The 144179-nt window shown below is 46.3% G+C and overlaps 6 protein-coding genes across 8 annotated transcripts in view; 4 read left to right on the top strand and 2 right to left on the bottom strand.

Annotated features, from left to right (window-relative positions):
• Positions 1 to 33451: 33451 nt before the first annotated feature.
• LOC112256969 (enhancer of rudimentary homolog) lies at positions 33452 to 41386 on the top strand. The gene is made up of 4 exons (XM_024430570.2): positions 33452 to 33590; positions 40046 to 40133; positions 40307 to 40427; positions 40852 to 41386. Exons 1-4 carry the CDS (start codon positions 33588 to 33590, stop codon positions 40952 to 40954), a joined length of 315 nt encoding a protein of 104 aa, XP_024286338.1. The 5' UTR covers positions 33452 to 33587; the 3' UTR covers positions 40955 to 41386.
• A 1499-nt stretch (positions 41387 to 42885) lies between these two features.
• On the top strand, positions 42886 to 58086 carry LOC121846873 (BRD4-interacting chromatin-remodeling complex-associated protein-like). The gene is made up of 6 exons (XM_042325093.1): positions 42886 to 43265; positions 44665 to 44887; positions 50146 to 50270; positions 52034 to 52076; positions 55768 to 55836; positions 57108 to 58086. Exons 2-6 carry the CDS (start codon positions 44867 to 44869, stop codon positions 58053 to 58055), a joined length of 1206 nt encoding a protein of 401 aa, XP_042181027.1. The 5' UTR covers positions 42886 to 43265; positions 44665 to 44866; the 3' UTR covers positions 58056 to 58086.
• LOC121846872 (proline-rich protein 36-like) lies at positions 58086 to 70588 on the top strand. The gene is made up of 4 exons (XM_042325092.1): positions 58086 to 58644; positions 64962 to 65199; positions 65397 to 66179; positions 69107 to 70588. Exons 1-4 carry the CDS (start codon positions 58334 to 58336, stop codon positions 70055 to 70057), a joined length of 2283 nt encoding a protein of 760 aa, XP_042181026.1. The 5' UTR covers positions 58086 to 58333; the 3' UTR covers positions 70058 to 70588.
• A 1263-nt stretch (positions 70589 to 71851) lies between these two features.
• LOC112255831 (mucin-5AC-like) lies at positions 71852 to 80707 on the top strand. The gene is made up of 6 exons (XM_042325091.1): positions 71852 to 72197; positions 72723 to 72778; positions 73156 to 73304; positions 73644 to 73738; positions 76640 to 76742; positions 78665 to 80707. The coding sequence occupies exons 1-6, from the start codon at positions 71985 to 71987 to the stop codon at positions 80590 to 80592; spliced, it is 2544 nt and encodes an 847-aa protein (XP_042181025.1). The 5' UTR covers positions 71852 to 71984; the 3' UTR covers positions 80593 to 80707.
• A 6732-nt stretch (positions 80708 to 87439) lies between these two features.
• LOC112255832 (exonuclease 3'-5' domain-containing protein 2-like) lies at positions 87440 to 107598 on the bottom strand. The gene is made up of 14 exons (XM_042326224.1): positions 107487 to 107598; positions 105882 to 106673; positions 104520 to 104544; positions 104271 to 104362; positions 102116 to 102243; positions 97751 to 97877; positions 97292 to 97449; positions 96540 to 97010; positions 96399 to 96428; positions 90169 to 90275; positions 89484 to 89619; positions 89100 to 89262; positions 88667 to 88869; positions 87440 to 88364 (listed from the first exon to the last, which is right to left on the bottom strand). The coding sequence occupies exons 2-14, from the start codon at positions 106440 to 106442 to the stop codon at positions 88148 to 88150; spliced, it is 2418 nt and encodes an 805-aa protein (XP_042182158.1). The 5' UTR covers positions 106443 to 106673; positions 107487 to 107598; the 3' UTR covers positions 87440 to 88147.
• An 8584-nt stretch (positions 107599 to 116182) lies between these two features.
• The window catches only part of LOC112255833 (protein numb homolog), a 90145-nt gene continuing 62148 nt past the window's right edge, over positions 116183 to 144179 (bottom strand). For 2 of the 3 annotated variants that reach the window (XM_042325087.1, XM_042325088.1), the window contains 8 exons: positions 136682 to 136714; positions 135683 to 135757; positions 129320 to 129460; positions 127320 to 127521; positions 126600 to 126908; positions 124120 to 124278; positions 120327 to 120494; positions 116183 to 119365 (listed from right to left, as the gene is read on the bottom strand). In XM_042325087.1, the coding sequence (XP_042181021.1) occupies positions 118596 to 119365; positions 120327 to 120494; positions 124120 to 124278; positions 126600 to 126908; positions 127320 to 127521; positions 129320 to 129460; positions 135683 to 135757; positions 136682 to 136714 (1857 nt within the window). In that variant the 3' untranslated portion in view covers positions 116183 to 118595. The remainder of the gene's footprint in view (positions 119366 to 120326; positions 120495 to 124119; positions 124279 to 126599; positions 126909 to 127319; positions 127522 to 129319; positions 129461 to 135682; positions 135758 to 136681; positions 136715 to 144179) is intronic. The other variant, XM_042325090.1, reaches the window with a different exon arrangement.

The following is a 144179-nucleotide window of genomic DNA, read 5'->3' as shown; positions in this document are numbered from 1 at the left end:
GGAGGGATTGTGTATTCCTGGTGTAACTCGGGCAGTTGTTGTTGCCATCCTCTACCTGTCCTGCAGGTTTGATGTTCGGATGTATCGATCCTGTGCAGGTGTTGTTACACATGGTCTGCCACTGCGAGGATGATCAGCTCTATAACAGCAGCGAGATAATATACAGGGGGGTACCGATACAGAGTCAATGTACGGTTAGTTGAGGTAATATGTACATGTAGGTAGTTATTAAAGTGACTATGCATAGATGATAACAACAGAGAGTAATAGCGGTGTACAAGAGGGGGGTGAATAGTCTGGGTAGCCATTTGATTAGATGTTCAGAAGTCTTATGGCGTGAACGTTTTAGCAGCTGGTAGAAGCTGTTTAGAAGCCTCCTGGACCTAGACTCGATGCTCCGGTACCGCTTGCCGTGCGGTAGCAGAGAGAACAGTCTATGACTAGGGTGGCTTTGAAAATGTTTAGGGCCTACCTCTGACACCGCCTGGTATATAGGTCCTGGATGGCAGGAAGCTTGGCCTCAGTGATGTACTGGGCCATTCGCACTACCTTCTGTAGTGCCTTGCGGTCGGAGGCCGAGCAGTTGCCATACCAGGCAGTGACGCAATCAGTTCATGCTCTCGATGGTGCAGCTGTAGAAACTTTTGAGGATCTGAGGACCCATTCCAAATCTTTTCATTCTCCTGAGGGGGAATAGGTTTTGTCGTGCCCTCTTCACGACTGTCTTGGTGTGCTTGGACCATGTCAGTTTGTTGGTGATGTGGACACCATGTGGAACTTGAAGCTCTCAACCTGCTCCACTGCAGCCCCGTCGATGAGAATGGGGGCATGCTCGGTCCTCCTTTTCCTGTAGTCCACAATCATCTCCTTTGTCTTGATCACGTTGAGAGAGAGGTTGTTGTCGTGGCACCACACGGCCAGGTCTCTGACCTCCTCCCTATAGGCTGTCTCGTCGTTGTCTGTGATCAGTCCAACTGCAACTGTTGTGTCATCGGCAAACTTAATGATGGTGTTGGAGTCGTGCCTGGCCGTGCAGTCATGAGTGAACAGGGAGTACAGGAGGGGACTGAGCACGCACCCCTGAGTGGACCGTGTTGTGGATCAGCGTGGCGATGTGTTGTTACCAACCCTTACGACCTGGGGGCGGCCCGTCAGGAAGTCCAGGATCCAGTTGCAGAGGGAGGTGTTATGTCCCAGGGTCCTTAGCTTATTGATGAGCTTTGAGGGCACTATGGTCTTGAACGCTGAGCTGTAGTCAACGAATAGCATTCTCACATAGGTGTTCCTTTTGTCCAGGTGGGAAAGGGCAGTGTGGAGTGAGATAGAGATTGCATCATCTGCGGATCTGTTGGTGCGGTATGCAAATTGGAGTGGGTCTAAGGGTTTCTGGGATAATGGTGTTGATGTGAACCATGGCCAGCCTTTCAAAGCACTTCCTGGCTACAGACGTGAGTGCTACGGGTCGGTAGTCGTTTAGACAGGTTACCTTGGTGTTCTTGGGCACATTTTCAATCCAAGATGGCGTAGACGTGTTTGTTTTTGTCCCGTTTTTGTCCCATGTAAATATTCAGTTGTTTTTTTGTATACATTTCAATCTCTCCAATGATCATCCTGCTGCTCCCACCATGAACCCCCCAATGATCATCCTGCTGCTCCCACCATGAACACCCCCCACCCCAATGATCATCCTGCTGCTCCCACCATGAACACCCCCCAATGATCATCCTGCTGCTCCCACCATGAACCCCCAATGATCATCCTGCTGCTCCCCACCATGAACACCCCCACCCCAATGATCATCCTGCTGCTCCCACCATGAACACCCCCAATGATCATTCTTCTGCTCCCCACCATGGACACCCCCTCACCCCAATGATCATTCTTCTGCTCCCCACCATGAACACCCCCTAAAACTTGAGTTTCTCAATGATCATTCTGCTGCTCCCACCATGGACACCCCCTCAATGATCATCCTGCTGCTCCCACCATGGACACCCCCCAATGATCATCCTGCTGCTCCCACCATGGACACCCCCTCACCTCAATGATCATTCTTCTGCTCCCCACCATGGACACCCCCTCAATGATCATTCTTCTGCTCCCCACCATGGACACCCCCTCAATGATCATTCTGCTGCTCCCATCCCAATGATCATTCTTCTGCTCCCCACCATGGACACCCCCCTCAATGATCATTCTGCTGCTCCCACCATGGACACCCCCCTCAATGATCATTCTGCTGCTCCCACCATGGACACCCCCTCAATGATCATTCTGCTGCTCCCACCATGGACACCCCCCTCAATGATCATTCTGCTGCTCCCACCATGGACACCCCCAATGATCATTCTTCTGCTCCCCACCATGGACACCCCCAATGATCATTCTGCTGCTCCCACCATGGACACCCCCCCCTCAATGATCATTCTGCTGCTCCCACCATGGACACCCACAGTCTTTACTCTGCCCCCACCCCCAATGGATATTTATTTATTAATTCATCACTGCCACAGTTATGTATATAGTCCTAGTTCTAATTGTTTTTAAAACACCATTTTCATGATTTTATTTCACTTTGTCCTGCATGTTTGAGTTTGGAGCCTAAGGTTTTCCCACTGTACCCTGCAATCACATCGGCAACCCCGTACATGTGACCATTAAACAATCTGAATCAAGCCTCAACTGATGCACCAAGCATCACACACAGTCATCCGAATGCCAATATGTTCAAATGTATTCCACATGATTTGTTAGAGTTCCAACTGTCTTCCAACTGGGGCGTAGGCATGTGACTAAAACTTGAGTTTCTATTGGTCAAATCTGAGGGGGGGTGACCAAAGCTGTTAAGTTACAGTTAAGTTTCAAAATATCTTGTTCAGTAAAAAGCAGCATTGTGTGTGTGTGTGGGGGGGATCATATGAAGGGGAATAGGGCTCTGGTCTAAAGTAGTGCACTATATAGGGAATAGGGCTCTGGTCTATAGTAGTGCACTATATAGGGAATAGGGCTCTATAGGGCTCTGGTCTATAGTAGTGCACTATATTAGGGAATAGGGCTCTGGTCTAAAGTAGTGCACTATATAGGGAATAGGGCTCTGGTCTAAAGTAGTGCACTATATAGGGAATAGGGCTCTGGTCTAAAGTAGTGCACTATATAGGGAATAGGGCTCTGGTCTATAGTAGTGCACTATATAGGGAATAGGGCTCTATAGGGCTCTGGTCTATAGTAGTGCACTATATTAGGGAATAGGGCTCTGGTCTAAAGTAGTGCACTATATAGGGCTCTAGGGCTCTATAGGGCTCTGGTCTATAGTAGTGCACTATGAAGGGAATAGGGCTCTGGTCTAAAGTAGTGCACTATATTAGGGAATAGGGTTCTATAGGGCTCTGGTCTAAAGTAGTGCACTATATTAGGGAATAGGGTTCTATAGGGCTCTGGTCTATAGTAGTGCACTATATAGGGAATATGGTGCCGTTTAGGGCACGGCTCTGGAGTTCTGATGGATGGACAAAGCAAAATTCTATTGATCTGGAATTATGGAAAAAAAGTTGACCAGTTATGCTAATTACCATCAGTTACATCACCATGTCACGTGACCGTCTGTTAGTGGAGGTCGAGGCCTAAACAGTCAGTTTAACAAAGTCCCCTTTTTGTTAAAAAGTCCCCTCTGTGAAGTCCTTTTTCAGACGGTCGGTCGTTTTGAGTGCGCCAGGGTTCTTCTCCATCTCTGTCTTTTTTTGGGGGGGAGGGGTTTGTGTGGGTCTCCAAGACGACATTAGAACAGCATGACGATAGTAACCATAGAAATAGAGTCCTCATTCTACACAGAACAACAACAAAAAACATCAACACAACATGTAAAAGTGGTTGGGTCACGTGTTTTATGAGCTGAAATAAAAGATCCCAGAAATGTTCCATTTCGCACAAAAAAACGTATTTCTCTGAAATTTTGCACACACATTTGTTTACATCCCTGTTAAGGGAGCATGTCTCCTTCGCCGAGATAAATCCATCCACCCTGACAAGGTGTAGAATATCAAGAAACGGATTAAACAGCATGATCATTACACAGGTGCACCTTGTGCTGGGGGACAATAAAAGGCCACTCTAAAATGTGTCACACAACACAATGCCATCTCAAGTTTTGAGGAAGCAAATGGCATACTGACTGCAGGAGTGTCCACCAGAGCTGTTCGCAGAGAATTTAATGTTAATTTCTCTACCATAAGCCGCCTCCAACGTAATTTTAGAAAATGTGTCAGTACGTCCAACCGGCCTCACAACTACAGACCACGTGTAACAACGCCAGCCCAGGACCTCCACAGGCCCTACTGCTCTTTTGTGGGGGAAAACTCATTCTGATTGGCTGGGCCTGGCTCCCCAGTGGGTGGGCCTGGCTGTCGAGTGGGTCGGCTGCGCCCCTGTGGTACTGAGTAAAGGGTCTGAAGTAGTACTGAGTACTGAGTAAAGGGTCTGAATACTTATGTAAAAGTGAGTAAAAAACTGTTTTTAGAGATAGAAAGAGAGAGAAAGAAGAGAGGTGTGTTACTGTGGTAATGCTGCAGTTCCCCACCAGCATGCTGTACTCCTAGACCCAGCTCACGGGGAACACAACCATGAGTATGGCTATTACATTAAAAAATTACATTATTATAAATTATTATAAACAGATTACATTATTATAAACAGATTACATTATTATAAACAGATTACATTATTATAAACAGATTACATTATTATAAACAGATTACATTATTAAACAGATTACATTATTAAACAGATTACATTATTATAAACAGATTACATTAAAAAAAATTACATTATTATAAATTATTATAAACAGATTACATTATTATTATTTGTTTAACCAATTCTCTCCTGTCATGTTGACAGATTCAATTTTCCTGTTGGTAGAACCTATGGCTGTTTGACTATGTGATACCACAACATATCACAGGACAACACCACGGACATACAGCACATTCAGAAAGTATTCATACCCCTTGACTTATTCCACATTTTGTTGTGTTACAGCCTGAATCCAAAATAGATGACTTTTTTTTTTTCTCTCTCTCACCCATCAACACAAAATACCCCATAATGACAGTGAAAACATGTTTAAGATTTTTTTTTTTATGAAATACAGTAATCTCTCCTTTACATAAGTATTCACACCAGTCAATACATGTTAGAATCACCTTTGGCAGCGATTACAGTTGTGAGTGTTTCTGGGTAAGTCTCTAAGAGCTTTTCACACCTGGATTGTGCAACATAAGCCCATTATACTTTACAAATGTCTTCAGACTGTGTCAAATTGGTTGTTGATCACTGCTAGACAACCATTTTCAAGTCTAGCCATAGATTTTCAAGCAGATTTAAGTCCAAACTGTAACTCGGCCACACAGGAACATTCACTGTCGTCTTGGTAAGCACCTCCAGTGTAGATTTGGCCTTGTGTTTTAGGTTATTGTCCTGCTGAAAGGTGAATTAGTCTCCCAGTTTCTAGTGGAAATCAGATTGAACCAGGTTTTCCTCTAGGATTTAGTCTTTGCTTAGTTCCATAAAATGTCTCTATTATCCTGAAAAACTCCTCAGTCCTAAACGACTACAAACATACCCATAACATGATGCAGTCACCATTATGCTTGAAAATATGGAGAGTGGTACTCAGTAATGTGTTGTATTTGCCCCAAATATAACACTTCGTATTCAGGACAAAAAGTTAACTGCTTTGCCACATGTTTTGCAGGTATAGAGCGTTGTCTGCGGTGTCTGAGGTACAGAGCAGTGTCTGAGGTACAGAGCGGTACAGAGCGGTGTCTGAGGTACAGAGCGGTACAGAGCGGTGTCTGAGGTACAGAGCGGTACAGAGCGGTGTCTGAGGTATAGAGCGGTACAGAGCGGTGTCTGAGGTACAGAGCGGTACAGAGCGGTGTCTGAGGTATAGAGCGGTACAGAGCGGTGTCTGAGGTATAGAGCGGTACAGAGCGGTGTCTGGGTACAGAGCGGTACAGAGCGGTGTCTGAGGTATAGAGCGGTACAGAGCGGTGTCTGAGGTACAGAGCGGTACAGAGCAGTGTCTGAGGTACAGAGCGGTGTCTGAGGTACAGAGCGGTACAGAGCGGTGTCTGATGCACAGAGCAGTACAGAGCGGTGTCTGAGGTACAGAGCGGTACAGAGCGGTGTCTGAGGTATAGAGCGGTACAGAGCGGTGTCTGAGGTACAGAGCGGTACAGAGCGGTGTCTGAGGTACAGAGCGGTACAGAGCAGTGTCTGGTACAGAGCGGTGTCTGAGGTACAGAGCGGTACAGAGCGGTGTCTGATGCACAGTATAGAGTCTGGTACAGAGCGGGGTCTGAGGTATAGAGCGGTACAGAGCGGGGTCTGACAGAGGTGGTGTCTGAGGTACAGAGCGGTACAGAGCGGTGTCTGAGGTACAGAGCGGTGTCTGAGGTACAGAGCGGTACAGAGTGGTGTCTGAGGCACAGAGCGGTACAGAGCGGTGTCTGAGGTACAGAGCGGTACAGAGCGGTGTCTGAGGTATAGAGCGGTACAGAGCGGTGTCTGAGGTACAGAGCGGTACAGAGCGGTGTCTGAGGTACAGAGCGGTGTCTGCGGTACAGAGCGGTGTCTGAGGTACAGAGCGGTGTCTGAGGTACAGAGCGGTGTCTGAGGTACAGAGCGGTGTCTGTGGTACAGAGCGGTGTCTGAGGTACAGAGCAGTGTCTGAGGTACAGAGCGGTGTCTGAGTTACAGAGCGGTGTCTGAAGTACAGAGCGGTGTCTGAGGTACAGAGCGGTGTCTGAGGTACAGAGCGGTGTCTGAGGTATAATTACATTTAGCAAGCTTCAATGCCTATTCTAATAAAACATTTTACACTACTATGCCAAAAAAAATTGTGTTTCGGGTTCTGCTCTGTAACGTTCCTGGTCCTGCTTCTGTTCTGCTACTGTTTTGCTAGGCAACGTTATCGTTCTGAACTACTTCTGACCTGCTAGGCAACGTTATCGTTCTGAACTACTTCTGACCTGCTAGGCAACGTTATCATTCTGAACTACTTCTGTACTGCTAGGCAACGTTATCGTTCTGAACTGCTTCTGTACTGCTAGGCAACATTATCGTTCTGAACTACTTCTGTACTGCTAGGCAACGTTATCATTCTGAACTACTTCTGTACTGCTAGGCAACGTTATCGTTCTGAACTGCTTCTGTACTGCTAGGCAACATTATCATTCTGAACTACTTCTGTACTGCTAGGCAACGTTATCGTTCTGAACTGCTTCTGTACTGCTAGGCAACATTATCATTCTGAACTACTTCTGTACTGCTAGGCAACGTTATCGTTCTGAACTGCTTCTGTACTGCTAGGCAACATTATCGTTCTGAACTACTTCTGTACTGCTAGGCAACGTTATCATTCTGAACTACTTCTGTACTGCTAGGCAACGTTATCGTTCTGAACTGCTTCTGTTACTGCTAGGTAACGTTTCCGTTCTGTACTGCTAGGTAACGTTTCCGTTCTGTACTGCTAGGTAACGTTTCCGTTCTGTTCTGCTAGGTAACGTTTCCGTTCTGTACTGCTAGGTAACGTTTCCGTTCTGTACTGCTAGGTAACGTTTCCGTTCTGTACTGCTAGGTAACGTTTCCGTTCTGTACTGCTAGGTAATGTTTCCGTTCTGTTCTGCTAGGTAACGTTTCCGTTCTGTTACTGCTAGGTAACGTTTCCGTTCTGTACTGCTAGGTAACGTTTCCGTTCTGTTACTGCTAGGTAACGTTTCCGTTCTGTTACTGCTAGGTAACGTTTCCGTTCTGTACTGCTAGGTAACGTTTCCCTTCTGTACTGCTAGGTCACGGTTCCCTTCTGTTACTGCTAGGTAACGTTTCCGTTCTGTTACTGCTAGGTAACGTTTCCGTTCTGTACTGCTAGGTAACGTTTCCCTTCTGTACTGCTAGGTAACGTTTCCCTTCTGTACTGCTAGGTAACGTTTCCCTTCTGTTACTGCTAGGTAACGTTTCCGTTCTGTACTGCTAGGCAACGTTCGGTTACCGTTCCATTCCCGCTACCGTAACTGTTCTGCTAGGTAACGTTCGGTTACCGTTCCATTCCCGCTACCGTAACTGTTCTGCTAGGTAACGTTTCTAATGTTCTGTAACATAACGTTACTGTTCTGTAATGTTTTTGTTCTGCTACAGAAGGCCACTAGGCTACCCCCTCTAACCACTAGGCTACCCCCTCTAACCACTAGGCTACCCCCTCTAACCACTAGGCTACCTCCTCTAACAACTAGGCTACCCGCTCTAACCACTAGGCTACCCCCTCTAACCACTAGGCTACCCCCTCTAACCACTAGGCTACCCCCTCTAACAACTAGGCTACCCCCTCTAACAACTAGGCTACCCCCTCTAACCACTAGGCTACCCCCTCTAACCACTAGGCTACCCCCACTAACCACTAGGCTACCCCCCCTCTAACCACTAGGCTACCCCCTCTAACCACTAGGCTACCCCCTCTAACAACTAGGCTACCCCCTCTAACCACTAGGCTACCCCCTCTAACAACTAGGCTACCCCCTCTAACCACTAGGCTACCTCCTCTAACCACTAGGCTACCACCTCTAACCACTAGGCTACCCCCTCTAACCACTAGGCTACCTCCTCTAACCACTAGGCTACCCCCTCTAACCACTAGGCTACCTCCTCTAACAACTAGGCTACCCCCTCTAACCACTAGGCTACCCCCTCTAACCACTAGGCTACCTCCTCTAACCACTAGGCTACCTCCTCTAACCACTGGGCTACCCCCTCTAACCACTAGGCTACCCCCTCTAACCACTAGTCTACCTGCTCTAACCACTAGGCTACCCCCTCTAACCACTAGGCTACCCCCTCTAACCACTAGGCTACCTCCTCTAACCACTAGGCTACCTCCTCTAACAACTAGGCTACCTCCTCTAGCCACTAGGCTACCTCCTCTAACCACTAGGCTACCCCCTCTAACCACTAGGCTACCCCCTCTAACAACTAGGCTACCCCCTCTAACCACTAGGCTACCTCCTCTAACCACTAGGCTACCACCTCTAACCACTAGGCTACCCCCTCTAACCACTAGGCTACCCCCTCTAACCACTAGGCTACCTCCTCTAACCACTAGGCTACCCCCTCTAACCACTAGGCTACCTCCTCTAACAACTAGGCTACCCCCTCTAACCACTAGGCTACCCCCTCTAACCACTAGGCTACCTCCTCTAACCACTAGGCTACCTCCTCTAACCACTGGGCTACCCCCTCTAACCACTAGGCTACCCCCTCTAACCACTAGTCTACCTGCTCTAACCACTAGGCTACCCCCTCTAACCACTAGGCTACCCCCTCTAACCACTAGGCTACCTCCTCTAACCACTAGGCTACCTCCTCTAACAACTAGGCTACCTCCTCTAACCACTAGGCTACCTCCTCTAACCACTAGGCTACCCCCTAACCACTAACCACTAGGCTACCCCCTCTAACCACTAGGCTACCTCCTCTAACCACTAGGCTACCCCCTACCCCCTCTAACCACTAGGCTACCTCCCTCTAACCACTAGGCTACCCCCTCTAACCACTAGGCTACCCCCTCTAACCACTAGGCTACCTCCTCTAACCACTAGGCTACCTCCTCTAACCACTAGGCTACCCCCTCTAACCACTAGGCTACCTCCTCTAACCACTAGGCTACCCCCTCTAACCACTAGTCTACCTGCTCTAACCACTAGGCTACCCCCTCTAACCACTAGGCTACCTCCTCTAACAACTAGGCTACCTCCTCTAACCACTAGGCTACCTCCTCTAACCACTAGGCTACCCCCTCTAACCACTAGGCTACCTCCTCTAACCACTAGGCTACCCCCTCTAACCACTAGGCTACCCCCTCTAACCACTAGGCTACCCCCTCTAACCACTAGGCTACCTCCTCTAACCACGAGGCTACCCTGCCTCCCCATGAATCAACTATAATACACTGGAAGTGGATGAGGGAGTCTGGGCCCCGGGCCGGGGGATAGAGAGACATTTAAATAAAACACTGGAGAAGACAAAGGAAGGTTTTTAAGTGCCTTGCTCATGAGCACAACTCATTGAGATTATGAAAGTTGACAGTTCAGAGCCCAATTTCCTAAGCTAAACCAACGTACTACTTAAAGAGGAAGTTTTAGTGGACAGGTGACGAAGAGTGACCTTGACTATCAGGCCGAGACTCTCCTACAGGTGAAGAAGAGTCACCTTGACTATCAGGCCGAGACTCTCCTACAGGTGAAGAAGAGTCACCTTGACTATCAGGCTGAGACTCTCCTACAGGTGAAGAAGAGTCACCTTGACCATCAGGCTGAGACTCTCCTACAGGTGAAGAAGAGTCACCTTGACTATCAGGCTGAGACTCTCCTACAGGTGAAGAAGAGTCACCTTGACTATCAGGCTGAGACTCTCCTACAGGTGAAGAAGAGTCACCTTGACCATCAGGCTGAGACTCTCCTACAGGTGAAGAAGAGTCACCTTGACCATCAGGCTGAGACTCTCCTACAGGTGAAGAAGAGTCACCTTGACTATCAGGCTGAGACTCTCCTACAGGTGAAGAAGAGTCACCTTGACCATCAGGCTGAGACTCTCCTACGGGTGAAGAAGAGTCACCTTGACCATCAGGCTGAGCGACGGGTGTTTCTGTTGAGTTCTTCCTGGTTAGAGGTCTGTTTCCGAGGCCAGTGTCTGCCATGTTGAGCAGCCACACCATGGTCGCTGGAGAGGGAGAGAGGTAGATGCATTAGCTAGGCAGCTATGGGGATATGAGATTGGAAGAAGTTGAGCTGGAAAACTGTGGCAGAGGCTGTTTAAGACGACAAACGTCATACATCCACAAGATATCATCTGGACACCAGATTCACTGCCTTGTCTAGCGTAGTATCCAGTAGAAACAGCAGTGATAGACAACTGTAAAGCAAGAGGGTCATCAATAGCATGCAAAATAGCGCACGGTGGCGCACGCGCGCAGCCGGTTTGGGGATAATCAACGAGGGGCGTTCTATTGAAAGTAGTGAACAACGTGGAAGGTGTCTTTTTGACGCGTTGACCTAAATGACAGAGTGAAAAGAAGTCTGTACAGAATAAAAAATATCCCAAAAACATGCATCCTGTTTGCAACAAAGCACTAAAGTAATATATAGTAATATATAGTAATATATGTAATATATAGTAATATATAGTAATATATGTAATATATAGTAATATATAGTAATATATAGTAATATATGTAATATATAGTAATATATAGTAATATATGTAATATATAGTAATATCTAGTAATATATAGTAATATATAGTAATATATGTAATATATAGTAATATATGTAATATATAGTAATATACAGTAATATATAGTAATATATGTAATATATAGTAATATATAGTAATATACAGTAATATATAGTAATATACAGTAATATAAAGTAATATATGTAATATATAGTAATATATGTAATATATAGTAATATATAGTAATATATGTAATATATAGTAATATGTGGCAAAGCAGTTCACTTTTTTTTGTCCTGAATTAAATACATATTTTGACTTAAAATCCAGTTGAAAATCTATGGCAAAACTTGAAAATGGCTGTCTAGCAATAATCAACAACCAATTTGACAGAGCTTGAAGAATGTTGAAAATAATAAATAAATGGGCAAATATTGTACAATCGAGGTGTGGAAAGCTCTGAGAGACTTACCCAGAATGCTCTGAGAGACTTACCCAGAATGCTCTGAGAGACTTACCCAGAATGACTCAACTGTAATCGCTGGCGTTGCCAATGGTGATTCCAACATGTGTAGACTCAGGGGTGGGAATACTCAAAAATAAACTAAATGGAGCCAAGTACAGGAAATATTTTTCTGTTATTATATATATAATTATATAATTATATAATTATATTATAATTATATTATATAATTCTAAAAACATGTTTTCACTTTGTCATTATGGGTTATTAGATGGGCGAGGATTTTTAGGTATTTAATACATTTTGAATTCAAGCTGTAAAAACAAGATGTGGAATAAGTTTAAGGGGCATAAATAGTTTCTGAAGGCACTGTATCATGATCCCAGACAACATTATTACAGCTGCAGCCACCTATCAGTAATACTCAAAGAGCATCCTATCTTGAATCCATACAAACCCTCCCTTTACTTTGTATTATTATCTAGTCTGTGTTTCTGGTGTTTGACCTACAGCCTACAGGTAAAACACACTGAACAATGGGCCTTTTGTTATTAGGTCAAGCACATAGTTCTGCCAGTGGCCCGGTTAGATCTGTAACGATGGCCCATCAACATATTATGTGTTGTATTATCGCCATCTAGTGGTTCTGCTGGTAAACTGCACCCAATGTCAAACAACAAGTCACTCCTTGTTTCATATTCTGCAATCCTGACTCACTCTGAGACCACCTGTAGCCGTGGTTACAACAACCCTCCCTAGCCGTGGTTACAACAACCCTCTCTCTCTTCCCCGTTCAATCTGTAGCCGTGGTTACAACAACCTCCCCCCGTTCAATCTGTAACCATGGTTACAACAACCTCCCCCCTGTTCAATCTGTAACCATGGTTACAACAACCTCCCCCGTTCAGTCTGTAACCATGGTTACAACAACCCCCCGTCGTTCAATCTGTAACCATGGTTACAACAACCTCCCCCCGTTCAATCTGTAACCATGGTTACAACAACCTCCCCCGTTCAATCTGTAACCGTGGTTACATTAACCCTCCCTCCCCCCGTTCAATCTGTAACCGTCCATCTCCTCCCCCTTCAATCTGTAACCGTGAACATCACCAGCATTTCCTCCATCTCCTTAACCCAGAACATCACCAGCACGTTGTCAGTACGTTGTCATAACGTCACCAGCACGTTGTCAGTACGTTGTCATAACGTCACCAGCACGTTGTCAGTACGTTGTCATAACGTCACCAGTACGTTGTCAGTACGTTGTCATAACGTCACCAGCACGTTGTCAGTACGTTGTCATAACGTCACCAGCACGTTGTCAGTACGTTGTCATAACGTCACCAGCACGTTGTCAGTACGTTGTCATAACGTCACCAGCACGTTGTCAGTACGTTGTCATAACGTCACCAGTACGTTGTCATAACATCGCCAGTACTCACAGCCCTCTGTCCGTCGTTCTGGGTGTGGAAGCTGACGGACTTGATGGTTGCGTGATGGGGACGAACAGCATGATGACGTGCTTGGCCCCGTACTTCAGTGTCAACCACCTGGGGGCGTACCCTCAGCTCGGTGGGCTGGTTCTGGGTTGGCACTGGAGCCTTAGTCGCCTGGAGGGGGAACAGAGGGGGACATGTTTAACAGGGGACAGGGGAAACGCACATCGATCAATATTTCTGTGAATGTTTCTGTTCACAACTGTGGGGACAATCAGCATACAGCATCACAGAATAACATGGCTGATATCATTTAGCCTGGTCCCAGATCTGTTTGTGTTGTCCTGTCAACTCCTATAGTCGTTACCTAGCCTGGTCCCAGATCTGTTTGTGTTGTCCTGTCATCTCCTATGGTCATTAACTAGCCTGGTCCCAGATCTGTTTGTGTTGTCTTGTCAACTCCTATAGTCATTACCTAGCCTGGTCCCAGATCTGTTTGTGCTGTCTTGTCCACTACTATTGTCATTAACTAGCCTGGTCCCAGATCTGTTTGTGCTGTCTTGACAACTCCTATGGTCATTACCTAGCCTGGTCCCAGATCTGTTTGTGCCGTCTTGACAACTAAAATGAAAGCCATAGGGGACCAGGCTACGCATCATTCACTGAGTCAACCAAAACCCTTCTATTTATGAGGTAGGATCGTCACTGGCGGTGACAGTAACTCCAGTAATAACAACAACGTTACGGTGTCACACTTATCGGGCCAACCACGTTTGTGTATCCAGAGCCAAGTCGTCTGGCCTGGTACTCAGCGCTCTAATGTCCCTCATTGATGACCTGGTACTCAGCGCTCTAACGTCCCTCATTGATGACCTTGTACTCAGCGCTCTAATGTCCCTCATTGATGACCTGGTACTCAGCGCTCGAATGTCCCTCATTGATGGCCTGGTACTCAGCGCTCTAACGTCCCTCATTGATGACCTGGTACTCAGCGCTCTAATGTACCTCATTGATGACCTGGTATTCAGCGTGCTAACGTCCCTCATTGATGACCTTGTACTCAGCGCTCTAATGTCCCTCATTGATGACCTGGTACTCAGCGCTCGAATGTCCCTCATTGATGGCCTGGTACTCAGCGCTCTAACGTCCCTCATTGATGACCTGGTACTCAGCGCTCTAATGTACCTCATTGATGACCTGGTATTCAGCGCGCTAACGTCCCTCATTGATGACCTGGTACTCAGCGCTCTAACGTCCCTCATTGATGACCTTGTACTCAGCGCTCTAATGTCCCTCATTGATGACCTGGTACTCAGCGCTCGAATGTCCCTCATTGATGGCCTGGTACTCAGCGCTCTAACGTCCCTCATTGATGACCTGGTACTCAGCGCTCTAATGTACCTCATTGATGACCTGGTACTCAGCACGCTAACGTCCCTCATTGATGGCCTGGTACTCAGCGCTCCAACAACCCTCATTGATGGCCTGGTACTCAGCCCTCTAACGTCCCTCAATTGATGACCTGGTACTCAGCGCGCTAACATCCCTCATTGATGACCTGGTACTCAGCATTCTAATGTCCCTCATTGATGGCCTGGTACTCAGCGCTCTAACATCCCTCATTGATGACCTGGTACTCAGCCCTCTAACGTCCGTCATTGATGACCTGGTACTCAGCGCGCTAACGTCCCTCATTGATGGCCTGGTACTCAGCGCGCTAACGTCCCTCATTGATGACCTGGTACTCAGCGTTCTAACGTCCCTCATTGATGACCTGGTACTCAGCATTCTAATGTCCCTCATTGATGGCCTGGTACTCAGCGCTCGAATGTCACTCATTGATGGCCTGGTACTCAGCGCTCTAATGTCCCTCATTGATGACCTGGTACTCAGCGCTCTGACATCCCTCATTGATGGCCTGGTACTCAGCACTCTAACATCCCTCCTTTATGGCCTGGTACTCAGCACTCTAATGTCCCTCGTTGATGACATGGTACTCAGTGCTCTATTGTCCCTCTAATCACATCATGATTTAATTTGAAAAATTTGAATGATGAGGACTAATGTTATAGGAGTTATACCTCCCATTCCGAAAAGGACACAGGAAAGCCCAGAACCCAATAATCATGAATTTAAAAAAAAATGTAACCACTTCCGACAAGGAAGGACAAATGGTCCGATTCAAGTGAGGGAAGCAGCAGAAAAGCCCATTGTTTTGCTACTTTATTCAACCGTAGCCATCTCACACAGACAGGCAGAGACAGGCACAGAGACAGGCACAGAGACAGGCACAGAGACAGGCACAGAGACAAGCACAGAGGACAGGCACAGAGACAGGCACAGAGACAGGCACAGAGACAAGCACAGAGGACAGGCACAGAGGACAGGCACAGAGACAGGCACAGAGACAAGCACAAAGACAGGCAGTGAGGACAGGCACAGAGGACAGACAGGCAGGCCGTACGGTGTGCGTGAATGTGTGATTTAAGACAGGTGAGGTGGAAGACAAAGACAGGTGAGGTGGAAGACAAAGACAGGTGAGGTGGAAGACAGGTGAGGTGGAAGACAAAGACAGGTGAGGTGGAAGACAGGTGAGATGGAAGACAGGTGAGGTGGTGAGGTGGAAGACAGGTGAGGTGGAAGACAGGTGAGATGGAAGACAGGTGAGGTGGAAGACAGGTGAGATGGAAGACAGGTGAGGTGGAAGACAGGTGAGATGGAAGACAGGTGAGGTGGAAGACAGGTGAGGTGGAAGACAGGTGAGGTGGAAGACAGGTGGGGTGGAAGACAGGTGGGGTGGAAGACAGGTGGGGTGGAAGACAGGTGGGGTGGAAGACAGGTGGGTGGAAGACAGGTGGGTGGAAGACAGGTGAGGTGGAAGACAGGTGGGGTGGAAGACAGGTGGGGTGGAAGACAGGTGAGGTGGAAGACAGACACCTACTATCACCAGGCGATACATGCTTCTGACTATGATTATTTTTTTTTAATTACAGGAAAGTTTGAAATTCTGTGTTAAAACCCGGCAATTGGTACTCTTCCTTATTGTTTATTTTTAGTTTCAATCATAGAGAATGATAGAGAAAGTATGACCATTTAGTTACTATTTAGTTACTATTTAGTTACTATTTATGGCATCTGTGAGCGCACGGGCAGCGCCATTGAGGCAATCTCCATTTTGAAGTAGTAAATGTTCTTTGTCACGATTGGCTGATCCTGCCTGATGACCCAGTTTGGCATGACTCCAACATTGTCACCAGGAGGGTTCAGCCAATAAAGTCCCACCTAGTTGACTACATTAAAATGGTGGAAGCCCTCAATGCCCCTGCCTGCCCATGCTAAATCGGACTTTGGTCCATTAGAGCCTCTATTATTCTCTATAATTTTCAAGAGGCCATCCGGCTACTGTACTTCCTCTCCCGCCCACAGGATCAATGTTAAAATGGGATCGTTGGGACGTCCACACACTCAACTCTTAAACTGAGCAATTTTAAATGTAAACGGAAATGGTGGTAGGGACGGCCAAAAGATTGCACAGACCCCGCCCACAGGTCTACTATCACAGCACTTGGTGTGCATTTAGAATCGAGACGTTTTGTTGTACTGCAATTTCTCGGTAGCATTGTTTGTAGTAAGTTGTCATCACCCTACAAGGTTTCAAACATAGTTTATTTTGGACTATTTTGTAACGAAATACCTGATACAACCACACCGACACAGCCATACACGCCCCTTCTCACATTCTTATGTTATTGTTCCGGTTTAATAAGTCATTTCCGCTTTCTCGTTTCTCCTAGTAAATCGAGTATTGGCGTCATCGCAGCAACATCAGTGTCAAGGCAGCACACTTTTTATGTTACGAAAATCTATACAACCTTCTTAAAACAATTAACACGAAACATCGTCAACATATGCAGGGTTTTTACATTCAAATAGCATAATATTCAATAGTATACTGCGGAAATTTTATTTACGTAATTTTATTTTATATTTTATTTTATTAATAACAAATCAATACATAAAGCACATGAGGGAACACAAGCATACGTAGATTACAGACAATAGACAATCAAGCTAGGGGCGGGGCTGGGGGCGGGGCTAGGGGCGGGGCTAGGGTGTACAATATCACATTACAATTACACAAGGACCTTAAGGGACATGCATACACTTACAATTCTAACAGCTTTTTTGTTAGTAGAGCATTTAACCGTCTTAAAATACAGTTCAATTTCTTTTTGTAGGGTACGAAAATGTGGTTTTCTGTTTCTAAATTTACATTTGTGTATATGAAATTTGGCCAAAGGAATAACTGAAATTAATTACGTAAAAATGATTCCGCTTATTTCTATTGTATGTAAAGATTCCAAACAGTACATCTCTCCACAATTGTCACGACTTCCGCCGAGGTTGGCTCTCCTGCCCGTTCAGGCGGTGCTCGGCGGTCGTCGTCACCGTCCTACTGGCCACTACCGATCCCTTTTCGTGTATCTGTTGGTTTTGTCTGATTGGTTTCACCTGTGTGTTGTTTAGTTAATTAGTGTCTGTATATAATGTAGGTTGTCCCACCCTTGTTTTGTGCGGGATTGTTTATTTTGTCATTCATTTTCGTCTGTCGGTGTTATTGTGTTTCTTATTCTCCGGTTAGTCTGTTATCCTGTGTTGGATAATTTCACCCTGTGTGTGTTTGGGTTGACTGTGTTTGTTTTGTTCACCGGAGAATAAACTTTATATCGCTATCTGCTCTCTGCGCCTGATTCCACCCACCTTGATTAGACGTGACAACAATAGTGTAAAATCTTCATAAATGTGTTCAATTATAAACCTACTGATGTCTTGCCACAGTTTTCCTACATGCATACAATGCCAAAAAAGATGCACAACTGTTTCTGGGTGGTCATTACAAAAGGAGCAAGTTGAGTTGATGTTTTCCTTAAACTTCTTCATATAGTGGTTGGCAGGATAATATTTATGAATGATTTTAAAGGAAACTTCCTTAATTTTGTTAACAAGTAGGTATTTGTGTGGCAACATCCAAACTTTTTCCCAACAGATATTATCAATAAATCCATTCCAATAAGGCGTGACATAAGGTATAGATACAACATCCTGCTGAAACAAGGATCGTTTCGCTCTGTTGTTGAATGGACCAAAAGAGAAACAAATCTTTCCTACTGATGAGTCAACAGGGTCAACAGAAGGTAGGCTCTGAGGGTCAGGTCTTGACATGTTCCTGAATAACATAGCAACACCTGAGGGAATGGCATCTAAAACAATTGCAAAATCTTTAGGTGTTACAGGGGCCTTGTAAAGTGATAAGAATTCTTTATAACTGAGTAAAAGACCCTCTGCATTTTCCAGTTGGCTCACCAATAGGATATTATTTCGGAACCAATATTCTAAAAACAGAGAGGTATTTTTATACAATATATCCCGATTATTCCATATATAATATCTGGAGAAAAATTGTGTTTATAAATGAAGGACCATGACAAGAAAACCTACTGATGAAAAGCAGAAAGTTTCACTGGAACTTTGTCAATATTATAATTGCAAAACAACATGAAGTTAAGGCCACCAAAAGTAGAGAAGACATGATGAGGAATAAAATTCCAGATAGTAGTAGGTCTTCTTAGGAATTGTTTTATCCAATTGATCTTAAAAGTATTATTTAAAGTAGTAAAGTCCAGAAAATTCAGTCCACCATTCTCATAAGTGTTCATTACAACAGTTTCTCCAAAGAAAGTTGAAAAGCATCTGGTCTATTAAACACTATTTGTATGAAATCAAAAAATGAATATTTTTTGCAGCTTTTGTATAACAACATGGGGGAATCTAAACTAATGACAATTACTACTTTATATAAGATAAAGAATATTAGCAATGGTTAGAGCTAAATTAATGTAAAGAACATAGTAGCCTACTGGTAAAAATATATATATAATGACAATAAAAAAATGTAAATACATTATTTTCATTGTATGATTCTTGCATATTAACGGGTGCTATTGCCTGCTCTTCAGGACATCTACAGCACCTTGTGTCACAGGAAGATCATCAAGGACCTCAGCCACCCGAGCCAGGGCCTGTTCACCCAGCGATCATCCAGAAGGCGAGGTCAGTACAGGTGCATCAAAGCTGGGACCGAGAGACTGAAAAACAGCTTCTATCTCAAGGCTATCATATTGTTAAATAGTCATCACTAGCCGGCCTCCACCAAGTACCCTGCCCTGAACTTAGTCACTAGCCGGCTACCACCAAGTACCCTGCCCTGAACCTCGTCACTAGCTGGCTACCACCAAGTACCCTGCCCTGAACTTAGTCACTAGCCGGCTACCACCAAGTACCCTGCCCTGAACCTCGTCACTAGCTGGCTACCACCAAGTACCCTGCCCTGAACTTAGTCACTAGCCGGCTACCACCAAGTATCCTGACCTGAACCTAGTCACTAGCCGGCCTCCACCAAGTATCCTGACCTGAACTTAGTCACTAGCCGGCCTCCACCAAGTATCCTGACCTGAACCTCGTCATTAGCCGGCCTCCACCAAGTACCCTGCCCTGAACCTCGTCACTAGCCGGCTACCACCCGGTTACTCATCCCTACACCTTAGAGGCTGCTGCCCAGTGTAGATAAACATGGAATCACTGGTCACTTTAATAATGAAACACTGGTCCCTTTAATAATGGAACACTGGTCACTTTAATAATGGAACACTGGTCACTTTAATAATGGAACACTGGTCACTTTAATAATGGAACACTGGTCCCTTTAATAATGGAACACTGGTCACTTTAATAATGGAACACTGGTCCCTTTAATAATGGAACACTGGTCCCTTTAATAATGGAACACTGGTCCCTTTAATAATGGAACACTGGTCCACTTTAATAATGGAACACTGGTCCACTTTAATAATGGAACACTGGTCACTTTAATAATGGAACACTGGTCACTTTAATAATGGAACACTGGTCACTTTAATAATGGAACACTGGTCCCTTTAATAATGGAACACTGGTCCCTTTAATAATGGAACACTGGTCACTTTAATAATGGAACACTGGTCCCTTTAATAATGGAACACTGGTCCCTTTAATAATGGAACACTGGTCACTTTAATAATGGAACACTGGTCCCTTTAATAATGGAACACTGGTCACTTAATAATGGAACACTGGTCACTTTAATAATGGAACACTGGTCACTTTAATAATGGAACACTGGTCACTGGTCACTACACTGGTCTTAATAATGGAACACTGGTCCCTTTAATAATGGAACACTGGTCACTTTAATAATGGAACACTGGTCCCTTTAATCATGGAACACTGGTCCCTTTAATCATGGAACACTGGTCCCTTTAATCATGGAACACTGGTCCCTTTAATCATGGAACACTGGTCACTTTAATAATGGAACACTGGTCACTTTAATAATGGAACACTGGTCACTTTAATAATGGAACACTGGTCCCTTTAATAATGGAACACTGGTCCCTTTAATAATGGAACACTGGTCACTTTAATAATGGAACACTGGTCCCTTTGATAATGGAACACTGGTCCCTTTGATAATGGAACACTGGTCCCTTTAATAATGGAACACTAGTCACTTTAATAATGGAATCACTGGTCACTTTAATAATGGAACACTGGTCACTTTAATAATGGAACACTGGTCCCTTTAATAATGGAACACTGGTCACTTTAATAATGGAACACTGGTCCCTTTAATAATGGAACACTGGTCACTTTAATAATGGAACACTGGTCATTTTAATAATGTTTGCACACTGTTTTGCCCACTTCATATGTATATGCTGTATTCTAGTCAAGTCCATCCTGTTCAACTATTGCTGTAAATGTACTATTGGATCCACATATTCGTCAGATAAACTATATATTCTATCCACATACCGTCCATAATGTCTATACATCCCATGAGGTAGTCACCTGGAATGCATTTTAATTAACAGGTGTGCCTTGTTAAAAAGTTAACTTGTGTAATTTCTTTCCTTCTTAATGCGTTTGAGCAAATCAGTTGTGTTGTGACAAGGTAGGGGTGGTATACAGAAGATAGACCTATTTGGTAAAAGACCAAGTCCATATTATGGCAAGAACAGCTCAAATCAGCAAAGAGAAACGACAGTCCATCATTACTTTAAGACATGAAGGTCAGTCAATATGGAACATTTCAAAGTTCTTGACATGTTTCTTCAAGTGCAATCTCAAAAAACATCAAGCGCTATGATGAAAGTGGCTCTCATGAGGACCGCCATAGGAAAGGAAGACCCAGAGTTACCTGTCTCTCATGAGGACCGCCATAGGAAAGGAAGACCCAGAGTTACCTGTCTCTCATGAGGACCGCCATAGGAAAGGAAGACCCAGAGTTACCTGTCTCTCATGAGGACCGCCATAGGAAAGGAAGACCCAGAGTTACCTGTCTCTAATGAGGACCACCATAGGAAAGGAAGACCCAGAGTTACCTGTCTCTCATGAGGACCGCCATAGGAAGGGAAGACCCAGAGTTACCTGTCTCTCATGAGGACCACCATAGGAAAGGAAGACCCAGAGTTACCTGTCTCTTATGAGGACCGCCATAGGAAAGGAAGACCCAGAGTTACCTGTCTCTTATGAGGACAACCATAGGAAAGGAAGACCCAGAGTTACCTGTCTCTCATGAGGACCACCATAGGAAAGTAAGACCCAGAGTTACCTGTCTCTTATGAGGACAACCATAGGAAAGGAAGACCCAGAGTTACCTGTCTCTCATGAGGACCACCATAGGAAAGGAAGACCCAGAGTTACCTGTCTCTCATGAGGACCACCATAGGAAAGGAAGACCCAGAATTACCTCTGCTGCAGAGGATATGTTCATTAAAGTTACCAGCCTCAGAAATTTCAGCCCAAATAAATGCTTCACAGTTTTCAAGTAACAGACACATCTCAACATCAACTGTTCAGAGGAGACTGCGTGAATCAGGCCTTCGTGGTCGAACTGCTTCAAAGAAAACACTACTAAAGGACACCAATAAGAAGAAGAGACTTGCTTGGGCCAAGAAACACGAGCTGTGGACATTAGACCGGTGGAAATCTGTCCTTTAGTCTGATGAGTCCAAATTTGAGATTTTTGGTTCCAACTGCAGTGTCTTTGTGAGAATAAGAGTAGGTGAACAGATGATCTCTGCATGTGTGTTTCCCACCGTGAAGCATGGAGGAGGAGATGTGATGGTGTGGGGGTGCTTCGCTGGTGACACTGACAGGGATTTATTTAGAATTCAAGGCACACTTAACCAGCATGGCTACCACAGTATTCTGCAGCGATACACCATCCCACCTGGTTTGCGCTTAGTGGGACTATCATTTGTTTTTCAACAGGACACCTCCAGGCTGTGTAAGGGCTATTTGACCAGGAAGGAGAGTGATGGAGTGCTGCATCAGATGACCAGGCCTCCACAATCACCCGACATCAACCCAATTGAGATGGTTTGGGATGAGTTGGACTGCAGAGTGAAGGAAAAGCTGCCAACAAGTGCTCAGGATATGTGGGAAATCCTTCAAGACTGTTGGAAAAGCATTCCAGGTGAAGCTGGTTGAGAGAAGCGAGCATAGAAGTTATTGCGCTCATCTGGTAGGCTCATGTCACTGGCCAGCTCTCGGCTGTGCTTCCCTTTGTAGTCTGTAATAGTTTGCAAGCCCTGTCACGTCCAACGAGCGTCAGAGCCATTGTAGTACGATTCGATCTTAGCCCTGTATTGACGCTTTGCCTGTTTGATGGTTCATCGGAGGGCATAGCGGGATTTCTTATAATATTCTGGGTTAGAGTCCCGCTCCTTGAAAGCGGCGGCTCTACCCTTTAGCTCAGTGTGAATGTTTCCTGTAATCTATGGCTTCTGGTTGGGGTATATACGTACAGTCACTGCGGGGACGACGTCCTCGATGCACTTATTGATGAAGCCAGTGACTGATGTGGTGCACTCCTCAATTCCATCGGAAAAATCCCAGAAAATATTCCAGTTTGTGCTAGCAACGCAGTCCTGTAGTTTAGCATCTAATTCATCTGACCACTTCCGTATTGAGCGAGTCACTGGTGCTTCCTGCTTTCGTTTTTGCTTGTAAGCAGGAATCAGGAGGATATAATTATGGACAGATTTGCCAAATGGAGGGAGAGGGAGAGCTTTGTACGTGTCTCTGTGTGTGGAGTAAAGGTGGTCTAGAGTTTTTTTCCCCTCTTGTTGCACATGTGACAGGCTGGTAGAAATGAGGTAAAACTGATTTAAGTTTGCCTGCATTAACGTCCCCGGCCACTAGGAGCGCCGCCTCTGGATGAGTGTTTTCCTGTTTGCTTATGGCCTTTATACAGCTCATTGAGTGTGGTCTTAGTGCCAGCATCGGCCTGTAGTGGTATGTAGATAGCTACGAAAAATACAGATAAACTCTCTAGGTAGATAGTGTGGTCTACAGCTTATCATGAGATACTCTACCTCAGGCGAGCAAAACCCTGAGACTTCCTTAGATATCGTGCACCAGCTGTTGTTCACATATATGCATAGGCCCCGCCCCCGTGTCTTACCAGAAGCTGTCTGCTGATAGGGTGTTTAACCCACCAGCTGTTGTTCACATGTATGCATAGGCCCCGCCCCCGTGTCTTACCAGAAGCTGTCTGCTGATAGGGTGTTTAACCCACCAGCTGATGTTCACATATATGCATAGGCCCCGCCCCCGTGTCTTACCAGAAGCTGTCTGCTGATAGGGTGTTTAACCCACCAGCTGTTGTTCACATGTATGCATAGGCCCCGCCCCCGTGTCTTACCAGAGGCTGCTGTTTTATCCTGACGATAGTGTATAACCCGACAGCTGTATCATTCAGCCACGGCTCTGTGAAACATAAGATTTTAAATGTCCCATTAGTAGGATATACATGCTCTCAGCTCGTCCCATTTATTTTCCGGTGATTGAACATTAGCTAGCAGGACGGAAGGCAAGGGCAGATGAGCCAATACTCGCCTGATCCTCACAAGGCACCCTGATCTTTTCCCACAAAATCTCAGTTACCTTCTCCAGCGAATCACGGGGATTTGGGCTTGGTCGGGTGTCTGTAGTAGTATATCCCTCCCGTCCGACTCATTGAAGAAGAACTCTTCGTCCAGTTTGAGGTGAGCAATCGCAGGTCTGATGTCCAGAAGCTCTTTTCGGTCATAAGAGACAGTAGCAGCAACATTATGTACAAAACAAGTTACGAAAAATGCGAAAAACAAACAAAATGGCATGGTTGGTTAAGAGCTGATTATACAGTAGCCCTCCCCTTCGGGACACAACAATGTAAAAAATAGTAAAAATAAAGAAAAACCCTGGAATGAGTAGGTGTTTCCAAACTTTTGACTGGTACTGTATATATATATCTATATATTTATTCTCTGGACTCCGACATTGCTTGTCCTAATATTTCTATATTTCTTAATTCCATTCTTTTACTTTTAGATTTGTGTGTATTGTTGTGTATTATTAGATATTACTGCTAAATATGTGTATGCGACCAATAGCATTTGATTTGGATGCAAATGTGATATGTAATTTTAAAGAAAGGTCTTACTCTTACTTAAAAAAGATTGCAGTTTTTAAAACTGCAGTAAAAGTGCAATAACTGCTGTCGACTGTGGGGTTTTTTGGAAGCAGTTATTGCACATTAACTCCAACTGCAACTGCAGTTATACTGCTAAATTACTGCGGTATTTGTAGCATACTGCAGTTATACTGCTAAATTACTGCGGTATTTGTAGCATACTGCAGTTATACTGCTAAATTACTGCGGTATTTGTAGCATACTGCAGTTATACTGCTAAATTACTGCGGTATTTGTAGCATACTGCAGTTATACTGCTAAATTACTGCGGTATTTGTACCAGCATTTACATTTACACTGCTAAATTACTGCAGTATTTGTAGCATACTGCCGTTACACTGCTAAATTACTGCGGTATTTGTAGCATACTGCAGTTATACTGCTAAATTACTGCGGAATTTGTAGCATACTGCCGTTACACTGCTAAATTACTGCAGTATTTGTAGCATACTGCAGTTACACTGCTAAATTACTGTGGTATTTGTAGCATACTGCAGTTATACTGCTAAATTACTGCGGTATTTGTAGCATACTGCAGTTATATTGCACTCTGACTGCAATCTTTTTTTTTTTTTAAGGGATGTGTTGTGTTGGGCAAACAAATTGCACTGTACAGGAAAAAACAATTGATAGTGTGTCCATAAAGTCAGGGCCCATTATACTGACTAGAGTCCCTTAGAATACAAGAAATGGTGAGTTTGAACTTAAAAGCTAGGTCTGGACTTTTTCTGCGGTCAAACAGTTTATAATGGGACGCCTGGACACTATACGGTACAAATGTAGTACTGTAGAGAAGAAAACGATTGATTGCGTATTTGTAAATCCACGGTCCAGTCTATTCACTAGAGTCTACCTTTTCCAGACTGGCACATTGCTATTTTATGAGGTAATAATATTTCACAAAAAACCCAAACCCACATCCCTGCTACTTTCAGTCCCCCCCCCAAAAAAAAATCCAAGATGCACATTGTTTTGATTTGACACCTTTTTGATTAATTTGCGACCAGAGTGGGTTGAAGAAAAGCAATGTTAACTGTTGATAGGCTATAGGAATAAGGGTAGGCAACAACATCTCCTCCCCGCTGATCCTCAACACTGGGGCCCCACAAGGGTGCGTTCTGAGCCCTCTCCTGTACTCCCTGTTCACCCACGACTGCGTGGCCATGCACGCCTCCAACTCAATCATCAAGTTTGTGGACGACACAACAGTGGTAGGCTTGATTACCAACAACGACGAGACGGCCTACAGGGAGGAGGTGAGGGCCCTCGGAGTGTGGTGTCAGGAAAATAACCTCACACTCAACGTCAACAAAACTAAGGAGATGATTGTGGACTTCAGGAAACAGCAGAGGGAACACCCCCATCCACATCGATGGAACAGTAGTGGAGAGGGTAGCAAGTTTTAAGTTCCTCGGCATACACATCACAGACAAACTGAATTGGTCCACTCACACAGACAGCATCGTGAGGAAGGCGCAGCAGCGCCTCTTCAACCTCAGGAGGCTGAAGAAATTCGGCTTGTCACCAAAAGCACTCACAAACTTCTACAGATGCACAATCGAGAGCATCCTGGCGGGCTGTATCACCGCCTGGTATGGCAACTGCACCGCCCTAAACCGTAAGGCTCTCCAGAGGGTAGTGAGGTCTGCACAACGCATCACCGGGGGCAAACTACCTGCCCTCCAGGACACCTACACCACCCGATGCTACAGGAAGGCCATAAAGATCATCAAGGACATCAACCACCCGAGCCACTGCCTGTTCACCCCGCTGTCATCCAGAAGGCGAGGTCAGTACAGGTGCATCAAAGCTGGGACCGAGAGACTGAAAAACAGCTTCTATCTCAAGGCCATCAGACTGTTAAACAGCCACCACTAACATTGAGTGGCTACTGCCAACACACTGTCAATGACACTGACTCTACTCCAGCCACTTTAATCATGGGAATCGATGGGAAATGATGTAAATATATCACTAGCCACTTTAAACAATGCTACCTTATATAATGTTACTTACCCTACATTGTTCATCTCATATGCATACGCTGATACTGTACTCTATATCATCGACTGCATCCTTATGTAATACATGTATCACTAGCCACTTTAACTATGCCACTTGGTTTACATACTTATCTCATATGTATATACTGTACTCGATATCATCTACTGTATCTTGCCTATGCTGCTCTGTACCATCACTCATTCATATATCCTTATGTACATATTCTTTATCCCCTTACACTGTGTATGACAGTAGTTTTTTTTGGAATTGTTAGTTAGATTACTTGCTCGTTATTACTGCATTGTCGGAACTAGAAGCACAAGCATTTCGCTACACTCGCATTAACATCTGCTAACCATGTGTATGTGACAAATAAAATTTGATTTGATTTGATTTGATTTGATTTGATTTGGGGTGATGCTAAGCTATAGCGGGTTGATCTTACTTGGACACTGACTCAAAAAATGTGTTGGTTGTTTGTTATCACGCCAACACTTCACCTGATGCATGATTTGGCACGTAAGGCTGTCCTTGGGCTGAATTTTTTTTTTTTTTTTAAATGTGTGAGGTCTGCAGCCTGCTCATCATCATTAAGATAATGTAGGTCATTTACAGGTAGGCCAGTTAGTTAACACCATAGGTCACTGACTGGTCTACCTGTAAATGACCACACCGCAGGTCAATGACTGGTCTACCTGTAAATGACCACACCGCAGGTCACTGACTGGTCTACCTGTAAATGACCACACCGCAGGTCACTGACTGGTCTACCTGTAAATGACCACACCGCAGGTCACTGACTGGTCTACCTGTAAATGACTGGTCTACCTGTAAATGACCACACCGCAGGTCACTGACTGGTCTACCTGTAAATGAACACACTGTAGGTCACTGACTGGTCTACCTGTAAATGAACACACCGTAGGTAACTGACTGGTCTACCTGTAAATGACTGGTCTACCTGTAAATGTCCACACCGCAGGTCACTGACTGGTCTACCTGTAAATGACCACACCGCAGGTCACTGACTGGTCTACCTGTAAATGACTGGTCTACCTGTAAATGACCACACCGCAGGTCACTGACTGGTCTACCTGTAAATGACCACACCGCAGGTCACTGACTGGTCTACCTGTAAATGACTGGTCTACCTGTAAATGACCACACCACAGGTCACTCTACCTGTAAATGACTGGTCTACCTGTAAATGACTGGTCTACCTGTAAATTAACGCACTGTAGGTCACTGACTGGTCTACCTGTAAATTAACGCACTGTAGGTAACTGACTGGTCTACCTGTAAATGACCACACCGTAGGTCACTGACTGACCTACCTGTAAAAGACCATGACACTAATGACTTTGAAGCAGTTAGTTAATCACTTGCTAACAGTCAGAATTTGGCACCTACATTATAGAGCAAGCCAAACGTCTACTGTATATTTGTACCGTATAGTGTCCATTGGCTCCATTTTAAGGGTCAGTGTTTTTGGCACAGGTCAAGGCTGGTCTTGGGCCGATTCAAATGTGTAAAAGGCACAACTAGCTCATCATCATCAGGTAAATCTACGTTGTTAACAGGTATGGATCGTCATAATGAGGTTAATCTAGGTTGTAAACAGGTATGGCTCATTATCAGGTTAATTTAGTTCGTTAACAGGTATGGCTCGTTATCAGGTTAATTTATGTCGTTAACAGGTGTGCCAGTCCATTATTCTTTGAAGTGACTAATCACTTCAGTGTATTGTAGACCTACAGTGTATTGCATTGGGACCAATGGAGTGGGTGGAGTAGAAAGTGTTGCTGGGCATATAGATGTCAGTCCCCCAGGAAATAACACCATATATGGATTCTACAGAACCTAGTGATTAATCCCAACCCCCCTTTTACTTCTGCACCTATAATAGTTTTCTCTTTATACTGTAAGCCAATATGTACAGTGGGGCAAAAAAGTATTTAGTCAGCCACCAATTGTGCAAGTTCTCCCACTTAAAAAGATGAGAAAGGCCTGTAATTTTCATCATAGGTACACTTCAACTATGACAGACAAAATTAGAAAAAAAATCCAGAAAATCACATTGTAGGATTTTTAATGAATTTATTTGCAAATTATAGTGGAAAATAAGTATTTGGTCAATAACAAAAGTTTATCTCAATACTTTGTTATATACCCTTTGTTGGCAATGACAGAGGTCAAATGTTTTCTGTAAGTCTTCACAAGGTTTTCACACACTGTTGCTGGTATTTTGGCCCATTCCTCCATGCAGATCTCCTCTAGAGCAGTGATGTTTTGTGGCTGTTACTGGGCAACACGGACTTTCAACTCCCTCCAAAGATTTTCTATGGGGTTGAGATCTGGAGACTGGCTAGGCCACTCCAGGACCTTGAAATGCTTCTTACGAAGCCACTCCTTCGTTGCCCGGCCAGTGCGTTTGGGATCATTGTCATGCTGAAAGACCCAGCCACGTTTCATCTTCAATGCCCTTGCTGATGGAAGGAGGTTTTCACTCGAAATCTCACGATACATGGCCCCATTCATTCTTTCCTTTACACGGATCAGTCGTCCTGGTCCCTTTGCAGAAAAACAGCCCTAAAGCATGATGTTTCCACCCCCATGCTTCATAGTAGGTATGGTGTTCTTTGGATGCAACTCAGCATTCTTTGTCCTCCAAACTCGACGAGTTGAGTTTTTACCAAAAAGTTATATTTTGGTTTCATCTGAACATATGACATTCTCCCAATCTTCTTCTGGTTCAAACAGGTGCCATTAATACAGGTAACGAGTGGAGGACAGAGGGGCCTCTTAAAGAAGAAGTTACAGATTTGTGAGAGCCAGAAATCTTGCTTGTTTGGAGGTGACCAAATACTTATTTTTAACCATAATTTGCAAATAAATTCATTAAAAATCCTACAATGTGATTTTCTGGATTTTTTCTCCTCATTTTGTCTGTCATAGTTGAAGTGTACCTATGATGAAAATTACAGGCCTCTCTCATCTTTTTAAGGGGGAGAACTTGCACAATTGGTGACTGACTAAATACTTTTTTGCCCCACTGTATTTCATATACAGTGTATTCCCTTACGAAAAAATATTGCAGTCAGAGTGCAGTATAACTGCAGTTCAACTGAGTTTCCTGTCCTGCTAAGCATTGCAAATGTAACTAGTACTTTTGGGTGTCAGGAAAAATATATGGAGTAAAAAGTACATAATTTTTTTAGGAATGTAGTGGAGTAAAAGTAAAGGTTGTCAAAAATTATAAATAGTAAAGTACAGATACCCCCAAAAAACAAGTAGTACTAGTAGTGTTTTTACGTAAGTACTTTACACTTGACTTTTTCACTGCTTTTAGTTTGAAAACTGCAATCTTTTTTTTTTGTAAGGGTTGCATTGGGAGCATTGATTTGCCCTTGGAACATGTTTTAAAAGCCTAATTTTATTTTTTATTTTTTATTTCACCTTTATTTAACCAGGTAGGCTAGTTGAGAACAAGTTCTCATTTACAACTGCGACCTGGCCAAGATAAAGCATAGCAGTGTGAACAGACAACACAGAGTTACACATGGAGTAAACAATTAACAAGTCAATAACACAGTAGAAAAAAAAGAGGGTCTATATACATTGTGTGCAAAAGGCATGAGGAGGTAGGCGAATAATTACAATTTTAGCAGATTAACACTGGAGTGATAAATGAATTTAAGGTAAATTGGGTGGGCTATTTACTGATAGACTATGTACAGCTGCAGCGATCGGTTAGCTGCTCAGATAGCAGATGTTTAAAGTTGGTGAGGGAGATAAAAGTCTCCAACTTCAACGATTTTTGCAATTCATTCCAGTCACAGGCAGCAGAGAACTGGAAGGAAAGGTGGCCAAATGAGGTGTTGGCTTTAGGGATGATCAGTGAGATACACCTGCTGGAGCGCGTGCTACGGGTGGGTGTTGCCATCGTGACCAGTGAACTGAGATAAGGCGGAGCTTTACCTAGCATGGACTTGTAGATGACCTGGAGCCAGTGGGTCTGGCGACGAATATGTAGCGAGGGCCAGCCGACTAGAGCATACAAATCAAATCAAATTTTATTTGTCACATACACATGGTTAGCAGATGTTAATGCGAGTGTAGCGAAATGCTTGTGCTTCTAGTTCCGACAATGCAGTAATAACCAACAAGTAATCTAACTAACAATTCCAAAACTACTGTCTTATACACACAAGTGTAAGGGGATAAAGAATATGTACATAAAGATATTTGAATGAGTGATGGTACAGAGCGGCATAGGCAAGATACAGTAGATGGTATCGAGTACAGTATATACATATGAGATGAGTATGTAAACAAAGTGGCATAGTTAAAGTGGCTAGTGATACATGTATTACATAAAGATGCAGTAGATGATATAGAGTACAGTATATACGTATACATATGAGATGAATAATGTAGGGTATGTAAACATTATATTAGGTAGCATTGTTTAAAGTGGCTAGTGATATATTTTACATCATTTCCCATCAATTCCCATTATTAAAGTGGCTGGAGTTGAGTCAGTGTGTTGGCAGCAGCCACTCAATGTTAGTGGTGGCTGTTTAACAGTCTGATGGCCTTGAAATAGAAGCTGTTTTTCAGTCTCTCGGTCCCAGCTTTGATGCACCTGTACTGACCTCGCCTTCTGGATGATAGCGGGGTGAACAGGCAGTGGCTCGGGTGGTTGTTGTCCTTGATGATCTTTATGGCCTTCCTGTAACATCGGGTGGTGTAGGTGTCCTGGAGGGCAGGTAGTTTGCCCCCGGTGATGCGTTGTGCAGACCTCACTACCCTCTGGAGAGCCTTACGGTTGTGGGCGGAGCAGTTGCCATACCAGGCGGTGATAGAGCCCGCCAGGATGCTCTCGATTGTGCATCTGTAGAATTTTGAGTGCTTTTGGTGACAAGCCAAATTTCTTCAGCCTCCTGAGGTTGAAGAGGCGCTGCTGCGCCTTCTTCACGATGCTGTCTGTGTGGGTGGACCAATTCAGTTTGTCTGTGATGTGTATGCCGAGGAACTTAAAACTTGCTACCCTCTCCACTACTGTTCCATCGATGTGGATAGGGGGGTGTTCCCTCTGCTGTTTCCAGAAGTCCACAATCATCTCCTTAGTTTTGTTGACGTTGAGTGTGAGGTTATTTTCCTGACACCACACTCCGAGGGCCCTCACCTCCTCCCTGTAGGCCGTCTCGTCGTTGTTGGTAATCAAGCCTACCACTGTTGTGTCGTCCGCAAACTTGATGATTGAGTTGGAGGCGTGCGTGGCCACGCAGTCGTGGGTGAACAGGGAGTACAGGAGAGGGCTCAGAACGCACCCTTGTGGGGCCCCAGTGTTGAGGATCAGCGGGTTGGAGATGTTGTTGCCTACCCTCACCACCTGGGGGCGGCCCGTCAGGAAGTCCAGTACCCAGTTGCACAGGGCGGGGTCGAGACCCAGGGTCTCGAGCTTGATGACGAGCTTGGAGGGTACTATGGTGTTAAATGCCGAGCTGTAGTCGATGAACAGCATTCTCACATAGGTATTCCTCTTGTCCAGATGGGTTAGGGCAGTGTGCAGTGTGGTTGAGATTGCATCGTCTGTGGACCTATTTGGGCAGTAAGCAAATTGGAGTGGGTCTAGGGTGTCAGGTAGGGTGGAGGTGATATGGTCCTTGACTAGTCTCTCAAAGCACTTCATGATGACGGAAGTGAGTGCTACGGGGCGGTAGACGTTTAGCTCAGTTACCTTAGCTTTCTTGGGAACAGGAACAATGGTGGCCCTCTTGAAGCATGTGGGAACAGCAGACTGGGATAGGGATTGATTGAATATGTCTGTAAACACACCGGCCAGCTGGTCTGCGCATGCTCTGAGGGCGCGGCTGGGGATGCCGTCTGGGCCTGCAGCCTTGCGAGGGTTAACACGTTTAAATGTTTTACTCACCTCGGCTGCAGTGAAGGAGAGGCCGCATGTTTTGGTTGCAGGCCGTGTCAGTGGCACTGTATTGTCCTCAAAGCGGGCAAAAAAGTTATTTAGTCTGCCTGGGAGCAAGACAACCTGGTCCGTGACGGGGCTGGTTTTCTTTTTGTAATCCGTGATTGACTGTAGACCCTGCCACATACCTCTTGTGTCTGAGCCGTTGAATTGAGATCGCAGTGGTGGGTGGTATAAGGTGCTTTAGTAACAAAGTGGATGGCACTGTGATAAACTGCATCCAGTTTGCTGAGTAGAGTATTGGAAGCAATTTTGTAGATGACATCGCCAAAGTCGAGGATCGGTAGATTAGTCAGTTTTAATGCAAATGCAAGATAGTTTTAATTTAATGCAAATGTCACTTAATATGAACAAATATGAATTATTGTTAATGTTTAGACAATTATTTTTTTACGGAATATCATGAATAAATACAGGTTAATTACACCTTTTTTTTTACTATTACGTGGGCGAGTTTTATTTTGAAATGACCGAAATTCCGTGACCCGGAAGTACTTTTTTGGCCGATACCGTTTCCTAGATAGCACAGCCACAAAGTCAACATTTGCTTTATGTTAAAAATGTATGAAAACAAAAATAATTAGCTTTGTGGTCTTAATTTAAGGCTAGAGTTAGACATACGGTTAGCCGTGTGGTCATTAAGGTTAGGTGTTAATTACAATTTTAAAAACATACATTTTTAGAAATAGGCGGGGTTTATGACTTTGTGGGTGTGGTAACTAGTGACGAGACGCTGATATCGAGTAGAACAAGATACCTTACCTACGCCAAGACCTCGGTGAAGGAATTATCCAAAACATGGTTAGTTTTTGTTTGTTTTAAAATAGCATATCTAAATTTGTGTTTAAGTGGTTTTCCAGAGTTAAAAATTAAAAAAAGATTCGATTGCTAGCTAGCCTTTTGAAGTGTTGCGTGCATGTCAGTCAACGGATGCTAACGCTAGCTAGCTAGCGAGCGAAGTGTGTTGTTTTTAAACGTCTTGGTTATAAACCAGTCTGACATATTACATAGTGTTGTATTAATCTTCAACTAGATGTTGTAGTCTGCGTGTTCATTGACATGTCTGTGTTAAATTCCGAGTTACGCCTAGTTTCAGTACTAACGTTTTTAGTTAGCGACAACAATAATTGTATCAATGGGGGATGGTAGCGAAACAAATGCCTGGCTTTTGGTCCTGTGTTGCAGGATGCTCCAGCTCCATAACTTTAACTGAGGTCGTCTAGAAATATTAAGTTACTGAAATTAAAGCATTTTATTGATGCTCTTCAGAGGAATATACAGTTGTACTCGTTACTCATAGGTCGTGTTAGTTCAAAGGCCGGTAGATGGCGATGTTGAGTCGTGTCATTTAACCGTCCGAAGGGAATGTATGCAACCGATGTATGCAGCCAACTTGATCGGTTGAAATATGACGATACCCGCGCTCACTTCAAAAAAATGCTCCGTACCCCTCGCCCCAGGGGGCAGAGCTAAGCATGTTGCCCTGGGACACGTTTTAATATGGTGAGCCACATATCATTTTACAATGGGTCTGCCTTGGTTCTGTGTATTCAGATTATGCTAATATATTTGAGACCAGTCTATTGCAGTTAATTTCGTTTTTGACTTAAGTCAAGTATCTGTGAGTAGTAGACTTAAACAGGGGAAACAACAGAGTCCCAGACAGTTCACAATATAATAAACCAGGGGGGGGGTGTTTACTACATAAATTATTGGGATCCTTACAAAACAAGAGAGCAGTTTTGAAAGTGCAGTAACGAGTGCAGTAACTTCAGTCGACTGGTATTTTGGACACCGTAATTACAGAATAACTGCAATTATACTGCATTGTAACTGTAGCTACACTACAAAATTAATGCAGTAAAAAATGTTTTAATTTGGATGCAGTATTTGCAGTTATACTGCACTCTGACTGGAATCGTTTTCTTGTAAGGGGAACTGGTTCATCTGGAATACATTCTAAATGTCAATGGAATTAAATGGTGTATTCTTTGAAAAGATGGGTCTGGTTGAGAATAGAACATTTGGGTGGAGAATAGAACATTTGGGTGGAGAATAGAACATTTGGGTGGAGAATAGAATAGAACACGCTGGGCCAATTGTGCGTCGCCCCTATGGGACTCCCAATCACGTCCGGGTTGTGATACAGCCTGGATTTGAACCAGGCTGTGTCTTTAGTGACGCCTCTAGCACTGAGATGCAGCGCCTTAGACCGCTGTGCCACATTTCTTCTCATCTCAGGGATTTAACAATGGTGTAAAGTAGCTCAAGCCAATGCTTGGATATCCATGAGGAGAGGGATTGATATCAGGGTGCTTCGTCAACAGACGGGCTGTGTCCCAATAGGGCACCTTATTCCCTATACATAGTGCACTAATGCTGACCAAGGCCCTTAAAGGCTCTGGTCAAATGTAGTACATTATACAGGGACAGTTGTAGGGAATAGGGTGCCCTTTGGAACCCATTCTGCCTGTTGAGCCTCACCCAGCCTATAGGAAACCATTTCTCCATCCCATCCCCCCCCAGTTAAGCAAACAAAGGGTGAGAGGCTGTGACTGTTAATTATTTATTTTTTGAATAAAAAAAATAAACTGGCAATGACTATTTGATTAAGTTCCTTTTTTTTTGTAGGTTTAATAAAACCGTGAATCCGTCTTTTCATCGATGGAATATTCAACGGACGGAACATTCTTGTACCAATGTGAGGAGTGAGTTGCGTTGTGTTGTTGCTATTCAGCCTCATCTAGCTTTGACATGGAATAACGGAGTAAATACCTCTGGCCTCGGGAAATCATTTGGGGAGAAAGGGAAACACTTCCAGTTTGCTGTAATGACAGAGTTACAGACCCGTGTAAAAGCATACATTAAATTCTCTAACAATGTCTTTAATTTAAAATTGAAAGCATATTCTTCCTTCATTCACCATTTTTAATAAGGAAAGAGCAAAAGCAGTAATAACGGCCAGCAGGCTCAGACAATATCCATTAATGACTATATAGAAAGTACAAAGACTGGTCAGATGGCTTTTCATAAAGACGTCATGGTCTTCATCTTTATGTGCTTTGCTGTAATGACAGAGTTACAGACCCGTGTAAAAGCATACATTAAATTCTCTAACAATGTCTTTAATTTAAAATTGAAAGCATATTCTTCCTTCATTCACCATATTTAATAAGGAAAGAGCAAAAGCAGTAATAACGGCCAGCAGGCTCAGACAATATCCATTAATGACTATATAGAAAGTACAAAGACTGGTCAGATGGCTTTTCATAAAGACGTCATGGTCTTCATGTTTCTGGGTGTGTGGCAACTCTGTGACTTGAGGGGGAGAAAGAACCAATGGAGGCAGGTATCAGGTAGGGGGGGCAGGAATATCCAGGTGCCTGGCCAGGGTGTCCTCTGTCCCCCCTGGAAGGGGAGACAGAGAAAGACAGTGTTGCTGTGGACACTGGATAATCTGACTCACAAACACACACACATGTTTGACCTGGCTGTGATACTGTAGTACTACTTATGTAACTTTACTGAGTCGAGTCGGGTAGCATTCAACGTCCTGCGTTTTGTGTTAACCATGGCAACCAGAACTGTAAATAAAAGATCTGTCGCCTTTAAATGTATTTTTCATGTCAGCCAGGAACATCCCTTTCAAAGAAACACCATTTATTTAAATCTCTAGTTGAGGAAAAAAAGTTTGTTTTTGTTCTGATCACAAGGAAAACCTAACAAATCAGTTAACGAGGCCAGTTAGGCAGAACAATCTGAATGTTCTATCTGGGAGTGAGAACAATTAATTTCTCTGGCTGCTACTAGAAATACTATAATTAAGCAATACGTCTCGATGCGGTGTGGTATATGGCCAGTATACCACGGCTAAGGGCTGTTCTTAGTTACGGAGTGCCTGGATACAGCCCATTAGCCGTGGTATATTGGCCATGTACCACAAACCCCCGAGGTGCCTTATTGCTATTATAAACTGGTTACCGACGTAATTAGAGCAGTAAAAATAAAATGGTTTGTTATACCCGTGGTGTACCGTCTGATATACCACAGCTGTCAGCCAATCAGAATTCAGGGCTTGAACCACCCAGAGTTGAACAGTAATTAAATATACTATAAACTTGTCTCCGTATTAAATCGCATAGCCTACACAGACCCACCGCGGACCTTTTGCCAAATAACTGTGTGTGAAGAGGCGTCCCCCATGGTCTGTATTATCAACGAGCTCTGTGTTTTCCAAACACTGATAATAACTGTTCCCAATCATTTAGGTTGTAAATGAAGCACGCCTGGTATGTTCTATTGAGAACTGTCTGGCACTCCTACCCCAAAATATATTTTACTTATTAAGTCAAAGAGCAAATTTTAAATGCAATGTTTCTCAAACACTGATAATAACCAGATGTAAAATGAGAGGCGTTTCACCATATTAAAACTGCAGCATGTCTATCTCTGGCTTACGGAGCGGGTTCCTTTTGAAATAAGCGCTCGCATCGTACCAACTGATCACCGCGTCGTACCAACTGATCACCGCGTCGTGCCAACTGATCACCGCGTCGTACCAACTGATCACCGCGTCGTACCAACTGATCACCGCGTCGTATCAACGGATCACCGCGTCGTACCAACTGATCACCGCGTCGTACCAACTGATCATCGTACCAACGGATCACCGCGACAGGAAGGTAGAGACAATACATCACACAAAGCAGCCACAACTGTCAGTAAGGGTCCATGATTGAGTCTTTGAATGAAGAGATGGAGATAAAACTGTCCCGTTTGAGTGTTTGTTGCAGCTCGTTCCAGTCGCTAGCTGCAGCGAACTGAAAAAAGGAGTGACCCAGGGATGTGTGTGCTTTGGGGACCTTTAACAGAATGTGACTGGCAGAACGGGTGTTGTATGTGGAGGATGAGGGCTGTAGTATATATCTCAGATAGGGGTGGGAGTGAGGCGTAACACGGAAACCAAACCGGCTGCGCACGTGCGCCATCATACATATGTATTTTATCCCCCCACACCAAACACGATCACAACACGCAGGTTAAAATATCAAAACAAACTCTGAACCAATTATATTCATTTGGGGACAGGTCGAAAAGCATTAAACATTTTATGGCAATTTAGCTTGCTGTTTCTAGCTAATTTGTCCTATATAGATAGCTTTCTGTTGCTAGCACATTTGTTCTGGGATATAAACATGTAGTTGTTATTTTACCTGAAATGCACAAGGTTCTCTAATCCGCCCATTAATCCACACGTAAAACGGTCAACCGAATCGTTTCTAGTCATTGCTCCTCCTTCCAGGCCTTTTCTTCTCTTGACTTTATATTGCGATTGGCAACTTTCATAAATTAGGTGCATTACCGATACTGGCCTTGTTCGTCTTTGTCACCCACGTGGGTATAACCAATGAGGAGATGACACGTGGGTACCTGCTTCTATAAACCAATGAGGAGATGGGAGAGGCAGAACTTGCAGCGAGATCTGCGTCAGAAATAAGAAATAAATAATGACTATTTTAGCCCTTGGCAAGGCAGATGTTCGTTGGCGTGTTCGTTAGCAGTGTGCGTGCAATAATTGAATAATGTATATTTCTAAATGTGTTTTGCACAGCCTGATAGACATGATCGGTTGGCGGGAGGTCCTGTATAAACACAACCTCACTTCCTTGACAACAGCTCTGTGCTGCTCCGTGAAGGACCAGAAGTATGAATGGCCTGATTTCTACAGAGGCCGTATGATTGTAAATGCTCAATGGCCAATGCAGACGTCAGATTGATCATGCAGTGCCTTTTATGCCATATGTCCATCAGATGCACATGCATTTTGCCATATGTTGTTTTTGCCTGATGTCTAGCCTGCATTTTCCACACTTGATGCACATGCCCTTCGCAAGGCTGCAGAACGGTTTGTAGCATGGAGAAGATCCTGTTCGACCAAAGCTAATATACAGAATAAAAACGCAACATGTGAAGTGTTGGTCCCATGTTTCATGAGCTGAAATAAAAGATTCCAGTTCTATTTGCACAAAAAGCTTATTTCTCTCAAATTTTGTGCACAGATTTGTTTACATCCCTGTTCGTGAGCATTTCTCCTTTGCCAAGATAATCCATCCACCTGACAGGTGTGGTATATCAAGAAGCTGATTAAACAGCATGATCATTACACAGATGCACCTTGTGCGGGGGACAATAAAAGGCCACTCTAAAATGTACAGTTTTGTCACAACACAATGCCACAGCTGTCTAAAGTTTTGAGGGAGAGTGCAATTTGCATGCTCACTGCAGGAATGACAACCAGAAAATGTTATTTTCTCTACCATAAGCCGCCTCCAAATTCGTCCAACCTGCCTTACTACCGCAAACCACGTGTCTGGCGTTTTGTTGGGAGCTAGCGGTTTGCTGATGTCAACGTTATGAACAGAGTGTCCCGTGGTGGTGGCGTATGGGCAGGCCTAAGCTACGGACCACAGACACAATTGCAATTTGAATGCACAGAGATACCATGATGAGATCCTGAGGCCCATTGTCGTGCCATTAATCTGCCACCATCACCTCATGTTTCAGCATGATAATGCACAGCCCCGTGGCGCAAGGATCTGTACACAATTTCTGGAAGCTGAAAATGTCCCAGTTCTTCCATGGCCTGAATACTCACCAGACACATCACCCATTGAGCATGTTTGGGATGCTCTGGATCGACATGTACGACAGCGTGGTCCAGTTCCCACCAATTATCCAGCATCTTCTCACAGCCATTGAAGAGGAGTGGGACAAAAGTCCACAGGCCACAATCAACAGCCTGATCAACTCTATGTGAAGATGACGCTCCTACCCACCGACTCGGTACTGGCACCCCATGTATATAGCCAACTTATCATTAACTTTGTATTTGTTCCTCATTCTTTTTTCTTTTTTTTCTCTCTCTGCCTTGTTGGAAAGGGCCCGTAAAATCAGCTTTTCACTGTTAGTCTACACCTGTTTGTTTAGGACGCATTTCACTGTTAGTCTACACCTGTTTGTTTAGGACGCATTTCACTGTTAGTCTACACCTGTTTGTTTAGGACGCATTTCACTGTTAGTCTACACCTGTTTGTTTAGGACGCATTTCACTGTTAGGTGTAGACTGTTTTGTTTAGGACGCATTTCACTGTTAGTCTACACCTGTTTTGTTTAGGACGCATTTCACTGTTAGGTGTAGACTGTTTTGTTTAGGATGCATTTAACCAATAACATGAGATCATGTGTTGTTGTTGCAGTCTCACACGATCCTGTTGGTCCAGCCCACTAAGAGACCAGAGGGACGTACGTATGCTGATTATGAATCAGTCAACGAGTGCATGGAAGGTAAAATTGACAGCCAACTCAACTGACAGAGGATATAGAACCCACATCGTCTGTGAGACAGTACTGACCCGCTGAGCAAAATAAACAACAACGTGATGGAACATTTTTTTTTAAATGCTGTTAGATGGTCAACCAGTTTAAACTTATCACTAATCTATAAATCTCTTTTCCAGGTGTGTGTAAGATGTACGAGGAACACCTAAAGAGAATGAACCCAAACAGTCCATCCATCACCTATGACATCAGTCAACTGTTTGACTTCATCGACGACCTGGCTGACCTCAGCTGCTTGGTGTAAGTCTGGGGGCGTTCCAGGAGGTGTTGCAACTTGTCTGTGTAGGCAACCTGTCTCCCAGTCCTAGTTGTTGTTCTTTCGTCTGAATGAGTCTGTCTGAACGATATCAAATGCCATACATTTTTTAAAATTAATTTATTAATAACCTGGTTGTTTTAATTTGCGTTAGAGTTGTTGTAAGGGTATTATGAATGCCTATAATGTCTTATAGTTCACTATAACACCACCTTTAGATCTGTAGGTATTAAGTGAAGTGTCACCTAAGTGTGTACTTAGAAACATCCTAGGGTTGAGGATTTCTATCGCCTCATAAGGCTCAATGTTGATGGGGACACTCCGTCTCTCTTTCTCCACTAGGTACCGTGCGGACACACAGGCGTACCAGCCCATGTTTTAATATATCGTTCTGTCGGTCTCCTCTAGGTACCGTGCCGACACACAGACGTACCAGCCGTACAACAAGGACTGGATCAAGGAGAAGATTTACGTGTTGCTGCGGCGCCAGGCCCAACAGGCTGGGAAATGAGACCTACAGCCTCTAGTTCCAGGCTGACTGCACTGCAGACGCATGCCAGATAGCAACACATCTGGTTTGGTGTTTAACATGTCACCTAACCACATCCATACAATACAGCAATCTGATGACAACTGCGTAGTCAATGACATTGGTTGTTGCAGTGCGACTTTTACAATGTAGTCTGCCTGGAACGCAACCAATCTGTGACGGAAGAGGGGGGGGGTTTGATAGGAATGGAGAAGGGTTGAATTATGTTATGAGTCCTGGATATTATACTATTTTATAAGTTGTCTCGGTGAGAACTTTTCTAGTAGGATGGGGTGAAGTGTGATTTTATTTTATTTTTTTCTTTTGTTTTGTATTTAAAATTGTTTCCCCCCCTTTATGAAGATGTATTTTGTCTTTACTTAAATAAAATAAAAAACAGCAAGAAAAACTCTGGGTTTTTGTGTTTAATGTTCTGTACTCCTATGGAGAGGACTTGTCCACTGTGGCCTACTTTGATTTCCTACTAAACTCAGAAATAAAAAAAGAAATGTCCCCTTTTTCAGGACCCTGTCTTTTCAAAGATAATTTGTAAAAAAAAAAAATCCAAATAACTTCACAGATCTTCATTGTAAAGGGTTTAAAACACTTTTCCATGTTTGTTCAATGAACCATAAACATCATGAGCGGGCACCTCGGTGGAACGGTCGTTAAGACACTAACAGCTCACAGACTAAGCATTAAGGAATGAGCGTTACACTGAGGCCTGTACTCTGGAACGGGATTGAGGTGGAGGGTCCCTCATGGTCTGGAGCGGTGTGTCACAGCATCATGAGGCATTCTCATCGCTGTGCGTTACAGGGAAGACATCCTCCCTCGTGGTACCCTTCCTTCAGGCTCATCCTGACATGACCCTCCAGCATGACAATGCCACCAGCCATACTGCTCGTTCTGTGTGGGATTTCCTGCAAGACAGGAATGTCAGTGTTCTGCCATGGCCAGCGACGAGCCCGTATCTCAATCCCATTGAGCATGTCTGGGACCTGTTGGATCGGAGGGTGAGGGCTAGGGCCATTCCCCCCAGAAATGTCCAGGTACTTGCAGGTGCCTTGGTGGAAGAGTGGGGTAACATCTCACAGCAAGAACTGGCAAATCTGGTCCATGAGGAGGAGATGCACTGCAGTACTTAAAGCAGCTGGTGGCCACACCAGATACTGACTGTTACTTTTGATTTTGACCTCCCCCTTTGTTCAGGGACACATTATTCCATTTCTGTTAAGTCACATGTCTGTGGAACTTGTTCAGTTTATGTCTCAGTTAAATCTTATGTTAATACAAATAGTTATACACGTTAAGTTTTCTGAAAATAAACGCAGTTGACAGTGAGAGGACATTTCTTTTTTTGCTGAGTATATATTGTAAGGGATATTGACAGAATGGTATACTAATGGTTGTTTCTTTTTAATGAATGATTTTTCACATCAATGGCCCTGTGAGAAGTTTGATGCTCACTTTCAAATAATATTTATTAGGGGAAGTTCAATGATCTTTACTGAAATATTAATGTGCACTTATTGATGCATTATTTCAGTCATATATCGTTTGGTGTATTATGGGGGTAAGGCCTGTCAGTCAGTGGCTATTTGACGCTGTTTTAATTACGCTGCATGGGTCATTTATTTTCTCACCAGGCCATTTCTGGACATGTTATATTTGGAAATGTTTCAAATGTCATTGATGCCTTTTAACGAATCATTCATTGTAAATGTATGCAACATGATATGATTTTAGACCGTCGCTACTGGAATATATGAGAAATCAGACCGCTAGCTGAATTATAGGTCTATGAAAATTATATATATTTTTTTATTTAACCTTTATTTAACTGGGCAAGTCAGATCTTTAGAGGACAGGTATTTCCATTGGCTTTCCGTAGTCCTCATACATGCATAATGAAATAGCTCCGAAAATGATCCAAGAGAGCTGGGATATTTAAAGCAGCGTTTGTAGAACGTCCGCATGATGACAGGAGCACACAAGAGAGAGAGAGAACATGCAGCATTCCCATCTCTTCTTCACCACTGAAGGACGTAGCGGCAGCTGGGCCACATCTCTTCTTCACCACTGAAGGACGTAGCGGCAGCTGGGCCACATTGCTGCCTTCTACTGTTTTCTACCTTTTGTGTTCTGGTCGGCTCTCTCTCTCACTCTTGTTTCGCGCACCCACCCCAGTCCCACCCCTCCTCTTAGCATCTCAAAAGACCACTGAGAGAGAATCGATGGCGCAGAGGCCCGCCTTGCTGACAGGACAATAAAACCACAAAAGAAGAAAAGGGTGAGTTTTTTTTTTCTAAGTTGAATTGCGGGAATTTTCTCTAATGGCAGAAGGAGACTGTGGACGAAGGAGTCTGTAGCTATATTTACACAGCATCCTTTGTTGTTTTCCGCTGTCCCCCCCCCCCTCCTCTCTCTCACCTCTCGAAAGAAATAAGCATCACCACCATCCATAGCAACTATCTGTACATTATTTTAGATGTGAGATCCAACTCTCACCTCCAAATGTACAGTGTATAGCCTATGCAAAATATAACGACAAAAACACCACTGTATTATTTAAGATCTCTATTTAGATCAACGTTTAAATTCTGCGGGATGGTTCGAGGTCGGTCGTTTTTAATTCAATGCTCGCTGCGGTAACGTTTACCGTTTACCGCGGCGGGTGTGTGTGTGTGTGTTGTGGTTGTAAACAAAAAAAAATATGACAGATCGGTGGAGGAGGTCGGTCTATTTTAAGGGACCTCCCCTGGAAATTGAGCGAGAGGGGTAGGAAATGGAGCGAGTAGCCTAATGTTGTTACAATGTGTTATGGGTTAATTCGCACTCGCTTCTCAAGACTGCTCGCTTAAAGGGGGGGGGGGTGTTTTGGGGGTACCCATCTCCACCATAATCACCCAGAATAATCTGTTTTCAAATAGGATACTATTTTTCTCACCTACATTTTAAAGCCCATAACATAGGAAAATGGCATATAAACAGAATCATATGAACCATTTCCCACAACATAGAAGATGATGTTGAATGTCATTGATATTGCCTGTTATTGTGTGGTTACGGTTTCTACATGCCATTGATATTGCCTGTTATTGTGTGGTTACTGTTTCTACATGCTATTGATATGGTCTAATGGACACCCATTCATGTCTGCAATCACCCTACACATCTGTTGTACTGGGCTGTACTGTATCGCACATACATCATACGACACAGCAATGTGTCGGGGCTCCCGAGTAGATCGGCGGTCTAAGGCACTGCATCTCAGTGCTAGATGCGTCACTACAGACCCTGGTTCGATTCCGGGCTGTATCAAAACCGGACGTAATTGGGAGTCCCATACGGCGGCGCACAATTGGCCCTGAGTCGTCCGGGGTTTGGCCAGGCTAGGTCGTCGTTGTAAATAAGAATTTGTTCTTAACTGACTTGCCTAGTTAAATAAAATAAAAACACAAATATTTTGGATGCAAATAAGAATCCAAGCGACACACATAATATAGTTGGTTGCTGTCATTTCTATAGGATACAGTAACCAAATGACAGATTCATTACGAGAGATGTCCTGAGAGGACTACCCCGGACTGTTGTGGGTAACAGACATGGGTCTAAAGCAGAGGACTGGTGCTGTAAGACTTTAGTAGTAACTTAAATAACCCCTCAATGTGGCCATGTTGTGCCCTTAGGACCTGCCTTAGTCCGCTCCGTTGTGAGATGCAGTGATGCCCCGTCAGACTGAGGACCTGCCCCACAGTCCTGCCTCCTCAACTGGGCACCGCTTTGCTGACAGCCTCTAATCCCCTGGAGCCTCTGGAGCTTCTGAATCCTCAAACCCAAGGCAGAGGTTCCCATGAGGCCCCCCAGGAGAACTCAGCGTGACACCTCTGTATGGGGCCTCCAGCATATGAAGTAGGTCTGAATCCATCCGTGCCCTTCACACCAGATATATAGTATGTTTCACACTGTTAAACCACTGAAGGAGGAAGTGTATGGGGTGCCCTTCACACCAGAGATATACAGTACCAGTCAAAAGTTTGGACACACCTACTCATTCCAGGGTTTTTCTTTATTTTGACTATTTTCTACATTGTAGAATAATAGTGAAGACTTCAAAACTATGAAATAACACATGTGGAATAATGTAGTAACCAAAAAAGTGTTAAACAAATCTAAATATATTTTATATTTGTGATTCTTCAAGTAGCCACCCTTTGCCTTGATGACAGCTTTGCACACTCTTGGCATTCTCTCAACCAGCTTCATGAGGTAGTCACCTGGAATGCTTTTCAATTAACAGGTGTGTCTTGTTAAAAGTTCATTTGTGGAATTTATTTCCTCTTAATGCATTTGAGCCAATCAGTTGTGTTGTGACAAGGTGGGGGGGGGAGGAGATAGCCCTATTTGGTAAAGGCCAAGTCCATATTATGGCAAGAACAGCTCAAATAAGCAAAGAGAATCCTTACCTTAAGACATGAAGGTCAGTCAATCCAGAACATTTCAAGAACTTTGAAAAATCCTTCAAGTGCAGTCGCCAAAACCATCAAGCGCTATGATGAAACTCGCTCTCATGAGGACCGCCACAGGAATGGAAGACCCAGAGTTACCTCTGCTGTAGAGGATAAGTTCATTAGAGTTACCAGCCTCAGACATTGCAGCCCAAATAAATGCTTCAGAGTTCAAGTAAGAGACACATCTCAACATCAACTGTTCAGAGGAGACTGTGTGAATCAGGCCTTTGTTGTCGAATTGCTGCAAAGAAACCACTACTAAAGGACACCAACAAGAAGAAGAGACTTGCTTTCGCCCAGAAACACGAGCAGTGGACATTAGACCGGTGGAAATCTGTCATTTTGGTCTGAGTCCAAATTGGAGATTTTTGGTTCCAACTGCCATGTCTTTGTGAGATGCGGTGGGGGTGAACCAATGATCTCCGCATGGTGTATTTCCCACCGTGAAGCATGGAGGAAGAGGTGTGATGGTGTTGGGCTGCTTTGCTGATGACACTGTCTGTGATTTATTTAGAAATCAAGACACACTTAACCAGCATGGCTACCACAGCATTCTGCAACGTTGCGCCATCCCATCTGGTTTGGGCTTAGTGGGACTATCATTTGTTTTTCAACATGACAATGACCCAACACTCCTCCAAGCTGTGTAAGGGCTATTTGACCAAGAAGGAGAGTGATTGAGTGCTACATCAGAGGACCTGGCCTCCACATTCCCCCGACCTCAACCAAATTGAGATGTTTTGGGATGAGTCGGACAGCAGAGTGAAGTAAAAGCAGCCAACAAGTGCTCAGCATATGTGGGAACTCCTTCAGGACTGTTGGAAAAGTATTCCAGGTGAAGCTGGTTGAGAGAATGCCAAGAGTGTGCAAAGCTGTTATCAAGGCAAAGGGTGGCTATATGAAGGATCTCAAATATAAAATATATTTAGATTTGTTTAACACTTTCTTGGTTGCTACATGATTCCATATGTGTTATTTCATAGCGTTGATGCCTTAACTATTATTCTACAATGTAGAAAATAGTAAAAATAAAGAAACCCCTTGAATGAGTAGGTGTTCTAAAACTTTTGACCAGGAGTATAGATAAACCTAATATGACGACTGTGGTATACAACATAGAAGCTTATCAGGTTCTGATCATCTTTACCATGCTTCTTCACCCGAGATGGACCCTCGATTGGTAATCAATCAGTTCTCTATTCTCCAGGCTCCGCTTTGTCATCAAAATGGACAACCTTGCGATGAGTGACATGTATCCATCGTGATTTTCCCTGGAATTTCACTGCTGACCTCATTATGAGCAAAACTTGATAAAGGACTTTCCCATTTTGGCCCTAATGTCTCTGTTACATTATTTATTTTTTAACCATCACCCACGGTCCTGGTACTACGTCATGTCCCCCCCTCTGGAGTTATTCCCCTCGTCCTCTTTTACTTGTCTGACCATGGTTTCTCCTATTAGACATTATAACATTGGTTTCTCCTACTGCATTAGAAAGTTATATTCAACAGTTCCTAGCGGAACATCCAGTGAAATTGCAGAAATAATAAATAATAAATAAATCAAAATTAAGCTTAACTTCTTGTTAATCCAGCCACCGTGTCAGATTTCAAAAAGGCTTTACGGCGAAAGCAGACCATGCGATTATCTGAGGACAGCACCCCATCAAACAAACACATGACAATCATATTTCAACCCGCCAGGCGCAACACAAAACTCAGAAATAACGATATAATTCATGCCTTACCTTTGAAGATCTTCTTCTGTTGGCACTCCAATATGTCCCATAAACATCTCAAATGGTTCTTTTGTGCGATATATTCCGTCATTATATCCCCAAAATATACATTTATTTGGCGCGTTTGATCCAGAAAAACACCGGTTTCAACTCGCCCAACATGACTACAAATGATCTAATAAGTTACCTGTAAACTTGGTCCAAACATTTCAAGCAACTTTCCTAATCCAACTTTAGGTATTTTAAAACATAAATAATCAATAAAATTTAAGACAGAAAATACTGTGTTCAATAGCGGATAAAATGAAAGTGGAGCGAGCTCCAGGTCGCGCGCCCCAAACAAAACAGTCCACTTGGCTCGACACTCAGAAAGGAAAGGGCTACTTCTTCATTACTCAAAAGAAAAACATCAACCAATTTTGAAAGACTGTTGACATCTAATGGAAGCCATAGGAACGGCAACCAGATGCCTCAGACATCTAGATTCCCATTGAAAACCAATTGAAAACACAATGAACTCGAAATGAAATTTTCATCCGGACGTGAAAATACTGCCCTCTTTCCCAAACAGGTTAAGCATTGTGTAACTCATAAAATGTATGTCTGCTTTTCTCAAATCTAACGTGCCTCTAACATGGGTCGACCTGTGACGACCTCAAACAGACTCAACCCTGTTGGTTTGTTATGATTTGCCTGTGTACTACATAATACTGTAGGCAATGCATCTGACCACGCTATCCCTTCTTTGATGAATCTTTCAAAGTCTCTCTTTCAGTACTCTATTTGTGCGTTCTACCTGTCCACTCGGTTGAGGATGGTAAAGGGCAGTGTAGTTGCCAGTCTATGTTCAGAAGACGAGCTACATCCTGACACACTTTTCCTGTGTAATGAGTGCCTTGTTCCGGAAATCGAATTGTTCCGGAAATCGCCATCTGGGAATGATTTCTGGAATCAGAATTTTAGCTGTGTGTTGTGCAGTTCCTTACTTAGTAGGGTAGGCTTCAACCCATCGTGAGAAACGATCAACAAACGACCAGCACATCTTCCTGTCCTACATATGAGCAGCGTGATGTAATCAAGCTGTAGATGTCTGATGGGTCCTGGTGGGGCTCATCTGTACTTTCACTTGTCCCTTGGTGTTGTTTTCCGTACACATGTTGCCATTCCCCACAACAGCTTCAGCCTCTTGCCACACACCAGGATTCCACCATTTGCCCACAAAAACGATAAACTATCTTGTCCACACCAATGTGTTCCAAAGAATGGATCTGTGTCACCAAGTAGGGTAGGAGTGCATTTGGCGCTACACATCTCCCGGTTGTATTTCCACACACCTTCTTGATGGAGTCCCTGCAGTCATCCATTCCTACACTTCATCTTTTGGTCCACTGTTTTTGTCACGCCCTGATCTGTTTCACCTGTCCTTGTGATTGTGTCCACCCCCTCCAGGTGTTGCTTATTTTCCCCAGTGTATTTATCCCTGTGTTTCCTGTCTCTCTCTACCAGTGTATTTATCCCTGTGTTTCCTGTCTCTCTGTGCCAGTGTATTTATCCCTGTGTTTCCTGTCTCTCTGTGCCAGTGTATTTATCCCTGTGTTTCCTGTCTCTCTGTGCCAGTGTATTTATTCCTGTGTTTCCTGTCTCTCTGTGCCAGTGTATTTATCCCTGTGTTTCCTGTCTCTCTGTGCCAGTGTATTTATCCCTGTTTCCTATCTCTCTGTGCCAGTGTATTTATCCCTGTGTTTCCTGTCTCTCTGTGCCAGTGTATTTATCCCTGTGTTTCCTGTCTCTCTGTGCCAGTGTATTTATTCCTGTGTTTCCTGTCTCTCTGTGCCAGTGTATTTATCCCTGTGTTTCCTGTCTCTCTGTGCCAGTGTATTTATCCCTGTTTCCTATCTCTCTGTGCCAGTGTATTTATCCCTGTGTTTCCTGTCTCTCTGTGCCAGTGTATTTATCCCTGTGTTTCCTGTCTTTCTGTGCCAGTGTATTTATCCCTGTGTTTCCTATCTCTCTGTGCCAGTCCGTCTTGTATGTATCCAAGTCAACCAGCGGTTTTTCCCGTTCTCCTGATTTTTCGCATTCTCCTTTTTCTAGTCCTCCCGGTTTTGACCCTTGCATGTTTTCTGGACCTGCCTGCCTGACCATTCTGCCTGCCTTGACCACGAGCCTGTCTGCCACTCTGTACCTCCTGGACTCTGATCTGGTTTTGACATTTTAGTCTGTCCACGACCGTTCTCGTGTCTGCGCTTTTGGATTAATAAACAATGTAAGACTCCAAACATCTGCCTCCTGTGTCTGCATTTGGGTCTCGCCTTGTGCCTTGAAAGCTTTACATGTCTCTAATGTGTTGCAATGTATCCAAGGTGCATCTCCTAACCAGTTTAGGTGACAGAGGTGTTCTCTTGGCAGCCACCTTGGCAGCTCTGTCAGCCAGGTCATCACCTTTACTCTCATCTGTAAAGATTTTCCCCATGTGCTTTCATTTTCAAAAATTGCAACTTGTCCCAGGTAACTGGAAAGCATTCAGTAGAGTCGTCACCTCTAGTACCATTCTTCACAGGAGGTCCCAGTGATGTCATGAATCCTCTGTTTTCCCATATTTATTCAAAATCCTGGGTAACTCCGAAAGCATACCTCGAGTCTGCGTAGATATTAGCTGTTTTTCCCTTCAGCCTATTTACCTGCTTCCGTCAAAGCCACCACGGATGTTCCTGCAGGTGACGTGCCTGTCACTATCACATTATCCATTGTAGTAACTACCCAGCCTGCCCCTCCCCCTTCCATAATGTGCAATAAAATCTATCTCTTGATATTGAATAAAGTTTTCTCAGCAACCACTTTCGAAGTATTATTTTTTTCTACCGAATGATGAGGTGTGCTCCGATGCTGTGGCTACTTCAAAACATCTCAATGTCACCAGGTGCTGAAGATGCATCTACAACGAGAGAGAGAACTATGTGATGTGACTTTCTCGTCCTCCTCCTCCTCCTCTCCATCAGTTGACATGGAGAATGAAGACGGAACCTGTCTGCTTGATGTTTTGTGGTGAGCGCTGCTGACAGGATCTTTCTGCAAAAAGCAATATAGAAATGACATACAGTGCCTTGCGAAAGTATTCGGCCCCCTTGAACTTTGCGACCTTTTGCCACATTTCAGGCTTCAAACATAAAGATATAAAACTGTATTATTTTGTGAAGAATCAACAACAAGTGGGACACAATCATGAAGTGGAACGACATTTATTGGAATTTTCAAACTTTTTTAACAAATCAAAAACTGAAAAATTGGGCGTGCAAAATTATTCAGCCCCTTTACTTTCAGTGCAGCAAACTCTCTCCAGAAGTTCAGTGAGGATCTCTGAATGATCCAATGTTGACCTAAATGACTAATGATGATAAATACAATCCACCTGTGTGTAATCAAGTCTCCGTATAAATGCACCTGCACTCTGATAGTCTCAGAGGTCCGTTAAAAGCGCAGAGAGCATCATGAAGAACAAGGAACACACCAGGCAGGTCCGAGATACTGTTGTGAAGAAGTTTAAAGCCGGATTTGGATACAAAAAGATTTCCCAAGCTTTAAACATCCCAAGGAGCACTGTGCAAGCGATAATATTGAAATGGAAGGAGTATCAGACCACTGCAAATCTACCAAGACCTGGCCGTCCCTCTAAACTTTCAGCTCATACAAGGAGAAGACTGATCAGAGATGCAGCCAAGAGGCCCATGATCACTCTGGATGAACTGCAGAGATCTACAGCTGAGGTGGGAGACTCTGTCCATGGGACAACAATCAGTCGTATATTGCACAAATCTGGCCTTTATGGAAGAGTGGCAAGAAGAAAGCCATTTCTTAAAGATATCCATAGAAAGTGTTGTTTAAAGTTTGCCACAAGCCACCTGGGAGACACACCAAACATGTGGAAGAAGGTGCTCTGGTCAGATAAAACCAAAATGTAACTTTTTGGCAACAATGCAAAACGTTATGTTTGGCGTAAAAGCAACACAGCTCATCACCCTGAACACACCAACCCCACTGTCAAACATGGTGGTGGCAGCATCATGGTTTGGGCCTGCTTTTCTTCAGCAGGGACAGGGAAGATGGTTAAAATTGATGGGAAGATGGATGGAGCCAAATACAGGACCATTCTGGAAGAAAACCTGATGGAGTCTGCAAAAGACCTGAGACTGGGACAGAGATTTGTCTTCCAACAAGACAATGATCCAAAACATAAAGCAAAATCTACAATGGAATGGTTCAAAAATAAACATATCCAGGTGTTAGAATGGCCAAGTCAAAGTCCAGACCTGAATCCAATCGAGAATCAGTGGAAAGAACTGAAAACTGCTGTTCACAAATGCTCTCCATCCAACCTCACTGAGCTCGAGCTGTTTTGCAAGGAGGAATGGGGAATGGGTCTCTCGATGTGCAAAACTGATAGAGACATACCCCAAGCGACTTACAGCTGTAATCGCAGCAAAAGGTGGCGCTAAAAGGTATTAACTTAAGGGGGCTGAATAATTTTGCACACCCAATTTTTCAGTTTTTGATTTGTTAAAAAAGTTTGAAATATCCAATAAATGTCGTTCCACTTCATGATTGTGTCCCACTTGTTGTTGATTCTTCACAAAAAAATACAGTTTTATATCTTTATGTTTGAAGCCTGAAATGTGGCAAAAGGTCGCAAAGTTCAAGGGGGCCGAATACTTTCGCAAGGCACTGTATGATATTGGTCTGAGATAACTTGTTTAAAATCAGCCAGTCCTGTTCTAAGAGCTATATTTAACCCTGTTCTATTTCTCCTTCAGTGATCCCCAAGCCTTAAATAACTTCCTTCATGGAACAAACGAGGTAATGATTTATCTTATCCAGCGTTAATCAGAACATGTATCTCAGAGAGACAATGCCAAATGTATTATTGATTAATAAATAGCTGTAGGTGTTATTTATGGTGACACGAACGATGAAAAGACAACTGTTGTTGTCACAGAGAACCAGAGAAAATAGCAATCAGAATACTAGCTCAGTAGGATCTTTTATGGTCAGAACTGTCTGTCTGTCATCACTATGGTCATAACCTTCTGTCATCACTATGATCATAACTGTCTGTCATCTCTATGGTCATAACTGTCTCATCTCTATGGTCAGAGCTGTCTGTCTGTCATCTCTATGGTCATAACTGTCTCATCTCTATGGTCAGAGCTGTCTGTCTGTCATCTCTATGGTCATAACTGTCTGTCATCACTATGATCATAACTGTCTGTCATCTCTATGGTCATAACTGTCGGTCTATCATCTCTATGGTCATAACTGTCTGTCATCTCTATGGTCATAACTGTCTCATCTCTATGGTCATAACTGTCTAACTGTGTCATCTTTATGGTCATAACTGTCTAGCTGTCTGTCATCACTATGATCATAACTGTCTGTCATCTCTATGGTCATTACTGTCTGTCATCTCTGGTCATTACTGTCTGTCATCACTATGGTCATAACTGTCTTACTGTGTCATCTCTATGGTCATAACTGTCTGTCATCTCTATGGTCATAACTGTCTAACTGTCTGTCATCACTATGGTCATAACTGTCTGTCATCTCTATGGTCATAACTGTCATCTCTGGTCATAACTGTCTAACTGTCTGTCATCACTATGGTCATAACTGTCTGTCATCTCTATGGTCATAACTGTCTGTCATCTTTATGGTCATAACTGTCTAACCGTATGTCATCACTATGGTCATACCTGTCTAACTGTCTGTCATCTTTATGGTCATAACTGTCTGTCTGTCATCGCTATGGTCATAACTGTCTCATCTCTACAGTAATAAATGTCTGTCTGTCATCTCTACAGTAATAGATGTCTAACTGTCTATGGTCAGAATGGTCATCTCTATGGTCATAGCTGTCTGTCATCTCTCTGGTCATAACTGTCTGTCATCACTATGGTCATAACTGTTTGTCATCTCAATGGTCATAACTGTCTAACCGTATGACATCACTATGGTAATAACTGTCTAACTGTCTGTCATCACTATGGTCATAACTGTCTGTCATCTCTATGGTCATTACTGTCTGTCATCACTATGATCATAACTGTCTGACTGTCTGTCATCACTATGGTCATAACTGTCTGTCATCTCTATGGTCATTACTGTCTGTCATCTCTATGGTCATTACTGTCTGTCATCACTATGGTCATAACTGTCTAACTGTCTGTCATCACTATGGTCATAACTGTCTGTCATCTCTATGGTCATTACTGTCTGTCATCACTATGATCATAACTGTCTGCCATCTCTATGGTCATAACTGTCTAACCGTATGTCATCACTATGGTCATAACTGTCTAACTGTCTGTCATCGCTATGGTCATAACTGTCTGTCATCTCTACAGTAATAAATGTCTAACTGTCTATGGTCAGAATGGTCATCTCTATGGTCATAGCTGTCTGTCATCTCTATGGTCATAAGTCTGTCATCTCTATGGTCATAACTGTCTGTCATCTCTTTGGTCATAACTGTCTAGATGTCTGTCATCGTTATGGTCATAGCTGTCTGTCATCGCTATGGTCATAACTGTCTGTCATCTTTATGGTCATAACTGTCTGTCATCACTATGGTCATAACTGTCTGTCTGTCATCACTATGGTCATAACTTTCTGTCTGTCATCGCTATGGTCATAACTGTCTGTCATCTCTATGGCCAGAACTATCTGTCATCTCTACAGTAATAAATGTCTAACTGTCTGTCATCTCTATGGTCATAACTGTCTATCATCTCTATGGGCATAACTGTCTGTCATCTCTATGGGCATAACTGTCTAACTGTCTGTTATCTCTATGGTCATAGCTGTCTGTCATCTCTATGGTCATAACTGTCTGTCATCTCTTTGGTCATAACTGTCTAGATGTCTGTCATCTTTTTATGGTCATAACTGTCTCATCACTATGGTCATAACTGTCTGTCATCTTTATGGTCATAACTGTCTGTCATCTTTATGGGCATAACTGTCTGTCATCTCTATGGGCATAACTGTCTAACTGTCTGTCATCACTATGGGCATAACTGTCTAACTGTCTGTCATCACTATGGTCATAACTGTCTGTCATCTCTATGGTCATAACTGTCTGTCATCTCTTTGGTCATAACTGTCTACATGTCTGTCATCTTTTTATGGTCATAACTGTCTGTCATCACTATGGTCATAACTGTCTGTCATCTTTATGGTCACAACTGTCTGTCATCTTTATGGTTGTAACTGTCTGTCATCTTTATGGTCATAACTGTCTGTCATCTCTATGGTCGTAACTGTCTGTCATCACTATGGTCATAACTGTCTGTCATCTTTATGGTCACAACTGTCTGTCATCTTTATGGTTGTAACTGTCTGTCATCTTTATGGTCATAACTGTCTGTCATCTTTATGGTCATAACTGTCTGTCATCTTTATGGTCATAACTGTCTGTCATCTTTATGGTCATAACTGTCTGTCATCTCTATGGTCATAGCTGTCTGTCATCACTATGGTCATACCTGTCTGTCATCTTTATGGTCATAACTGTCTGTCATCTCTATGGTCATACCTGTCTGTCATCTCTATGGTCATAACTGTCTATCTGTCATCACTATGGTCATAACTGTCTAGATGTCTGTCATCTTTATGGTCATAGCTGTCTGTCATCACTATGGTCATAACTGTCTAACTGTCATCTTTATGGTCATAACTGTCTGTCATCACTATGGTCATAACTAACTGTCTGTCATCTTTATGGTCATAACTGTCTGTCATCACTATGGTCATAACTGTCTGTCATCTTTATGGTCATAACTAACTGTCTGTCATCTTTATGGCCATAACTGTCTGTCATCACTATGGTCATAACTGTCTGTCATCTTTATGGTCATAACTGTCTCATCTCTATGGTCATAACTGTCTGTCATCTCTATGGTCATAACTGTCTGTCATCACTATGGTCATAACTGTCTAACTGTCTGTCATCTTTATGGTCATAACTGTCTGTCATCACTATGGTCATAACTAACTGTCTGTCATCTTTATGGTCATAACTGTCTGTCATCACTATGGTCATAACTAACTGTCTGTCATCTTTATGGTCATAACTGTCTGTCATCTCTATGGTCATAACTGTCTGTCATCTCTATGGTCATAACTGTCTGTCATCTCTATGGTCATAACTGTCTGTCATCTCTATGGTCATAACTGTCTGTCATCTCTATGGTCATAACTGTCTGTCATCTCTATGGTCATAACTGTCTGTCATCTCTATGGTCATAACTGTCTAACTGTCTGTCATCACTATGGCCGTAACTGTCATCTCTATAGTCATAACTGTCTTTCATCTCTATGGCCATAACTGTCTGTCATCACTATGGTCATAACTGTATGCCATCTCTATGGTCATAACTGTCTGTCATCAGTATAATAGTATTGTAAACCTTGTGAATATGATATTGATATGATATATTATATTGTGAACGTCTCTCAGTATGATCATGGTATTGTCTCTCTGTTTCACCAGCTGCAGAATGATGACCTGCTCATTACCTGTTCCTCTGGAGAGCCCTCCTCCCTCTTCACTGACACCCCGGTGAGTATCCTTCCCTCTCTCTCCATCTTTCTATCTCTCCCTCTTCACTGAGCCTGCGGTGAGTCTCCATCCCTCTCTCCCTCCCTTTCTCCACCGCCCTCTCCCTCCCTTTTCACATCCCTCTCTTCCCCATCCCTCCCTCCTTCCTCACTGACCCCCTGGTGAGTCTGCCTCCCTCTCTCCCTCCATCCCTTCCTTCCTCTCTCCCTCACTCTTCACTGACATCCTGCTGAGTCAGCCTCTGTATGCACAGACAAACCCACACCTACAAAACAAAATATGCTATCTAGAACATAAAAGGGTCCTTTGGCTGTCCCCATAGGAGAACCCATAGGAGAACCTATAGGAGAACCTTTTGAAGAATCCTTTTTGGTTCCAGCAAGAACCCTTTCGGGCGGCAAGTTGCCTAGTGTTTAAGAGCATTGGCCAGTAAACGAAAGGTAGCAGGTTCGAATCCTCAAGCTGTAGGTGAAAAATCTGTCTGCTGAATTAAATCAATTACTAAAATGTTAACTGTAAATGTTCCAGGTAGAACCCTTTCCACAGAGGGTTCTACATGGAGCCCGAAAGGGTTCTACCTGGTACCAAAACCCTTTTTTCTAAGAGTTCAAATCAAGGACTAGCTGTTGCTCATTATTTATCCCTCACACTGTAACTCTAGGAACATTCTGATGTTCTCCTACTCTAGGATCATTCTGATGTTCTCCTACTCTAGGATCATTCTGATGTTCTCCTACTCTAGGATCATTCTGATTGACTCCTACTCTAGGAACATTCTGATTGACTCCTACTCTAGGAACATTCTGATGTTCTCCTACTCTAGGAACATTCTGATGTTCTCCTACTCTAGGAACATTCTGATGTTCTCCTACTCTAGGATCATTCTGATGTTCTCCTACTCTAGGATCATTCTGATGTTCTCCTACTCTAGGATCATTCTGATGTTCTCCTACTCTAGGATCATTCTGATGTTCTCCTACTCTAGGATCATTCTGATGTTCTCCTACTCTAGGATCATTCTGATGTTCTCCTACTCTAGGATCATTCTGATGTTCTCCTACTCTAGGATCATTCTGATGTTCTCCTACTCTAGGATCATTCTGATGTTCTCCTACTCTAGGATCATTCTGATGTTCTCCTACTCTTGGAACATTCTGATGTTCTCCTACTCTAGGATCATTCTGATGTCCTCCTACTCTAGGATCATTCTGATGTTATCCTACTCTAGGATCATTCTGATGTTATCCTACTCTTTTATCTCCCTCCCTCAGAGCCCAATGTCTCTGTTGGCAGATGACATTACCCCCCCTGCAGAATGCGTTGACCTGTCCTTCCTGGAAGAGGCTCTACTGGGGGGGTCCCCCGAGGGAGGGGGGGAGAGAAGAGGGGAGGGAGAGGAAGTGCAGGAGGAAGAGGAAGTACCGCCCTGTGACATTCTCCAGCAGAGTCTTCAGGAGGCTGACATCACAGAGCACACTATGGCTCAGGAGGCAGGGCTCGTCCAAACAGGGCCTGGGGAGGGCCACACCCTGTCTCTCTACACACCTGGCCCCCCACTCCTCCTCCCTCCTGCTGCCGTGCCGTTCCTCTCCAAAACCCTAGCCTTCCCTCACCCCCACCCTGGCCCCCCCACCCTGCAACACAGGGACACCCAGGCTGCGGTGGAGCCTCCCCAACCATCCCTGCTGGCCGTGGGACCAGGCTGCCCCTCCCTGAAGCCTGCTGCTCCCCAGCTGATGGGCCTCCTCCCTGGGAACATCTTCCCCGCACCCCCGCCAGAGACTTCCTTCTCCCTGACCCCTGCACAGGCCTCCAACACCTCCTTTTCCCTCATCCAAAAGGCAGTTCCTAGCCTGACAGGGCGCCCCTACTGGCCCCAACTCTCAGAGCGGCTGCAGCTCCCGGAATCTTTCTCCAGAGAGGACCCCTGCCCATCCAGCCCAAGCTGCCTATCAGCATCCAACCCCGACTTGTTCAGATCAGCCCTAAGCCTCCTGGCCCTAGTGGGCCTGGTCAGAAACCCTCTCCAGGTCTCACCTTCCTCCCTGGGACGCCCTCGTCAAACATCCTCCTGTCCCCCCCACTTCCCCAGCCCAAGCCTGCCCAACACCTCACCAAGCCCCATCCCCAGCCTGCCCAACACCTCACTGCCCCCCACCTCACCAAGCCCCAGCCCGTCAGCCTGCAGCTGGTCAACCAGGGAGGAGGCTCCTTCCTGATCCAGCCTCAAGGTCTCTTCCATGGCCAGAATCAGTTCCTCCTGCCTGGCCAATCCCCTGTCACCCTGTCCCAGCTCCCTGGCCAATCCCCTGTCACCCTGTCCCAGCTCCCTGGCCAATCCCCTGTCACCCTGTCCCAGCTCCCTGGCCAATCCCCTGTCACCCTGTCCCAGCTCCCTAGCCAATCACCTGTCACCCTGTCCCAGCTTCCTGGCGGTTCTGCGCGGCCCCTGTTCACCTCTGGCCACCAGGGAGCAACAGTCCAGTCTGCCCAGGGTATGACACCCTCCATGGGCCACCACCTGGTAGATGGCTCCCAGATCCTGACGGCCGTGCCTCACCACAGACAGCTCAACTTCAGCCCCCACACAGTCTTCAGCACCACCTCAACAGGCCAGCTCTCCCTCCGCCAGGGAACCCTGCTCTCTGGCTCCCTGCAGCTACAGTCAGGGTCGCCTACTGTCTTCCAGATGCCAGCCCAGTTGGCGGGTGCCTACAATCCCCAGGGGTCCCAGGGGCAGGGGGGTCCAGGCCAGCATGCCACCCTGCTCCACAGCCCTGCTCTAGGGAGCCACATCACCCTGATGCAGTGAGTGTGATATAGAGCCTGAGTCCCAATTGGCTCCCTATTCCATGCAGGGCCTAGTGAGTGTCTACGCACCCTTTGCACAGTAGTAAAGGGGTGTGTTCATACTTGGTGGAAGAACCTCATTACAGCTGTGAATAATTCTGAATAAGATTCTACCATCGATGCACAACTCTTAGGGCAACATATAAATATCCATTGTTTTTGTCAAAATTGCTCAAAGCACAGTAATTTTTGGTGGGAATCATTGATGGACAGCAATATTCGTACCTTGTCTCTGTTAAAAAAATAATATATATATATATTTAAAAAATATATTTTTTATTTAAAATCATCCACTATGTTTACAACAAGGCCCTTAAGTAATACGGTAAAAACATCATGGCAAAGACCATGTTTATGTCTTCAATGGAAAAACTCCAAGTTCCCTTTGTCTGTCAGTCAATTTCTGTACAGCATACTATGGGGATCGTACTCTCACGACGCCTGACAAGGCCAATACTATGGGGATCGTACTCACGACGCCTGACAAGGCCAATACTATGGGGATCGTACTCACGACGCCTGACAAGGCCAATACTATGGGGATCGTACTCTCACGACGCCTGACAAGGCCAATACTATGGGGATCGTACTCTCACGACGCCTGACAAGGCCAATACTATGGGGATCGTACTCACAACGCCTGACAAGGCCAATACTATGGGGATCGTACTCACGACGCCTGACAAGGCCAATACTATGGGGATCGTACTCACGACGCCTGACAAGGCCAATACTATGGGGATCGTACTCTCACGACGCCTGACAAGGCCAATACTATGGGGATCGTACTCACGACGCCTGACAAGGCCAATACTATGGGGATCGTACTCTCACGACGCCTGACAAGGCCAATACTATGGGGATCGTACTCACGACGCCTGACAAGGCCAATACTATGGGGATCGTACTCTCACGACGCCTGACAAGGCCAATACTATGGGGATCGTACTCACGACGCCTGACAAGGCCAATACTATGGGGATCGTACTCTCACGACGCCTGACAAGGCCAATACTATGGGGATCGTACTCACGACGCCTGACAAGGCCAATACTATGGGGATCGTACTCACGACGCCTGACAAGGCCAATACTATGGGGATCGTACTCACGACGCCTGACAAGGCCAATACTATGGGGATCGTACTCACGGCGCCTGACAAGGCCAATACTATGGGGATCGTACTCACGACGCCTGACAAGGCCAATACTATTGGGATCGTACTCACGACGCCTGACAAGGCCAATACTATGGGGATCGTACTCTCACGACGCCTGACAAGGCCAATACTATGGGGATCGTACTCTCACGACGCCTGACAAGGCCAATACTATGGGGATCGTACTCACACCTGACAAGGCCAATACTATGGGGATCCTGACAAGGCCAATACTATGGGGATCGTACTCACGACGCCTGACAAGGCCAATACTATGGGGATCGTACTCACGACGCCTGACAAGGCCAATACTATGGGGATCGTACTCACGACGCCTGACAAGGCCAATACTATGGGGATCGTACTCACGACGCCTGACAAGGCCAATACTATGGGGATCGTACTCACGACGCCTGACAAGGCCAATACTATGGGGATCGTACTCACGACGCCTGACAAGGCCAATACTATGGGGATCGTACTCACGACGCCTGACAAGGCCAATACTATGGGGATTGTACTCACGACGCCTGACGAGGCCATTACTATGGGGGTCGTATCGCCGCCTGACGAGGCCAATACTATGGGGACGTAGGCCAAAGGCCACTATGGGGATCGTACTCACGACGCCTGACAAGGCCAATACTATGGGGATCGTACTCACGACGCCTGACAAGGCCAATACTATGGGGATCGTACTCACGACGCCTGACAAGGCCAATACTATGGGGATCGTACTCACGACGCCTGACAAGGCCAATACTATGGGGATCGTACTCTCACGACGCCTGACAAGGCCAATACTATGGGGATCGTACTCACGACGCCTGACAAGGCCAATACTATGGGGATCGTACTCACGACGCCTGACAAGGCCAATACTATGGGGATTGTACTCACGACGCCTGACGAGGCCATTACTATGGGGATTGTACTCACGCCGCCTGACGAGGCCAATACTATGGGGATCGTACTCACGCCGCCTGACGAGGCCAATACTATGGGGATCGTACTCACGCCGCCTGACGAGGCCAATACTATGGGGATCGTACTCACGCCGCCTGACGAGGCCAATACTATGGGGATCGTACTCACGCCGCCTGACGAGGCCAATACTATGGGGATCGTACTCACGCCGCCTGACGAGGCCAATACTATGGGGATCGTACTCACGCCGCCTGACAAGGCCAATACTATGGGGATCGTACTCTCACGACGCCTGACAAGGCCAATACTATGGGGATCGTACTCTCACGATGCCTGACAAGGCCAATACTGTGGAGATCGTACTCACGACGCCTGACAAGGCCAATACTATGGGGATCGTACTCTCACGACGCCTGACAAGGCCAATACTATGGGGATCGTACTCACGACACCTGACAAGGCCAATACTATGGGGATCGTACTCTCACGAAGCCTGACAAGGCCAATTAAATCTGTGCCTGGCTGGAACCCCCCCGCCGTCCACAGGTGATAGGAGTCTCGGATTCATTCCTTCAATTATTCCACTCTTCACCTCGGTGTGAACAGGAACGATTCACGCTATCAAAATAAACAATTGTAGCACGAGACTGTCTTAATTGCGCCAACTAAACTGTCCCTTAGTGGTAGAGCGAGCGCACCCCCTAAAATGTTTAGTTTTGAACAAATTCTTATTTACAACGACGTCCTAGGAACAGTGGGTTAACTGGTCTAGGAACAGTGGGTTAACTGGTCTAGGAACAGTGGGTTAACTGGTCTAGGAACAGTGGGTTAACTCGTCTAGGAACAGTGGGTTAACTCGTCTAGGAACAGTGTGTTAACTGGCCTAGGAACAGTGGGTTAACTGGCCTAGGAACAGTGGGTTAACTGGCCTAGGAACAGTGGGTTAACTGGCCTAGGAACAGTGGGTTAACTGGTCTAGGAACAGTGGGTTAACTGGCCTAGGAACAGTGGGTTAACTGGTCTAGGAACAGTGGGTTAACTGGTCTAGGAACAGTGGGTTAACTGGTCTAGGAACAGTGGGTTAACTGGTCTAGGAACAGTGGGTTAACTGGTCTAGGAACAGTGGGTTAACTGGTCTAGGAACAGTGGGTTAACTGGTCTAGGAACAGTGGGTTAACTGGTCTAGGAACAGTGGGTTAACTGGTCTAGGAACAGTGGGTTAACTGGTCTAGGAACAGTGGGTTAACTGGCCTAGGAACAGTGGGTTAACTGGCCTAGGAACAGTGGGTTAACTGGCCTAGGAACAGTGGGTTAACTGGACTAGGAACAGTGGGTTAACTGGACTAGGAACAGTGGGTTAACTGGCCTAGGAACAGTGGGTTAACTGGCCTAGGAACAGTGGGTTAACTGGCCTAGGAACAGTGGGTTAACTGGCCTAGGAACAGTGGGTTAACTGGCCTAGGAACAGTGGGTTAACTGGCCTAGGAACAGTGGGTTAACTGGTCTAGGAACAGTGGGTTAACTGGTCTAGGAACAGTGGGTTAACTGGTCTAGGAACAGTGGGTTAACTGGTCTAGGAACAGTGGGTTAACTGGTCTAGGAACAGTGGGTTAACTGGCCTAGGAACAGTGGGTTAACTGGCCTAGGAACAGTGGGTTAACTGGCCTAGGAACAGTGGGTTAACTGGCCTAGGAACAGTGGGTTAACTGGCCTAGGAACAGTGGGTTAACTGGCCTAGGAACAGTGGGTTAACTGGCCTAGGAACAGTGGGTTAACTGGCCTAGGAACAGTGGGTTAACTGGCCTAGGAACAGTGGGTTAACTGGCCTAGGAACAGTGGGTTAACTGGCCTAGGAACAGTGGGTTAACTGGCCTAGGAACAGTGGGTTAACTGGCCTAGGAACAGTGGGTTAACTGGTCTAGGAACAGTGGGTTAACTGGTCTAGGAACAGTGGGTTAACTGGTCTAGGAACAGTGGGTTAACTGGTCTAGGAACAGTGGGTTAACTGCCTTGTTCAGGGGGCAGAACGACAGATTTTTACCTTGTCAGCTCGGGGATTCAATCCAGTAACCTTTCGGTTACTAGTCCAACGCTCTAACCACTAGGTTATCTGCCTCCCCCCTCTAACCACTAGGTTACCTACCTTCCCCCTCTAACCACTAGGCTACCTGCCTCCCCTTCTAACAACTAGGCTACCTGCCTCCCCCTCTAACCGCTAGGCTACCTGACTCCCCCTCTAACCGCTAGGCTACCTGACTCCCCCTCTAACCGCTAGGCTACCTGACTCCCCCTCTAACCGCTAGGCTACCTGCCTCCCCCTTCTAACCGCTAGGCTACCTACCTCCCCCTCTAACCGCTAGGCTACCTACTACCCCCTCTAACCGCTAGGCTACCTGCCTCCCCCTCTAACCGCTAGGCTACCTGACTCCCCCTCTAACCGCTAGGCTACCTGACTCCCCCTCTAACCGCTAGGCTACCTGACTCCCCTTCTAACCGCTAGGCTACCTGACTCCCCTTCTAACCGCTAGGCTACCTACCTCCCCCTCTAACCGCTAGGCTACCTACTACCCCTCTAACCACTAGGCTACCTACCCCCTCTAACCACTAGGCTACCTACCTCCCCCTTCTAACCACTAGGCTACCTACCTCCCCCTTCTAACCACTAGGCTACCTACCTCCCCCTCTAACCACTAGGCTACCTACCTCCCCCTGTCGGGAGGCAGGAATAGCTGCGCCGCGCGACTAGGGGAACTGTGCCAGCCTGTCCGCTAGTTCTGAAACCTACTACACCCTTTAACTACACTACAATGACACCCTTTAACTACACTACTACTACACCCTTTAACAACACTACTACTACACCCTTTAACAACACTACTACTACACCCTGTAACAACACTACTACTACACCCTTTAACAACACTACTACTACATCCTTTAACAACACTACTACTACACCCTTTAACAACACTACTACTACACCCTTTCACAACACCACTACTACACCCTTTAACTACACCACTACTACTACACCCTTTAACAGCACTACTGCTACACCCTTTAACAGCACTACTACTACACCCTTTAACAACACTACTACTACACCCTTTAACATCACCACTACTACACCCTTTAACATCACCACTACTACACCCTTTAACAACTCACTAATCCACCCTTTAACTACACACTATTACACCCTTTAACTACACTACTACTACTACAACCTTTAACACTATTACTACACCCGTTAACAACACTAGTACTACACCTTTTAACTACACCCTTTAACTACACTACGGCTACACCCTTTAACTACACTACTTCTACACCATTTAACAACACTACTACTACACCCTTTAACAACACTACTACTACACCCTTTAACTACACTACAACTATACCCTTTAACTACACTACAATGACACCATTTAACTACACTACTACTACACCCTTTAACTACACTACTACTTCACCCTTTAACTACACTACTACTACACCCTTTAACTACACTACTACTACACCCTTTAACCACACTACTACTACACCCTTTAACCGCACTACTACTACACCCTTTAACAGCACTACTACTACACCCTTTAACCACACTACTACTACACCCTTTAACAGCACTACTACTACACCCTTTAACTACACTACTACTACACCCTTTAACAACTCTACTACTACACCCTTTAACAACTCTACTACTACACCCTTTAACTACACTACTACTACACCCTTTAACTACACTCTTTAACAGCACTACTACTACACCCTTTAACAACTCTACTTCTACACCATTTAACAACACTACTACTACACCCTTTAACTACACTACTACTACACCCTTTAACTACACTACTACTACACCCTTTAACTACACTACTACTACACCCTTTAACTACACTACTACTACACCCTTTAACTACACTACTACTACACCCTTTAACATCACTACTACTACACCCTTTAACATCACTACTACTACACCCTTTAACATCACTACTACACCCTTTAACAAGTCTACTACTACACCATTTAACTACACTACTACTACACCCATTAACTACACTGCTACTACACCCTTTAACTACACTACTACTACAGCCGTTAACTACACTACTACTAGTACTACACCCTTTAACTACACTACTACTACACCCTTTCACTCTGTCTTCCTCAACAGCTCTGGGATGCAGCTCACCTCAACCCACCCAGACAGTCACATGACCTCGATTTCCATCCTCAACACCACCCCTCCTGCTGTAGTACAGGGCCTGCCCTTCACCCCCCAGACCTCCAGACCCCTAGGGGGTGTTACAGATGGACAGATCAGTGTTCAGCAGGCATCTGTAGTGTTGCTGCCTGACAGAGCTGGCCATGAGGAGAGGAGGGAGCAAGCGGCGTCCCCACACCTGCCTCAGGTGAGAAGTCAACACTTGATTAATTAATTGGTTGGTTGGTTGGCTGGTTGATTACTTGATTTGTTAATTGATTGGTGCTCAGTTAATTGATTGGTTAATTGATATATCCTCCTAAGTCAAATGCTAGGTGGATCTAGTAAACTAGCAAAACAAATGTACACCAGAACATTCTCTAATCAGTTTGTTGTTCCCCTCAGTCGACAAGGCACCTTTTCCAGCAGCATGCCTCTCTCCAACCCTCCACCGCCAGTCTCCAACCCTCCACCGCCAGTCTCCAGTCCACTTCTCCCTCTGTAATGACCCTCCTACAGACCCCGCTGGAGGCCCCACAGGCCTTGGACCCACCTGGTATGCTACCCAAATACCTGCTAGACCCAGTTGGGACGTTACCCAAACACCTGCTGGACCCAGTTGGGACGTTACACAAACACCTGCTGGACCCAGTTGGGTCGTTACCCAAACACCTGCTGGACCCAGTTGGGTCGTTACCCAAACACCTGCTGGACCCAGTTGGGTCGTTACCCAAACACCTGCTGGACCCAGTTGGGTCGTTACCCAAACACCTGCTGGACCCAGTTGGGTCGTTACCCAAACACCTGCTGGACCCAGTTGGGTCGTTACCCAAACACCTGCTGGACCCAGTTGGGTCGTTACCCAAACACCTGCTGGACCCAGTTGGGTCGTTACCCAAACACCTGCTGGACCCAGTTGGGTCGTTACCCAAACACCTGCTGGACCCAGTTGGGACGTTACCCAAACACCTGCTGGACCCAGCTGGGACGTTACCCAAACACCTGCTGGACCCAGCTGGGACGTTACCCAAACACCTGCTGGACCCAGTTGGGACGTTACCCAAACACCTGCTGGACCCAGTTGGGACGTTACCCAAACACTTGCGGGACCAGACGGAGACAGGGACAAAACCAGGGGTGGAGAAGGTTCACAGCCCCACCCAGGCCTTCATCCATCATCTACAACAGGTCAACTAGCCTTTATGCTCTCTGTTGTGACTTTTTGTTGACTTACAGGGGCAATCAGCAGTTGCTCCATCTATTTGTTGAGGTATAAATTAATTATACAGTGGCAAGAAAAAGTATGTGAACCCTTTGGAATTACCTGGATTTTTTTTGGCATAAAATGGTCATCAAATTTGATCTGATCTTCATCTAAGTCACAACAACAGACAAACATAGTGTGCTTAAACTAATAACACACAAATTATTGTATTTTTATTGTCTATATTAAATACATAATTTAGACATTCACAGTGTAGGTTGGAAAAAGTATGTGAACCCCTAAGCTAATGACTTCTCCAAAAGCTAATTGGAGTCAGGAGTCAGCTAACCTGGAGTCCAATCAATGAGACGAGATTGGAGATGTTGGTTAGAGCTGCCTTGTCCTTTAAAAAACACTCACAACATTTGAGTTTGTTATTCACCAGAAGCATTGCCTGATGTGAACCATGCTTCGAACAAAAGAGATCTCAGAAGACCTAAGATTAAGAATTGTTGACTTGCATAAAGCTGGAAAGGGTTACAAAAGTATCTCTAAAAGCCATGATGTTCATCAGTCCACGGTAAGACAAATTGTCTATAAATGGAGAAAGTTCAGCACTGTTGCTACTCTCCCTAGGAGTGGCCGTCCTGCAAAGATGTCTGCAAGAGCACAGCGCAGAATGCTCAATGAGGTTAAGAAGAATCCCAGAGTGTCAGCTAAAGACTTACATAAATCTCTGGAACATGCTAACATCTCTGTTGCCGAGTCTACGATACGTAAAACACTAAACAAGAATGGTGTTCATGGGAGGACATGATGGAAGAAGCCACTGCTGTCCTAAAAAAACATTGCTGCACATCTGAAGTTTGCAAAAGTGCACCTGGATGTTCCACAGCGCTACTGGCAAAATATTCTGTGGGCAGATGAAACTACAGTCGAGTTGTTTGGAAGGAACACACAACACCATGTGTGGAGAAAAAAAGACAACACACCAACATCAAAACCTCATCCCAACTGTAAAGTACGGTGGAGGGAGCATCATGGTTTGGGGCTGCTTTGCTGCCTCAGGGCCTGGACAGCTTGCTATCATCGACGAAAAAATGAATTCCCATGTTTATCAAGACATTTTGCAGGAGAATGTAAGGCTATCTGTCCGCCAATGGAAGCTCAACAGAAGTTGGGTGATGCAACAACAACAACCCAAAACACAGAAGTAAATCAACAACAGAATGGCTTCAACAGAGGAATATACGCCTTCTGGAGTGGCCCAGTCAGAGTCCTGACCTCAACCCGATTGAGATGCTGTAGCATGACCTCAAGAGAGCAGTTCACACCAGAAATCCCAAGAATATTGCTGAACTGAAACAGTTTTGTAAAGCGGAATGGTCCAAAATTCCTCCTGACCGTTGTGCAGGTCTGATCCGCAACTACAGAAAACATTTGGTTGCGGTCATTGCTGCCAAAGGAGGGTCGACCAGTTATTAAATCCAAGGGTTCACATACTTTATCTTGCCATTGTATGTACCCATTGATTCTTGAAGAATTTAACGTATAAATGCCTCATGAGCTTAGTTCAACTGCCATACCCTACGAGAAGCTTAAAATATAAGCTTGTTTTACTGTTTGTAAATAATGTACACTACCGTTCAAAAGTTTGGGGTCACTTAGAAATGTCCTTTTTGAAAGAAAAGCAAAAAATGTTTTTGTCCATTAAAATAACAACATCAAATTGATCAGAAATACAGTATAGACATTTTTAATGTTGTAAATGACTATTGTAGCTGGAAATGGTAGATTCTTTCAAAATGGAATATCTACATAGGTGTACAGAGGCCCATTATCAGCAACCATCACTCCTGTGATCCAATGGCACGTTGCGTTAGCTAATCCAAGTTGATCATTTTAAAACCCTTTTGAAATTATGTTAGCACAGCTGAAAACTGTTCTGACTGAAGAAGCAATATAACTGGCCTTCTTTAGACTAGTTGAGTATCTGGAGCATCAGCATTTGTGGGTTCGAACCCACAAATGGGTAGTATTTAATGAAGCTGCAAGTAGTACATCGCGTTGTACGAGATCTTCAGTTTCTTGGCAATTTCTCGCATGGAATGGCTTTCATTTCTCAGAACAGGAATAGATTGACGAGTTTCAGAAGAAAGTCCTTTGTTTCTGGCCATTTTGAGCCTGTAATCGAACCCACAAATGCTGATGCTCCAGATACTCAACTAGTTTAAAGAAGGCCAGTTTTATTGCTTCTTTAATCAGGGCAACAGTTTCTGCTGTGCTAACATAATTTCAAAAGGGTTTTCTAATGATCAATTAGTCTTTTAAAATGATCAACTTGGATTAGCTGCCATTGGATCACAGGAGTGATGGTTGCTGATAATAAACTAGGATTAGCTGCAATTGGATCACAGGAGTGATGGTTGCTGATAATAAACTAGGATTAGCTGCCATTGGATCACAGGAGTGATGGTTGCTGATAATGGGCCTCTGTACGCCTGCCGTTTCCAGCTACAACAGTCATTTACAACATTAACAATGTCTACACTGTATTTCTGATCAATTTGATGTTATTTTAAAATGGACAAAAAAATGTGCTTTTCTTTCAAAAATACAAATATTTCTAAGTGACCCCAAACTTTTGAATGGCAGTGTACACGTAAACAAACAATGTATGGCCTCAAAACAAAACTATAATGTTGATATCATGGATGATCAGTCCTGGCATCCATAGCTCTATGAATTTGAGTGGCCCCGTCCCTCAGCTTTTTACCCGAAAACAGGGTAGGGTTTTAAACTGCTGATTGCCGCTCTAAAACTTTATTGAATTAAATGTTGAAGATATTGTCTTGATTTACATAACATAACCTTATTGTTTTCCTTCGTCACACCACAATTTCTACCATAGCAAGCACTTACCCCTCCCAATCCCTCCCCATCACCTGAGGTCCTGGCTGGGACTGTGTCAGTGGAGGATCACACTGTCTCCACTGTGGCCAGTGAGATGGAGGAGGCCCCTCCACCCATCCAGCCAGCAGTTCTAGGACATGCAGGAGCCCAGTCTGCGATGCCCCTCAGCCCTTGTGTGTTGGTGGCCTATCCAGCTTCACTACACCCAGAGACAAAGGAGACTACTCTGCTATGCCACTCTCCTACCCTGCTATGCCACTCTCCTACCCTGCTATGCCACTCTCCTACCCTGCTATGCCAATCTCCATCTGAGCAGGGTTTAGGGACCACACCCCCGGCTGGGCAGGGCTTATGGACCACACCCCCGAATGGGCAGGGCTTATGGACCACACCCCCGAATGGGCAGGGCTTAATGAGCACCCCCCCGAATGGGCAGGGCTTAGTGAGAACACTCCGGAATGGGCAGGGCTTAGTGAGCACACCCTTTACTAGGCAGGGCTTAGGGTCCACACCACAACAAGACAGTTTATCTTCCCCACCAAGTGGGGCCACCTCCCTGGGACTGGCTGGGTCTGGATCTGGGTCTGGAAGTGCCGTCCCTCAAACCCAGGCTGCAGTGTTCAGAAGCCCCTCCCCTCTGCCTGTCAGCACCTCCCCCCAGCTCCAGACTGCAGTGTTCAGAAGCCCCTCCCCTCTGCCTGTCAGCACCTCCCCCAGCTCCATACTGCAGTGTTCAGAAGCCCCTCCCCTCTGCCTGTCAGCGCCTCCCCCAGCTCCAGACTGCAGTGTTCAGAAGCCCCTCCCCTCTGCCTATCAGCGCCTCCCCCAGCTCCAGACTGCAGTGTTCAGCAATCCCAGCCCCTCTCCTCTACCGGTCTGTGTGCCTCAGCAGCAGCCTGACCCCCTCCTAGCGCAGCCTGACCCCCTCCTAGCGCAGCCTGACCCCTAGCGCAGCCTGACCCCCTCCTAGCGCAGCCTGACCCCTCCTAGCGCAGCCTGACCTCCTCCTAGCGCAGCCTGACCCCTCCTAGCGCAGCCTGACCGCCTCCTAGCGCAGTCTGACCTCCTCCTAGTGCAGCCTGACCCCCTCCTAGTGCAGCCTGACCCCCTCCTAGCGCAGCCTGAACCCCTCCTAGTGCAGCCTGACCCCCTCCTAGTGCAGCCTGACCCCCTCCTAGTGACTCCCAGCTCCTATGGAGATCAGGCTAACCAGCAACACACAAAGCAAAGCAGTGAGTCTGATCACACAGAGTTTGCAACCCAAATGGCACCCTATTCCCTATACAGTGTCCTACTTTTGACCAGAGTCCTATGGGAATAGGGTGCCATCAGGGATGCACACAGAGTATAAATACAAATCATCATGCAACAATTCTAACAGTCCCTTTCACAGTCTTCCTAACCCACTCCTTTCACTCTGTCTCCCTGCCTCACACACATCATCACCACCACCATCATCACCACCACTACCAACACCATCATCACCATCATCATCACCACCACTACCAACACCATCACCATCATCACCATCATCATCACCATCACTACCAACACCATCATCACCACCATCATCACCACCACTACCAACACCATCACCACTACCAACACCACCATCATCATCACCATCATCACCACTACCAACATCATCATCATCATCATCATCACCACTACCAACACCATCATCATCACCACTACCAACATCATCATCATTACCACTACCAACATCATCACCACCACCACCACCATCATCATCATCACCACTACCAACACCACCATCACCACCACCATCATCATCACCACCATCATCATCATCACCACTACCAACACCACCATCACCACCACCACCACCATCACCACCATCATCATCATCACCACTACCAACACCACCATCACCACCACCATCATCATCACCACCATCATCATCATCACCACTACCAACACCACCATCACCACCACCACCACCATCACCACCATCATCATCATCACCACTACCAACACCACCATCACCACCACCATCATCACCACTACCAACACCACCACCATCATCATCATCACCACCATCATCACCACTACCAAAACCACCATCAACATCATCACCACCACTACCAACACCATCACCAAAACCATCATCAACATCATCACCACCACTACCAACACCACAATCATCATCACCATCATCACCACCACTACCAACACTACCATCATCAACATCATCATCACCACCAATACCAACACCACCATCATCACCACCACCACTACCAACACTACCATCATCACCATCACCACCATCACCAAAACCATCATCATCACCATCATCATCATCATCCACACCATCACAACCATCACAACCATCACAACCGTCACATCACAACCATCACCATCACACCCCCATCATCACCATATCATCACCACCACCATCATCATCACCATCATCATCACCCCCATCACCACCACCATCATCATCACTATCATCATCACTATCATCACCCCCATCACCACCCCCATCACCACCACCATCATCATCACCCCCATCATCATCATCATCATCATCATCATCACCCCATCATCATCACCCCCATCATCCCATCATCACCCCTGTCATCACCCCCATCATCATCCCCATCACCATCACCTCCATCATCCCATCACCATCATCATCACTATCATCACCCCATCATTATCACCATCATCACCCCATCATCATCACCCCCATCACCCCATCATGACCCCCATCATCATCCCCATCACCCCCACCATCATTATCACCATCATTATCACCTCCACCATCATCATCACCCCCATCATCATCACCTCCATCACCATCACCCCCATCATCTTCTGTATTATAATGCTCAGAACCACCAGCTGCCTTGGCCATGGATGTAGAGGGTAAAGCCTTTACTCTTGATGTCCATCCACCTTCTCCCAGACCCCAGTGGCCACCAGGCCCCCACACAGTCCAGGGGCCCAACACAGTTCGGTGGCTCCACACTGTCCAGGAGCCCCAGTACGACCAGGGGCCCCAATCCCACAGAGAGCAGGACCAGTGGCTCAGAGCAGTTCAGACAGCCCAACAGTCAAAGACAAAGGTGAGAAACATGGACCCCTATTCCCTATATAGTGCACTACTATTGACCAGGGCCCTATGGAACCCTATATAGTGCACTACTATTGACCAGGGCCCTATGGAACCCTATTCCCTATATAGTGCACTACTATTGACCAGAGCGTTATGGACCCTGTTTTTGGCCCTCGAGGCCCTGTTCAAAAGAAGTGCACTACATAGGGAATAGGGTGCCATTTCAGATATGTCCATTCTCAGATTCTAGGCTTTCCATCCAGCATATTGGTCTAAAACCACAATGCTCTTAATTCTACTCACATTCTGAAACCACGATACTACTCAGATTCTGAAACCACTATACAACTCAGACTCTGAAACCACTATACAACTTAGATTCTGAAACCACTATACAACTCAGATTCTGAAACCACTATACAACTCAGATTCTGAAACCACGATAGAACTCAGATTCTGAAACCACGATACTCTTTAATTCTACTCAGATTCTTCAATCTCCAGTAAACCTAAGGTCATATCTCATCCATACCAGGTGGCCGGTCCTGTGGCGAAGGAGAGAGAGCAGAGACTGACTGAAACGATGTGCAGGTGAGAAGCAGGACACGTCAGGTCGTCACTCTCTGATATTGACGATGTCCGTATCGCATGATGATGAAGTGCAGTACCAACAGGTTTTCTGAGGTGTGAAAGAAGATGCCCTGCTGTTTTATGGTGCAACGGTTCATCCTTAAAGGGATATTTGGCAATGAAGTCATTGAGCTAACGCTAGTTAGCATTTGCTCATTAAACTACCTCTAACTTCCTTCATATTGGATGCAGAGACATACAAATGGTATCCATGAGTTCATCGGACTCTGGGGAAGTAGATAAAATGGCTTTTAAAAACTGCAGGAGCAGAGTATTGATCCTCTGGTGACTTTTACATTGTTTGAACCCAAACCTAGTGTCTGTGATGTCATCCTCAGGCTCCAGCAGCAGCTGTGTCAGGACCAGAGACCGGTCCAGAGCCCTTACATCTGTTCTCCCTTCTCCTCATTGGGGGAGGCTGTGACACACCTGTTACCATACCACACCTGTGCCGGACACCTGCCTAGTCAGGACGACTTCAACTTAGGTCAGAACACCGCTTTTAATTCACTCTGTAGAGACTGGCAGTACACTCTTAGAGAAAAAAAGGGTTCTACATGGAACTCAAAAGGGTTTTAACTGGAACCCAAAAGGGTTCTACAAAAAGGGTTCTATATGGAACCCAAAAGGGTTCTACAAAAAGGGTTCTACATGGAGCCCAAAATGGTTCCTCAAAAAGTTATCCCATGGGGACAGCTGAGCAACCCTATTATGTTGTAGATATAACCTTGTTTTTCTAAGAATGTAGTAAAAACGGGAGCTTGATGCCATTATGAGTCTCTGTATCTGTATGTCTGATAATTGACGTGTCCCTCTCTCTCTCCAGTGGACAAGCAGTTTGACACCGTGTCAGGGTTCCTACTGAAACGCACCAAGGACATGCTCAACAAATACAGACAGCTACTGCTCGGGGAGGCACTGGTACGACACTGCTCTCACACATCTATATTTCCCTTTTTTTTCTCCGAAATCATAAATCGCAACTGTCTTTGCTAAAGTTATTTGTTTTCTTCTGTATTTTGCTTTTATTGGATGGAAATTCCTCTGACAATTCTGAGTTTTTAGTTTTGGAGTTCCTCAAGGGTCAGTTCTAGGACCACTACTGTTTTCAATTTTACAGATGAAGTCAGAAGTTTACATACACTTAGTTTGGAGTCATTAAATCTCATTTTCAACCACTCCACAAATTTCTTGTTAACAAACTATAGTTTTGGCAAGTTGTTTAGGACATCTACTTTGTGCATGACACAAGTAATTTTTCCAACAATTGTTTACAGACAGATTATTCCACTTATCACAATTCAGAAGTTCAGAAGTTTACATACACTAAGTTGATTGTGCCTTTAAGCAGCTTGGAAAATTCCAGAAAATTATGTAATGGCTTTAGAAGCTTCTGATAGGCTAATTGACATCATTTGAGTCAATTGGAGGTGTAACTGTGGATGTATTTCAAGGCCTACCTTGAAAGTGAGTGCCTCTTTGCTTGACATCATGTGAAAATCAAAAGAAATCAGCCAAGACCTCAGAAAAACAATTGCAGACCTCCATAAGTCTGGTTCATCCTTGGGAGCAATTTCCAAACGCCTGAAGGTACCACATTCATCTGTACAAACAATAGTATGCAAGTATAAACACCATGGGACCACGCAGCCGTCATACTGCTCAGGAAGGAGACACGTTCTGTCTCCTAGAGATGAACGTACTTTGGTGCGAAAAATGCCAATCAATCCCAGAACAACAGCAAAGGACCTTGTGAAGATGCTGGAGGAAACAGGTACAAAAGTATCTATATCCACAGTAAAACAAGCCCTGTATCGACATAACCTGAAAGGCCGCTCAGCAAGGAAGAAGCCACTGCTCCAAAACCGCCATAAAAAAGCCAGACTACGGTTTGCAACTGCACATGGGGACAAAGATCGTACTTTTTGGAGAAATGTCCTCTGGTCTGATGAAACAAAAATAGAACAGTTTGGCCATAATGACCATCGTTATGTGTGGAGGAAAAGGGGGAGGCTTGCAAGCCGAAGAACACCATCCCAACCATGAAGCACAGGGGTGGCAGCATCATGTTATGGGGGTGCTTTGCTGCTGGAGGGACTGGTGCACTTAACAAAATGGATGGCTTCATGAGGGAGGAAAATTATGTGGATATATTGAAGCAACATCTCAAGACATCAGTTAGGAAGTTAAAGCTTGGTCGCAAATGGGTCTTCCAAATGGACAATGATCCCAAGCAAACTTCCAAAGTTGTGGCAAAATGGCTTAAGAACAACAAAGTCAAGGTATTGGAGTGGCCACACAAAGCCCTGACCTCAATCCTATAGAAAGGCCTACAAACCTGACTCAGTTATTCCAGCTCTGTCAGGAGGAATGGGACAAAATTCACCCAACTTATTGTGGGAAGCTTGTGGAAGGCTTCCCGACACGTTTGACCCAAGTTAAGCAATTTAAAGGCAATGCAACCAAATTCTAATTGAGTGTATGTAAACTTCTGACCCACTGGGAATATGAGGAAATAAATGAAAGCTGAAATAAATCACTCTCTCAACTATTATTCTGACTTTTCACATTCTTAAAATAAAGATGTGATCCTATCAGACGTAAAACAGGGGATTTTTTACTAGGATTAAATGTCAGGAATTGTGAAAAACTGAGTTTAAATGTATTTGGCTGAGGTGTATGTAAACTACGGACTGCAACTGTATGTGCTACTGCTTGGTGATGCTATTCGGAAACACAGTGTCAACTTTCACTGATACACGGACAATACAAGGCTGCTGATACAGGCTTTATAAGTACATGTGTTTTGGTTGTGTTTCCTATTATTTTGTGCCCAATAGAAATGAATGGTAAATAATGTATTGTGTCATTTTGTAGTCCCTTTATTGTAGATAAGAATAACACTTCTACATTAATGTAGATACTACCATGATTACGGATAAGCCTGAATGAATTGTGAATAATGGTGAGTGAGAAAGTTACAGACGCACAAATACCACGACATGCTAACCTCTCACCATTACAATAACAGGAGAGGTTAGCATACCTCCAAGACATGCTAACCTCTCACCATTACAATAACAGGAGGTTAGCATACCTCCAAGACATGCTAACCTCTCACCATTACAATAACAGGAGAGGTTAGCATACCTCCAAGACATGCTAACCTCTCACCATTACAATAACAGGGGAGGTTAGCATTTTATAATCATGCCCCTACGACATGCTAACCTCTCACCATTACAATAACAGGAGAGGTTAGCATACCTCCAAGACATGCTAACCTCTCACCATTACAATAACAGGAGAGGTTAGCATACCTCCAAGACATGCTAACCTCTCACCATCACAATAATAAGGAACATTAGCAATTGGGTGGGGGGGGTGATATTTGTGCATCCGTAACTTTCTCAGTTATTATTCACGATTCATTCAGGATGAACTGTAACCATGGTAGTAGCATCAACATTAACGTAGAAGTGTTTAGAAACATTATATTCTTATTTATAATAAATGTGACTCCAAAATTACACAATACATTATTTACCATTCGTTTCTATTGGGCACAAAATAATCAGGAACACAACCACAACAAGCAGCAAATACAACCGAGTCAAAAGCTTGATATAATCATTGCATGTTGTGAATATGAGACTAAATACTTAACGTTTGACTATTTAAATACACGTGTAAGTGAATTTGGCCCAATACTTTTGGTCCCAAAAAATGGGGGGGGGGTAATATGTACAATGTCCCAATAATTACAGAAGGCACTCTATCACACTGTATGTACCAATGTCCCCCATTTATTTATATCAACAGCAGGTGATGCCGTCGGCAGAGATGGTGATGCTGGATCGTCTGTTCCTCCAATCAGAGAGGTTTTCCCTGGGGGAGGACCGACACAGGGCCCGTAGAGACCCAGGTTAGTGCCGTGGGGGCGTGGAGATGCACTATATATACAGCAGTATGTGGACACCCTTTCAAATGAGTGGATTCAGCTATTTCAGCTACACCCGTTGCTGACAGGTGTATCAAATCGAGCAGACTGCCATGCAATCTCCATAGACAAACATTGGCAGTAGAATGGTCCTTACTGAAGAGCTCAGTGACTTTCAACGTGGCACCGTCATACGATGTCACCTTTCCAACAAGTCAGTTCTTCAAATTTTTGCCCTGCTAGAGCTGCCCCCTGTCAACTGTAAATGGAAACGTCTAGGAGAAACAACGGCTTAGCCACGAAGTGGTAGGCCCACACAAGCTCACAGATCAGGGTTTAGTGGATGCCAGGAGAACACTACCTGCCCCAATGCATACTGCCAACTGTAAAGTTTGGTGGATGAGGAATAATGGTCTGGGGCGGTTTTTCATTGTTCGGGCTAGGCACCTTAATTCCAGTGAAAGGAAATCTTAACACTACAGCATAAAATGACATTCTAGACAATTCTGTGCTTCCAACTTTGTGGCAACAGTTTGGGGAAGGCCCTTTCCTGTTTCAACATGATAATACCCCTGTGCACAAAGCGAGGTCCATACAGAATTAGTTTATTGAGATCGGTGTGGAAGAACTTGACCTAAACCCCATCGCACACCTTTGAGATGAATTGGAATGCTGAATGTGAGCCAGGCCTAATCACCCAACATCAGTGCCCGACCTCACTAATGTTCTTGTGGCTGAATTGAAGCAAGTCCCCGCATAAATGTTCTAACATCTAGTGGAAAGCCTTCCCAGAAGAGTGGAGGCTGTTATAGCAGCAGAGGGGGGACCTACTCCATATTAATGCCCATGATTTTGGAACAGGTACAGGTGTAGTGCACCTACAGCTGTACAGGTGTAGTGCACCTACAGCTGTACAGGTGTAGTGCACCTACAGCTGTACAGGTGTAGTGCACCTACAGCTGTACAGGTGTAGTGCACCTACAGGTGTAGTGCACCTACAGCTGTACAGGTGTAGTGCACCTACAGCTGTACAGGTGTAGTGCACCTACAGCTGTACAGGTGTAGTGCACCTACAGCTGTACAGGTGTAGTGCACCTACAGCTGTACAGGTGTAGTGCACCTACAGCTGTACAGGTGTAGTGCACCTACAGCTGTACAGGTGTAGTGCACCTACAGCTGTACAGGTGAAGTGCACCTACAGCTGTACAGGTGTACTGCACCTACAGCTGTACAGGTGTACATGTGTACATGTGTAGTGTACCTACAGGTACAGGTGTACAGGTACAGGTGTAGTGTACCTACAGGTACATGTGTAGTGTACGTACAGGTGTAGTGTACCTACAGGTACAGGTGTAGTGTACCTACAGGTGTACAGGTGTAGTGTACCTACAGGTGTACAGGTGTAGTGTACCTACAGGTGTACAGGAGTACAGGTGTTGTGTACCTACAGGTACAGGTGTAGTGTACCTACTGGTGTACAGGTGTAGTGTACCTACAGGTACAGTTGTACAGGTGTAGTGTACCTACAGGTACAGTTGTACAAGTGTAGTGTACCTACAGGTACAGTTGTACAGGTGTAGTGTACCTACTGGTAGAGGTGTACAGGTGTAGTGTAGGGTTAGAGTTGTACAGGTAACTACAAGTAGTGGTGTACAGGTACAGGTGTAGTGTACCTACAGGTACAGGTGTACAGGTACAGGTACAGGTGTAGTGTACCTACAGGTATACAGGTGACCTATCTACTGGGCTAAAAGTGAAGCACTGTGATGTTTAACCAGAAATGTCATTTTAATATCTTTCTTTGAAGTTAAATGAGCTCTTCTGTGAACATAGTCAGTCAGTGTTATGTAATGTACCGATGTGTAGCGTTCCCTCCCCTTGTACCTTTATGCTTGTATCTTCCACAGAGTCCTTCCTGATGACCCTGCATGCATCTGAGTCCTCCAGCTCCGCGTCATCCCGAGTGGGGCTGGATCGGTCTGGCAGCCTCCCCTCCCCCCCAGCTTGGACCAGACTCTCCGACCGACCCCCGGGACTCAGGACCTACCACTCCACCAGCCGCGGAGGCCTTAGGCTCACCATCAAACACAAGGCTGGATCCAGGATGGTGGTTCACAACTCAGCCTGTGACACTGTGCACACTACTGCCCCATCTGGTCACAAGCGGTACTACACCGGCCAACTGATCAATGGGAGTGTTGATCTGACTGAGCAGGGCTCCTCCCATAGGACCTCCTGCCATCCAATCGATAAGGAGATGTCGAACGGAGCCCTGCCCTCCAAAGTAGTAGAGGACATCCCACATGGTCACCATAGTGATAGCAGGGAATCTGTTGCACAGATTCAGACAGCAGCACTGGGTTCACAATATATAAGTTCCCCAAACTCCCTTACTATGCCGAGCTTAGACCCACAGACTGCCTGTCTAGTGCCTCCCCCTTCAGACCCTGGAGAGATGAGTACCCCCAAACTGAAACGCTTCAGGCCCACGCTTCCGGACCTCCCATTCCAGGCGGACAGGCACAGTGACAGGCCCCCGCCTTTTCCACAGACCAGCTACAGGCCCCCGCCTTTCCCCCAGACCAGCGACAGGCCCCCGCCTTTCCCCAGACCAGCGACAGGCCCCCGCCTTTTCCACAGACCAGCTACAGGCCCCAGCCTTTCCCCCAGACCAATGACAGACCCCAGCCTCTTCCCCAGACCAGCTATAGGCCCCAGCCTCTTTCCCAGACCAGCTATAGGCCCCAGTCTCTTTCCCAGACCAGCTATAGGCCCCAGACTCTTTCCCAGACAAGCAACAGGCCCCATTCTCTTCCCCAGACCAGAGACAGACACCAGCCTCTTTCCCAAACTAGCTACAGGCCCCAGTCTCTTTCCCAGACCAGCGACAGACCCCAGTCTCTTCCCCAGACCAGCGACAGGCCCCAGTCTCTTTCCCAGACAAGCGACAGGCCCCAGCCTCTTTCCCAGACCAGCGACAGGCCCCAGCCTCTTTCCCAGACCAGCGACAGGCCCCAGCCTCTTCCCCAGGCCAGCTACAGACTCCAGCCTCTTCCCCAGACCAGCGACAGACCCCAGTCTCTTCCCCAGACCAGCGACAGACCCCAGTCTCTTCCCCAGACCAGCGACAGACCCCAGTCTCTTCCCCAGACCAGCGACAGACCCCAGTCTCTTTCCCAGACCAGCGACAGGCCCCAGCCTCTTCCCCAGGCCAGCGACAGGCCCCAGCCTCTTCCCCAGGCCAGCGACAGGCCCCAGCCTCTTCCCCAGACCAGCGACAGGCCCCAGCCTCTTCCCCAGACCAGCGACAGGCCCCAGCCTCTTCCCCAGACCAGCGACAGGCCCCAGCCTCTTCCCCACACCAGCGACAGGCCCCAGCCTCTTCCCCACACCAGCGACAGGCCCCAGTCTCTTCCCCACACCAGCGACAGGCCCCAGCCTCTTCCCCACACCAGCGACAGGCCCCAGCCTCTTCCCCACACCAGCGACAGGCCCCAGCCTCTTCCCCACACCAGCGACAGGCCCCAGCCTCTTCCCCACACCAGCGACAGGCCCCAGCCTCTTCCCCACACCAGCGACAGACCCCAGCCTCTTCCCCAGGCCAGCTACAGGCCCGAGGCTAGTCCTAGCCCCCAACCCCCCCTGCCAGAGGACAACACCCTCAGTGAACACCTGCAGAGTGCCATCGACAGCATCCTGGAGCTGCAGCGCCTGCAGGGTCCCACGGCTGCAGCCCAGCCCCGGATCCAGGGGGCGTGCCCGGTTGCAGGCCCCGCCTCCCTACTGGACCAGGCCATCACTAGCATCCTACAAGGAAACCTCTAGAGACTCCTGAGATGAAGGAAGGGGAGGGGGAAGAGCTCAGCCTGTTTCAAAACGTTCGGTCTGCTTTAACCAAGCTAGGAGGACGAGGGATAAAGACTAGGCACAAAAAAAAACAGAGAAATTTACACCAAGCATTATCTTCTAGATGGCCTTCTAGATACTTCATTTGATGTACATGTGAGATTAAATCTAATTCAGTAGGAGATATACCGTGTCAGTGGTAGTTTGAGGATCACGACGCCAGGTGTATCATATTTATAAATAACAGTGAGAAACAGAGACAGGAGAACAGCAGACTGAGATTATTCATTTAATACTTTTTTTTTTTTTTTTTTTTTTTAAATATGTTCTTCAAATGTGAATTATTATTATTATTTTTTGCTTTATATTACTAAGATCCTATAGTGTATTATTTCAATAATCTGTGCCAACTGTGTAAAATGTGATTATTGGGTTGATTAAGAGCAGGAAGGTTGTCTTTATGTGAATCTCTGGGCCTGGGTGTCGGGGGTAGATGGTGAGTTTGAGTTTAGTCAGTGTTTTTAGGAACATTGTGAATGACCTGATGATTCTTTCTTCAACATAACGGTTTAACCCCAAAGAAACGTATTGTCCATCTGGGGTGTATTCACTACGAACAAGCGGAAACAAGACAGGGGGCGAAACAGGGAAGCACCTACCTGACTTTTGCCCAATAGAATCTCTTGTTTCGGTTAGCAAAATGTTTTCTGTTCCAAAAAAAACAAAAAAAAACATTTTTGCTGCGGTGTGCACTAATGAATACACCCCTGAATACACCAGCAAATGGCAACATTTCCCATACATTCACAAGAGCCTGTCAAGAGTCACAGCGAAAAGAGAAAAGATTTGACGCAAGGTGTGAAAGATACAGTCCTGGTTTTCGGGGAGAAAAAAATACGTTTTTCCATGTTCACGCTGGATTCTAACTGATTTGAATGTCTTTTATTTTTTTATTTTTTTTGGGGGGGGGGGTTAAAAGACAAGAACAGATCCAAAACTACTTAACAAGCAAGCAATAAGAGGAGAGGGTTTCTGTGTGAGGGTACTGTTCTGTAGTGAGAGGTCTCCAAGGATGTCCCAAATGACACCCTTATTCCCTATCGAAACGAGTGTACTAAATAGGAAATAGGACACCATTTGGCACACACAGTATACCTGGCCTCCTAACACAACACATTACCTGCCTGGCACCAGAGGAGCTCACCTGTATCTTCTACCAGCCTTGGACCAAAAACTAGGAGAATCATCAGCTTTATACAGTTGAAGTCGGAAGTTTACATACACCTTAGCCAAATACATTTCAAAACTCAGTTTTTCCACAATTCCTGATATTGAATCCTAGTCAGACTTCCCTGTTCCCTGTTTTAGGTCAGTTAGGATCACCACTTTATTTTAAGAATGTGAAATGTAAGAATAATAGTAGAGAATTATTTATTTCAGCTTTTATTTCTTTCATCACATTCCCAGTGCGTCAGAAGCTTACATACAATTAAAATGTGGTAGCATTGCCTTAACATTGTTTAACTTGGGTCAAACATTTCAGGTAGCCTTCCACAACCTTCCCACAATAAGTTGGGTGAATTTTGGCCCATTCCTCCTGACAGAGCTGGTGTAACTGAGTCAGGTTTGTATGCCTCCTTGCTCGTACACGCTTTTTCAGTTCTGCCCACAAATGTTCTATGGGATTGAGGTCAGGTCTTTGTGATGGCCCTCCAATACCTTGACTTTGTTGTCGTTAAGCCATTTTTCCACAACTTTGGAAGTATGCTTGGGGTCATTGTCCATTTGGAAGACCCATTTGTGACCAAGCTTTAACTGATGTCTTGAGATGTTGCTTCAATATATCCACAATTTTCCTACCCCATGATGCAATCTATTTTGTGAAGTGCACCAGTCCCCCCTGCAGCAAAGCACCCCCACAACATGATGCTGCCACCCCGTGCTTCATGGTTGAGATGGTGTTCTTCAGCTTGCAAGCCTCCCCCTTTTCCTCCACACATAACGATGGTCATTATGGCCAAACAGTTCTATTTTTGTTTCATCAGACCAGAGGACATTTCTCCAAAAAGTACAATATTTGTCCCCATGTGCAGTTGCAAACCGTAGTCTGTTTTTTTATGGCGGTTTTGGAGCAGTGGCTTCTTCCTTGCTGAGTGGCCTCTTCCTTGCTGAGTGGCCTTTCAGGTTATGTCGACATAGGACTCGTTTTACTGTAGATATAGATACTTTTGTATCTTCACAAGGTCCTTTGCTGTTGTTCTGGAATTGATTTACACTTTTCGCACCAAACGCGTCTCGTTCCGGAGCGGTATGACGGCTGCGTGGTCCCATGGTGTTTATACTTTCGTACTATTGTTTACACAGATGAACATGGTACCTTCAGGCGTTTGGAAATTGCTCCCAAGGATGAACCAGACTTGTGGAGGTCTACAATTTTTTTCCTGAGGTCTTGACTGATATCTTTTGATTTTCCCATGATGTCAAGCAGAGGAACTGAGTTTGAAGGTTGGCCTTGAAATACATCCACAGGTACACCTCCAATTGACTCAAATGATGTCAATTGCCTATCAGAAGCTTCTAAAGCCATTACATAATTTTCTGGAATTTTCCAAGCTGTTTAAAGGCACAGTCAACTTAGTGTATGTAAACTTCTGACCAAACTGGAATTGTGATACAGTGAATTATAAGTTAAATAATCTGTCTGTAAACAATAGTTGGAAAAAATGACTTGTGTCATGCACAAAGTAGATGTCCTAACCGACTTGCCAAAACTATAGTTTGTTAACAAGACACTTTGTGGAGTGGTTGAAAAATGAGTTTTAATGACTCCAACCTAAGTGTATGTAAACTTCCAACTGTATATTACCCTGAATTAGGCCGTTTATATGTTTACCCTGTATGTTCAAGGCTGAATAATTAAGGGAAGACACAAATGTGAAGAAAAAAAAGAAAACATAAAAGCAGTCGCTGTTCGGCTTGTACACTTGACAATCTATCATTCATGTAAAAAGGCAAATTAATGTGGGGGTAGTGTTACCACATTTTTAATACTTTTCTTTTATTTCTTTTATTGAGATGTTTGTCTTGATAATATGTCTAACCATTACTCTTAAATGACCTCTAAAACAGAGAGCCCTGAATATGTGAAAGTAAAAGCAATGCATTTGTGTGTTTAAACTCTTACTCCGGAAACCTTTTCAGAGAATTGGGAGAGTCACTTTTTTGGTAGTTCAGGGTTTACAATTTTTTTTTAAATCATACAAACAGTTCCACTTTACTGAACAAAATGTGAATTCTGGTATTCAGTAATATAGTACAGTGCTGCTAGGCAACGCGATAATTCAGTAGTGCATAGTAATTCCAACAGGGGGAATTGATTGATCCAAGGCATGTTCAGTAAATTCCATCTATAGAGCTGACGTGACTCTAGCTGCACGTTTCTCTACCGACCAAAAAAATATAAAAAAACAACAAGTTAAGTGTTAGTCTCATGTTTCATGAGCTGAAATACAAGATCTCAGAAATGCTCCGTATGTCGGAGTATTTCTGTCTGAAATAAAAGCACTTTTGTGGGAGAAAAAATAATTCTGATTGGCTGGGCCCCATCTCCCCATGTGGCTGGGCCTGGCAACCCAGTGGGTGGGTCTATGCCCTCCCCAAGGCCCATCCATGGCTGGACCCCTGCCCAGTCATGTGGAATCCATAGATTTGGGCCTAAATAAAATGTATTTCAATTGACTTTCCATTTATATACACACACTAAGTAAAATCATTTAACATCGTTGCATTTATATTTTTGTTCAGAATACTTAGCATATTTCCATCTGAACATTAAAAAAAAAACATTCGCATTGTGCTGAACGTGCCTCACGTTTATGGTTGTGACATTGCACTGTTACGTCTGTTGAGCAGCACTGAACCAAACAGATTACTGTTTGGATTGAAGAACATTTGGGGGCGAATGAGGGAATTTCTGCTTGTTGAGACTTTTTTTTTGTAATAATATTTTGTTGTTTTGACTGAACTGCGAAACTAGAAGGTGTGATTGGACAGCTCATAAGGCCCTGGTCAAACGTAGAGCACTGTACAGGGGGAAAAGGGTTGTAATTTGAGACAGCCCATGTTATACACCGATTCAAAAAACAACAAAGACAAACCATTTGACTAACAGAATGTTTTTAATGGCAATATCAAGAGGCCTTAACACCACAACAGTGGATTGTATAAACGTCATTAAATACTGACAACATCCAACTGAAGACTCCTGGGAGATGAACGACATGAGAAGCGATTCGTTCATTTACAAAATGTAAAAGGACAACGCTTTTGTACAACATTTTTACAGACTATTAAAATGATTTTGTATTTAAAAACAGAGTGTTTATTTTGTGTTTCTCTTGTTCAACTCACCCATCTCATTCTTGATATAAAACATGCAGACAGAACAAGAGGTGATAAAGATTAGCCAGAGATGCAATGTATTTAACTGAACACGATGGTAGAAAAAAAATTACAAGATGTTACAACACTGTTTATGCATCGAACAAGGTTTCTCAGTACTCTCATCTGTGTGAGTGAGTTGGGCCTCTGGGGCTTGACACTAAGAAATTGATTTGTGATGGCTTGGTGATTAAACCTACAACCTGCATTCCATAGAATGAGTTGGTGTTTGGGGACCCGAGCTAGAGATGGGCTGGAGGAGTAAAACAAACCCCTCGTTGTTTCGAAATCATCTTGTCGTCTGAGAAACACCACAAAACTCACAAGATGAACCCAAGATGGCTTGTGATGCCCCGAGCTGCAGGGGTGGGGTGGAATCAGCCATGACTAAGCATTTTTAGTGTCAGCTATATATATATATATAAGAAAGACCACGGTTTCCTTCTGTAAGGTTATCAAACGATCAACAATGGATGGTCGTTGATCAGCTTCATTATTGCGCAATTCTTAAAAATCAATAGATTAATTGTTTGAAGAAATAACAAGTCTCTCACTTAAAGAATTGTCCATGACAACACTCCAATCCATCCACTCTGAATAATCAAAACCAGCCTCACAAGTAGACAAATCTGATCTTTTATTTTACAATATTAGGGAAACAGAACAGCTTCTATGGGGGTTACATCTGGACAAATGTAAATAAAAGAAAAAGCTGCTGGTTTCTTTTAAGTTAAACACTTCTCAATTTAAACAAAAACACAATTGTCGTCATGCTCAGGAACATGAAAATCTCTGCTTTGCAAACAGGTTAGCCGCGCCGTACGCGTCAACAGGTTAGCCGCGCCGTACGCGTCAACAGGTTAGCCGCGCCGTACGCGTCAACAGGTTAGCCGCGCCGTACGCGTCAACAGGTTAGCCGCGCCGTACGCGTCAACAGGTTAGCCGCGCCGTACGCGTCAACAGGTTAGCCGCGCCGTACGCGTCAACAGGTTAGCCGCGCGCGCGCGTCAACAGGTTAGCCGCGCCGCAACAGGTTAGCCGCGCCGTACGCGTCAACAGGTTAGCCGCGCCGTGCGCGTCAACAGGTTAGCCGCGCCGTACGCGTCAACAGGTTAGCCGCGCCGTACGCGTCAACAGGTTAGCCGCGCCGTACGCGTCAACAGGTTAGCCGCGCCGTCGCGTCAACAGGTTAGCCGCGCCGTACGCGTCAACAGGTTAGCCGCGCCGTACGCGTCAACAGGTTAGCCGCGCCGTGCGCGTCAACAGGTTAGCCGCGCCGTACGCGTCAACAGGTTAGCCGCGCCGTACGCGTCAACAGGTTAGCCGCGCCGTACGCGTCAACAGGTTAGCCGCGCCGTACGCGTCAACAGGTTAGCCGCGCCGTACGCGTCAACAGGTTAGCTGCACGCGTCAACAGGTTAGCCGCGCCGTACAAGAAGGCCATCATTCTTTACTAACCAATGAAGCTAGTCACTCTCAGGCTACCAATACATTCAGGCTGGTCCTTATCTCAATGTGAAATGATGAGGAGGGGGGAAAGGAGGTTGGACTGGAACTGTTGTAGAGGAAGGAAGATGTGTCCTGATTTTAGTCTCTTCTAATAAGGGGAAGAGTCACACTAAAACATGTGACACGAGGTGTCCTGATTAGAGAGAGAGAACACATCCATGACCAACATAAAGTAGTGCACCATGTAGAGAATAGGGTGCAATTTGGGATGCAGCCAGACAGTACAAGAGGAAGTGATGTCACGTCGCCAAGCCAACCGTTCTACATTGTCCTACTGAACCTGAGAGTGGCTGTGACTGATATGGAACCTTAAATCACTATAAAAAAAAAAAAAACGCACTGCCTTATGGGTCCCCGTTCAAAAGTAGTGTAATTTGTAACACATCCAATGGCTGGTGGTCATATCATAATGTCTGATCTGTTGAAGATAAACAACAAATGGGAACATCAAATCGCGTGTCGTTGAATTAAAGTCACCTTTGCAAAGCAAACTGTTGACTTCCGTACATACACAAACGCATAGGAATTATCATTAGGGCTGAAAACCTGCAGGGGAAAATTATAATTTATATTTCATGAGAATTAAGAGCAGGTTTTCAGCGTAGTCTTAAAATACATGATTTTCTGAAATTGGTGAAAATCACATTTTTATATATTGATATACATAGGGCTGGTTTACTGGCCCCAGATTAAATCTAGTCCTGGAGAGAATCTCCATTTAAATGGATCTTTAAGACCAGGACTAGCCAATCTGTCTGGGAAACCAAACCACAGTGTTGGTTAAAAAGTGTCCATATGCAATATAATTTCATTATGAATCCTGCAGCATGGATGGTGTTCTTGATAGACTTCCTTTACCTGTCAGAACCAAGGCAGCCTGTCCATCTCCTCGGGCTCCAAGCTAGGCCGTACCTCTGTCAGAACCAAGGCAGCCTGTCCATCTCCTCGGGCTCCATCTAGCCCGTACCTCTGTCAGAACCAAGGCAGCCTGTCCATCTCCTCTGGCTACAGCTAGGCCGTACCTATCAGAACCAAGGCAGCCTGTCCATCTCCTCGGGCTACAGCTAGGCCGTACCTGTCAGAACCAAGGCAGCCTGTCCATCTCCTCAGGCTCCAGCTATCTGAAATGGCTCTAGACACTACATGGTGCACCCCTGTGGGCCCAGGTCTAAGGTACTGCCCTTTATAAAGAATAGGGGAACCATTTCAGCCAATGGTCTCTGCTAGTCTCTGGCTCTAGTTCATCGGAGGGCCTGTAGGGGACGTTTTGAGTTCAAGCGAGGGCTGTAAGTCTATATGTCTGACTCAACATGTATATCACCATATAGGAACAGGGTGACAGGCTGCCTCGTCCCAGGCGGAGGTGAGACTACCACCAGACACCGTAGGTCGGTCAGTCAGCTCTCTGGGCTCCAGTGCGGATAATGTAGCTTCTGTTTTAACTACTGACAATACGGTGAACCAGAGAAGAGAAGAGAGAAGCTGATGGATAAATAGAGAGAGAGATATGGAGCCTGGCTACCAATCCATTTCCTTAGACTCCTTGTCATGCCAAACTGCCTGGCCCTTTTCAGGTTAAAAACGTAGACTGTAGTTCAGTTGAGTTGGATGGGGAGATCCTCGCCGTATTTGCGTAGGAACTTGCTGTGGTTGTGGTTGACGGACCACAGAGGAGGGAGGTAGCGCGGCGTCATGGTAGACAGGAAGTGCTGCCTCCAGTGGCGTTCTAGACCCATTAAGCCCTTCAGACCCTGCTTGGCATGCGCTTGTACCACCTTCAGCCCGTGGGGAACGTAGCTCTCATTGAAGATCCTGGGAGGGGGCAGGGAGGGGTGAAGGGAAGGGGGGGACAGGGAGCAGGACCAAAAAAAAAAAAAAAAAATCATAGTTTGTAATATATGCCACAGACCGATATCCAACATGACAGTACATTTAGAGTATGCGCATGTGATCCCTGTGGGAATTGAACCCACAACATCGGCATTGATAGTTCCTCAACAACCTCTCCCTCCCTTGGTCTCACCGTGTCTCCAGGCCTGTAACCCTCTGCAGGGTGTGGTGATATCTACCTCCAGCCTAGCCCCTCCCCTCCCCTCCCTCCCTCCCGGTCTCACCGTGTCTCCAGGCCAGCAGCACTCTGCAGGGTGTCTGTCGTCAGCTCCCCGTCGAGGTCGTTGAAGAAACTCCTGATGACTTCCTGCAGCTCGTCTCTCCGGGGCCCAGGGAGCCCCTCCCCCGCAGTCAGGAGGGCACGGGCTGCAGAACGAACCCTCCTGCGGTCAGAGTCCTCCAGGAGCCGCACGCCCTCCTCACAGCCCTGGGGGGGGGGGTAGAAATTAATCCATACAGTTGAGTAGAGCAAAAACCACCCCCGGCCCCTACCCCAAAGCCACCCCCGGCGCCTAACCCCTCCAAAACCACCACCCCGCCTCATAACCACCACCCCACCCTATAACCCCCAAAACCCCCACCCTGCCACTAACCCCCAAACCCACCTCCCTGCCCCTAACCCCCCCACACCCCCCAAACCCACCTCCCTGCTCCTACCTGGGGGGCAGCGTGTTCATCAGCCAGCTGCTGCTTCAGGAAGCCATCGTGGACATTGGAGGCCGCGTGACAGGAAGTGCACAGCAGCAAGATGTCATGGGAGTTGTGGTCTTTCATCTCCGTGGGAAAGTGACGTCTGTACTCATGGGGAACGATGTTCTTCCTGTAGGGGTAAGAAGGGGGGGGTGATTAATTAAGTTAGGGCCTTAATTAATTCTCCTCACCTGATATGAGAGTCGTTCTTGCCACACAGGTTCTCCTCACCTGATATAAGAGTCGTTCTTGCCACACAGGTTCTCCTCACCTGATATAAGAGTCGTTCTTGCCACACAGGTTCTCCTCACCTGATATAAGAGTCGTTCTTGCCACACAGGTTCTCCTCACCTGATATAAGAGTCGTTCTTGCCACACACCACACACAGGTTCTCCTTGGCAGTCAGGTAGTAGTCCTGCTGGGAATCTGGACGTCCCGAAGGCTCAAAGAGCAGACGCACAATGAATGGATCCTCACTCTGCAGCACTAGAGGAGGAGGAGGAGAGTAGAGATGGGAGAGAGAAACTAATTTAGTGTCAACTTCAAAATTCAAGTGAACTGGGGTTTTGTAAGAAGTACATTTTTAAACCATATTTAACAGTATGAATCCAACTACTATAGTAAAGAATTCCAATTAACTGTTAGTTCATATGAGAATACCTGGCAGTGCTTAGGGCCTGGCAGTGCTTAGGGCCTGGCAGTGCTTAGGGCCTGGCAGTGCTTAGGGCCTGGCAGTGCTTAGGGCCTGGCAGTGCTTAGGGCCTGGCAGTGCTTAGGGCCTGGCAGTGCTTAGGGCCTGGCAGTGCTTAGGGCCTGAGTGCTTAGGGCCTGGCAGTGCTTAGGGCCTGGCAGTGCTTAGGGCCTGGCAGTGCTTAGGGCCTGGCAGTGCTTAGGGCCTGGCAGTGCTTAGGGCCTGGCAGTGCTTTAGGGCCTGGCAGTGCTTAGGGCCTGGCAGTGCTTAGGGCCTGGCAGTGTTTAGGGCCTGGCAGTGTTTAGGGCCTGGCAGTGTTTAGGGCCTGGCAGTGCTGCATGTACCTCCTATTCCTTTATCCAGGTACCACTTGGCCTTCTTCTTGTCGCAGGTACAGAGGGGTTGTCCATCCGGGGCATGGAGGAAACAGTTGTCATAGAGAGGGGACTTCCTGTAAAAAGTGACGGGGAATCCTGGTCAGTCACTACACTGGATACAGAGCTGCCCTAACGTGGTCAGAAAAAGGTCAACTGCTGCCCAGGGGTAGGATGTGTAACAGTATTACTTTAGACCGTCTCCTCGCCCATTACCCGGGCGCGAACCAGGGACCCTCTAGCACACATCAACAACAGTCACCCACGAAGCATCGTTACCCATCGCTCCACAAAAGCCACGGCCCTTACAGAGCAAGGGGAACTACTACTTCAAGGTCTCAGAGCAAGTGACGTCACCGATTGAAACGCTATTTAGTGTGCACCACCGCTAACCATTTCACATCCGTTACAGATGCACCAGTTGGGTGGTAAAATTACACTTGTTCCACCACCGGGGGCGTAAGCCCTCCTATGAGCTAGGACTGGGCCTCGATTCTACACCTAGTAGGGAACAGGTTTATGACGTTTACATCAGAGCACCTTTATAGCATGATACCCATAGACAATAGCAGGAAGAATGCCTGAGTCATCCAACATGTTGGGGTGTTTATGTAGCGGATGCGAAACGGCTAGCTTAGTTAGCGGTGGTACGCGCTAAATAGCGTTTCAATCGGTGGCGTCACTTGCTCTGAGACCTTGAAGTAGTAGTTCCCCTTGCTCTGCAAGGGCCGCGGCTTTTGTGGAGCGATGGGTAACGACGCCTCGTGGGTGACTGTTGATGTGTGCAGAGGGTCCCTGGTTCGCGCCTGGGTATGGGCGAGGGGACGGTCTAAAGTTATACTGTTACATTTAGTGTCTCAGTGGCAGGTGAATGCAGAGTTAGGCGATTGGATTTTCTACTATGTGTGAATGGCCAATGTATCCTGTTCATATCTCACAACCTCCGCAGTCTTTTGGAGTTGCCTATGAGCGAGTCGATAGCAAAATAACACACTTGATTTATGCTACATCGTAAACTGGGTGGTTCGAGCCCTGAATTCTGATTGGCTGACAGCCGTGGTATATCAGACCAACACCACGGATATGACAAACCATTTATTTTAACTACTCTAGTTAAGTTGGTAACCAGTTTATAATAGCAATAAGGCATCTCGGGGGTTTGTGGTATATGGCCAATATTGCCAATTGGCGCATTCGTTAGATGTAGTATGCGCCACCGAACGCACTGCAATGTGAAGGCAGCGTTGCATTGTAAATGGGATCTACGTCAATGAACGCAATGTCTGTGATCGAGGCGTTAAGAAAACGTGAATGCAAAGTCGGCGGCTTTGCGAAATTGACTTGCATCGCAAACTTTAGATCCAGGGTTGCCAGGTCTAGCTAAAAATCCAATATCGTAGCGTAATGACTACTCATAACCCGCCACAAAGCATGAAACTAGCTTAATTTGTTTTCCTGCAGCAAGAGAGTCGCCACCACGCTGCCCCCCCCACACAAATTTTTATAATTCCATTTGTCCAACCCCCCCCCACAGATTTGTCATTGGAAGGTGATACAGAACTGGGCGATGGAGTGCTTTAAGACCACGTGGACACCTCGGGGCGGTCGGGTGGGCTGTTTGGAGGGTTTATCCGTCTGGATATATTTTATTTAAATAAAAAATTTAAATAAAATGTCCCCCCCCACTTCTAAAACCAAAAAGCCTAAACTAATGAATTTTTACCCAAATCTAATGCATCATAAAAACAGCTGATCAGCAGTTGCAATAGAACTGTGACCATGACACCAAATTGATAATTAAAAATAAGTTAAATTATTAAATGTGCATGTTTAAGTTATTTAGCCTTTATTTAACTAGGCAAGTCAGTTAAGAACAAATACTTATTTACTAACGACGTCCTAGGAACACTGGGTTAACTGGTCTAGGAACAGTGGGTTAACTGGTCTAGGAACACTGGGTTAACTGGTCTAGGAACACTGGGTTAACTGGTCTAGGAACAGTGGGTTAACTGGTCTAGGAACAGTGGGTTAACTGGTCTAGGAACACTGGGTTAACTGGTCTAGGAACAGTGGGTTAACTGGTCTAGGAACAGTGGGTTAACTGGTCTAGGAACAGTGGGTTAACTGGTCTAGGAACAGTGGGTTAACTGGTCTAGGAACAGTGGGTTAACTGGTCTAGGAACAGTGGGTTAACTGGTCTAGGAACAGTGGGTTAACTGGTCTAGGAACACTGGGTTAACTGGTCTAGGAACACTGGGTTAACTGGTCTAGGAACACTGGGTTAACTGGTCTAGGAACACTGGGTTAACTGGTCTAGGAACACTGGGTTAACTGGTCTAGGAACACTGGGTTAACTGGTCTAGGAACACTGGGTTAACTGGTCTAGGAACACTGGGTTAACTGGTCTAGGAACACTGGGTTAAACTGCCTTGTTCAGGGGCAGAACAGATTTTGTACCTTGTCAGTTCGGAGATTCCATTTAGCAGCCTTTCGGTGACTGGCCCAACACTAACCACTAGGCTAATTGCATATTAACACAAGGCTACAACAGACTAGAGTTATAGGCAATTTATTAAATCAGCTCCAGGTAAGCTACACAAGTGGTATCATTTGATACAATAAATATTGAAATGACAATATCACTGAAGTTATTGTAAATCCATTGTACCTTGTCAGCTCGGGGATATGAACTTGCAACCTTTCGGTTACTGGCCCAGCGCTCTAACCACTAGGCTAATTGCATAATAACAAGGCTACAACAGACTAGAATTATAGGCTATTTATTAAATCAGCTCCAGGTAAGCTACACAAGTGGTATCATTTGATACATTAAATATATATTGAAAATAACGATATCACCGGAGTCATTGCAAATGAATTTGTGCCACCTGTGTCGCCTACCTGGAGCTGGCAAAAGGTTTGAATACATAGCCTGTAAAACTTCCGTTTATTATTGTTGTAACCTGCATATAAATGAATAGGCTTCTTAAAATGGCGGGCAGATGTCACTCGCCACATTCAATATCACTTTCATTGTGGACTTTTCCCCATACCAGAAGCAGGTGAGGGAGTTTCACAACTTCCATTTGCGAAGTGTCCACTGACTGGCTCAACACTCCAGACCCAAGAACTGAGCATTCGTAAAAACCCTTTCGCTTGATACACAGTTTAAGTCCACCTCCGAGCTAATGCGCTCTAGAACGCCTAGACGTTTTCCTGTGCCTTGGCGCCTTGATGCGCATCAGTCCTAACGCGTTACTGAGTTTAATGTTAAGAGGGTTTGTAATAATGGACATATTTCCATCTCCACCACCAGTCTCAACATTACACCCAGTCCCTCTCCACCACCAGTCTCAACATTACACCCAGTCCCTACACCCAGTCCCTCTCCCTCTCCACCACCAGTCTCAACATTACACCCAGTCCCTCAACATTACACCCAGTCCCTCTCCACCACCAGTCTCACCCACCCTTACACATTACACCCAGTCCCTCTCCACCACCAGTCTCAACATCCCTACCACCAGTCAGTCCCTCTCCACCACCAGTCTCAACATTACACCCAGTCCCTCTCCACCACCAGTCTCAACATTACACCCAGTCCCTCTCCACCACCAGTCTCAACATTACACCCTCTCCACCACCAGTCTCAACAGTCCCTCTCCACCACCAGTCTCAACATTACACCCAGTCCCTCTCCACCACCAGTCTCAACATTACACCCAGTCCCTCTCCACCACCAGTCTCAACATTACACCCAGTCCCTCTCCACCATGCTACAGAGCTCAGCAACAGGCTGCCTCACTACCTAATCGTCTGCAGGTCACAGTGTGAAATTATTATTTTTTAAATAATTAAAATAAAAACGCACTCACCGCCACGATTCTATTTAAAAAACTAGCCCCAAAAACCCCCACAACCAATTCATTTTCACCTGCTAAAAGAAAACCACAGACATGGCAACCCGGTTGAGAACAGCAACAGTCTAGCAACGGTCGCCGCATAGCAACCATCATTATGACGCGTCGTCACATCTCCAGAATGTGCATTGCTTACGCAGGACCTGCTACGACTCGTCTTATTTTTGGTTGGTGCAAAAGATGAGGTTCTGAACAAAGTCGACCTCAGATCAACCGTGTTTTCGTTGTTGTTTTAACACATAACTGGTGCAACCGGGCCCCAGATATTCAACACTCATGTCTTACACAACAGGTTTATAAAATAGGACAACTCATCTTTACTATGAATGGTAACACAAAATAACAAAATTAAGAAAAATATCTGCAACAAAATAACAAAATTAAGAAAAATATCTGCAACACCTGTACAGAGTAGCCCCCCGCTCCTACCCACCTGGCAGACTAGCCCCCCGCCCCTACCCACCTGGCAGACTAGCCCCCCACTCCTACCCACCTGGCAGAGTAGCCCCCCGCTCCTACCCCCTGGCAGACTAGCCCCCCCCTCCTACCCACCTGGCAGACTAGCCCCCCGCTCCTACCCACCTGGCAGACTAGCCCCCCACCCTACCCCCTGGCAGACTAGCCCCCGCTCCTACCCACCTGGCAGACTAGCCCCCCGCTCCTACCCACCTGGCAGACTAGCCCCCCCCGCTCCTACCCACCTGGCAGACTAGCCCCCCGCTCCTACCCACCTGGCAGACTAGCCCCCCGCTCCTACCCACCTGGCAGACTAGCCCCCCGCTCCTACCCACCTGGCAGACTAGCCCCCCGCTCCTACCCACCTGGCAGACTAGCCCCCCGCTCCTACCCACCTGGCAGACTAGCCCCCCGCTCCTACCCACCTGGCAGACTAGCCCCCCGCTCCTACCCACCTGGCAGACTAGCCCCCCGCTCCAACCCACCTGGCAGAGTAGCCCACCCGCTCCTACCCACCTGGCAGAGTAGCCCACCCGCTCCTACCACCTGGCAAAGTAGTCCCCCCCGCTCCTAACCACCTGGCAGAGTGGCCCCCCTCTCCTACCCCCTGGCAGACAAGCCCCCCGCTCCTACCCACCTGTCAGACTAGCCCCCCGCTCCTACCCACCTGGCAGACTGGCCCCCCCTCCTACCCACCTGGCACCCCCCCCGCTCCTACCCACCTGGCGACTAGCCCCCCCCTCCTACCTACCTGGCAGCCCACCCGCTCCTACCCACCTGGCAGAGTAGCCCCCCGCTCCTACCCACCTGGCAGAGTAGCCCACCCGCTCCTACCCACCTGGCAGAGCGCCCACCCGGTCCTACCCACCTGGCAGAGTAGCCCCCGGCACCCCCTCCTACCCACCTGGCGCCCCCCTCCCACCCCCTGGCAGACAAGCCCCCCTACCCACCCCGGCAGACCAGACCCCCTCCGACCCACCTGGCAGAGTGGCCCCCCTCCCCTCCTACCCACCTGGCAGAGTAGTCCCCCGCTCCTACCCACCTGGCAGACCCCCCCTCCTATCCACCTGGCAGACCCCCCCTCCTACCCACCTGGCAGACTAGCCCCCCTCCTACCCACCTGGCAGACTAGTCCCCCGCTCCTACCCACCTGGCAGACTAGCCCCCCGCTCCTACCCACCTGTCAGACTAGCCCCCCCCTCCTACCCACCTGGCAGACTAGCCCTCCCTCCTACCCACCTGTCAGACTGGCCCCCCCCTCTCCTACCCACCTGGCAGACTAGCCCACCCGCTCCTACCCACCTGGCAGACCCCCACCTCCTAACCACCTGGCAGAGTAGCCCACCCGCTCCTACCCACCTGGCAGAGTAGCCCACCCCCTCCTACCCACCTGGCAGAGTGGCCCACCCGCCCTACCCACCTGGCAAACTAGTCCCCCGCTCCTACCCACCTGGCAGACTAGTCCCCCCGCTCCTACCCACCTGGCAGACTAGCCCCCCGCTCCTACCCACCTGGCGCCCCCCGCTCCTACCCACCTGTCAGACTAGCCCCCCGCTCCTACCCACCTGTCTGTCAGACTAGCCCCCCCCTCCTACCCACCTGGACGCCCCCCGCTCCTACCCACCTGGCGCCCCCACCCCTCCTACCCACCTGGCAGAGCCCCCCGCTCCTACCCACCTGGCAGAGTAGCCCACCCCTCCTACCCACCTGGCAGAGTGGCCCCCCTCCTACCCACCTGGCAGAGTAGCCCACCCGCCCTACCCACCTGGCAGAGTAGCCCACCCCTCCTACCCACCTGGCAGCCCCCCACCCCCTCCTACCCACCTGGCAGAGTAGCCCACCCCTCCTACCCACCTGGCAGAGTACCCACCCCCCTACCCACCTGGCAGAGTGGCGCCCCCTCCCACCCCCTGGCAGACAAGCCCCCCTCCTACCCCCCGGCAGACTAGACCCCCTCCGACCCACCTGGCAGAGTGGCGGCTCCTACCCACCTGGGCCCCCCCCCGGCCCCTCCTGCCCAACTGGCGCCCCCCTCCTACCCACTCTGGGCTTTCAAAAACCCACTGCTGGCGCCCCCTCCTACCCGCCTCCTCCTCCTCCCGACCACGCTTTTCCTCCACCTGGCGCACCTCTTCCACCCCACCCCTGAACCTGGCGCCCCCCTCCACCACGCCCTGGCAGCAATTGGCCAGCTGGGAGTGGCCACTCCCAGTGTCAGAGTGGCGTGGAATCTGACCTGGCGTCCGAGCAGGCGGAAGAAGAGGGCCCCCTCCTATACCTGTGCGCCCCCTCCTCCCACCTGGCGCTCCTACCCACCTGGCCCCCCCCTCTGAAGGCGCCCCCAGGGGGACCCACCTGGCCCCCCCTACCACCTGGGCCCCCCTCCTACCCACCTGGCAGATAATACCCTCCATGTTTGGCAGAGTGGCGTTTGACCTGGCGCAAAAGGCGCAGAATGGCTACCCACCTGGCGATCACCCCCTCCTAACCTGAGCGTTATTTGGAATGCAGGTTGATTTGGAGATCAGTCCAACACCTGGCAAAGCTGATCTTCAACCCATGGCAGAGTAACCCACCCCGTGTCACATTTTCTCTGTTTAAACTTCCTGGGGTCTGGAACTTGCTGGTCCCCAGACTCCTGGCTTTAAAAACAGACTGCTGGAGCTGTAGACGCCTCCTCCTCTCTCGATCCACGTTCCCATCCTGTTTAAACTAACCCCAGTAGTGTAGACGTTCTAACGACGCCCTGGCAGCAATTGGCCAGCTGGGAGTAGCCACTCCCAGTGTCAAGTGAGGGCGTGGAATCTGAGTGGAGTCCGAGCAGGCGGAAGAAGAGGGCGATGGATACCTGTGCGTCTCGGGCTGCGTAGGTTATCTGAAGGTCAGGGGGGAGAGAGAGGGAGGGGTTGGGGCGTTAATGAGAAGATAATAATAATCTCTGCATGTTTGAGGGGATCAGTTTGAGGAAGCAAAAGGCACAGAATGGCTAATATTGATCACATCAATGAGAAGTTATTTGGAATGCAGGTTGATTTGGAGATCAGTCCAACTGCAAAGCTGATCTTCAACATGGACAGTAACAACGTGTCACATCCTGTTTAAACTAACACCAGTAGTGTAGACGTTCTAACGACGTGTCACATCCTGTTTAAACTAACACCAGTAGTGTTGTGTACCTGTTGTAAGGTCAGCGGGTCAGCCTCCCAGTCACTACAGCGCAGCTCCAAGGATTTCTCCAGAGAGACGTTGAGCAGGTCAGCTGCCAGAGACTTCAGACTCAGACCGTTATTCAACACCACCTTCCTGCACAGAAACACATACAGACTAGGAAAACGCACGACACCAACACCATCATGAAGTTCGCTGACGACACGGTGGTCAGCCTGGTCACCGGCGACGATGAGACAGCGACCTGGCAGGACAACAACCTCTATCTCAACATCAGTAAGACCAACGAGCTGATCGTGGACTACAGGAAACAGGGGGGGAGCACACCGCCAGCCACATTGACAGGGTTCAGTAAAGCAGGTCGAGAACATCAAGTTTCATCTGGGTCAAAATCACTCAAGACTTCAAACTTCTCTAGTGTTCATTGCGCACAGAGTCAGGGTATATGCAACAGTTCGGGCCGCCTGGCTCGTTGCGAACTAATTTGCCAGAATTATGACATAACATTGAAGGTTGTACAATGTAACAGGAATATTTAGACTGATGGATGCCACCCGTTAGATAAAATACAAAACGGTTCCGTATTTCACTGAAAGAATAAACGTTTAGTTTTCGAGATGATAGTTTCCGGATTCGACCATTTAATGACCAAAGGCTCGTATTTCTGTGTGTTATTATGTTATAATGAAGTCTATGATTTGATAGAGCAGTCTGACTGAGCGGTGGTAGGCAGCAGCAGGCTCGTAAGCATTCATTCAAACAGAAATTTAGTGCGTTTGCCAGCAGCTCTTCGCTGTGCTTCAAGCACTGCGCTGTTTATGACTTCAAGCCTATCAACTCCCGAGATGAGGCTGGTGTAACCGATGTGAAATGGCTAGCTAGTTAGCAGGATGCGCGCTACATGTTAATATGGTACTGACCCTGTATATAGTCACCTTACCCCTCTACATATCTACCTCCATCACTCCAGTATCCCTGTACATTGTTAATATGGTACTGACCCTGTATATAGTCACCTTACTCCTATACATAGAGTGCCTTGCGAAAGTATTCGGCCCCCTTGAAGTTTGCGACCTTTTGCCACATTTCAGGCTTCAAACATAAAGATATAAAACTGTATTTTTTTGTTAAGAATCAACAACAAGTGGGACACAATCATGAAGTGAAACGACATTTATTGGATATTTCAAACCTTTTTAACAAATAAAAAACTGAAAAATTGGGCGTGCAAAATTATTCAGCCCCTTTACTTTCAGTGCAGCAAACTCTCCAGAAGTTCAGTGAGGATCTCTGAATGATCCAATGTTGACCTAAATGACTAATGATGATAAATACAATCCACCTGTGTGTAATCAAGTCTCCGTATAAATGCACCTGCACTGTGATAGTCTCAGAGGTCTGTTAAAAGCACAGAGAGCATCATGAAGAACAAGGAACACACCAGGCAGGTCCGAGATACTGTTGTGAAGAAGTTTAAAGACGGATTTGGATACAAAAAGATTTCCCAAGCTTTAACCATCCCAAGGAGCACTGTGCAAGCGATAATATTGAAATGGAAGGAGTATCAGACCACTGCAAATCTACCAAGACCTGGCCGTCCATCTAAACTTTCAGCTCATACAAGGAGAAGACTGATCAGAGATGCAGCCAAGAGGCCCATGATCACTCTGGATGAACTGCAGAGATCTACAGCTGAGGTGGGAGACTCTGTCCATAGGACAACAATCAGTCGTATATTGCACAAATCTGGTCTTTATGGAAGAGTGGCAAGAAGAAAGCCATTTCTTAAAGATATCCATAAAAAGTGTTGTTTAAAGTTTGCCACAAGCCACCTGGGAGACACACCAAACATGTGGAAGAAGGTGCTCTGGTCAGATGAAACCAAAATTGAACTTTTTGGCAACAATGCAAAACGTTATGTTTGGCTTAAAAGCAACACAGCTCATCACCCTGAACACATCATCCCCACTGTCAAACATGGTGGTGGCAGCATCATGGTTTGGGCCTGCTTTTCTTCAGCAGGGACAGGGAAGATGGTTAAAATTGATGGGAAGATGGATGGAGCCAAATACAGGACCATTCTGGAAGAAAACCTGATGGAGTCTGCAAAAGATCTGAGAATGGGACGGAGATTTGTCTTCCAACAAGACAATGATCCAAAACATAAAGCAAAATCTACAATGGAATGGTTCAAAAATAAACATATCCAGGTGTTAGAATGGCCAAGTCAAAGTCCAGACCTGAATCCAATCGAGAATCTGTGGAAAGAACTGAAAACTGCTGTTCACAAATGCTCTCCATCCAACCTCACTGAGCTCGAGCTGTTTTGCAAGGAGGAATGGGGAAAAAATTCAGTCTCTCGATGTGCAAAACTGATAGAGACATACCCCAAGCGACTTACAGCTGTAATCGCAGCAAAAGGTGTCGCTACAAAGTATTAACTTAAGGGGGCTGAATAATTTTGCACGCCCAATTTTTCAGTTTTTGATTTGTTAAAAAGGTTTGAAATATCCAATAAATGTCGTTCCACTTCATGATTGTGTCCCACTTGTTGTTGATTCTTCACAAAAAAAATACAGTTTTATATCTTTATGTTTGAAGCCTGAAATGTGGCAAAAGGTCGCAAAGTTCAAGGGGGCCGAATACTTTCGCAAGGCACTGTATCTACCTCCATCACTCCAGTATCGCTGTACATTGTTAATATGGTACTGACCCTGTATATAGTCACCATACTCCTATACATATCTACCTCCATCACTCCAGTATCCCTGTCTCCTTACCCCAATACATATCTACCTCCATCACTCCAGTATCCCTGTACATTGTTAATATGGTATTAACCTGTATATAGTCTCCTTACCCCTATACATATCTACCTCCATCACTCCAGTATCCCTGTACATTGTTAATATGGTATTGGAACCGACCCTGTATATAGTCTCCTTACCCCTATACATATCTACCTCCATCACTCCAGTATCCCTGTCTCCTTACCCCTATACATATCTACCTCCATCACTACAGTATCCCTGTCTCCTTACCCCTATACATATCTACCTCCATCACTCCAGTATCCCTGTACGTTGTTAATATGGTATTGGAACCGACCCTGTATATAGTCACCTTACCCCTATACATATCTACCTCCATCACTCCAGTATCCCTGTACATGTTAATATGGTATTAACCTGTATATAGTCACCTTACCAATATACATATCTACCTCCATCACTCCAGTATCCCTGTACATTGTTAATATGGTATTAACCTGTATATAGTCTCCTTACCCCTATACATATCTACCTCCATCACTCCAGTATCCCTGTACATTGTTAATATGGTACTGACCCTGTATATAGTCACCTTACCCCTATACATATCTACCTCCATCACTCCAGTATCCCTGTCTCCTTACCCCAATACATATCTACCTCCATCACTCCAGTATCCCTGTACATTGTTAATATGGTACTGACCCTGTATATAGTATGATTGCCCCTATACATATCTACCTCCATCACTCCAGTATCCCTGTACATTGTTAATATGGTATTGGAACCGACCCTGTATATAGTCTCCTTACCCCTATACATATCTACCTCCATCACTCCAGTATCCCCTGTACATTGTTAATATGGTATGATTGCTCCCCCCTATACATATCTACCTCCATCACTCCAGTATCCCTGTACATTGTTAATATGGTATTGGAACCGACCCTGTATATAGTCTCCTTCCCCTATACATATCTACCTCCATCACTCCAGTATCCCTGTACATGTTAATATGGTATTAACCTGTATATAGTCACCTTACCCCTATACATATCTACCTCCATCACTCCAGTATCCCTGTACATGTTAATATGGTATTGGAACCGACCCTGTATATAGTCTCCTTACCCCTATACATATCTACCTCCATCACTCCAGTATCCCTGTACATTGTTAATATGGTATTGGAACCGACCCTGTATATAGTCTCCTTCCCCCTATACATATCTACCTCCATCACTCCAGTATCCCTGTACATTAATATGGTACTGACCCTGTATATAGTCTCCTTACCCCTATACATCATTAATATGGTATTGGTATATAGTCGCTTCTTACTTTCGTTCTCCTGTGTGTTTTTGTTCTCTCTTACGCTACATTGATATCGACTACTGCATTGTTGGGGTTTAGAGGTAAGCAAGAAAGGCATTTCACAGTACTTATGCACGTGACATTAAAACTTGAAGACGCTTTTCTCAGACAACCACTGACAAACAGTCGGTGACAGTATCACACGACAGGAAATGATCAACTATAAAAAAAAAACACAGCATTACGTACTGCATGTGCCAATCACAGACAGAACAACTAGTATGGTACCTTTGTCGTAGTGCAAGGTATCTTAAGTCCACAGTACATCCCAGCGCCAGGCCATAGTCTCGTGTCAGACGCTTCCCATCCTCATAGCAGCCCACACCCACCTTCAGGATGTGAGGGTCGCTGAGGACCTATATAAAAAAATACATTAAAATATACATAACATAAAAATATGCCATCAAAAACCATTTACAACAGTGAGTAGGGAAGGGGGAAGTCTATACAGATATATACACTACATGGCCAAGAGTATGTGGACACTGTCAAATATCTCATTCCAGAATCATGGGCATTAATATGGAGTTGGTCTCCCTCCCTTTGCTGCTATAACAGCCTCCACTCTTCTGGGAAGGCTTTCCACTAGATGTTGGAACATTGCTGCTATAACAGCCTCCACTCTTCTGGGAAGGCTTTCCACTAGATGTTGGAACATTGCTGCTATAACAGCCTCCACTCTTCTGGGAAGGCTTTCCACTAGATGTTGGAACATTGCTGCTATAACAGCCTCCAATCTTCTGGGAAGGCTTTCCACTAGATGTTGGAACATTGCTGCTATAACAGCCTCCACTCTTCTGGGAAGGCTTTCCACTAGATGTTGGAACATTGCTGCTATAACAGCCTCTCTTCTGGGAAGGCTTTCCACTAGATATTGCTGCGGGGACTTGCTTCCATTAATCCACAAGAGCATTAGTGAGGTCAGGCACTAATGTTGGGCAATTAGGCCTGGCTTTCAGTTGGCATTCCAATTCATCCCAAAAGGTATGCAATGGGGTTAAGGTCAGGGCTCTGTGCAGGCAAGTCAAGTTCTTCCACACCGATCTCAACAAACCATTTCTGTATTGACCTCGCTTTGTACAAGGGGGCATTGTCATGCTGAAACAGGAAAGGGCCTTCCCTGAACTGATGCCACAAAGTTTGAAGCACAGAAACATCTAGAATGTCATTGTATGCTGTAGTGTTAAGATCTCTTCACGCAAACAATTTTTAAAAAACAGCCCCAGACCCTTATTCCTCCTCCACCAAACTTTACAGTTGGCACTATGCATTCCGGAAGGTAAACGTTCTCCTGGCATCCGCCAAACCCAGATTAGACTTCCAGATGAAGCTTGATTCATCACTTCAGAGAACGCGTTTCCACTGTTCCAGAGTCCAATGGTGGCGAGCTTTACACCACTCAAGCCGATGCTTGGCATTGCACATGGTGATCTTAGGCTTGTGTGCGGCTGCTCGGCCGTGGAAAGCTCCTGACGAAAAGTTCTTGTGCCGACGTTGCTTCCAGAGGCAGTTTGAAACTCTGCAGTGAGTGTTACAACTGAGGACAGACGGTTTGTACGTGCTTCAGAGTTCCCGTTCTGTGAGCAGAAATCTGACGAACCGACCTGTTGGAAAGGTGGCATCATATGACGGCGCCACGTTGAAAGTCACTGAGCTCTTCAGTCAGGGCCATTCTACTGCCAATGTTTGTCTGTGGAGATTGCATGGCTTTCCACTAATTTTTTTCTTTCCACTAAATCCACTAATTTTAAGACTGTGTCTATCTGTGTTTTTACAATATCACCGTTTAATTTTTGCGTTAGTTGGCTGTACCAAAACGACAACGTTTTTCCTTAATAGCTGGTTCTCCATTTTTTTAAATAGCTAATTAGTTTGCAGCACTTTAATTTCCATGACGGATCAAAACTGGTTCTCTCATGTCTCTGTCTCGTCCCTCTGCAGCAGACATAGTGAGCAATAAGTTTGGACTCCCGAGAGGTCCCGCCACAGCGCGACCGAGAGGTCCCCTAGCGTGACCGCCACAGCGCACCAAGAGGTCCCCTAGCGTGACCGCCACAGCGCACCAAGAGGTCCCCTAGCGTGACCGCCACAGCGCACCAAGAGGTCCCCTAGCGTGACCGCCACAGCGCACCAAGAGGTCCCCTAGCGTGACCGCCACAGCGCACCAAGAGGTCCCCTAGTGTGACCGCCACAGCGCACCAAGAGGTCCCTCAGTATTGAGATATTTTATAGTGAGGTCATATCGTGAGGTCCCCTGGCAATTCCCAGCACTAATAGTGAGTGGATTCATTTTCATATTGGTGGCCCCAGCGGGAAATCTAACCTACTATACTGGCATTTTAAAACACCATTCTGAGCTACAGAGGACCACATATGAGCCTACCTCTTTCAGGGTAAGTGGCAAGTCCTGCTGGCCAGCACGGAGCCGCACCAAGAGGTCAGCCTCACCATTGAGACAGACCAGAGTGAAGTCATCTGGAGTAAAGAGACCCCTGGCTTATCCCAGCACTACAGAGTGGGGGGAGTGGATTCATTTTCATATTGGTGGGGGGAGGGAGAACACAGAACCTACTATACTGGCATTTTAAAACACCATTCTGGGCTACAGAGGACACAGATGGGGGGAGCCTACCTCTTTCAGGGTGGGGCAAGTCCTGCTGGGGGGGGAGGGAGAACACAGAGAGGTGGGGCCTCACCAACACACACAGACCAGAGAGGTGGGGGGAGGGAGAACAGAGAGAGGTGGGGGGGGGAGTAAACAGAGAGGTGGGGGGAGGAGGAACACAGAGACTGGGGGAGGAGGAACACAGAGAGGTGGGGGGGGAACACAGAGAGGGAGGAACACAGAGAGGTGGGGGGAGGAGGAACACAGAGAGGTGGGGGGAGGAGGAACACAGAGAGGTGGGGGGAGGAGGAACACAGAGAGGTGGGGGGAGGAGGAACACAGAGAGGTGGGGGGAGGAGAGAACACAGAGAGAGGTGGGGGGAGGAGGAACACAGAGAGAGGTGGGGGGAGGGAGAACACAGAGAGGTGGGGGGAGGGAGAACAGAGAGAGGTGGGGGGAGGGAGAACAGAGAGAGGTGGGGGAGGGAGGAACACAGAGAGGTGGGGGGGGAAGGAACAGAGAGGGTGGGGGGGAGGAACAGAGAGAGGTGGGGGGGGAGGAGGAACACAGAGAGAGGTGGGGGGAGGGAGGAACACAGAGAGGTGGGGGGAGGGAGGAACACAGAGAGGTGGGGGGAGGGAGGAACAGAGAGAGGTGGGGGGAGGGAGAACAGAGAGAGGTGGGGGGAGGGAGGAACAGAGAGAGGTGGGGGGGGAGGAGGAACAGAGAGAGGTGGGGGGAGGGAGGAACAGAGAGAGGTGGGGGGAGGGAACAGAGAGAGGTGGGGGGAGGGAGAACAGAGAGAGGTGGGGGGGGGAGAACAGAGAGAGGGGGGGGAGGAACAGAGAGAGGTGGGGGAGGAGAGGACAGAGAGAGGTGGGGGGGAGGAGGAACACAGAGAGAGGTGGGGGGGGAGGAGGAACACAGAGAGAGGTGGGGGGAGGGAGGAACACAGAGAGAGGTGGGGGGAGGAACAGAGGAGGTGGGGGGGGAGGAACAGAGAGAGGTGGGGGGAGGAGGAACAGAGAGAGGTGGGGGGAGGAGGAACAGAGAGAGGTGGGGGGAGGAGGAACAGAGAGAGGTGGGGGGAGGAGGTGGGGGGAGGAGGAACAGAGAGAGGTGGGGGGAGGAGGAACAGAGAGAGGTGGGGGGAGGAGAACAGAGAGAGGTGGGGGGAGGAGAACAGAGAGAGGTGGGGGAGGAGAACAGAGAGAGGTGGGGGGAGGAGAACAGAGAGAGGTGGGGGGGAGGAGAACAGAGAGAGGTGGGGGGAGGAGAACAGAGAGAGGGGGGGGAGGAGAACAGAGAGAGGTGGGGGAGGAGAACAGAGAGAGGTGGGGGGAGGAGAACAGAGGTGGGGGAGAGAACAGAGGTGGGGGGAGGAGAACAGAGGTGGAAGAGGGGCAGGGACGGCAAGGGGGAGAGAGAGGAGGGAGAGAGATGCAGTCAGAGATAAGATAAACAGAGTACAAATGGGATGATCTGTTTAAAAACATGCAGAACAAACTTACACCCAGGGTATTAGTTTGACTCTTCACCCATTCACAGTCCAGGCCGAGGACAGGATAGACTGACAGATCCTTCTGTAGCATGGGCCACAGCTGTTCCCACTCCTTCTCAGAGCTTACCATCACCGGCTGCACCGCCAGGGCCTGGTCAACAGGGGGTAGCACAGCAGGCAGGGGAAGGACCAGACTCTGACCCGGGGATAGCTGGGTCTGCTTAGACTGGATTTGGGACTCCACTGGGTTCTTACAGTCCAGAACCACAGGCTCTGGTTCCACAGGTAAGGTACAAGAGCTGACCCTTACCTGACCCTTCAGACCTTGAGCAGAAAGCTGTTGCTTCTTTGTCCTTATGGCTCTCTGTCGCCATAGCAACAGGCCACCCAAGGTGGCTCCCAACAGGGTAACCACGGCAGCAGTTAGGGCACTTTGTCTAGAAGCCATCTTGGGTTTCAGAGGTGCAGAGTTTATTTGGTTAGGGCTGGTTGGTTGAGAAGTGTTGTAAATGAGCTTAGGCAGGTAGACCTACATCCAAGTTGCAGACCGATTTGAAGTTTGGTCATAGAGACTTTGGGGATAAATCGTCAGCATTGGGGCACATCCTTCGTTTTGTTGATGTCTTTATCCGTGTGAAGAGGCTATTGGTTAGTAGGCTCTGGGCAGACACCGTATCCCCTAGGAGACAATCAGCAATAACGTTTACATTTATACATATCAATCTGAACCAACACATTGTCCATAGGATGAATCAAAGAATGGCAAAGCAGTAGACTCATAAGTTCACTTGTCCAACAATGCCACGTTATAATACGTTTGCTGCACGTTTGAGTGCCACAGCAGAGCATATGATAACTAAGACAGCATTGCGCAATTCACTGCCATTGTTTACAAGCGAGGCTAACTAGCTGGTGCTAACGAGGTTCTTTGACAGGTATGTTTAGCAGCTAACTCTGATAAGCATAACTAATTGACATCAGGATGTTTGCGACCACTGGACGACTGACGCCGCTAGAAAGATTAATGTTCTGAAAATGAGATGAGAGTCAGTCAATATCGCTAACTAGGTACTATAGTTAGCAAACACCGGGCTGGCTGGCCAACAGCTAATGCAGTTTCACGTCGAGGCCGAGGAGCTAACGAGCAACAACTAGCCTAACCACATAGCCTGCTAGGTACCGAAAGTGATGCGCACAATCTAAAATGTAAATAACAATTCGTTTGTTGTTGATGTTGCGGGGAGGGGGGTTGTCACTAGCTAGCATGAGTTTTATTTTTATATATATATATAGCGCACACCTTCCTCAGTTAAGTTTAGCTTAACGTGATAGCTAACGTTAGCTTAATACAATAGCTAGCTAGATTGACTAGCCAACTAGCTACCTAGCGTTAGCCTACGTCAGTAACGTTAAACAACGTGAGTGACATTTGTAATTTGTTTTCCGCATGACTTTCTGCGTACTACGCTTATCTCCAAGCCTCTTTACCTACCTTGGCATTTTCACGTCCACACCATAACCCTGTGCTGTGTCTGCATAAGTCCACTGGTTGATTTCTAGGTGTTGACGTTCTGCTTCCGGCTCTATTTATGACGATGGGAGGACGTTGTCATGGCGCCCCCACGCAGTGTCAGGGAGGTGAGAATTAATACGTCAATTAATTAACCAATTAATTCTGATTTATTGTCCAATCAAACACTATTTGGAAATCAAAAAAAAAAAAAAAAAAAAAAAAAAAAAAAAAATGCAATTCCCTACAATTTCCGATTGATTTAGTTACAGTATTTGTGATGTTTTGCATGCATATATTTAATAATTAATTCTGTCTTCTGGGGAAAAAAGCTCCTTCTGATAAAAAAAAAAAAAAATCTGTTGAATCTTATGGCGTTTTTACTCCAATATTGCAGTGTAGATGTTACATTTTTACCTGGTAAAGTTGCTGTCTCATAATATGAAAATCACTTGCGGAGTCAGATATAAGATGGTGCTGCAGTGGAGAGTACATACTCCTGATCAATTCTGCTATTTTGTATGTTTTCTTACGGCAAACTTTTTTTTTGTACATAATGTCTCCGCCATCATTTCCTATGACCCGAAAACAGCATCTGGATATCAGAAAAGGGATCACTAACCTCAATTTGTATTAACATTTCTACTTCAACGAAGTCAGCGATTCTGGACGTTTCTGCTTAGCCCGGACCAGGTCCTAATCACCCGGGACTCAAAAAATAACGTGGCGGTATCCTGACGAGACTCCGTCGGTGAACAAATAGAACAGAGGGCATTGGCGGTCTATTGGCAAAAGTGTAGTCACTGGAGAACAAACTGGATGAGCTCCCTTCGAGACTATCCTATCAATCACTGGAGAACAAACTGGATGAGCTCCCTTCGAGACTATCCTATCAATCACTGGAGAACAAACTGGATGAGCTCCCTTCGAGACTATCCTATCAATCACTGGAGAACAAACTGGATGAGCTCCCTTCGAGACTATCCTATCAATCACACTGCTCGCGTGTCAACGAGCCTCTGCGTTGCCAAGGGCTAAAATAGAAGTCCTTTCTATTTCTGACACAGATGGCGCTGCAAGTCCTTCCTCTCCCATCTCCTCATTGGTTTATAGAAGCAGGTACCCACCTGCCATCTCCTCATTGGTTATACCCTTGTGGGTGATTGAAAGACGAACAGTGTTGCCGGTTGTCGTGGTAATACTATGCAAGTTTAGATGCCAATCACCATATAAGTTCAAAGATTGAAAAGCCTGGAAGGAGGAGATGACTAGAAACGATTCGGTTGACCGTTTTAATGTGTGGATTAATTTTCGGAGTAGAGGACCTTGTGCATTTCAGGTAAAATAATAACTCAATGTTTATATCCCAGGACAAATTAGCTAGCAACAGCAAGCTAGCTAAATAGGAAAAATTAGTTAGCAAGTGCAAGTTAAATTGTGCAACTTAACTAGCAACTAACATTGCCGTAAATGTTTACTGCTTTTCGACCTGTCCCCAAATTAATATAATTGGTTCAGAGTTTGTTTTGATATTTTAACCTGCGTGTCGTGATCGCGTTTGGTGTGGGGCGACACAATCAATTTATGCACGATGGTGCACGCGCGCAGCCGGTTTGGGTTCCGTGTTAGTCGTGTATCTCCGTTGGACCCAGGCCTCCGTGAAAAGGATTCCGTTGGGCCTTCTCCCAAATTAAGTGTAAGGCTCTGATTATCACAATGTTCTTCTTTTTAGTTGTAGTTGGCTTCAATGCCTTGTCCCGTAACCTTTAACACCATCCTGTTAATTCTGCTTTACTTTCCCCCTTTCTGGAAGAGTGATCCTCTGAAGAATCAGCCAATCAGCCGTGTCGATGATCCCCAGTGTGGTGACGAGAGCAGTGTGGTCGACGATGGTTTGAATCACCTCGTGTTGATTTTCAGGGTCGTAACCAATGGAGACCTAAGCTGCAGCTTGAGTCCTTCTGGTAAGGGATAGAGGGAAGGATAGAGGGAGGGAGGAAGGAAGGGATAGATGGAGGGAGGGAGGGAACCTGGAGGGATAGGATAGGAGGGAGGAGGAAGGAAGGGATAGATGGAGGGAGGGATAGAGGGAGGGAGGGTTAGGGAGGGGAGGGAGGGAGGGAGGGATTCCGGGAGGGCCTTCTCCCAGGGAGGGAGGGAGGGAGGGAGGGAGGGGAGTTAGAGGGAGGAAGGAAGGAAGGAAGGTGAGGGATAGATGGAGGGAGGGATGATCCCCAGGGAGGGAGAAGGAAGGGGTAGATGGAATCAGGGAGGGAGGGAGGGATAGGAGACCTATAGAGGGAGGGATAGAGGGAAGGATAGATGGAGGGAGGAAGGAAGGAAGGAGGGATAGATGGAGGGAGGAAGGAAGGAAGGGAAGGAAGGAAGGAAGGGAGGGATAGATGGAGGGAGGGATAGAGGGAGGGAGGGAGGAAGGAAGGAAGGGATAGGGAGGGAGGGAGGGAGGGAGGGAGGGATAGGGAGGGATAGAGGGAGGGATGAGGGAGGGATAGATGGAGGGAGGAAGGAAGGAAGGGAGGGATAGATGGATAGAGGGAGGGAGGGAGGGAGGGAGGAAGGAAGGAAGGAAGGAAGGAAGGAAGGAAGGAAGGAAGGAAGGAAGGAAGGGAGGAGGGATAGATGGAGGGAGGGATAGAGGGAGGGATAGAGGGAGGGAGGAAGGAAGGGATAGATGGAGGGAGGGAGGGAGGGATAGATGGAGGGGGAGGGATAGAGGGAGGAAGGAAGGAAGGAAGGAAGGGAGGGATAGATGGAGGGAGGGATAGAGGGAGGGAGGAAGGAAGGAAGGGATAGATGGAGGGAGGGATACAGGGAGGGAGGAAGGAAGAAAGGAAGGGATAGAGGGAGGGATAGACGGAGGGATGGAGGGAGGGAGGGGCAGAGGGATGGAGGAAGGGAGGGAGTATGGCTGCAGCAGAAATCCACCTGCTAATCCCAGGGAACATAATGAGAGGTGCCATTTTGATTCACCTTGTGTTGAGAATCAAAGTTTCCTTTCAGGCATGTAGCTCTCGCCTCAACATGGCTACTTAATGTAAGTATTCTCAAAACAATGAATCTTATTAGAAAACTAAAATCACATTCCTATCTTAAAAATAATTATCATTTTTCATATTGTCGACACCAAGGGATGGATGGAAACTTGACATATTCAGTGTGTACACTTTCCAAATGACAGTATTTTTGTTATACCATTTTTAATGAGATCTCAAAATCGACAGTTTTCCACGTTTTAAATATTTGTTTGAAAGTTCACTCTTTAGATGTTGAGTTTTTGGCTGGCAAAAGTCTCTCTTTAAACAAAGACATTCCGACCCGAATAATGAAGGGAGAAAGTTTCCACCATCTAGAGATTTACAGCAGGGTGTGAATGGTGACCATCCATCAGCTCCGCCTCTACTCTCTGTGGGAGACCTGGCTGTCACCCCCCCATCAGTCTGTTCTGCCCATTCTGATCCTCACAGGACGGTCATGACAGCATGGAGAAGGTGTTATGGTGTGGGGGTGTATTGCTGGTGACACTGTCTGTGATTTATTTATAATTCAAGACACACTTAACCAGCATGGCTACAACAGCATTCTGCAACAATACGCCATCCCATGTGGTTTGGGATTAGTGGGACTATCATTTGTAATTCAACAGGACGATAACCCAAACGGTCTCCAGGCTGTGTAAGGGCTATTTTGTCAAGACGGAGAGTGATGGAGTGCTGCATCAGATCACCTGGCCTCCACAATCCCCGACCTCAACAAAATTGAGATGGTTTGGTATTAGTCGGACCGCAGAGTGAAGGAAAAGCAACGAACAAGTGCTCAGCATATGTGGGAATTCCTTCAAGACTGTTGAAAAAGCATTCCATGTGAAGCTGGTTGAGAGAATGCCAAGATTGTGCAAATCTGTCATCAAGGCAAAGGGTGGCTACTTTGAAGAATCTCAAATATAAAATATTTTTTTGGTTACTATATGATTCCATGTGTTGTTTCTAAGTTTTGATGTCTTCACTATTATTCTACAATGTAGAAAATAGTACAAATAAAGAAAAACACTTGAATAAGTAGGTGTTCTAAAACTTTTGACCGGTAGTATGTGTATATACAGTTGCAGTCTGTAGTTTACATACACCGTAGCCAAATATATTTAAAAACTCAGTTTTTCACAATTCCTGACATTTAATCCTAGTAAGAATTCCCTGTTTTAGGTCAGTTAGGATCACCACTTTATGTTACGAATGTGAAATGTCAGAATAATAGTAGAGAGAATGATTTATTTCAGCATTTATTTCTTTCATCACATTCCCAGTGGGTCAGAAGTTTACATGCACTCAATTAGTATTTGGTAGCATTGCCTTTAAATTGTATAACTTAGGTCAAACGTTTTGGGTAGCCTTCCACAATAAGTTGGGTGAAGTTTGGCCCATTCCTCCTGACAGAGCTGGTGTAACTGAGTCAGGTTTGTTGGCCTCCTTGTTCACACACACTTTTTCAGTTCTGCCCACAAATTGTCTATGGGATTGAGGTCAGGTCTTTGTGATGGCCACTCTAATACCTTGACTTTGTTGTCCTGTCACAAGAATTTCCAATCCCAATGATAATAACTGACAATCAATAGCTCTGACCAATCCCCGAGGTTTGTAAGACCATGGGTATACAGTGCCTTGCGAAAGTATTCGGCCCCCTTGAACTTTGCGACCTTCTGCCACATTTCAGGCTTCAAACATAAAGATATAAAGCTATATTTTTTTGTGAAGAATCAACAACAAGTGGGACACAATCATGAAGTGGAACGACATTTATTGGATATTTCAAACTTTTTTAACAAATCAAAAACTGAAAAATTGGGCGTGCAAAATTATTCAGCCCCCTTAAGTTAATACTTTGTAGCGACACCTTTTGCTGCGATTACAGCTGTAAGTCGCTTGGGGTATGTCTCTATCAGTTTTGCACATCGAGAGACTGAAATTTTTTCCCATTCCTCCTTGCAAAACAGCTCTAGCTCAGTGAGGTTGGATGGAGAGCATTTGTGAACAGCAGTTTTCAGTTCTTTCCACAGATTCTCGATTGGATTCAGGTCTGGACTTTGACTTGGCCATTCTAACACCTGGATATGTTTATTTTTGAACCATTCCATTGTAGATTTTGCTTTATGTTTTGGATCATTGTCTTGTTGGAAGACAAATCTCTGTCCCAGTCTCAGGTCTTTTGCTGACTCCATCAGGTTTTCTTCCAGAATGGTCCTGTATTTGGCTCCATCCATCTTCCCATCAATTTTAACCATCTTCCCTGTCCCTGCTGAAGAAAAGGAGGCCCAAACCATGATGTGCCACCACCATGTTTGACAGTGGGGATGATGTGTTCAGGGTGATGAGCTGTGTTGCTTTTACGCCAAACATAACATTTTGCATTGTTGCCAAAAAGTTCAATTTTGGTTTCATCTGACCAGAGCACCTTCTTCCACATGTTTGGTGTGTCTCCCAGGTGGCTTGTGGCAAACTTTAAACGACACTTTTTATGGATATCTTTAAGAAATGGCTTTCTTCTTGCCACTCTTCCATAAAGGCCAGATTTGTGCAATATACGACTAATTGTTGTCCTATGGACAGAGTCTCCCACCTCAGCTGTAGATCTCTGCAGTTCATCCAGAGTGATCATGGGCCTCTTGGCTGCATCTCTGATCAGTCTTCTCCTTGTATGAGCTGAAAGTTTAGAGGGACGGCCAGGTCTTGGTAGATTTGCAGTGGTCTGATACTCCTTCCATTTCAATATTATCGCTTGCACAGTGCTCCTTGGGATGTTTAAAGCTTGGGAAATCTTTTTGTATCCAAATCCGGCTTTAAACTTCTTCACAACAGTAGCTCGGAACTGCCTGGTGTGTTCCTTGTTCTTCATGATGCTCTCTGCGCTTTTAACGGACCTCTGAGACTATCACAGTGCAGGTGCATTTATACGGAGACTTGATTACACACAGGTGGATTGTATTTATCATCATTAGTCATTTAGGTCAACATTGGATCATTCAGAGATCCTCACTGAACTTCTGGAGAGAGTTTGCTGCACTGAAAGTAAAGGGGCTGAATAATTTTGCACGCCCAATTTTTCAGTTTTTGATTTGTTAAAAAAGTTTGAAATATCCAATAAATGTCATTCCACTTCATGATTGTGTCCCACTTGTTGTTGATTCTTCACAAAAAAATACAGTTTTATATCTTTATGTTTGAAGCCTGAAATGTGGCAAAAGGTCGCAAAGTTCAAGGGGGCCGAATACTTTCGCAAGGCACTGTAATAATAATTAGTCAATGGCTCAGTTTATGAAAAAGTTTAGAACAGTTTATTCAGAGAATGTCCTGAAGTCAAGAATACAAAAACATCAATTTTATAGCTGCACACATACTTCCACACAAACAGTAGGTGAGTTTTATCCTTCTCCACAGTTCTCACCACTGTGTGTCACTACCTAGCGGACATTCCCCCAAGATTAGGGAAACCTTGAGAAGTACTCCCTGTACTCCCTGTCCTCTCCCAAATCTCTGAGGCCTAGCTGACCTGAGACCTTGAGAAGTACTCCCTGTCCTCTCCCAAATCTCTGAGGCCTAGCTGACCTGAGACCTTGAGAAGTACTCCCTGTACTCCCTGTCCTCTCCCAAATCTCTGAGGCCTAGCTGACCTGAGACCTTGAGAAGTACTCCCTGTACTCCCTGTCCTCTCCCAAATCTCTGAGGCCTAGCTGACCTGAGACCTTGAGAAGTACTCCCTGTACTCCCTGTCCTCTCCCAAATCTCTGAGGCCTAGCTGACCTGAGACCTTGAGAAGTACTCCCTGTACTCCCTGTCCTCTCCCGAGTCTTTCACAGGTCGGCTCAGAAGCTGTTTTTCCACTATACAGACACATTGTTTAACCTAATTCTGACTAAAACTACACACTTCATCAGATTATAATTTTCTGAATCTAATCAATTATAAGGTTTCTGAGTGGAATTATTTCATCATTATCTTTTAACATCTAAATTATTTTATCATGTCCTTAAGCCATTTTGCCACAACTTTGGAAGTATGCTTGGGGTCAATGTCCATTTGGAAGACCCATTTGTGACCAAGCTTTAACTTCCTGACTGATGTCTTGAGATGTTGCTTCAATATTTGCACAATTTTCTTCCTCATGCCATTTATTTTGTGAAGTGCACCAGTCCCTCCTGCAGAAAAGCACCCCACAACATGCTGCCACCCCCGTGCTTCACAGTTGGGATGGTGTTTTTTGGGTTGCAAGCCTCACCCTTTATCCTCCAAACATAATGATGGTCAACAAAAAGCAGTTCTATTTTTGTTCCATCAGACCAGAGGACATTTCTCCAAAAAGTACGATATTTGTCCCCATGTGCAGTTGCGAACCGTAGTCTGGCTTTTTTTAATGGCGGTTTTGGAGCAGTGGCTTCTTCCTTGCCGAGCGGCCTTTCAGGTTGTCGATATAGGACTCGTTTTACTGTGAATATAGATACTTTTGTACCCGTTTCCTCCAGCATCTTCACAAGGTCCTTTGCTGTTGTTCTGGGATTGAGTTGCACTTTTCGCACCTAAGTACATTAATCTCTAGGAGACAGAACGCGTTTCCTTCCTGAGCGGTATGACGGCTGCGTGGTCCCATGGTGTTTATACTTGCGTACTATTGTTTGTACAGATGAACGTGGTACATTCAGGCGTTTGGAAATTGCTCCCAATTTTTTTCCCCTGAGGTCTTGGCTAATTTCTTTAGATTTTCCCATGATGTCAAGCAAAGAGGCACTGAGTTTGAAGGTAGGCCTTGAAATACATCCAGAGGTACACCTCCAATTGACTCAAATGATGTCAACTAGCCTATCAGAAGCTTCTAAAGCCATGATATCATTTTCTGGAATTTTCCAAGCTGTTTAAAGGCACAGTCAACTTAGTGTTATGTAAACTTCTGACCCACTGGAATTGTGAAACACTGAATTATAAATGTAATAATCTGTCCGTGACCAATTGTTGGAAAAATGACTTGTGTCATGCACGAAGTAGATGTCCTAAACAACTTGCCAAAACTATAGTTTGTTAACAAGAAATTTGTGGTTGTGGAAAAATGAGTTTGACTCCAACCTAAGTGTACGTAAACTTCCCAACTTCAACTAATATATATATATATATATATTTAAAATCTGTCTTTGGAAAAGGACCCATAGGGTAAGCATTTCACTGTTAAAGACGCTACATTGTCAAGCCATTATCTGCATTGTCCGTGCAGCATTTACAGTGATATGGCCTCTGCATTCATACTTCTGGTGCTTCACGACGCAGCGCAGAGCTGTTGTCAAGGAAGTGGTCAAGGAAGGGAGTTTGTGTTTATACAGGACTTCCCGCCCACACCTACAATCAACCAATTGTGTCAATTCTGGGCGATATGGAACCCTCCGCATTGTTCCAAAATTTGGGAGGCGCACATGGATGCAGTACGGAGCTCAATTTAGCCTCGGCGTTCCCCACCGGAGGCTCCGCAATTTCGTCACACCCGCCCATACAGACCCTCCCCACCACATTTTCGCATCAACCATAAATTGGATTTTAGTCTACACCCTTATTTAAAAAGCATGTGACAAATAACATTTGATTTGAAAGGCCTCACATAAAAGAATTATACAACCCAGAAGCTTGTCGTTTCCACCACCATCAATTTATTAAATCTTTTGTAGCTTAAATTGTTCTGGAAAAAAAAAAATGGAATAAAAACAATGAAATAATTACAAAAAAATGGAAAATAAAAACTTGATCAGATAACAGATCATATTCACAGGCTTGATAAAAAAAATTAAAAAATAATAAAAAGTGTGTCAGATGAGAGTGAGAGAGACATTGTATTCCCTATACGGTGCACTGCTTTTAAACCAGAGCCCTGGGAGGTACGGCTGTAGTATAGATAGAATAGGGTTTCCATTTGTGACACACAAACAGATCAATGTCTCGCTCTACTGCAAAACCACTGGATTCAGAACTACAGTTCGATTTAAAACAAAAGAAGTTCAGGACACCCCGGTCATTTTGTCACAGATAAGGCTGGAAGGACGATTCCCAGATTTCCTGTTTATTACCTTTTAAAAATTCCAAGAGTTTTCCAACCAGGATTTCTGGAAACCGGGTGATTTATAGACCGTCACTGGAATTTTGAAATCCTCTGGGGAGGAGCCACAAATATCCATTACTATAGCTAGACCCATGACTGACCCATCCATATATTACCCACAGCCTGTGGTACCATCATTCATCACTGTGGTCAAATTATCACCTACTAACTACAGTGCTTGTGCAACAAAAAAAAAAGGGAGATCAATCATTTTCATTGAAAAATATAATTTAAAGAGAAAAATTAGGAGATGACACTGTCCAAAGTGATAAAATACAAAATAAAAAAATATTACCAGAAAAAAAAACCAATGACAATGAAAAAGACAGAAAGTTGAATGTAGTTAAGTACTCATGAGTACTATCAAGTACTAACAAGTCCTATCGAGTACTAACAAGTACTCGAGTACTATCAAGTACTAACAAGTCCTATCGAGTACTAACAAGTACTCATGAGTCCTATCGAGTACTAACAAGTACTATTGAGTCCTACCGAGTACTAGACCAGTGCTATTATAGCAAGGAGACTTGAGAGAGCAGAGCTGTAGTAAGCAGAGGCAACCTGGGGTGTAATTCATTCGTGGAACATCGTACCAAACATTTGCTTCAAACGAAAAAAAAAAAAAAAAAAAATTTTGCAAATCGAAAATGAGTTTCTATTGGACAAATTCAGGTAGGTCCCGCCCAGTTTCCGTTCGGTTCCTAGTGAACACACCCTTGGATACCCCTCGACTATCAGCTCCATCACTGCTTCTGCCCACTGGATCCACATTGAATTGTTGCTGCAATGAGGATTGACTATTTACAGTGAGATGCTCAACCGACAAGAAGACAGAATTTCTTTAAAAAGAAGAAGTAAAACAGCTGTCCATTCAAACAAAAACACATCGTCATGGAAATCAGACTCCTGCCGTGAGCTGTGTATACTGTTATATTCTTATTAGATATATGTTATCTATAATACAATTGCTTGTATACACGTTACACATCGACTCATTCTCATTGTAGCTAGCTGGTAGCGTCTGTGCCTCTGGCAAAAAAATTACATACAACTCTTCTGTTAAGATTTCCAAAGCTATTTAAAATATACCTTAATGCATAAAAAATAAAGATTTTGTCATTCTGTCACTTCTGATTTTGAAGTTTTATATGAGAACCTCTGGTCTGGAAGCTCAGTTCTCTTTCAGTACTGCAGTCTTTCTGCCTGCCAGGTGGCCGGGAGAGCAGATCATACTCCAGCCACCTGGGGGCGCTGTGAGCTGGACCAGGAGAGGGAGGCAGCGGGGTAGGGGAAGGAGCCGTAACCCCTACTACAGTCATTATGGTCTCTCCAGAGCTGGGAGGGCTAGTTGGGTCTGAGGCGGAGCTGGTTGGTTGGGGCTTGGTTGAGGCTGACTGGTTGGGGCTGGTTGAGGCTGACTGGTTGGGGCTGGTTGAGGCTGACTGGTTGGGGCTGGTTGAGGCTGACTGGTTGGGGCTGGTTGAGGCTGACTGGTTGGGGCTGGTTGAGGCTGACTGGTTGGGGCTGGTTGAGGCTGACTGGTTGGGGCTGACTGGGAGGCTTGTTGGGGCTGACTGGGAGGCTTGTTGGGGCTGACTGGGAGGCTTGTTGGGGCTAACTGGGGCTCTAGGACTCCACAGGGTTATCATGTCCACCCAAAGAAACTAAACCCACAATATGCCTGGTAAGCAGCAGCACCTGAATAATTCCATCTCTCCATGACCTCTCAGTGCTGCCAGCAGCTTCACCCCAACTTATAGATGCACCCATCCATTGCCCTCCTCCTCCCTCAGGTCCCCCCACAAAGCCAGACCAGGCAGATGGAGAGACAGAGAGAGAGGCTACCTCCTCCTCTCTCCCCAACCTGCACAATCAACAGAACAGCCTCCTTTCCTCTCCTCCCTAGTCCACCTCCACCAGTCCTCCTCCTCCCCAGTCTCTCAGTCTCTAGAGCTGGATCTCAAAGGTTGTGTGGAGCTCGGAGGAGAAGGGGTTAGTGGGCGACGGCGTGGTGTGCTGACGGGACCGATTCTCCAGGGAGGCCCACTTGGCCTCGAAGGGGTCGGCCGCGGGCTGGGGCTGCGAGGGCAGGGGAGGGGCCCGGGAGGACTGAGGGGGCAGGAGGGGAGGGGCCGGGGAGGACTGAGGGGGCAGGAGGGGAGGGGCCCAGCTGTCAGCTCTGCCCCCATTGAAGGCTACACTCCCATTGGGTGGCTGAAGGGGGACAGGCAGGGGCATCGAGGGTTGCTGGTGGGGGTTGTTGTAAGGATCATACTGGGGGATGGGGTACGCCTGGGGCTGGGGGGTTGAACCAAACAAATAGGCTACCATCTGAGAGGAGGTGATGCCCACCACGGGCACACTGGGCTGGGCATAGGGCAGCCCGTTGGACATTGGGTAGGCAGGCTGGCGAGGGGGCAGGGAGGACATGAAGGCCACGGGAGCAACAGATGGCACAGGCATGGGGGCAGAGAAGGGCTGGCCTGTGGGTAGTGTGGTTGAGAATGCCTGGGTTTGGGTGGTGGACAAGGCTGGCGGGTTGGGGGTGAGGAACGGTTGGAAGGGGGGTGTGGACGCGGGCTGCAGAGCGCAGATAGACTTGGTGACCTCCTCGAGCCAGCGGTCAGCCTCGGACGGCGTGCGGCGGTGGGATGGGTGCGATGGGGACGCCGTGGTGGAGGGTGGAGCTACAATCACTGGGGTTGTCCAATCAGCTCCTGTTGGGAGGAAACACCAGAGAATGTTTGGGAGAGACTAATTAGCACAGACTTGTAGATATAATTGTGCATTTACCACTGTGACAACAGATAGAAAGAGCATCATCAATAGATTTGATTGACGACAACAATCATGACGTCGCTACCTTGCTAAACACTCGTCTCATGTCAGACCTGCTGTGGAATCCAGTCTGTCTGTGTTCTGGTGTCTCAGTCCATAGAAACAGAACCAGTCTGTCTGTGTTCTGAAACAGAACCAGTGTCTGTCTGTGTTCTCTGGTGTCTCAGTCCATAGAAACAGAACCAGTCTGTCTGTGTTCTGGTCTGGTGTCTCAGTCCATAGAAACAGAACCAGTCTGTCTGTGTTCTGGTCTGGTGTCTCAGTCCATAGAAACAGAACCAGTCTGTCTGTGTTCTGGTCTGGTGTCTCAGTCCATAGAAACAGAACCAGTCTGTCTGTGTTCTGGTCTGGTGTCTCAGTCCATAGAAACAGAACCAGTCTGTCTGTGTTCTGGTCTCAGTCCATAGAAACAGAACCAGTCTGTCTGTGTTCTGGTCTGTCTCAGTCCATCTCAGTCCATAGAAACAGAACCAGTCTGTCTGTTCTGGTCTGGTGTCTCAGTCCATAGAAACAGAACCAGTCTGTCTGTTCTGGTCTGGTGTCTCAGTCCATAGAAACAGAACCAGTCTGTCTGTGTTCTGGTCTGGTGTCTCAGTCCATAGAAACAGAACCAGTCTGTCTGTGTTCTGGTCTGGTGTCTCAGTCCATAGAAACAGAACCAGTCTGTCTGTGTTCTGGTCTGGTGTCTCAGTCCATAGAAACAGAACCAGTCTGTCTGTGTTCTGGTCTGGTGTCTCAGTCCATAGAAACAGAACCAGTCTGTCTGTGTTCTGGTCTGGTGTCTCAGTCCATAGAAACAGAACCAGTCTGTCTGTGAGGCTTCTATGCTCCAGTCCTTACCTGGGTGTGCGGAGGAAGAGGCAGCTGAGGTATGTTGCCCTGCTTGGCAGTGGGGGCTCGGGGTCTTGGCCCAGGGGTTAGTGTCTCGAGCAGGTAGTGGAGGGGGCAGTGCTGGAGAGTTAGCAGCAACAACAGCAGCAGGAGGGAAGGCAGGACCGGTACCGTTCCCTACAGCAGAGTGAATAGCAAACAGGACAGCAGAGAGAGAGAGGAAATAACAGTGGTATGAGATGGGCAGGTAGACGTGGTGGTATCAGACGGACGTGGTGCTATTAGACGGACGTGGTGCTATTAGACGGACGTGGTGCTATTAGACGGAAGTGGTGCTATTAGAAGACAGGTAGACATGGTGCTATTAGACGGACAGGTAGACATGGTGCTATTAGACGGACGTGGTGCTATTAGACGGACAGGTCGACGTGGTGCTATTAGACGGACAGGTAGGCGTGGTGCTATTAGACGGACGTGGTGCTATTAGACGGACGGTGGGTGCTATTAGACGGCCAGGTAGACGTGGTGCTATTAGACGGACGTGGTGCTATTAGACGGTAGACGTGGTGCTATTAGAGGGACAGGTAGACGTGGTGCTATTAGACGGACAGGTAGACGTGGTGCTATTAGACGGACAGGTAGACGTGGTGCTATTAGACGGACAGGTAGACGTGGTGCTATTAGATGGACAGGTAGACGTGGTGGTATTAGATGGACGTGGTGGTATTAGATGGACGGTGGTGGTATTAGATGGCCAGGTAGACGTGGTGGTATTAGATGGCCAGGTAGACGTGGTGCTATTAGATGGCCAGGTAGACGTGGTGCTATTAGACGGACAGGTAGACGTGGTGCTATTAGACGGCCAGGTAGACGTGGTGCTATTAGATGGCCAGGTAGACGTGGTGGTATTAGATGGACGTGGTGGTATTAGATGGACGTGGTGGTATTAGATGGTGGTGGTATTAGATGGACAGGTAGACGTGGTGGTATTAGACGGCCAGGTAGACGTGGTGCTATTAGACAGGTAGGTGGTGGTATTAGACAGTGGTGCTATTAGACGGCCAGGTAGACGTGGTGCTATTAGACGGCCAGGTAGACGTGGTGCTATTAGACGGACAGGTAGACGTGGTGGTATTAGAGGGACAGGTAGACGTGGTGGTATTAGATGGGTAGACGTGGTGGTATTAGATGGGTAGAGCTTAGACGTAGGTGGTATTAGACGGACAGGTAGACGTGGTGGTATTAGATGGACGTGGTGGTATTAGATGGCCAGGTAGACGTGGTGGTATTAGATGGCCAGGTAGACGTGGTGCTATTAGACGGCCAGGTAGACGTGGTGGTATTAGACGGCCAGGTAGACGTGGTGCTATTAGACGGACAGGTAGACGTGGTGCTATTAGATGGACATGGTGGTATTAGATGGACAGGTAGACGTGGTGGTATTAGATGGACGTGGTGGTATTAGATGGACGTGGTGGTATTAGATGGTCAGGTAGACGTGGTAGTATGAGAAGGGACAGGTAGACGTGGTGGTATTAGAGGGACAGGTAGACGTGGTGGTATTAGAGGGACAGGTAGATGTGGTGCTATTAGACGGACAGGTAGACGTGGTGCTATTAGATGGACATGGTGGTATTAGATGGACGTGGTGGTATTAGATGGACAGGTAGACGTGGTAGTATGAGAAGGGCAGGTGCTAGACGTGGTGGTATTAGATGGCCAGGTAGACGTGGTGCTATGATTAAGGGCAGGTAGACGTGGTGCTATTAGATGGCCAGGTAGACGTGGTGGTATTAGATGGCCAGGTAGACGTGGTGGTATTAGAGGGACAGGTAGACGTGGTGGTATTAGAGGGACAGGTAGACGTGGTGGTATTAGAGGGACAGGTAGACGTGGTGGTATTAGAGGGACAGGTAGATGTGGTGGTATTAGAGGGACAGGTAGACGTGGTGGTATTAGAGGGACAGGTAGACGTGGTGGTATTAGAGGGACAGGTAGACGTGGTGGTATTAGATGGCCAGGTAGACGTGGTGGTATTAGAGGGACAGGTAGACGTGGTGGTATTAGGGACAGGTATTAGAGGGACAGGTAGACGTGGTGGTATTAGAGGGACAGGTAGACGTGGTGGTATTAGAGGGACAGGTAGACGTGGTGGTATTAGAGGGACAGGTAGATGTGGTGGTATTAGAGGGACAGGTAGACGTGGTGGTATTAGACGGCCAGGTAGACGTGGTGCTATTAGAGGCCAGGTAGACGTGGTGCTATTAGATGGACAGGTAGACGTGGTGCTATTAGATGGACGTGGTGGTATTAGATGGTCAGGTAGACGTGGTAGTATGAGAAGGGCAGGTAGACGTGGTGGTATTAGACGGCCAGGTAGACGTGGTGCTATTAGAAGGACGGCCAGGTAGACGTGGTGCTATTAGACGGCCAGGTAGACGTGGTGCTATTAGACGGCCAGGTAGACGTGGTGCTATTAGACGGCCAGGTAGACGTGGTGCTATTAGACGGGTAGACAGGTAGACGTGGTGCTATTAGACGGCCAGGTAGGTGGTATTATTAAACGGCCAGGTAGACGTGGTGTATTAGAGGGACAGGTAGGTACGTGGTGCTATTAGAGGGACAGGTAGACGTGGTGGTATTAGAGGGACAGGTAGACGTGGTGGTATTAGAGGGACAGGTAGACGTGGTGGTATTAGAGGGACAGGTAGACGTGGTGGTATTAGAGGGACAGGTAGACGTGGTGGTATTAGAGGGACAGGTAGACGTGGTGGTATTAGAGGGACAGGTAGACGTGGTGGTATTAGATGGACAGGTAGACGTGGTGGTATTAGATGGCCAGGTAGGACGTGGTGGTGCTTAGATGGCCAGGTAGACGTGGTGCTATTAGACGGCCAGGTAGACGTGGTGCTATTAGACGGACAGGTAGACGTGGTGCTATTAGACGGACAGGTAGACGTGGTGGTATTAGAGGGACAGGTAGACGTGGTGGTATTAGAGGGACAGGTAGACGTGGTGGTATTAGATGGACAGGTAGATGTGGTGGTATTAGATGGACGTGGTGGTATTAGAGGGACAGGTAGACGTGGTGGTATTAGAGGGACAGGTAGACGTGGTGGTATTAGAGGGACAGGTAGACGTGGTGGTATTAGAGGGACAGGTAGACGTGGTGGTATTAGATGGACAGGTAGACGTGGTGGTATTAGATGGACAGGTAGACGTGGTGGTATTAGAGGGACAGGTAGACGTGGTGGTATTAGAGGGACAGGTAGACGTGGTGGTATTAGAGGGACCGGTAGACGTGGTGGTATTAGATGGACGTGGTGGTATTAGATAGACGTGGTGGTATTAGATGGCGTTTAGGTTTTTGTTTCTTCTACATTCAGTTTTGTATAAAAATAAAATATTTCTGGTTATTGAAAATATATTTCACAGCAGGTTTAGATGACATAATGATTCTCTACACATAGCTTGTTTTGCCATAAACTGAAATTTTAGCAACATGAAAATGGTGTGATTTCTGCATCATGGTTCCTTCAATAGAAACGCTGACATTTACGGACAGACAGTGTGACACACAGACCAAGTGTCACAAGCACACACAGACCAAGTGTCACAAGCACACACAGACCGAGTGTCACAAGCACACACAGACCATCAGTGTCACAAGCACACACAGACCGAGTGTCACAAGCACACACAGACCAAGTGTCACAAGCACACACAGACCAAGTGTCACAAGCACACACACAGTAGTAGTGTAATTTTGTGTAGCAACAGATGAATCTGTCAGTGTAGTTACCTGGCTGAGCACCTGGGGGCACTACAGGTGACTGTGGGGAGGAAGCTGGTCGGGGCATGGGGGCCTGGGAGAAGGGGTCTTCAGGAGGCCCACTGAATGCTGAGGCGATCTGGGTACACAACGAGCTGATGCTGTCCCCCTCTCCCTCCATCTCCGGGACTGGAACACAAGAAAATAACATTTAAATTTTTTACCTGACCGTGTTTTACCTGACCGTGTTTTAAACATACTAGGGTTGTTGGCATTTCATCCAGACTGTATTTAAATGTTTAGCTGATTAATTAGTCATGTCAAACATAACAATAATAATGTGGTAGGTGTTTCTATTTGTCCCATTTCACACAATGTTTGAATTAGAAATTGTGTTTTGTTGCGCAACCCAAATGCCTGAGACACATCATGGCCTTCACTGGAGCAATTAAAAGTTAAGAGTCCGTGCCCACTCCAGCCCCATCGGCTCCGGGATTCAAACCAGCAACCTTTTGGTTAAATGGCCAAGTGCTCTAACGTCTCGATCACACCGCCGACATTGCGTTTTGGTACACCAGACAAACATTAATTTCCAATGTACCTTGCAGCGTTGCGTTGCAGTGGGTTCTGTGTGGTTGTATGCGTAGACTTGACAGAAATAGTAGCAGAAGGGGAACGTTTAAGCGTTGTTGGACACATACCCACTAAAAAATGTGGGATGACATCATGAACAAGATGGCGTCGAAGAACATGGCTGACGGTTTACAATCTACCAACCAATTGTGCAATTGTTCGTTTTTTTTCTTTTTTTAAACCACATTTTTACCAGCATGTCACATGCACAACCAGAGAAAAAAAATCTATCCTAGACCACCTTTACTCCACATACAGAGACGCGTACAAAGCTCTCCTTCCCCCTCCATTTGGCAAATCTGACCATAATTATATCCTCCTGATTTCGGCTTACAAGCAAAAACTAAAGCAGGAAGTACCAGTGACTCGCTCAATTATGGAGGTGGTCAGATGACTCAGATGCTACGCTACACGACAAGACTGTGTTTTACTAGCACAGACTGGAATATGTTCCGAGATTCATCCAATGGCATTGAGGAGTATCCCACCTCAGTCATTGGCTGCAACAGTAAATGCATCAACGACGACATCCCTACAGTGACTGTACGTACATATCCCAACCAGAAGCAATGGATTACAGGCAACATCCGCATCGAGCTAAAGGCTAGAGCTGCCGCTTTCAAGGAGCGGGACACTAATCCAGACGCTTATAAGAAATCCCGCTATGCCCTCAGACGAACCATCAAACAAGCAAAGCGTCAATACAGGGTTAAGATTGAATCCTCCTACACCGACTCGGACAACAACAGTGCTAGGCCTGATCACCGACAATGATGGGACGGCCTATAGGGAGGAGGTCAGAGAACTGGCAGTTTGGTGCCAGGACAACAACCTATCCCTCAACGTAAGCAAGACAAAGGAGCTGATCTGGACTACAGGAAAAAGGAGTACCGAGCACGACCACATTAACATCGACGGGGCTGTAGTGGAGCAGGTTGAGAGCTTCAAGTTCCTTGGTATCCACTTCACCAACGAACTGTCATGGTCCAAACACACCAAGACAGTCGTGAAGGGGGCACGACAAAACCTTTTCCCCCTCAGGAGACTGAAAAGATTTGGCATGGGTCCCCAGATCCTCAAAAAGTTGTACAGCTGCACTATCAAGAGCATCCTGACCGGTTGCATCACTGCTTGGTATGGCAACCGCTCGGCATCCAACCGTAAGGCGCTACAGAGGGTAGTGCGAACGGCCCAGTACATCACTGGGGCCAAGCTTCCTGCCATCCAGGACCTATATAATAGGCGGTATCAGAGGAAAGACCATAAAATTGTCAGAGACTCCAGTCACCTACCGCACGGCAAGCGGTACCGGAGCACCAAGTCTAGGACCAAAAGGCTCCTCAACAGCTTCTACCCCCAAGCCGTAACACTGCTGAACAATTAATCAAATGGCCCCCGGACAATTTACATTGACAACGCCCTCCCTTTTTGTACACTGCTGCTACTCGCTGTTTATTATCTATGCATAGTCACTTCACCCCCATCTACATGTACAGATTAACTCAACTAACCTCAACTAACCCCCGCACATTGACTCGGTACCGGTACTCCCTGTATATAGCCTCGTTATTGTTATTGTGTTACTTTTTATTATAACCATGTGTATGTGACAAATACAATTGTATTTTTTATTTTAGTAGTACTTGGTAAATATTTTCTTAACTCTTCTTGAACTGTTGGTTAAGGACTTGTTCGTAAGCGTTTCACTGTAAGGTCTACACTTGTTGTATTTGTCGCATGTGACTAATAAAGTTTGATTTGATTTTACTACAGAATTTCATAACGCAGCATTAATGGAATGACGCTGTCTGATGGGAGGCGGTAACCTGGAGGCTACCTGCTACATGGAACAATGCCTATATAAAAGGGGGCAGTACCTGTGTTCTTCAAGGGGAAGTCAGACTTCCTCTGCATGGTAGAGGGCAGATCGTTCATCCTGAGGGACAGCTGCCGTTTAAAGGGAGAGGAGTTGTTGTTGAGGGCAGGGAACCCTCTGAAGGAACCCTGTCTGGCCAGGGCCTCCACTGGAGCGTGTCTGCGGGGGATAACCTGGAGGCCCAGGGTGCTCTCCATGCCCAGGGGAGGGGAGGAGGAGGGGGACCCTGGTAGAGGGGCCACAGCCTGGTTCACCACACCCACACTGGGACCCGAGGAGAGAGGCATTGCGGACTTGACATCACTCTCCGCTGTGGGAAGAGGAAGAATGTAAAGGTGACAAAATTAGATCCATCATGTAGACCAGGGGTCGGCAACAGGCCCCAAAACTTAATTTCAGTTTTTGGTAAAAAAAGACAGTAAAAATCCCCATGTATTCAGCTAAAAATGAGGGAAAAATAGAAAATGTTTAATTAGTCCCACGAATAAAAAAAAGAGATATGTGATCACGTCTGAACGTACTCAAGGTGTACATTTTTTTTAAATTTTCAAATAAAATCTATTTTTTGGCTTAGTTGTTATTTGCAGTGTACAAATTAATAGAATTATGTTCAAGCTCCCTGACCATCTGCTCCAACAGTGAAATCTAGTTGCCTGCCCCTGATGTAGACGCTGGGAAACGATAAGTACACACACACACACACACACACACACACACACACCTTTCTTGTCCTGCAACTGCCTCATGACCTCTTCTCGCTCCGCGGCTTCCGTCGCCGTGGTAACTCGGAACGAGCCCTCCCTGGTGAAGGTGGTTCTGTTGGCGTCAAAGGTTGCTGTGACACCACACTCCTTCTCTCTCTTCTGTTTCCTCTCCAGACAGGCAGCGAAGGCACAGCCCACTGCGTGGCTCAGACGCTCTCCCTTAACACCACGTTAGCACCACGTTAGGTTAAGGGTTATGGACTGGTTTAGAGGTTAGGGTAACAGGTTAGGGTCTGGTTTAGAGGTTAGGGTAACAGGTTAGGGTCTGGTTTAGAGGTTAGGGTAACAGGTTAGGGTCTGGTTTAGGGGTTAGGGTAACAGGTTAGGGCCTGGTTTAGGGGTGAGGGTAACAGGTTAGGGTCTGGTTTAGGGGTGAGGGTAACAGGTTAGGGTCTGGTTTAGGGGTGAGGGTAACAGGTTAGGGTCTTAGGGTCTGGTTTAGGGGTGAGGGTAACAGGTTAGGGTCTGGTTTTAGGGGTGAGGGTAACAGGTTAGGGTCTGGTTTAGGGGTGGTTAGGGTAACAGGTGGGGTTTTTAGGGGTGAGGGTAACAGGTTAGGGTCTGGTTTAGGGGTGAGGGTAACAGGTTAGGGTAACAGGTTAGGGTCTGGTTTAGGGGTGAGGGTAACAGGTTAGGGTCTGGTTTAGGGTTGAGGGTAACAGGTTAGGGTCTGGTTTAGGGTAACAGGTTAGGGTCTGGTTTAGGGGTGAGGGTAACAGGTTAGGGCCTGGTTTAGGCGTGAGGGTAACAGGTTAGGGCCTGGTTTAGGGGTGAGGGTAACAGGTTAGGGCCTGGTTTAGGGGTGAGGATAACAGGTTAGGGCCTGGTTTAGGGGTGAGGATAACAGGTTAGGGTCTGGTTTAGGGTTGAGGGTAACAGGTTAGGGTCTGGTTTAGGGTTTAGGGTAACAGGTTAGGGTAACAGGTTAGGGCCTGGTTTAGGGGTGAGGGTAACAGGTTAGGGTCTGGTTTAGGGTTGAGGGTAACAGGTTGGGGCCTGGTTTAGGGGTGAGGGTAACAGGTTAGGGTAACAGGTTAGGGCAACAGGTTAGGGCAACAGGTTAGGGCAACAGGTTAGGGCAACAGGTTAGGGTAACAGGTTAGGGTAACAGGTTAGGGTAACAGGTTAGGGTAACAGGTTAGGGTAACAGGTTAGGGTAACAGGTTAGGGTCTGGTTTAGGGGTTAGGGTAACAGGTTAGGGCCTGGTTTAGGGGTGAGGGTAACAGGTTAGGGCCTGGTTTAGGGGTGAGGGTAACAGGTTAGGGTCTGGTTTAGGGGTGAGGGTAACAGGTTAGGGCCTGGTTTAGGGGTGAGGGTAACAGGTTAGGGTCTGGTTTAGGGGTGAGGGTAACAGGTTAGGGCCTGGTTTAGGGGTGAGGGTAACAGGTTAGGGCCTGGTTTAGGGGTGAGGGTAACAGGTTAGGGCCTGGTTTAGGGGTGAGGGTAACAGGTTAGGGCCTGGTTTAGGGGTGAGGGTAACAGGTTAGGGTCTGGTTTAGGGTAACAGGTTAGGGCCTGGTTTAGGGGTGAGGGTAACAGGTTAGGGCCTGGTTTAGGGGTAAGGGTAACAGGTTAGGGTCTGGTTTAGGGGTGAGGGTAACAGGTTAGGGTCTGGTTTAGGGGTGAGGGTAACAGGTTAGGGTAACAGGTTAGGGCCTGGTTTAGGGGTAAGGGTAACAGGTTAGGGCCTGGTTTAGGGGTAAGGGTAACAGGTTAGGGCCTGGTTTAGGGGTGAGGGTAACAGGTTAGGGCCTGGTTTAGGGGTGAGGGTAACAGGTGAGGGTAACAGGTTAGGGCCTGGTTTAGGGGTGAGGGTAACAAGTTAGGGCCTGGTTTAGGGGTGAGGGTAACAGGTTAGGGTAACAGGTTAGGGCCTGGTTTAGGGGTGAGGGTAACAGGTTAGGGTAACAGGTTAGGGCCTGGTTTAGGGGTGAGGGTAACAGGTTAGGGTCTTACCGAGTCCTTGATAGCCATGAAGCAGTGGCAGATCCAGCGTCTCGTCGTTCCATCTCTACAGATGTAGGAGAACGCTCTCTCAAAGTTCCTGTCCGGAGCGCAGAACGATACTTTCTCTATTGTCTGGTCTAGGATCAGGTCCTACAGAGACATTACCACATTACAACATCACCATCCCATTACAACATCACCACATTATCACAACATCATCCCATTACAGCATCATCCCATTACAGCATCATCCCATTACATCACCACATCATCACATTACAACATTATCATTACACTGACTATTTCAGCATTACCTAAGGGGTGTATTCATTAGTTAGAAACCAGTTATTCTAAACAAAAAAATGTTTTTCTACGAAAACTAGATATTTTATCAGACAAATTCAGATAAGTCCTTCCCTGTTCCGTTGTGTCTGGTTCCTAGTGAAGAAACGTCCGGTTTTACAGAGAGGACACATTACCCTGACTAACACAATACCCTGACTGTCATTACAACATGATCAAACACATCCTGTCCAGATGTCCTATCAATGTAAAGGAACATAGATAGGACATGTGAGTGATGTTACAAGTATCAGCAGGGTGTATGGACACAAGTATCATCAGGGTGTATGGAGACAAGTATCATCAGGGTGTATGGAGACAAGTATCATCAGGGTGTATGGACACAAGTATCAGCAGGGTGTATGGACACAAGTATCATCAGGATGTATGGACACAAGTATCAGCAGGATGTATGGCTACAAGTATCAGCAGGGTGTATGGACACAAGTATCATCAGGATGTATGGACACAAGTATCATCAGGATGTATGGACACAAGTATATCAGGGTGTATGGACACAAGTATCATCAGGATATATGGACACAAGTATCAGCAGGATGTATGGCTACAAGTATCAGCAGGGTGTATGGACACAAGTATCATCAGGATGTATGGAGACAAGTATCATCAGGGTGTATGGAGACAAGTATCATCAGGGTGTATGGACACAAGTATCAGCAGGGTGTATGGACACAAGTATCATCAGGATGTATGGACACAAGTATCAGCAGGATGTATGGCTACAAGTATCAGCAGGGTGTATGGACACAAGTATCATCAGGATGTATGGAGACAAGTATTATCAGGGTGTATGGAGACAAGTATCATCAGGATGTATGGCTACAAGTATCAGCAGGATGTATGGACACAAGCATCATCAGGATGTATGGCAACAAGTATCATCAGGATGTATGGAGACAAGTATCATCAGGGTGTATGGCTACAAGTATCAGCAGGATGTATGGACACAAGTATCATCAGGATGTATGGACACAAGTATCATCAGGGTGTATGGCTACAAGTATCAGCAGGATGTATGGATACAAGTATCAGGGTGTATGGACATAAGTATCAGCAGGGTGTATGGATACAAGTATCATCAGGATGTATGGACACAAGTATCATCAGGATGTATGGAGACAAGTATCATCAGGATGTATGGAGACAAGTATCATCAGGATGTATGGCTACAAGTATCATCAGGATGTATGGACACAAGTATCATCAGGATGTATGGACACAAGTATCATCAGGATGTATGGACACAAGTATCATCAGGATGTATGGATACAAGTATCATCAGGATGTATGGACACAAGTATCATCAGGATGTATGGACACAAGTATCAGCAGGCTGTATGGACACAAGTATCATAAGGATGTATGGACACAAGTATCAGCAGGGTGTATGGCTACAAGTATCAGCAGGATGTATGGACACAAGTATCATCAGGATGTATGGACACAAGTATCATCAGGATGTATGGCTACAAGTATCATCAGGATGTATGGCTACAAGTATCATCAGGATGTATGGCTACAAGTATCATCAGGATGTATGGCTACAAGTATCATCAGGATGTATGGCTACAAGTATCATCAGGATGTATGGCTACAAGTATCATCAGGATGTATGGCTACAAGTATCATCAGGATGTATGGCTACAAGTATCATCAGGATGTATGGCTACAAGTATCATCAGGATGTATGGCTACAAGTATCATCAGGATGTATGGCTACAAGTATCATCAGGATGTATGGCCACAAGTATCATCAGGATGTATGGCCACAAGTATCATCAGGATGTATGGACACAAGTATCATCAGGATGTATGGCTACAAGTGTCATCAGGATGTATGGCTACAAGTATCATAAGGATGTATGGCTGCAAGTATCATAAGGATGTATGGCTACAAGTATCATAAGGGTGTATGGCTACAAGTATCATAAGGATGTATGGACACAAGTATCATAAGGATGTATGGCTACAAGTATCATAAGGATGTATGGAGTGTTAGTTACTTCATAATGCTTCTGGCTTGACACAATTAGTCTCCATGTAATATTGGCTTCATCCAGCAGGTGGAAGCAGATCCCACAGTTGAATAGGGACATGCCGTGCTCATGGTCCATCAAGGAATTTTCTATAGCAGGTGTATTGAAGTATATAACCAGCTACAAAAAAAGAGGAACGTTTGGGTCGACCAAAACGTTACTAGCTCATAAGTTGTTTTGTTTTTTAAAGTGAAACTTTTGCAAGTCAATGGGGGTGTAAGAATTTCCTCTTTTGAGAAAGCCAAACTTCCACAAAGCATTTCCTCTGGCTGAGGTTTAACACGTTGTGGCAGTCACGAATTTTAGTCAGCAGGTGATTGTCAAGACAATAACTGGTCGGTCTCACGGCAATTAACATAAACACATTTAGAATCTCCTGGCTTCCAGACCTTTTAATTAGCATAAACACATTTAGAATCTCCTGGCTTCCAGACCTTTTAATTAGCATAAACACATTTAGAATCTCCTGGCTTCCAGACCTTTTAATTAGCATAAACACATTTAGAATCTCCTGGCTTCCAGACCTTTTAATTAACATAAACACATTTAGAATCTCCTGGCTTCCAGACCTTTTAATTAACATAAACACATTTAGAATCTCCTGGCTTCCAGACCTTTTAATTAACATAAACACATTTAGAATCTCCTGGCTTCCAGACCTTTTAATTAGCATAAACACATTTAGAATCTCCTGGCTTCCAGACCTTTTAATTAACATAAACACATTTAGAATCTCCTGGCTTCCAGACCTTTGGAACATCTAAATTTTTAACAAGTCTTAATAAATCCATGTAATATATCCTACACCTTCACAATAAATCCATTATTTATTTTATACAGGTCTAAAGAAACATGATATGAAGAAAATGTAGTCTATTTCAGAAGAACAGAATAGCATACTCTGAGTTGTCCTTATGTTAGGGTCCTGATCTGGCTGTGACATATGGCTGTGGGCTACACTAGTTCATTTAACAGACAAGATCTGCTTAGAATTCCGTGGCATTATTTTATATTATAGTATGATTTGAGGGAGTGTGCACATGGGGCTATTCTGTGCTGAGTGGTTAAGTACTCCTAGATGCTTCATTTAGAGTTATTAATGTAACTTCACTTGTTCTATAAACGTTGGGCTATATGTTTGGATTTTTAATACATTCTAAGGCTCCACGATGAGACTAATGATGATTTGAAAAAAGTTGCGTGAAATGCATGAGCTCTGCTTTGTTTTTGTTTTTGTGCAGGCTGTACACACTTCATCAGTCTCTCACTCATAATTTGACAAGCACTTGATAATGCCGCAAATTTCCCGGCGGCATCCCCTTTGTGTGGCTGTAATGCACCCTAAAAAAATCCATGCCTTTTCCTGGGCCAGTGGTCACTGTACCCTTCTACCTGAGTGCTGCCTGCTCCGAAGCACCTCTCATCTCACTCGGCTCTCCATCACGTGATCTGGTCATTCTCACAGGCTACAAGTGAAGACAAACACATCTCAACTGTGCCCATGTAGGTTTGTATTGTTAATTGATTAATTAATTAGGGTTAATTGTTCTGAGGGGAGGGGCTAGCCCTACTACAAAAGGAGCCTCTCTCCAGTCTCTAAGGGGGATTTTTTGGATTGAGCTGTGGATGGGGCAGCATTGTTGTTAAGCTGTCCCATAAGGTAGACGTTGATGGCAGTACTGTTATTTTCTGTTCCGGAATCACTTGTAAATAAACACCTTTGCACAGAAGAACTTTTGCGGTTCCGCCATCTTTTTATTTTTATAGAGGTTAGGTTATCCAGTTTAGCCATCTGGCCTACTCTACGTGACATATGGTGACATATGACATATGGACCCGAGCTAAGGGAATTGGGTTGGCTTTATAGTGCCTGTCCCAAATGGCTCATTAATGCATATGGGCATATTGAAAGATATTGTCAGTAATGATGTAATGTTGTAAATGTTATGTTGTGATATTGTTTAAAACCGCGTTGCAATGTATATCCTTTAGTATGTTTAGTTCATGGAAAATGTAGGTTTGTATTGTTAATTGATTAATTAATTAGGGTTAATTGTTCTGAGGGGAGGGGCTAGCCCTACAAAAGGAGCCTCTCTCCAGTCTCTAAGGGGGATTTTTTGGATTGAGCTGTGGATGGGGCAGCATTGACATATGAACACAGTGGCCTCCATCATTCTGCAGCATTGAAGGTCCCCAAGAACACAGTGGCCTCCATCATTCTGCAGCATTGAAGGTCCCCAAGAACACAGTGGTCTCCATCATTCTGCAGCATTGAAGGTCCCCAACAACACAGTGGTCTCCATCATTCTTAAATGGAAGAAGTTTGGAACCACCAAGACTCTTCCTGGAGTTGGCCGCCCAGCCAAACAGAGTAATCGGGAGAGAAGGGCCTTGGTCAGGAAGGTGACCAAGAACCCCCATGGTCAGTCTGACAGAGCTCTAGAGTTCCTCTGTGGAGATGGGAGAACATTCCAGAAGGACAAACATCTCTGCAGCACTCCACCAATCCGGCCTTTATGGTAGAGTGGCCAAACGGAAGCCACTCCTCAGTAAAAGGCACATGACAGCCCACTTGGAGTTTGCCAAAAGGCACCTAAAGGACTCTCAGACCATGAGAAACAAGATTCTCTGGTCTGATGAAACCAATATTAAACTCTTTGGCCTGAATGCAAAGCGTCACATCTGGAGGAAACCGTCACATCTGGAGGCAGCATCATGCTGTGGGGATATTTTTCAACAGCAGGGACTGAGAGACTAGTCAGGATTGAGGGATAGATGAACAGAACAAAGTACAGAGAGATCCTTGATGAAAACCTGCTCCAGAGCTCTCAGGACCTCAGACTGGGTTGAAGGTTCACCTTCCAACAGGACAACGACCCTAAGCACACAGCCAAGACAACGCAGGAGTGGCTTCGGAACAAGTCTCAATGTCCTTGAGTGACCCAGCCAGAGCCCGGAGCCTGGACGCTCCCCATCCATCCTGACAGAGCTTGAGAGGGTCTGCTGAGAAGAATGTGAGAAACTCCCCAAATTCAGGTGTTCCAAGCTTGTAGCATCATACCCAAGAAGACTGGAGGCTGTAATCGCTGCCAAAGGTCCTTCAACAAAGTACTGAGTAAAGGGTCTGAATACTTATGTAAATCAGTTTTTATTATTATAAATTCACAAACAAAATAGTTTTTGCTTTGTCATTATAGTGTATTGTGTGTAGATTGATGAGGAAAAAATACAATTAGTCAATTTGATAATAAGGCTGTAACTTAACAAAATTTGGAAAAAGTCAAGGGGTCTGAAAACTTTCCGAGCCAGTTAGGCTAAACACCCGTTGTGAAGCAGATGAATGTGCTGAATTTTAAGACGTTATTTGGCCACTTCAGTTGTGATACAAAACATATAGGCCAGGCTACTACATGAGATGTGCGACTATGATTAGAAAAAGTTGCAAAAAAAAAAAAGTACACATTGCTTCTTGCCTTACTCTGGGCTAATATTGTCACCCATCAGACTATTCTTGACTTAATCTTGTATTTACATAAATTATTTAGTGCATGTGTGAAATTTGTTTGGATTTCGAAATGGACCATTATCATGCACCTGTCTCAAAACAGGGGCAGCGGGAAAAATACATGTCATCTATGCACTTAAAGAGACTGGAGGACGATTTTCCCGCGGTTCATTTTCATGGCAGCCAGGTAGGCTATACTCCAGTTGTAAAGAGAAGCAATGTGCTTAATATTAGGAAAGTTGAGAAATAAATAAAGTAGGCCTATAGAAAGCTGATGGGATCCTCCTCTTTTTATTAGAGGCCATCACTCTGTTTTCTCTCGCAATTGCATGGCCTACAGAACTCTTGCGCAACATGAGCTCATGGGCTCTCAAGAAGTGCTTGATTAGATTTTCAATCAAACACTATGTCTGTGCCACGTGGGTGTGTGACCTAGCTGTTCAGACAGCATAGCAGGAGATCCCTTACCTTAGTTTTGTCATCTACTACACGGAGACCGTCTGCTGAGACCCATAGCACCGCTCTCACTGCCTTCTTCCCTGCCTGCAGACAAAAAGACACACAGATGACAGAGACAGAAACAGAGATGAGAAAGAGACAGAAACAGAGATGAGAAAGAGACCGGGAGAGTTACAGAGATGAGAGAGACACACATATGTCATGCACAAACACAAATCCCAACCTGGAAACAGAGGAAAAACTGAAAGTCAAACACTGTAAAGGAAGGTTAGGAGAGAGTCATGAGTAGGTGTTGAGTACCCAGACTGGAATGAGGAAGAGAGGAAGTCATGAGTAGGTGTTGTGTTGTGAGTACCCAGACTGGAATGAGGAAGAGAGGAAGTCATGAGTAGGTGTGAGTACCCAGACTGGAATGAGGAAGTCATGAGTAGGTGTGAGTACCCAGACTGGAATGAGGAAGAAAAAGGAAGTCATGAGTAGGTGTTGTGAGTACCCAGACTGGAATGAGGAAGTCATGAGTAGGTGTTGTGAGTACCCAGACTGGAATGAGGAAGTCATGAGTAGGTGTTGTGAGTACCCAGACTGGAATGAGGAAGTCATGAGTAGGTGTTGTGAGTACCCAGACTGGAATGAGGAAGTCATGAGTAGGTGTTGTGAGTACCCAGACTGGAATGAGGAAGAAAGTTGACTACAACAAAGCAACTGAAACAATGGCCAACCAGTTCCTTAAGTTAAATAACACACCGAGACAGAGACGGTACACACAGGACAGGCTAAGTCATTCACACAGGTCTCGTCTTGATCCTTCTCTGATGGAAGAAGAGCTGGTGAGACACACACACACACACACACACACACACCTCCAGGTAGTTTGTTGGTGAGGTCCCAGACAGTTCCTGGTGGCCTGGCCCAGTAGTACAGTCAGCCATAATCAGAGAGTGAGGGGGTTATATTAAGGGCAAGGAAAGAGACAGGCACTTGGCCTTCACACACAAAAGCACAACTTACTTTAGTAAAGAAGCCCTTGAAGAATTTCCTGTCCTGTTGTGGGATTGGTACAGGAGAAGGTGGGTGGGGAGGGGGGACAAGGACGCACAATGTTACCGATGACCGATGGCTACATTTAGAATGTCCAGGTGAGGGTATAGGTGTATGTGTGTGGGTGGGTGGAAGACAGGTGTGTATGCCTTTGTTTATGGGGGGAAGGAGGGGTTGGAGGAGTGAAGCTTGATTAGGAATGAGTGAGTGAGTGAGTGAAGCGATAGATGGATGAATAGAGGGATCCAGTTTGAGGGGAGTAAGGTGAATCATATTGGAAGGTGAATCATATTGTAAAGGTGAATCATATTGTAAAGGTGAATCATATTGGAAGGTGAATCATATTGGAAGGTGATTCATCTGGGATTCATATTGGCGTTGAGGAGTTTACCACAGTCACTGGCTTCATTAATAAGTGCCTCGAGTCATCCCCACAGTGACCGTACATATCCCAACCAGAAGCCATGGATTACAGGCAACATCTACACTGAGCTAAAGGCTAGAGCTGCTGCTTTCAAGGAGCGGGACAATAAGTCTGACACTTATAAGAAATCCCACTGCAACCTGATGCTCGTCAGATGTGGCAGGGCTTGAAAACTGACGCGAGCCTACCAGACGAGCTAAATGCCTTCTATACTCGCTTCAAGGCAAGCAACACTGAACCACGCATGAGAGCACCAGCTGTTCCCGGACGACTGTGTGATCACGCTCTCCGTAGCCGATGTGGGTAAGACCTTTAACAGGTTAATATTCACAAGACAGATTACCAGGACCCACGCGTACTCAGAGCATGTGCTGACAGCTGGCAAGCGTCTTCACTGTCATGTTTCAACCTCTCCCTGTCCGAGTCTGTAATACCAACAAACAGACCACCATAGTCCCCGCGGCCAAGAACACCAAGGTAACCTGTCTAAGTGACTATGCTTTGAAAGGCTGGTCATGGATCATATAAAGATAGATTAGATAGTATTGCATTAATCCCCTGGAGGGGAAATGTGACTGCAACAACCAATACCAGTAAATAGACCATAAAAAAACACAACATGGACACAGTTTTTTTGTATATCCATTGATGATGTGTCTAAGTGTGTTAAAAAGCCTCATGGTAAGAAGGATCGGCGCAAATGTTCTGTTTTGGCCCTGAGTAAAATAAATCTGTCATCGCACTGTGATGCTCCAGGTACTGTGGAGGAGGTGGCTAGTGGTGGTTATATCACTGTGATGCTCCAGGTACTGTGGAGGGGCTGGCTAGTGGTGGTTATATCACTGTGATGCTCCAGGTACTGTGGAGGAGGTGACTGTGGTGGTTATATCACTGTGAGTGGTGGTTATATCACTGTGATGCTCCAGGTACTGTGGAGGAGGTGACTAGTGGTGGTTATATCACTGTGATGCTCCAGGTACTGTGGAGGAGGTGACTAGTGGTGGTTATATCAGTGATGCTCCAGGTACTGTGGAGGAGGTGACTAGTGGTGGTTATATCACTGTGATGCTCCAGGTACTGTGGAGGAGGTGACTAGTGGTGGTTATATCACTGTGATGCTCCAGGTGACTAGTGGTGGTTATATCACTGTGATGAGGTACTGTGGAGGAGGTGACTAGTGGTGGTTATATCACTGTGATGCTCCAGGTACTGTGGAGGAGGTGACTAGTGGTGGTTATATCACTGTGACTAGTGGTGGTTATATCACTGTGATGCTCCAGGTACTGTGGAGGAGGTGGCTAGTGGTGGTTATATCACTGTGATGCTCCAGGTACTGTGGAGGAGGTGACTAGTGGTGGTTATATCACTGTGATGCTCCAGGTACTGTGGAGGAGGTGACTAGTGGTGGTTATATCACTGTGATGCTCCAGGTACTGTGGAGGAGGTGACTAGTGGTGGTTATATCACTGTTACTAGTGTTGGTTATATCACTGATGCTCCAGGTACTGTGGAGGAGGTGGCTAGTGGTGGTTATATCACTGTGATGCTCCAGGTACTGTGGAGGAGGTGACTAGTGGTGGTTATATCACTGTGATGCTCCAGGTACTGTGGAGGAGGTGACTAGTGGTGGTTATATCACTGATGCTCCAGGTACTGTGGAGGAGGTGACTAGTGGTGGTTATATCACTGTGATGCTCCAGGTACTGTGGAGGAGGTGACTAGTGGTGGTTATATCACTGTGACTAGTGGTGGTTATATCACTGTGGAGGAGGTGGCTAGTGGTGGTTATATCACTGTGATGCTCCAGGTACTGTGGAGGGGCTGGCTAGTGTTTGCCACCATAATTCTAATCTCTGAGGACCAATTTATCCAGCACGGGCTCTAGTTCGTCCTGCTTGGTGCCGATGGTAGATCCAGCGTTCTTGATCATTTTGTTTAGCCTGTTTGCAGCCTCCATCGTGATGTTACACCCCCAGCAGATTGCAATGTAAAACAGGACACTAAGCCACAACACTATTAAAAAAACACGGAGCATTTCTTAGCAGACTGTCGACGGATCGGAGCTACCTTAAGAAGAATAGCCTTTGCTGAGCCTTCTTAAAAACCACGGTGGTGTTCTCTGTCCATCGCAACTGGATCCTAGACTTCCTGACGGGCGGCCCCCAGGTGGTGAAGGTAGGCAACACCACATCCGCCATGCTGACCCTTAACATGGGCGCCCCTCAGGGGTACGTGCTTAGTCCCCTTCTGTACTCCCTGTTCACCAACGACTGATTGGCCATGCACGACTCCAACGCCATCATTACATGTTGTTGGAGATAAGCCTGATCGCCGACAACGATGAGACAGTCTATAGGGAGGAGGTCAGAGACCTGGCAGTGTGGTGCCAGGAGAACCTCCGCATCAACGTCAGCAGGTTAAAAAGGAGATTATCGTGGACTACAGGAAACGGAGGGCAGGGCACGCCACCATTCACATCGACAGGGCTGTAGTGGAGTGGGTCGAGAGCATCCTGAAGTCACCTCTTCACTGTTGACGTTGAGACTGGTGTTTTGTGGGTACTATTTAATGAAGCTGCCAGTTGAGGACTTGTGAGGCGTCTGTTTCTCAAACTAGACAATAAAGTACCTGTCCTCTTGCTCAGTTGTGCACCGGAGCCTCCCACTCCTTGTTCTATTCTGGTTAGAGACAGTTTGCGCTGTTCTGCGAAGGGAGTAGTACACAGCGTTGTACGAGATCTTTCCTTTTCTTGGCAATTTCTCACATGGAATAGCCTTCATTTCTCAGAACAAGGGTTCGGAGTCTGCCTCCCAAATGAGGCAGGGCAGCTCTCCTAGACAGAGTCACCCTCCCAAATGAGGCAGGGCTGCGCTCCTAGACAGAGTCACCCTTTCTGTCCCAACACTCCCAAATGAGGCAGGGCAGCGCTCCTAGACAGAGTCACCTTCCCAAATGAGGCAGGGCTGCTCTCCTAGACAGAGTCACCCTTTCTGTCCCAACACTGCTGGTCTTTTTAACTCCTCTGGAACCTACAGAGAGGGATAGAAGTAGCGAGGCTACACGTGTGTCTGGGTGACAGGTCTTCCCCATGCCTGTCCCCCTTGGGCTCAGTGAAGCTACACATCTGTCTGGGTGACAGGTCTTCCCCGTGCCTGTCCCGTGCCTGTCCCCCATGGCTGTCCCCCCTGGGCTCAGTGAAGCTACACATCTGTCTGGGTGACAGGTCTTCCCCATGCCTGTCCCCCCTGGGCTCAGTGAAGCTACACATCTGGGTTCAACAGATGGCCAGACGGGATAGTACCGCCAGACCCTCAAACCTGGAGAACCAGACTACAGTACACTGGGTGGAGTAGCAGTACCTCAGACCTGTACAACCAGACTACAGTACACTGGGTGGAGTAGCAGTACCTCAGACCTGTAGAACCAGACTACAGTACACTGGGTGGAGTAGCAGTACCTCAGACCTGGAGAACCAGACTACAGTACACTGGGTGGAGTACCAGTACCTCAGACCTGGAGAACCAGACTACAGTACACTGGGTGGAGTACCAGTACCTCAGACCTGGAGAACCAGACTACAGTACACTGGGTGGAGTACCAGTACCTCAGACCTGTAGAACCAGACTACAGTACACTGGGTGGAGTAGCAGTACCTCAGACCTGGAGAACCAGACTACAGTACACTGGGTGGAGTAGCAGTACCTCAGACCTGGAGAACCAGACTACAGTACACTGGGTGGAGTACCAGGGTCAGACCCTGACCGATACAGAGGACGACTGGCTAGAAACACACTAGGGTCAGACCCTGACCGATACAGAGGACGACTGGCTAGAAACACACTAGGGTCAGACCCTGACCGATACAGAGGAAGACTGGCTAGAAACACACTAGGGTCAGACCCTGACCGATACAGAGGACGACTGGCTAGAAACACACTAGGGTCAGACCCTGACCGATACAGAGGAAGACTGGCTAGAAACACACTAGGGTCAGACCCTGACCGATACAGGGGAAGACTGGCTAGAAACACACTAGGGTCAGACCCTGACCGATACAGGGAAGACTGGCTAGAAACACACTAGGGTCAGACCCTGACCGATACAGGGAAGACTGGCTAGAAACACACTAGGGTCAGACCCTGACCGATACAGGGAAGACTGGCTAGAAACACACTAGGGTCAGACCCTGACCGATACAGGGAAGACTGGCTAGAAACACACTGGGTCAGACCCTGACCGATACAGAGGAACTGGCTAGAAACACACTAGGGTCAGACCCTGACCGATACAGGGAAGACTGGCTAGAAACACACTAGGGTCAGACCCTGACCGATACAGGGAAGACTGGCTAGAAACACACTAGGGTCAGACCCTGACCGATACAGGGAAGACTGGCTAGAAACACACTAGGGTCAGACCCTGACCGATACAGGGAAGACTGGCTAGAAACACACTAGGGTCAGACCCTGACCGATACAGGGAAGACTGGCTAGAAACACACTAGGGTCAGACCCTGACCGATACAGGGAAGACTGGCTAGAAACACACTAGGGTCAGACCCTGACCGATACAGACTGGCTAGAAACACACTAGGGTCAGACCTGGCTGACCGATCAGGGTGAAGACTGGCTAGAAACACACTGGGTCAGACCCTGACCGATACAGAGGAAGACTGGCTAGAAACACACTAGGGTCAGACCCTGACCGATACAGGGAAGACTGGCTAGAGACCCCTGACCGATACAGGGAAGACTGGCTAGAAACACACTAGGGTCAGACCCTGACCGATACAGGGGAAGACTGGCTAGAAACACACTAGGGTCAGACCCTGACCTATAGAGGAGGGCTCAGAGGACGACTGGCTAGAAACACACTAGGGTCAGACCCTGACCGATACAGAGGAAGACTGGCTAGAAACACACTAGGGTCAGACCCTGACCGATACAGGGGAAGACTGGCTAGAAACACACTGGCAGACCCTGACCGATACAGAGAAGACTGGCTAGAAACACACTAGGGTCAGACCCTGACCGATACAGGGAAGACTGGCTAGAAACACACTAGGGTCAGACCCTGACCGATACAGAGGAAGACTGGCTAGAAACACACTAGGGTCAGACCCTGACCGATACAGAGGAAGACTGGCTAGAAACACACTAGGGTCAGACCCTGACCGATACAGGGGAAGACTGGCTAGAAACACACTAGGGAATGGAAGGATACTAGCCACTTAACGACGCCACACGGTGAGAGACTACAAATAGACAAAATGGGGAATAGAGAGGAGGAGAGGAGGGCTCCCTGTTCTGGAGAGGAGGGCTCCCTGTTCTGGAGAGGAGGGCTCCCTGTTCTGGAGAGGAGGGCTCCCTGTTTTGGAGAGGAGAGGAGGGCTCCCTGTTTTGGAGAGGAGAGGAGGGCTCCCTGTTTGGAGAGGAGAGGAGGGCTCCCTGTTTTGGAGAGAGAGGAGGGCTCCCTGTTTTGGAGAGGAGAGGAGGGCTCCCTGTTTTGGAGAGGAGAGGAGGGCTCCCTGTTTTGGAGAGGAGGGCTCCCTGTTTTGGAGAGGAGAGGAGGGCTCCCTGTTTTGGAGAGGAGAGGAGGGCTCCCTGTTTTGGAGAGGAGGGCTCCCTGTTCTGGAGAGGAGAGGCTCCCTGTTCTGGAGAGGAGAGGAGGGCTCCCTGTTCTGGAGAGGAGAGGAGGGCTCCCTGTTCTGGAGAGGAGGGAGGGCTCCCTGTTCTGGAGAGGAGAGGAGGGCTCCTGTTCTGGAGAGGAGAGGAGGGCTCCCTGGAGAGGAGAGGAGGGCTCCCTGTTCTGGAGAGAGGAGGGCTCCCTGTTCTGGAGAGGAGAGGCTCCCTGTTCTGGAGAGGAGAGGAGGGCTCCCTGTTCTGGAGAGGAGGGCTCCCTGTTCTGGAGAGGAGAGGAGGGCTCCTGTTCTGGAGAGGAGGAGCTCCCTGTTCTGGAGAGGAGAGGAGGCTCCCTGTTCTGGAGAGGAGAGGGGGCTCCCTGTTCTGGAGAGGAGAGGAGGGCTCCCTGTTCTGGAGAGGAGAGGAGCTCCCTGTTCTGGAGAGGAGAGGAGGGCTCCCTGTTCTGGAGAGGAGAGGAGGGCTCCCTGTTCTGGAGAGGAGAGGAGCTCCCTGTTCTGGAGAGGAGAGGAGGGCTCCCTGTTCTGGAGAGGAGAGGAGGGCTCCCTGTTCTGGAGAGGAGAGGGGGCTCCCTGTTCTGGAGAGGAGAGGAGGGCTCCCTGTTCTGGAGAGGAGAGGAGGGCTCCCTGTTCTGGAGAGGAGAGGAGGGGCTCCCTGTTCTGGAGGAGAGGAGGGCTCCCTGTTCTGGAGAGGAGAGGAGGGCTCCCTGTTCTGGAGAGGAGAGGAGGGCTCCCTGTTCTGGAGAGGAGAGGAGGGCTCCCTGTTCTGGAGAGGAGAGGAGGGCTCCCTGTTCTGGAGAGGAGAGGAGGGCTCCCTGTTCTGGAGAGGAGAGGAGGGCTCCCTGTTCTGGAGAGGAGAGGAGGGCTCCTGTTCTGGAGAGGAGAGGAGGGCTCCCTGTTCTGGAGAGGAGAGGAGGGCTCCCTGTTCTGGAGAGGAGAGGAGGGCTCCCTGTTCTGGAGAGGAGAGGAGGGCTCCCTGTTCTGGAGAGCCCACAGGCCAACACAGAGCCTTCGTAAAGTATTCTGACCCCTTGACTTTTTCATATTTTGTTACATTACAGCCTTATTCTAAAATGGATTAAATTGTTCCCCTCCCCCCTCAATCTACACACAATAACCCATAATGACAAAGCAAAAACAGGTTTTTGAAAAATCACATTTACATAAGTATTCAGACCCTTTACTCAGTACTTTGTTGAAGCACCTTTTGGCAGCGATTACAGCTTCATGTCTTCTTGGGTGGGATTCTACAAGCTTGGCACACCTGTATTTGGGGAGTTTCTCCCATTCTTCTCTGCAGATCCTCTCAAGCTCTGTCAGGTTGGATGGGGAGCGTCGCTGCACAGCTATTTTCAGGTTTCTCCAGAGATGTTAGATCGGGTTCAAGTCCGGGCTCTGGCTGGGCC

Source organism: Oncorhynchus tshawytscha, linkage group LG08 (genome assembly GCF_018296145.1).
Source record: "Oncorhynchus tshawytscha isolate Ot180627B linkage group LG08, Otsh_v2.0, whole genome shotgun sequence".
Classification (NCBI taxonomy): Eukaryota; Metazoa; Chordata; class Actinopteri; order Salmoniformes; family Salmonidae; genus Oncorhynchus; species Oncorhynchus tshawytscha.
Note: the sequence above shows the minus strand (reverse complement) of the source record. Positions and strands in the feature narration are given on the sequence as shown.

Excerpts from the sequence above, each read along its gene's own strand:
- LOC112256969 (XM_024430570.2), top strand. Across the intron at positions 40,134-40,306 it reads AGTCAACGAGTGCATGGAAG|GTGTGTGTAAGATGTACGAG; the intron begins GTAAAATTGACA and ends TCTCTTTTCCAG. Across the intron at positions 40,428-40,851 it reads GCTGACCTCAGCTGCTTGGT|GTACCGTGCCGACACACAGA; the intron begins GTAAGTCTGGGG and ends GGTCTCCTCTAG.
- LOC121846873 (XM_042325093.1), top strand. The coding sequence starts at position 44,867 with ATGGGGCCTCCAGCATATGAA. Across the intron at positions 44,888-50,145 it reads TGGGGCCTCCAGCATATGAA|GTGCTGAAGATGCATCTACA; the intron begins GTAGGTCTGAAT and ends CAATGTCACCAG. Across the intron at positions 55,837-57,107 it reads CCCTCTTCACTGACACCCCG|AGCCCAATGTCTCTGTTGGC; the intron begins GTGAGTATCCTT and ends TCCCTCCCTCAG.
- LOC121846872 (XM_042325092.1), top strand. The coding sequence starts at position 58,334 with ATGACACCCTCCATGGGCCACCACCTGGTAGATGGCTCCCAGATCCTG. Across the intron at positions 58,645-64,961 it reads AGCCACATCACCCTGATGCA|CTCTGGGATGCAGCTCACCT; the intron begins GTGAGTGTGATA and ends CTTCCTCAACAG. Across the intron at positions 65,200-65,396 it reads CGTCCCCACACCTGCCTCAG|TCGACAAGGCACCTTTTCCA; the intron begins GTGAGAAGTCAA and ends TGTTCCCCTCAG.
- LOC112255831 (XM_042325091.1), top strand. The coding sequence starts at position 71,985 with ATGGATGTAGAGGGTAAAGCCTTTACTCTTGATGTCCATCCACCTTCT. Across the intron at positions 72,779-73,155 it reads CTGACTGAAACGATGTGCAG|GCTCCAGCAGCAGCTGTGTC; the intron begins GTGAGAAGCAGG and ends TGTCATCCTCAG. Across the intron at positions 76,743-78,664 it reads CAGGGCCCGTAGAGACCCAG|AGTCCTTCCTGATGACCCTG; the intron begins GTTAGTGCCGTG and ends TATCTTCCACAG.
- LOC112255832 (XM_042326224.1), bottom strand. The coding sequence starts at position 106,442 with ATGGCTTCTAGACAAAGTGCCCTAACTGCTGCCGTGGTTACCCTGTTG. Across the intron at positions 104,545-105,881 it reads CCTGCCCCTCTTCCACCTCT|CAGGACTTGCCCCACCCTGA; the intron begins GTTCTCCTCCCC and ends CTCCCCCCCCAG. Across the intron at positions 102,244-104,270 it reads TGCCACTTACCCTGAAAGAG|GTCCTCAGCGACCCTCACAT; the intron begins GTAGGCTCATAT and ends TTTTTTATATAG.